Source organism: Alligator mississippiensis, chromosome 6 (genome assembly GCF_030867095.1).
Source record: "Alligator mississippiensis isolate rAllMis1 chromosome 6, rAllMis1, whole genome shotgun sequence".
Taxonomy (NCBI): Eukaryota; Metazoa; Chordata; order Crocodylia; family Alligatoridae; genus Alligator; species Alligator mississippiensis.
The window spans coordinates 86554441-86698619 of record NC_081829.1 but is presented as its reverse complement, the minus strand read 5'-3'; the positions used below and the strand labels follow the sequence as shown (position 1 = coordinate 86698619).

The 144179-nt window shown below is 42.5% G+C and overlaps 1 protein-coding gene across 2 annotated transcripts; it reads left to right on the top strand.

The window, feature by feature from the left end:
• The first annotated feature begins 24427 nt into the window (after positions 1–24427).
• PLPP4 (phospholipid phosphatase 4) lies at positions 24428–132541 on the top strand. Of its 2 annotated transcripts, XM_014594724.3 has the most exons (7): positions 24428–24567; positions 58707–58815; positions 69381–69471; positions 72951–73014; positions 74588–74712; positions 117065–117235; positions 129475–132541. In XM_014594724.3, exons 1-7 carry the CDS (start codon positions 24512–24514, stop codon positions 129672–129674), a joined length of 816 nt encoding a protein of 271 aa, XP_014450210.2. In that variant the 5' UTR covers positions 24428–24511; the 3' UTR covers positions 129675–132541. The 2 variants fall into 2 exon arrangements, with proteins under 2 accessions (XP_014450210.2, XP_019341451.1); XM_019485906.2 differs by lacking the exon at positions 72951–73014 and having other exon boundaries at positions 74623–74712.
• Positions 132542–144179: the final 11638 nt, after the last annotated feature.

The window sequence follows — 144179 nt, the reverse complement described above, 5'->3', positions numbered from 1 at the left end:
TGGCATTCAGTTTAGATCTCAAAGTAATGGTTACTCGGGCTCTGCGAAGCTTTGGTGGATGATTCAATTCACAGGAGATTTGGCGGCTGAATCTCCAAATCTGAATTGAATCAGGAGACCCATTAATCTCTCTGAATCAAATCGGGAGCCTCCGATTCAATTTGGAGAGATTTGACGATTCGGCCATAGACACAGCTTTATATATATTTTCTATGTACCTCGAGGTACCAGGTGTGGCTTGTGAATGCTGAGATGGTGGGGCAGATAGTGTGTCCCAAGGGAGCGTTGGGGGGGGGGTGTACCTCGCATGCTCAATGCCAGACCTGGAAGTGGACCAGAAGTACTTCCGGTCCACTTCTGGGTCCGCAGCAGAGTGCGCAGGGGACCCCCACTGCCCCCTGACTTGGCAACTGGTGCCTCCTTTGTCTGCGGGGGTGGAGGCACTCAGGGTCCCCCTGTGGCTGATCGCCAAGCCAGGGGGACGTGTGTGTGTGTGTGGGGGGGGGGGTCTTCTGGTCCACTTCCCAGCCTGCCACTGAGCATGCGGGGGACTCCACTGCACTCCCGTGGGACACTCCATCCACCCCACCATCTTAGTGTTTATAAGCCATGCCTGGTACCTTGAGGTATATAGAAAAAAAACCATATAAAGGTGGGTGTATGGCTGAATCGCTGATTCTGCAAATCAGAATTGAATCTTCTGATTCGGCCGAATCAAACTGGGGCACTGATCCAAATCAGCAGCTCGAATCACTGTTCCCCAAATAGGACTGAATCCAAATTGAATACTGCCTGCTTTGCACACCCCTAATGGTTACCATGGCCTTGAGACATTGGCATTGAAGTGAAAGGACCAAAGGCAAAAGTATAGTCAAAATACTGTTATTTTATTGTTTAATGACTTGTATACAACTAAGGCTAGGAAAGCCTAGTACTTGATGTAAATCTAGAGTAACTCTACAATGGTGGGTCAAATTAAAGCTTGTTAACTCATGCTAACTGCAGTGCAGTCTGAAACAGTGCATCTGTATGTGCTCTTAACTGCACGGTAAACTAATTTTCTGTGGTATAAAGCATACTTTTCTGTGGTGTAACTTCATCACAGTCTACACATGCAATGCTATTAGACCACAGCAAACTAATTTTCGCCACCATAAGATGGTACTGTCAGGGACTGAAGTAAAAATAACTGCACCTAAATGCACGTGTAAACACTGACCCAGACAAATTGCACCCAGTCAGCCCAGGAAGCAGAGGGTCAGACCCCTGCCTACCCACTAGCCACATGGCTCTGCTCTTTGTGCACTCTCATGCCCCAGCTAGCATCTCTGCTGCCCAACGCTAAAGCCTCAAGCCTGGGGCTGGCCCCCTAAACCTGCTGCCAACCCAGGGCTGCTCTGCTCTGGCTCAAACTGATGTGGTCCTGGGAGCACATGTAGATGCTGTGCCCAGGAGCCTGGGAGCCATTTACTACATTGCATTAATAGCATATGTAGATGCATCCAAAGGGTGTGTCCAGGTGAACATGCACATGTTTCCCTGGGGACAAACAGAAGGGGCACATATTTGTGACACTCATGAGTGACTGGTGCCTCCTGAATCTGGCAGGGCACCTGCAGAAGCCTTTGACGGAGGAGGCCCTGCCAGGGGGGGCACCAGACCTACCAACAACATCAGTGTTGGCCATCGGGGGGGCACTGGCCCCATCGGGGGGCACGTGCACTCCCATGCACCCCCTACCAGACGCCTATGGTGACACTGTTAGCTGATGACTAAAAAATGTTATTTAAAAGGTTTGCTTTTGGGAATTGGTTTGAAGGAAAAGTAGATATGTATTAGAACAATGGTCTAGGGCAATGGCAAGGGTTAATTGTTCTCTAAAAAGCCTGTTTTGTGACAAAGTTTCCTTAAAGCCCCTTGTGTCTGACACAGGCAAGCAGCAAACTGGCAAACAAGCTGGGAAATTGAAAACATGTTCCCCACTGTTCCATAACATGAGATAAGGTGGTACCAGGTCACAGTGCCCAATTGCACAGCCCTTGGGATTTCCCATTTTGGGGAAGAGACCAAATTAAGAGAAGACTGGAAAAAGCCCAAATTAGGATGTGTGTATGGGATGGGTTTGTGAAACAAAGGAATATGCTGACAGGACAGAACATGGACGGTATAATGATCACAAAGAGACAAATCAGTGAAGCCCCAAAGATGAAGCATCATCACAGAGGGAAAAAGATACAAAAGGAGGGATTTCAGAGCAACAAAGAGCTCCTGAGAGGGGAACCCGAGGCTACACCACCCTCCCGTCTCATTCATCCCCCCGGGGCGTGGGGTGGGCCTTGGCCTCTGACATCCTGTTTGCCTATTATCAAATGGAAAGGTTGTGGTTGGTTTGAGGGTTTTGGGCCCACCTGGAACAATGTATCTATGTCATAAATCAAGTACCAACATTAGCTATCCTGGGGGAATGCCCCTGCATGTGTGCTCTGGCTAATCAATGCTAATTGATCAACATTAATTCCTTTGGTGTTTGTTATAGCAACAACATTAATTATTGTGAACACATTTAGAATTAATTTTAGGGTAATATGGAATTCTGTAGGAAATGTATATCATGAGAACTACTAATCACAGCTTTCAAACATTATAGGACATTAATCTCTAATATGACTAAAAAACAATTAGAATGGCTAAGCTTCAAAGAGTGCATGTCATCTCATTTACTTTGGTGGCATAACTAGGGCAGGGTGACCAGTGTGCTGACTTTGAAAGGAGGGTGGAAAAAAATGGCACAATTGTGTTGGTGGCACAGTGACAGCTAGAAGTTACCACAATGCCTGTGTGGCAGCTGCCACAGCTGTCTCCTCCTGCCTCTGATTTACCTGACTACTTTATAATGAACATTCAGGATGTCAAATTTTCAAAAACATTAAGAAGTAGGCAATACTGTACTTTAGCCAAAGTGTGTCCTGTAATAAGAATTTCTTATATCAAAGAGGAAAGCCCAATGGAAATCAACATCTAAATCTTGATCATATTAAAAAAATGGCTCAGATCCTCCCTTGGTGCAACTCCATGGAAATCAAGGCTAATTTAATCCTTACCGAGGTTCAGATGCAGTCTGATCTAACTCCTCTGTATCAGGAACTGGTGTTGTTTTCAATAGATTTTGGGCAAAGTAGGCAAATGCTTGCTTAAATTTTTAAAAGACTTGGGAGTTGCCAAACTATTTACTTGTTGATGCCAGGAGTGTAGAATCATTAGACAATGGCCATCCATTTGCACTTCTGTGTAATGTAAATCATGGTTGATCAAATTGGCTAATAATTTTAACAGACTTTACATTGTGAGCTGGAACCCAATCAGCTCATTTACTTAATAAGTAGCCTTCATTTTGAAAAACTACCAGAGATGTGCAAAACGAGCAGCAGCATGCTCACACAAAGCTCATTGCTTCATCTGTCCCTTTGTCTGCTGTGTTGTTACCCCTTTTAATGTTGATAACACAATAGGCAAAGCATAAAAAGTAAAATACTGAGGCTGGCACACTAATCCTCAGGCAAACACAAAGCATCATAGTCTCACAGGCATTCCTGGGCTACATTTCAAGAAATAACTAAATTATTAATACACTTTCTGGGCATCTAAACATTAATACCTAATATATGTGTAACACGATCTTTCTGAGCAAAATAGTCCATCTCTGTTCATGGCAAGCAGTGCTTCTGGTTCAAACAAATAAGTAACAACAGTAAAGGGAGCAAGGCTTTAAGACAGATGAATATCTGTTAGGATCCTGGGAATTCTTGTTATTAACTCAGCCTTTCTCTTCAGGTTTGTGCTTTCCTGGACCCTGCCTGGCAGAATGCCAGTCATGTCCTCCGACTAAAGCACAGTAGCATTAAGAGTTGCTATCATTTACACTGCTTGCCAACAGACCTGCAGATTCACTAAGCACCTTGGGATTGGCAGTGTAAGGAAGGCCTTTTCCCAGACCGCAGTCTCTGCTTTGCTAAACACAGAGGGTGTTATTTTGTCTTTGTCATCAGCAGAGAACCTGGTTTTCTCTGTTTAAAAATCACAAATTCTCTGGTAAAAATGCAAATTCTCTGATTTAAAAACCCCAAATCCGCGATTTAAAATGAACCACTATTTATATATATATCAATTGAACACAATTTTTTTTTAATATATATTTATAATTTTAAAGCAATTTGGAAGCCTACCAGTACCTCAATCACTATAATAAAATAAATTCTAAGTACCTATAAATTTTGGTATTTGATTTTGGGTTTATCATGGAAAATCAGAGCTCCCCCTGCCCTCTTAGCTCACCGGGATGCAGGTCTAGGCCTCTCAGTCCCAAGCCACAGCCTCCCAGCCTTGCCGATGCTCCTCACTGCCCACCCATAGCACCCCCAGCCCTGCTGGTGCCCTCCATTCACCACCCACAGCGTCCCAACCCTGCCAGTGCCCCTCACACCCCACCCACAGCCCTTGGGCCCTGCTGGTGCCCCTCACTCCCCACAGCCCCCCACCCCTGCTGGTGCCCTTCAGTCTCCACCTACAGCCCACCTGACCCTGCTGGTGCTCCTCACTCCCTACCCCCACCACCTCTCCAGCCCTGCTAAAGGCAGCCCCCAGTTGCCAGGGCTACAAGGGCAGGGACCCAGGTCCACAGCCCCCTTCCCCCCACAGCAACACTGGAGCCCCGGCTGCTGCTCATGGGAGGCGGCAGCTGCTGCAGCGGAGCAAAACATGGAGCCCGGCTCCCCCTCCTCCATAGGTGGCAGAGCTGGAGCGGAGCCCATGGAGGGCTGGACATGGACTGCCCACTGCAGGCTCAGGCTCCCCTTCCTGCTGCCCTCCCCTTTGAGTTGTACCCCTTGCTGCTGCTGGGTGGGCAGGGAGTGCCTTGCTAGGGTGGCATGGGCATGGTGGCAGTGGGAAGGAGCTTCCCCGCCCAGCCCCGCTTTGCCCTGATGTGCCAAATCCTACCTGCTGGGCCTCAGAGGCTCTCGGCAGGGGGAGGACAGCAGGGTGTGGAGGCCAAGCCCTCAGTGGGCAGCCCACCTCCTCCCCTGCCCCATGCACAGATCTGGGGGGCACATGCCCCCCCTGCCCTTCCCAGGAGTGCACACAGTGGTGAGGAGCCAGCCCCCCACACCACCCAGATGAGCTGCCTGCAGCTCCATCCCACTCCCCACCAGGGCCCCACCAGGGCCCTGCAGCCATGCATTTCAGCCCCATTCCCCAAGCCCCATGCACAGCCTTGACTGGGCAGCAGCCCCAGCTCTACCCAGCTCCCTCTCTCCATCCCCCTAGAGAGCTCTCTCCAGGCTGCCTGGCGACCAAGTGTATGTGTGCACATGGTGCACCATGCCTGACCACGTTTCTCTTGCTCACCCCAGCCTCTTGCAGGCTAGCACTCTGCCAGCCTGCAGTGAGCTTTTTGCAAAAGTGGAAAAACCATGTGTTTCTCTGTTAATATGAAAATAAAAAATCTGTGTTTTTCTTGGTTGAAAAGGAAAATCCATGTTTTTTTTTTACTGTTTTTCCATGGGAAATGGAAAACCCGGATCCCTGGTCATCAGTGAAACCTGTTAAACTGAAGCAATATTCTCATTGTTGACTATGTTGGCTCCAACTGTGGAATTTTTGCCCTGAGGACTTTATCCCAAGGAATTCCTGTTCACATAGTTCATATTATTCCTAAAGTGAGTTTTTGCCATCACCACCTCTCCAAGCACTTCAGCTGCTGAACAATTTAGTAACAGTGGATTAGAATACAGGGAAAGAGGAATCTCTTACAAACAGCTATAATTAACTGTAAGCAATAAGTGGAAAAGTTAAGTTATAATATGAAAAAAAAAAACACCTCCACATTTTAAAAAATCATGTTTTCTTTAAAAGCAAGGAGAGGGGCAGAGATGGCATTTAAGAAATGGAGCAGATGAATTGCTACCACAGCAAGAAAAAAAACGTGATCACCAAATTTGGAGTAATTGAGTTACATGAATGTTTCAAAATTATTAGAATGAGTTTAAAAACCTGCTTCCATACATTGACATTTTAAAAGTAGCGTCTTGGGCATCTCTGGTCTGTGTTTGGTATACCCTTAATTAATTTAATAATAAGCATCCATTTCACACCTATTCCAATGCACTGCATAGCCAGTAAGTATTCTGCATGTTTAGTTAAGTGGAAGGTTCTTAAAGAGAGACATAATAGTGGTCTTGGTAAAAATATATTGTATTTTTGCTTACTTCATAAATATTGTTTGAGTCCTAACTAAGAATTCAGAACATAAATGCCTCTAAATAAGAACCCCAAAAAACCCAACAGAGAAAGTCCTGTGATAATATCAGCTACATAAACCGTGTTTTTCAGAATACTGCATAGGTGGTGTAGCCACGTAGATGGAACTGACTTAGAGTTTACAATCTAGAGCTTGTGTGTTCATCCTGTCCGTCTGTCTGTCATCACCATCATCGTGCAGAAAGTCCTATTTCATGATTTAGGGCAGTCTTATCCAGAGCCATCCTGGAATTCTGGGAACAAATATGGCAATACATATTCTATCATCATGAATGATTTTTTCTTTAATTTATTGAAAACACATTATACAGTTAAAAATATTAGAGCCAGGAAATTCAAATTTAGGGAGGACACTTCAGGTGTGTAAAAGTTGTTCCCAATTTTGCAGGTGCAAATTTTCTACCCACAATTTGTTTCAGGTGCAAATATTATTAGTGAGTTATCTAATAGCCCAAAGTTAATTATGTAATTATAGCAAGCTTGTAGTTTTAGCTATAAGGTATGACACAAAAATACCCCATAATAAGAATGCGGAAATTTCATCCCTTAAAATAGAGGGGAGCACTGGAAATGAAAAGAAAATATCATGAGAGAAAAGACATATATGTTCCAGATTCCAAACTTGGTCACTGGAAAGAAAATCTTGCAATTAGAGATTAAGCCTTCTCCTGCTGAATCATAAGGAAACTCTGGCTTGGCAAATCCTGTATTCCTACACCATGTATGCCCTTTAGCAAGCCACTTCGCTAGAGAGAGAACTGAACTGAAACTATGGACTCAAATGCAAGTGATAAGCTGATTCCATTTTAGGGATATCATGGAGAAAGACAGCCAAGTAAGTAGTGTGTAAATTCACATTAGTTAGTCTCCCAAATGGTTCATTATTGCCATAATGTTCTAATATATGGCTAGTCATTACATATAATTTAGAATTACTGTAAGGGTGTACTTGGTAGCCATGTTGGTGTGAGACAAAAAGACATACAAAAAACTAGAACTCTTGATTCCAAAATGATACCTGTTATTAGACCAACTGGAAAATGGCAAGAAAATTGTCCTTTTCTGGAAGCTTTTGGGATCAAAGTCCCTTCATCAGGCTCTGGGAAAAGTGTAGATGGTACAAGATGGTAAAAAGTCCCCATAGGTAAGAAATAAGCTTCATTTTTGCACAGAGGGAGCTGAAGATGGAAGGATGTCCCTCTGGGTCCATGAGAGTGTCTTTGTGAGCTGTGTTGAGCAGCTCTTTGATGTGTTGATCAGGTAGAATTCCTTCCCTGGAGGTGTCAGATGACAGGCAGGGAGGCAAAAAAAAAAACTTCCTTGTTGTTCTGCAATGAAGTTTAAAATCCAAAATCGGCTTAAATTCAGCATCTTCCATATTTCAGAGGTGTACCTGGTAGCCATGTTGGTCTGAGACAAAAATACATACAAAAAACTAGAATTTTTGGTTCCAAAATTATACCTTTTATTAGACCAACTGGAAAATAGCAAGAAAAAAAAAAGAGCTACTCAACACAGCTCACGAAGACACTTGTATGGACCCAGAGGGACAGCCCTCCATCTTTAGCTCCCTCTGTGCAAAACTGAAGTTTATTTCCTACCTATGGGGACTTTTTACTATCTTGTACCATCTACACTTTTCCCAGAGCGTGACGAAGGGACTTTGATCCCAAAAGCTTGCAGAAAAGGACAATTTTCTTGCCATTTTCCAGTTGGTCTAATAAAAGGTATCATTTTGGAACCAAGAGTTCTAGTTTTTTATATGTCTTAATTACTGTAAAGAGTTTCATATGACTCATGCCTTCTTTGACACTATCTCTGAGCTGCCTTCTCACCTGCGAAGTGCTACTTATGGATATGTTAAAATGCCAAGAACCAAATTTTGGAAATATAAAAGGGAAAACATACAAGTTAAAAACTGAGACAAAGAAAGACCTCTCAGTTGCTTTCCAAAACTTTAACTCTCAATAAAAAAGGTTGATCTCTAAACTGAGAATAAAACCTTAACAATTTGTCCCTACATCAGCTGCTTGATGGCTCAGTGGGTGGGAAACTGGCTACTGGGTAGGACCCAGAGAGTTGTCATGAATGGATCCGGGTCATCTTGGTGCGAAGTGGCCAGTGGTGTCCTTCAGGGATTCGTGCTTGGACCAGTGCTTTTCAACATCTTTATCAATGATTTGGATGGGGGAGTGAAAAGCTCACTGGCCAAATTTGCAGATGACACCAAGTTATGGGGCAGTGTGGCCATGCAAGAAGATAGGTTGCTGATACAGGCAGACCTGGACAGGCTAGAGAGCTGGGCTGACTGGAACCAGATGAAGTTTAACACTTCCAAGTGTAAGGTGCTCCATCTGGGGGCAAATAACCCTCAACACATATACAGGCTCAGTGGTGACAGCCTGACTTGCACCATGGCTGAAAAGGACCTATGGGTAACCATTGCATGAACACGACCCGTCAGTGCAATGCAGTGGCCAGCAGGGCAAACAAGATGCTGGCATGCGTCAACCGATGCATCTCGTGTAAAACTAAGGAAGTGATACTCCCACTGTACTCAGCACTGGTGAGACCACAGTTGGAGTACTGCGTCCAGTTCTGGGCATCGCACTACGATAAGGACGTGGAAAAACTTGAGAGGGTCCAGAAAAGAGCCACCAATATGATCGAGGACTTGCAAGGCAAGCCATACGAGGATAGGCTGAGGGACCTGGGCGTCTTTAGCCTAAAGAAGAGAAGGTTGACAGGGAACTTGATAGCAGCTTACCACTATATCAGAGGAGTGCATCAGGAGCTCAGTGAACAACTGTTTGCTACAGCATCCCTGGGGAAGACCAGGACCAATGGATATAAACTCCTGGAAGGCCGCATCAAGCTTAATACCAGGAAAAATTCCTTCACATTCAGGGTCTCCAGACTGTGGAATAAATTCCCTCCAGAGGTGGTGCAGTCACCTACCCTGGAGGTTTTCAAAAGGAGACTGGACAATCGCCTCGCTGGTGTCACTTGACCCCAGTTGTCTTCCTGCCTAGAGTAGGGGGGCTGGACCCGATGATCTGTGAGGTCCCTTCCAGCCCCTAACAATCTATGAATGTCTGCCTGAGTTTTCAGAGGCTATAAACAGAAAGCATATTTTTCCTGGAAGAAAGCCTTTTGTTCTGGGATTGTACATGTCCACTGTCCCACTGAATAGATGCTGGATAAACATATTAACACTTTTTTCCAAGGCATCTGTCATGGCACGGGGTCCCCAAGGATGGCTGTGATGCTACTAGGGCTCCATGGCCATGCCAGCTCTGCCCCAAGGGCACCTTCTAATCTCATCTGCCACATCTTGTTGATAAAAATAATAAGTAGGGAGGCTGCCCACAAGTTTCTGTGCAGCCATGATTCGGCTAAACCCTCGTAGACCTTGGACTCCTTACCGGATCCTGCTTCAAGAGACTGCCTCACTTTAAGCCTTATGGGCTAACAGCATAGCTCCAAAACCTTCCCTTTACCACACCCCATGCCTCATGGGTGTTACATGAATATTATTGCCTCTGTTGGGGTCTCAGCCTACTCAAGCTCCTTCCCTTCAATATAAGTGAGCCTTCTAGTATAGAACCACTTTATTGGGCCTGGCTTTGATGCACTAATTCTGATCAATCTCTTCTTGTCACTGGGCCCCTGGTCCTTGTCTACTGCACCCCTCTGGTGCTGGGCTCTCCAGCCCCTGTAGCTGCGCCCCTCTGGGCACTAATGAGGCCTCCACCTCCCCTAACAGCCTCAACCCAAACTATTGGTGCAAACAACAACACAAGCATCAGCCCCTCGACTATATCATAATGATAATGACAGAGTCTCACACTGCCCTTTTAAGTCAAACCTCTTCCCTAGTCTAGTGTGCCACTCAGGCCAGGGTACCTTCTGAGCTCGGAGAACCATATGAGTCCTGGAGGCATCAGATCAGACAACCAAACATCTCAGGGCAGCTCTTTCATGCCAGAGCTCCTTCCCCTGGCAGCTGCTAGAGAACTAACCTCTACCAGCGCCAGCCCTGGGGCTTATATGTGCCCAGGGCCCTGCCTCCTTCTGGTCAGCTGACTGCATGTAGGTGCAGGCTAATTCTCTCATTAGTCTGCTGCTCAGGCAACCTGCAGCTGTGGAGCTCTGCCTAGCCTGCAGGCCCCTCTGGCTAGGCTGCTTTTGTCCTTAAAGGAGTGGGCACACCTTAGTGCCCTGTGACAGCATCCTGTTGTATGTCTGGAGTTCATTTTAGGGACAAGCTGATCAGGCTGTGTGCTCTCACTGGCCACCTACTGGGCAAAGAGCAGCAATTCAGCTTGGAAGGAAGAGGTGCAGAAACACTAATAGACATTTATTTAAAGGTGCAATGGGATCTGGTCCATGATCCCCAAAATTATGCCTCCTGCCATGACACACTTGTCCTGGGATCATGATCCTCCTTCACTGGCAATAGGGTGCAATTGGGATCCTATCCCTGCTCCTCAATTGGGATCATGATCCTGGACTCTTGCACCAGCAAGTAGCAAGCTGGGTACCCACTGCTCCTGAGGCTGGGAGCACCATTCAGCTGGTTACTGTAAGGGTTACACCCTTCAAGGCTCTGGTGTGTTCCTGAGGCTGACCACATGTTCATTGTAACGTGTAATGGGAATATTTTGGGTAATAACTTTGTGGCTTATTCCCTCTTTTATCATGCCATTAATGGAATGGATGTGCAGCCAGGTTTAGTACTTAAAACGGGATTAACTGGTTAATCACAATTTAAGTGTAACATCGGCCAGGGGCCGAAGTAACTATGTCACTTCTGTTTTGATGTGGATGAAACCCCTGATCAAATGAGAGATCTAAGGTACCGCAAGAACACTCGATCAATACCCTAGAGATGTGAACTATCTTATCAACAGCTGTTGACTAAAATGTCAACTATTTCAAATATTTACATTATTATTTTGTTACTTATCAAAGCGTGTAAGAAAGGAGGGGATGCATCAGTTTATGGAGATGTAGACCAGTGATCCAAGTCTTGGGACTACTAAGGATGAAAAGCAGGATTTGGGTCTGTTACTTTAGATGGCTTGTGTTTAAAAACACAAAGCAAGACTGATAATCAGAGACAGGAAATACATCTTAATGGGGTTCAGCGTTTAACAGTTTGGGAAACACTGCAGCAGATGCTCACATGGTATCTCTGCTCCACAGAAGCAAGCAGACAAATGCTTGATGGCTTGCTTGTATCCATCCACTTGATGATTCTCATTTCAAGAACTGGTAAAGCCTGTAAAAAGCAAGCTGCCCTTTGTAGTTTGTTTTAGGACTGATCACATCAGCTGATAGAGAATCTCCATGGGCATTTCTGGTGACTTATTATTACTATGAAGCTAGCTGATATTACAGGATGAATGCATGATGGTAAATTCCTGCAGGTACATTATTTGGCTGGTGTGTGGTTTTCTTAAGAGTAATGATGGTGTCAAACATCTTCTGGTAGAAAGCTGTAACATTAGTTTTCCATAGTCACCTGGTAAAATGATTTGGGACCTACAGGAGGAAAACAGCATACCTATAGATTAAATGGGCTATCACTATTAATTGATCTCTCCATTTTACATGATGGGCCAAGCTGCAGCGACTTGTGCATTTTTAAACAAGTACATATATTGTGTTATTAATGAAGCATGAATTCCACTGTCTGGGCCTGAGGACAACTGGCGCAAGTTCTGCCATTTTGGCAGATGCTGCATGTGACATCAGTTAAACACAGCTGGTGTCCAAGTCTAATAATAATTCCCCTTCACCAGTGTTCTTAGAAGCAGCGTGATAACAAATCAGAACCTGCTGGCTATTCTATACGCCTAACAAAAAATCAGCCGCCTCCTGGTCCCTACCAAAAGAGCACGTCCACCAACGGCTGCAGCTGTTGAGTATAGACTTCAGCAGTGGGGTAAGACAAAACTGCAAAGAAAGATTCTGACTCTTTTTTCTGTGACTTGGGTGGGTGCACCAGATCTGATCATGATAAAATAGGGGTGAGTTTTCCTTTTAGCTTTACCAAGTGCCCAGTTTGAAAACAGAATTTAGATTTCATTCGCATTAGCTCATCAGGATAAGATGTAGAAACTGCTGTTGTCCCAACCATTCAACAGAAATGCCTCTCCCTCTCTCTCTGTCCTCTACAGTAGCATGGACTCATTATCTGGTGATATATAAGGATGCTAAATAATGTGCAAATTGGGAAATAACCAGTTCAGTGCTTGGAACTCTAAGGTATGGCTGCACTGCTGCACATTTATCTTCCAGTCCTGGGGACGCCTGTTACTGTGCATTCAAGACAGTTATTGATAACCAATCATTCTGATTACTGAGCATGCACAGTCAATATGCACTGATGCAGAAGCAAGGTATGGGACCGGATTGACTCAAGATTTAATTCCATTGAAGTGAGACCACTGATGTCAGGGGGAATATTGCCCAGACTTTTCATTCACAGAATGTTACTACTACTCTTACTGCCATGGTTACAGAGATTTTTGTTACCGGTAGAGGAATATTATCAAATGTCAATTCAAGAGCAAAACCACTGCATTGTATTAAGGAGGAATCCTTAGGGTACAATAACACCTAGCATCATGGCAGTATGTAAAGGCCCAGCTTTCCTGGCTAGGAGATCATTTAGTTAAAAGGCCAAATGCAGTGCTTATTAAGTTATTGGATCTCATCCCTTCTCACTTCTTCTGGATGAATTCCAAGTGGAGATGGGATAAAACCGAGGCCCAGGGAACAATCCAATGTTCTGGGCTATACAGAATCCAAAATCCAAATTTAATCAGCATCAGTTGCTGTCTGCGTTAAAGTGTGCCAAATCAGTTCCCCAAATCTTGGTAGTCAAACTGTATAATTTTGGCCTGTTCCAGAAAGTTTTATTTTATTGTTATCAGTGTTATTTATTCTTGCTTCTCTTATTTCTCCTTACATTTCCTGTTTCGTTCTAGACCAAGAATCATTTTTTGACAAGTTGAGGTTGCTAACCACCGGCCATAGTATTGTGCTGAACAAGTTACCTTTAGGCAGTAGCTGTCAATACAGACAGCCCCACTGTAAACTCCGGAGCAATGGGAGTAATTGTCTCAAGATTTGGTTTTAAGTGAGGGATCCCAATGGGGGGACCCCATCTCTAATGCTGCCTACTCTGTCCCAGGAAATTGAGGCCATTGATCGTTTTTAGGAACTCTAAACCACGAGCAGACAGCACACAGTGTGCACTTCATTAGAAAACTTGTGAAATGCAATCCCGCAAATAGCCAATTGGCTCATTAATAAGGTATCTGAATTGCACAATGGTACAATTAATATATGAACTGCACAGTTCAGCCTCATCAAATTTCACTGCAGTGTAGCTGTACTGCAGTTTATGTGGGTTGAAAATATGACCGTGTCCATCATGGACAAATAGTGTAGAGTGTGCAAATAAAATTGAAACTTTTCTTCCAAAAGAAGGCATTCCCCTGAAAACAAATGTTGCACTGAGCTGGGCTTCATTATTAGGGGAAACAGATGACTGTTGTTGGTTAATTGATGATCTCTTGATTGTTTCATTGGCGTACGGCATGTATAAGCATTGTGATATGCACTGGCAGATGCTTTCTGTACCTGGGTGGATGCAGTGATACTGTCCTTACTGCAGTGTAGTTTTAGGCCACAAGATGGCTCCAAGCACACACATTCAAGTCCTAATAAATTTTCAGCTTGTACACTTGACATAATTTTATTAAATGAGGAGCATTGAAATACACTGATACTTTAATGCTCAGAATAAGTGTCTAATTAGGCACAATCATGAGACAATTATAGACTCTGATACAGTAACTAAATAGAAATGTTAACAATTTGGTTCTGTAAAGGTTTAAATATGATATTTATACAAAGTAATTAAGATATACTTGATTACATCAAAACTGATTGAAGTGTTTAATTCCTTTGAGTTTTATTCTTTGAAGGTTTTTTCCCCCCTTATTAGAGTCCACATTGAGGAAAGAAACTACAGAATGGTAGTTATTTAGCCACTAAAACCTGGAGATTTCTTCTGCCTATATCCAGTTTGGGGAACAAATTATATCAGCTATGTGCAACTGTCTGGGCATGTGGGAAGTACAGAACAGACATTAAATACTTTTCCTGCCTATGCAGGGGGTCGGACTCGAAGATCTATTGAGGTCCCTTCCAACCCTAACATCTATGAATCTACTTTGATTCTGGTTCCCTTTAACAAGAAGTCCTCCATTACTAGAGGAACAGAGCAGTGTTCTTCAGCTGGGAATTTGCACATACAAGTAAAGTGCAAATTTAATACACACGCTCCAGAGTTCAGCAGCGGCAATTACGGGCCTTTCTTTCTGCACAGACAATTGTTGCTTTTCCTCTCTCTTTCTCTCTCTGTGGGGTAGTTATAGGCTTACAGACAATATATTGGCTGCTTTTCCAGTGACATGCCCATTTTAGAGCTATTTCCATAATGTGACTTTTGTCTTGCATCTTATAAAACTATATGCTGTGGGCACCTGCATGGGATTGCTGGGTATTTAATACAAAATGATTCCATCAGATAAATGATCATGGATTAAGCCGCTCTATCCTGCAGGTATCCTGTACCTTCATAAAGTCTTTGGCTATTTCATCAGGCTAAATCCCTCAGTGGCAAACTGTGAAGACAGTTTAAGGTATGATTTCCCTGCTGCCATTTCCCTTATGATACAGCCCCACATAAGTCCTTCGTTTCTGATTGCCAGACATGTCAATCAGCATGGAAGGGAATTATGTCAGGAGGACTTTGATTATGCTCAGCTCAGGGAATCCAAAGATACACGGTACATGGGAGACAGAGAGAAAGAGAGTGAGCTTTTCCCTAGTGGCTACTTGGATATGATTGGTCAAGCAGCCACGAAGGAAACAGTGAGTCAAGTTGAGCGGTCAAGGTCAAGGATAAGTGGGTACAATAGCACTGAAGGAAAGAAACTCAGTGTGAGAAGACAGATCAAAACACTTTCTTTTCTCCATGTGAAAGAGTAAGCAGATTGTTTCCTTTAAAGTATAGATTCTGTAATACATATTCCTCAAGTCAAGCATCTTTTTCAGTCAACTTTGCAATTTTTGCCATTCTGCTGCATCATATAAAATGCGGGAAGTGCCCTTTTCAATATGGACTTGTGCAGGAAACTGACTTTTTCATTCAGTCAGGCGGATGGATACAGAACACCTATCTGACAACTTGAGGACTTTACTGCATCTGGGCATTTGCTGTGTTTCTGAGCTGCAAAAGCTCTGCAGGTTTTGCTCTCGGTCAGGTGGAGAAGTACTAAGCTAAAAAACAGAACTCATTTACAGTGTTTCTTCTGGATTTGCATGAGAATCAGAAATACTTGATACAAGTAGAAAACTGCCTAAATTCAAGTTCATGTATCGCATTAGCAAACCTTAGCAAATCATATGACGTTTTTGGACCGACTGGAAAACCGAACTGGAGAGACTTCAGTTTGGTTTCAGATTTCATTCCAATCATCTTGCATGGTTTTATAGAGAATTGATTTTGTTTCTTCTTTTTCCTATAGAGCATAGCGATCACTTATAGATAGCAGTAAACTGGAGCAGAAGGCAGGCCCTGCTCAAAAACTGTGAACATGATTCTCCCTTTTTAAAACTGTAACAACTCTCATTGACTTTTATCAAAATAGGATCTGTGCAAGTAATGTAGGAAAAATGCTGCTCTCAGTTATGACTGTGTACAAAGAGAATAGCTTTAAAAAGTGCTTTTCACTTAGTAGTTTCAGCCAAATGGAGTAATGCAATGGAAATGCTCAGTGAAGTTAAGTCCCCTTTACATACATGGAAGGGACAGAGCAGAGAATGGTCCGTAGGGAGCAGTCTAAGTAATATTCACCTGTCAGATACCTCCGTTTCTATTTCTGTCTTTCCATTCTGCAGAATCTCTTTCATATTTCATATCCTCTCAACAATCGCTGACAATAACTGCACACGAAATTATTTAATTAGTTATGTTTTCTTCAATTAACATTGGTCCAAAGTATTTGTGTGGAGCTGACAAACTTACCAAGGTATACTATATAATTATATATACACATTCCGACCACATCCATTTGAAACGGTGGTTATGCCAATGTACTCTTTACCTTAGAGGTTACAACCAAAAATAGAAGTTGGTTACTTTTGGAGTGAACTCTGTAATTAAAGAATGACCTGTACAGGCCTACAAAGTTTTCCTTTGTGGTATTGATATATATACATAAAGATTTAGACAGTGCACAGATATATTACACATTCCCCCAACTCTTCACTGCTTTTACTTTTATTACTAAAAATATGCCAAAAATGATGATATGTTGAGTTGGATTACACAACTACAAGACCCCAGACAAATTTCAGTTCAAGGCTGTGTTAACAAAAAGCTATTAGTGAAGTACGTGAAATGAGTTGATGGTGCCAGTTCATTTTCTAATAGATTGGTAAACACATCACTTACAACCACCATTTCAGGCCCCAGCTTTGTTCTCCAATTTGTAGCACTATAGATCTTTTTCACCAAACTGTTTGGTGGGGAAAGAACAACAGACAGAAGGTGAATTGGAAAACTGCAGTTTGGGTTTGTGGAAAAGGGTTCATTTAAACACATTTCCTTATTTGGAAAAAAAAAGTGAAAAAAGCTCAGAAATTGTTGAAATGTCTTATTTTTGATATTTTCTAAATAAGAAGTTGCAGTACTTTGGTTCAAACTGCTCTTTATTTTGAAATGTAGGTTAATTTAAAGCACCACTTAAAAAAAAATCAAAAGGATGAAATAAAAAGCCAATGTGACATACTTTAGAACTTTTGGTTGACAGAAATTTCCAAAATTTCAATTTTTTGCCCCAATTCGGAAAAGGATTAAAAAGAATAGAGAAGATTCACATGAAAAAGAATATTTCCCACCCAGCCTAATTTAGGATTCACTTTTCAATAATGTCATCAGAAGTCTTCATTGTTGTCACCTCCCAAATAGGCAGCCAAGCAATGGGAACAAAGAAAAGATAATTCCTTTTTGCTGCTAGGGAAATCAGGAAGCCAGATTTAGCTCGTTTCTCTCCAGGCATAACTCTACTGAAAGCAATGGATTTGGATCTGCTAATAGCAGAATTGAAGTTAGCAAATTATCTCACGCTGTCATCCAAAAGTAAAGACAAGACTAGTAGAATCTGACTTAAATATTTAGAATTATACATGAGTGATATTTGAATGCTTTTAAACCCTCATCACAAAGAGCTTAGCCAGTCTGTGATATCATTAAACAACTGCTCGGTGTGGTGCCTCCAATATAGAAGTAGTCTATTACTGAGAAACAAAACTTGTCAGCTCAGAAAAGTGAAGTGAAAGAATATGGAAATCAGGATATTTGCATAGCCCTCAACTGTAAACACTGCTATCCTTTTTGTCATTGTGGATCATTCCATTACTTTTGATTCTGGTGAGAGGTTTGAGCACATACGGGAAATCCTCCCTTGAAAGAATTCTAATAGTGCCAAAATCATCCTTTCCTCTAGAAGTGCAGTGAAACCAGAAGGAACTGGTGGGATCACAGCATGGAGGAAATGGTAATAGTTATTCCATTCTGAATTCTTATCTCACTTATATATTAATAGTGCCCTATTGGAGTTGAAATATCTTATTCTTGGTAAAAACTGATTTTATTTTCCTTTTAAAAACATTGTTTATTATTTGAACTCATGGACCTGGGCTTCATGTTGCGAAGCACTGCACAAACACAGAACAAAAAGACAGAGAGCATAGAATCTAAGTAAACACCCTTGTAGCACCTCTATCCCTGGATTATAAGAACAGATTAGAAAACATTTGTCTAAGGCAATTCTGCCTTGAGCAGCGGGCATGGACTAAGTGACCTTGTGAAATCCCTTCCCTCTCTGTGTGTCTGTCCTTCTGTGAAAGCCATTGAATTTTTTTAAATTATGCAAGCTTGAAAACAAACTACATTTCATAGTTGAAGACATTTTTCCTTAATATCCATCCCTTAATTTTTAACCCTTTTTAGAAAGTACAAAATGTGCAACCCTATATCATTGTATGAGATGCCGTTATTTTCAGTATGATAAGCCAATGTGACTTACTTTAGAACTTTTGGTTGACAGAAATTTCCAAAATTTCAATTTTTTGCCCCAATTTGGAAAAGGATTAAAAACAAACTACCCTGTGCTCGGTACAGACAGCCAAAAAGCCCAAGGCTGAATCAATTCAGTCTTTGCGGGTTAGTCTAAACTGCAGAGGTTAAATTCCAACAGAAATGAACAGACAATTACCTTTGATTCAGGAAATGCCAGCACTGGATTTGCAGTCCAGAATTACAGCAGCAAGACTCTGCAGGGTTTCTCATCACTTCCTCTTCCTGCTTCCATGTGCCTCTGGGATTTGTAGTCCACAGTTGCAGCCAACAGTAAGTTTAAGTGGAAGAAGGGGTGTTTAACCCTCCCCACCCCTTCCCTGGCTCTGGACCCCAGCTGGGGTTTGCTTGGGAGAGTGAGGCAGCCCCCCCGCCCCCCATAGACTGGGATGCATCCCCAGCTGGACTTGTTCCTCCCCACCCCCCATTGTCAGCCAGCCCTGCTCCCTGAAGCAGATAGCACAGCTTAGGGCTGAGAAGCATCCTGGGGTGCTGGGGGACTGTAATTTAACTTGAACCAGGAATGGGTCTCGGACAGAAGTTTCATAAACCAGTTTGACCCAAATCAGTTAAGTCTGATACTGCAGTCAACCAGGTTTATCTCAAACCAGTTACACACATTTTGAAACAGTTTATGTGTGCTGAGCTTCTGTCACAGGTTTAGACCAGTTTCTGATCACTTAAACCAGTTTATGTGTAACTTCTGTCCCTAGCCCTGGTGTTAAAGTGGAACTCCTTTGGCAGGCACAATTACAATAAAAAATACCTTGTTCAAGATGCTGCTGACAGTTTTGATATCTGTTCATTCCAGAGCCAGTCAATAGAAAGACTCCCATTGACCTCAAGAGACATTAGATCAGGCATTCAATCTTGAAATATTAGTGAAAAATTTACTTTGTACACCTCTTCCTCCACCCCCACAGAATTACCCAACTTAGATTGTGATCTGTGAAAGACAAGTTCTCACCTTTATCTTTCAAAGGTCAGTAAGACATTTTTCATTGATTATCTTTTCCCCAACTCAGTAGACCTGAGAGGCTTGTTGTTCTTTTCTTATATTTACATCTCAGTACTTCCCTTTGGTGCACAAAAAAAAGATGGGATGGTATAGTTATTACCCAAACATATCAGACATGTTAGGTCCATGGTCTACCTAATGACTACCAGTGTTTAACCAGCTAACTATGTAAGAAAAATGAGACTTTCATGTAACTTTTTCAAAGGATCTTGGATTTTTCAGAGCTCATCTCAGTTTCCTATGGCCATCAGTCAAGGAAAACTCTACAGGCGTCTGAGTCTCTAGCACCTAAGAATGTTATATTGTACTCTTTCATTAAGAAAATATTCCTTTTTGGGAACCTAGTACTATAACACCCACTCAGGTCACAGTCTGAATGACTAACATTAGAATCTATGAGCCATAAATATTATGCTGTACAGGTGCATAATTGAGGGAAGGGCACAAGGACCAGGTATAGTTAGGTACCATGGCCTAAGCAAAGGGACTGAGAGGGCTAGCACCTCTAGAAGGACTGGTAGTCACCCCAGAAGAAGCTAAGAGATAGGAAGGCCATAATTGTATCTCTCTGAAATACCAGTTGGACAGCTATCAAAACCTTGTGTAGCATTCCTTTAATGGCTGTTCTTCCACTGCAAGGTGGGAAATTTGAGAGAGCTTTGTGCTTTTAGGAGCACCAGGAGGGTGATTCTGCCCTGCTCCTACTGCAGGGCTTCAGCTTAATGCCACAATATAGCCTTTAATATATTCCCCTCCAATTGTCCCTATATCTAATTTGCTCAGTTGAAAAGTCAAAACAAGTTTTGTCCAGCAGCCAGCTGCAAACTCAATCTGCTATCAGAAAATCAATCTAAGGTCTTTATGCTCCATAAATCACCAGCAGCCAATACATAATTTGGAATGAGAATTTAGCAAGGAGATAGCTGCAGTGGGATAGGTTTTATTTTATTTTTAATTTATTATTTTAGAGTCAATTAAGAGTTAACAAACACCAAATGATGATACATAGGCACTAGACTGATGAGGAAAAAGCCTCTATTCTGTAGGGTAGTAAGCATTGTAACAAAACTGAAGGAAATGAAGTAGCTATAAGCAAATGCAATGGATATGTTCAACTGCAAAGGAAAAAAAGAAATGAGAAGAAAAAAAAGAGGAGGAAAAAGTGTTTATTTCTGCCCCCAAATCCTATCCAACTTGGTTCAGATGCTCAGCTGGTGTAAACTGTATAACTTCATTGAGGTAAATGGATCTATCCAATTTCTACCACCTCTCATTTCAACAGCTTTGCAGAATTGGGAATTGTAATATAGATATGAAATATTACATGACACTCCTGCAGCCCCTTGCTCATATGAATCATCTCTTAGGGGCTATGGGCCTATTCTCATAAGTAAGGATTGCTCATCTGAATAAGGTTTACTCATAAACACCCCTGGCAATAGCTGACATGCAAAACTTAGTATGTTATCAATCACTTAGTAGAGGTTTGACTGTTTGACAATGGAAGACAGAACAAGTACGACTTTCCAATGGAGTTGGAGGGGACATTACCTGGAAGAACAGCCTGCTGTACAGGTCTCAACAAGACTCCTCATATAATTAAATTAAACAAATGCTTAAATTTGCTAAATTAGGACTACCGGCTTAAAAAAACCAATCAACCAACCAAAGAAGGAATGCGAAAGACAAGCCACTAATCCTTAAATCTTGTCCTTAGCCATGCAAGGGACACAATTCAGTGTGTGACTTTGGATGCAGTCTCCCTAATAGATCTGAATAAGTTGCCTGGTTAGACACAGGTGAGTACAACATCTGTTTGTGCAAGATAAATCAAAGAGGGAAATGTCAGCACAGAAGAAGCCTAGCAATGTTTTTTCCCCCATACCCATTTGCTGTTTTTATTGAAAATCATTGCAAAAACAGATAGAGACAATATAGTAAAATATGGGCTAAGTAGCAGAAAAGACTGTTTTGTAGCAAGAAGCAAGGTTGTTTGGTAACATCTTTTATTGGATCAACTTCTATAACTGGGAGAGATGTTAGATAAGACTTGGGACACAAAACACCCTTCCTTGGGTCTGGGAAAGAAGCATGTACAGCTAAAGCTAAGCACCAGGGAGAACAGTCAGTACTGTTTAACTCCATTGTGTAAATGAAAATGGTTATTTAACAAAAGGTGGAAGAGGGCAAGTAAACATGGGGAGTAAAAAGAAGTTATTACAGAGCAAGTCAAGAGCAGCTGAAATAGACGATTTGAACAACGGAAAAAAATAAGACACAAGAGCTTCTGTGCAGCCGATGAAAATTGCCATGCTCTGTGCAAGCAATTCGCTGTCGTTCAAACGCTTTGGAGGAGCAGTATGGCTGATGTCCGTTAGTAGGAATGCCAAGCACCTCCATTGCTCCTGAAGGCCTGTTGCTATTCTAAAGACTGCCATCCATTGACTGGATCCTTCACAACTCTGGTCAACAGAAATCTGACTATAGGGAGCCTGAAACAGAGCCACCTCTGATGTGGAAATGTTTAGAAGATGTACTCAGTAAATTCACTGCACAAAATTGCTTATCTAATTATTTTGTAAGCTATGATGAATTGATGCCATAATGTTGCATTGATTGTTTGCAGTAACAACTGCGATGTGCAGTTTCCTGAAGGATGTCTTCAAAGTCTGTGGTGAGTTTAGGTCATGCAAAAGTAAATGACTCATTTAGGGTAACTGTCTTGGGCCTGAATCTCCAACACAATGACTGTCTATTTGGAGAGGGACCCAAAGCCAAAACCATATGCATGCATCTCATCTCGGGTATTAACCAGACTGATCACTTGCAGAAGGAAGTGAGCAGTCCTCATATTAACAATAATAAATAAGTTTAAACAGGATATGAACATCTAAACTGGGTAGAAAACCATTTACACATACAGGTCTCCCTTGCTTTATGCGGGTTCTCTCTGCAAATTCGCTCCTATGCGATGACCCTTTTAATACCAAAAATGTGTTATATGCGAGTTAAATTCACTGTTATGTGATTGGTGCAGTGGAAGCCCACAGTCAGCTACTTTGTGCGGTGCATTGTGGGAGTGATGCGCACCCAAATATAATCAATCTGCTCCTCGCTCGTTGTCTGCTACACGTTTCTGTAATTGCCATCCCCATTATGATAGTACCCTGTGCTTGTGTGCACTGTCTGCTGTTGGCGGGTACCAAAATTGTCTTGTAAAAGTGGTAGAAATGGGTCTGGGGGTCAGTACAGTCAAGGCCTTGGAACATATCCTGATTTGTGACATAGTAAAATGGGTTCCCATTATGTGACTTTGTGTTATGCACCATTTTCCAGGAACGAATGCACAGCATAAAGCGAGGGAAACCTGTACTCAAAAAGATGCAGTGGCAAATAAATACATAAATAAAATGCAAAGGATTTTGTTTTAGCTGCAGCTAACTTGTGTAGATCAGACAGCCCAGGTTGGCTCTGAGCGTGGCACTGTTCCAGCATTGATATATTTGCATAAAAGATTGACATTCTTCACTCTATTGAGTACAGGTTTCCCTTGCTCTATGCTGTGCATACCTTCCTGGAAAATGGTGCATAACGCGAATTTGCATAATGGGAACCCACTTTACAACGTCACAAATCGGGATATGTTCCAAGACCTCGGCTGTACTGACCCCCCAGACCCATTTCTACCACTTTTACAAGACAATTTTGGTACTCGCCAACAGCAGACCGTGCACACGAGCACAGGGTACTATCGTAATGGGGATGGCAACCACAGAAACGTGTCACAGACAACGAGCAAATTTATGCAGTGGGTCCTCCAGCGGAGGCTGTAGCGACAGTGACAGAGAGGGCGCTTGAACTGAGTAGGTGACCCTGGAAGCGGGGCAAGGGTGGAAAGGAAGGAAGCCTTGGTCTGAAGGACCAGCACGGACTTAGTTTATTTTGTGTGTGTTGCGAGCATTTGCGGATATCATAACAGGTTTGGGTGGCCAGCGGGCCCTTGTACGGGTGCGGATTTCTGTAACGGGAAAAGGTTAATAATCCTTTTGTGGTGTAATAGGTAGTGTAGATCAGGGGTGGGCAATTATGTCGGGCAGAGGGCCACTTACTGAGCTTTGGCAAGCCATCGAGGGCTGCATGACAGGCAGCCAGGGGCAGATATATATTAATTTATATATATTAATATTCTACATTTTTTAGAGACGCTGTGGGCCAGATAGAATGGCATCCAGCCCACGGGTTGCATTTTGGCCACCCCTGGTGTAAATATATATAAGTTTATCGTATCACAGAAACATAAAAGTAGGGTTGGAAGGGACTTTGTAGATCTTCAAGCCTGGGCAGGAGGAAAAACTGGGCTCAGATGACCCCAGCCAGGTAGGCATGGAGCCGCTTCTTAAAGACCCCCAGGGTAGGAGCCAGACATATATAGAACCAGAAATATATAGAGACATCTATTTTTACAAAAATAAAAAAAATTGCCACTGCATCTTTTTGGCCTATTCATCATCATCATCAATTATTATCATCATTATTTTTTATTGATTTAGTTTTGGTGGTCCATTGAAGACCCTGCCATCCTTTCCCAGCGACCAGTTGCAAGCAGAGAAACTCAACTCCTGATGCTTACTGCTACGTATTGCAGTCGGTCCGGGAGCAGAGGGGCAGGTCATGGGGTTCAGGCTGCGGGAGGCTCGCATCACTTGTCTCCCGGGGGATGCAGGCAGGCAGCCCGGCGGAGGAGGGCGGGAGGGAGGGAGCCGGGAGCCTCCCCCCGTGCGCGGGCGGAGCGGAGCGGAGCGCGCTAGCGCGGCGGCGCGGGATGGGCAGGGCGGCGCGGGGCGGCGGGGCCGGGGCCGGGGCCGGGGCCGGGGCCGGGCGCTCCGCACCGGCGCTGCCGGGCAGGGCGTGAGTCCGCCGCGGGAAGCCGGCGGCGCCGCCGGGCGCGCACCATGCGGGATCTCGCCATCGAGGTCGGGATACGAGCGCTGCTCTTCGGCGTCTTCGTGTAAGTAGCTGCCCGCGAAGTTTCCTCTGCGCCCCCCGGGGCACGTGCCGCCCCGCACCGCCCCGCACCGCGCCCCTCCTGCGGGTTCAGGGGAGAAGGGCTGCTCCGGGCTTGCACGAGCCAGTCCCTGCCCTGGCCCCGGGCTTGGCTGCTTTCCCTTCTCCCTGGCGCGGGAGCTGATCTTCACCGCACATTGCCCCGCCCGGCTCAGCTGTTGCTCCTCCGGGGGCACGGCTGCAGCGCAGGAGGGGTGGTGGTGTCAGGGCAGGGCGAGTCGGTGTGCCGGAGCCATCCAGGAGGCACTTGTGTGTGCTGGGAGTAGGGGACGTGTCTGGGGCTGAGTGTCACCCTTGTGTCACCATCGGGAGAGAAGAGCGCTACCCTGCCGTAATGCCTGAAAGGGAGGTGAATGCATAAGCGACTTGAGTCTCTAGACTGGGAAGCCCGGTTAAGAGGATGCCTTGAGAGATGCACGCTCACATTACAATTCCTCCTCGAACAGGGTGACGAGTAGATGTGTAGTAATGCCTCTCCCTTGACTTCATGCATCAAGTGGCCATGGATTAAATTAAAACAAAAAAAATCTGGTTTTTACTGTCTGCCGCTGCTGTGTGCACTTCACTCTCGAGGTACTTGAAGAGTGAAAAAGTTTAGGATTTTAAATGAGAGCCCATTTCAGCTGCTAAATGTTTGAGGATGTGCGTTCTCAAACTTTCTCGTCCATCTCTAGTACTGTGGATACTGCCGCAGATTCTTTGATCCGATAAAGGTTTTGATCACTGGATGAATTATCTCTAGAAGCCCTGTTTACTATACTACCTACCTCCCTTAGCCAGTTTGACACAGACCTGTACAAATACAGTACAGGATACTAATTATGCCATGATACTGCTTTCTCACTGGTAGTAGTTCAGTCCTTTGATTATATTTCTACCTGGGCCTCTGATTTGATTTCTACCTGGGCCTCTCTATTATAATTTGCCCAGTGTACTTCTAGTTGAAATTTTCTTCAAAGCTCATTTGCCATGAATATTCATGCAGGTCTTTCTATGAGAAATGCAGTAGTTTTGATAACTATATCATCTTCCTCATTTTCAGCTAACTTTCAATAGCTTTTCTCCCAGTGCTGCCTTGTTCATTACAGTAGAGCTATTTCTGGAATAAATGACTCAATGTGAATGCAAAAGTGTCAGCATTTGGCCCTTTTAATCTTATTCAATGTATGGCTTTCTTTTTTTTTTTTTTTTTTTTTTACAATATGTGATCACCACCATGAGACCTTTTTTGCATAGCAAATCATGGCTGATTGTAGTATTCATATGACACTTGTCTTTCCAGGTCACTCTTATTTTCTTCCTTACCTTTCCTCTCCAAAAAATGTTTTATTTCCATTTACTTTGCTTATTATTTAATAGCTTTGAAATTAATTCCCAGTTTTGGATGGATAAAGGAAGTCAAGTCTCCAAAATTGTAAAATGGAGAATGACTTGTTAGATGACCCCTAGCCTTTTCTAATGGCTAAGCCCCTACTCTTACATGCTTGGGTCCTGGGAGCTATCTTATGAAACCACTAAGTAATTTTTAACACTCATTATCAATGCAGAGAACATGACATCTAAAATATTTATCCTTCCAAATTCACATCCGGGGGGGTATTTTGTTTTATGAAGGGTTGTACCTTAGGCCATAAGAATTACAAGGCTATGATCCTCAGACAAGGAGACTTACTTTACATTCTGCTAATCCTAGCCCCACATAAACCATTCTTATAGTAATGATGCACAAACAGTATTTTTCAGTTGCTAATGTTTCCCTTAAATCAGTGACGCTTAATTTTTTTGGATGCAAGGCACATCTCATTAGACTCAAGTCTCCCCTAGGAAAACCCCAGCGATTAGCTTTCACTCATTTCTTGACTACAAAAAAAATAACAGAACAATTCTTTTGTTGCAAAGAACTGGGAGAGACCACAACGGGTCAGGACGTTCCTGATGCTATGGATTCAAACTTGAAACTTCTGGGTTTATCTTTTGAATCACGTGTAGGTGTTTCTATAGTGTGGCACCCTGCATAAGAATCACTGCCCGAAAGCATGCCAGGAGAACTGTTTGTGCTCTTGAAACTTCTTTTCTTTAAAGGTTTTTACATATTATTGGTAGGGTTTATGCAATAAGACTTGGTGTGCAGTAGAATTATTGCATCTGAAGGAGATGCCAATCAGATTACTTTCAGGGAAGAAAAAGTCGTCATTCTGCCATTATTAGTGAAATCTAGCAAACGGCAAGCTATGGAATCGGAGGCTCCTTGGAATCTAAAGCCCTTGGCAGCAGGAATACAAGCTTTCCTGGCTGTTTGGGGCGACCCAGCTCTAGGACTCAGAAGGCAGTGTCTTCATAGAGAAAGAAATGTAGCTGACTTCAGTGAGCTTCGGGAAAGGCCCCGGAAACCTCTGTATCTTCATTGCAACTGGCAGCCTTAGTACGTGTCCACTAGGAACTGGTCTGAGGAAAACAAATTCATTTTACAAAGACGTTGATGACTTTGGGTCTCTACTAACCTTGATAGGATTAGAGGTTTGTCCTGGAGGAGAATGGTTCCCTAGCTTATTGCCATCCTGTGTGCCATCTGTTCTCCCCAGATGCCCTTGTAGGCTCAAAGTTTTGATTCGTATAACTGACAATACTATTGGAGCATTTTTCAGTCAGACACAAAAGAGAAAGATGCACTTGCTATAATTGAATACCACCACACAGTTTGATGGAATATGTACAAATAGTCCATTTGATGACTCCGTTTACAGGTGTTAAAATTGTTTGTATTGCAAGTTTGAATGAACAGTGCAGCAACTATATCTTTTTTACTTAAAAGCTTCTGTCAACTTTTCTTTTCTTTGTGGTGGTGGAGGCCATCGTAAATTGTTCCAGGATAGTCAAAAAGCTATCCTGTGGAATGGTTTCAAAAGATCTTCTTGATCGAATAGATATCAGAAGTCACTAAAATGTATACATTTATATGACAGCTATGTGTATTAGCACTGAAGAGGAATCATTCTCAAATTCTGGAATGAGAGAAATGATCGTAATTGAAGTAGTTTGAAAAATCTTTCATCATTATCTGAATACTAAACTAGCAATTTAGGAGCAGTTCAGATATTAAAATTAAGTTACTGACATGCCTGTGTGTTTACAAAGATCAAGCGCTGAAGGTTATTCTGACCCCCTGGGTTTACAGCTACTGAAGGAGAGATTAGTTCAGTGATACTTATTTGAAGATCTAGGGCTGACTAAACTTCTGAGCCACAAGTTGCAAAATTGTTTAAAAAGAAAAACAGAGGATAATGCATCATTTTTTGGGAGGGTGGAGAGATTTTGTTTTGCTGCATTCACTGAAAGAGCCCTCAAACCACAGCTGAAACAGGAAGAAAGTGAAATGCAGTTTTGTTCTTTCCTATTTTTTTTTTTTTTTTTGGTTTTCAGCAGATTAATTATGCTGCTTGCTTTAAAAAAAAACAAACAATCAGTGTATTAGTCGTCTTGACTGAACCTATGCCTATGAGACTAGATCACTGAAGTGGTAACTTAATCAGGAGAAAAAATGTTATATGGTTTATTAGTCAAATTAAATGTAAACAAATGTACATACAGAATTGTGGGGAAAAATAGGTCTAAAAGACACCATCTAATTTCGCCCCCTACTCAAGGTCATCTTACCCAAGTGTTTGTCTAACCTACTCATAAAACGTTTGGAAAGATAGAGAGTCCACAGCTTAAATACCACCAGTTTAAGATTTAATTTTAATTCGTTGGCATGGTACTTTATTTTGTTTAAAAAAAGGGGAGATGCCTCTCCATTTGTATCTATATGTATGTGTGTATATGTGTGTGTGTGTGTGTATGCGCACACATATGTATGCATGTATACACATATATATACACATACACACATATGTATGCATGTATACATATGTGTGTATGTGTATATATATATGTGTATACATGCATACATATGTGTGTATGTATATATATATGTGTGTGTGTATGTATATGTATATATGTGTATATGTATATGTAACTGGATTTCCCAAGGTGAGATATTTAATTGAAGAATAATAGTAGACGGTAGGTACATTAGGCTCATTGTTTAGTTTGGAAACTGAATTTAAGTCATTAATGAAAGAGTAGTAAATCCTTGATTTAAACATATTTTTCACTTTCTTCATTTGTAGTTATTTCTGTAACTCAGAGTTTTTTGCATGATGTTGGAGTGATACTAAAGCATGTTAAATGTAACCTTTACATTGGTGCACGATGACTGTGGCTGTTGTCAGTCACTGAAAATTCGACGAGGCAGACCCGACTGACATGTTTTTAGCAATTAGTCAGCTATAGAAACAACTTGTTTTCCTTTTTAACCCAGAAATGTTGCTGTTTTTAAAAATGAGAGGAAAGGAAAGCAATGAAAGGAGTGTGCCTCTGATGCTGTCAGGAAAGTGGAGTGTGTCTGTGATACTGCTTTTGATTGCAAATAAGTGTATAAAGCAGTTGACAAGATCACATTTTGTTCAGTCTTAGAAGAATCTGTAAAGGGAATGTCCTGGACACTTCACAGCATTACAGGATATCCTCACAACAAGGCAATAACAATTGGTACTCATTGTTAAAGATGTAGTATTATGACTTTTAATGTCAACAACCTATCCCCAATGTTTCTAGAACTGTCTAATTGATTAAAATGGTAGTCTTTCAGGATTGCTTCATCAAACCTTGAACTCTTCAGTGAATGTGATGTAATTAAAATATAAATGTCATTCAGGGTAATTAGATCTATTTCCTACAGCACAATTTTGTTAATAGCTTCCCTTGAAGATAAATGTTTATCTGCAGGCTAATATATATATGTGTGTGTGTGTGTGTGCGCGCGCGCGCGCGTGTATTATGCACATGTATGTGTGCAGTATTAATTAACATTGGAATCTACAGTGTGTGTACTCTACACAGCAGACATCAAATCATTGGCAAGGGCGCCAGTCTCTCAATAACAAGGATGATGATTTTTCAGTAAAGAGGGAAGTCATTGGGCAGTCCATAGATGACTGTGGAGGCCTATCTGAGATCTGCATATTCCATTGCAGATGTAGCAAATAATTTCAGGAGGAAGGAGTAAATCCTGGTGATGTCAGGTCACTGCTCTTTCCCTTTGTCTCTGTTGTGTATTTGCCTCCATAGGGAGGCAAGCTTGCTCAAAATGATCTTTGCCTTATGCACCTCTGCACCGCTGGGGATGATTCTGTGCTTGAGTCTCCCAGGTATTGATATTAGTATTGCATGTCCTCCTACTAGCTTTCAAGGTGTTTTCCCATGTCTTCTTTTGCTCACCTCTAGAGTGGTGACCACTGGCAAATTGAGAGTATAAGACCTGTTAAGGAATGCCTTAGGAAGACCTCCCCAGTCTGGCTGATATAAAATGTATTTGTAAATAAAGACCAAAACCTACTGTTAAACTTAGGATGATTTAATTGTGTGGGATCAGTTTCTGTTTACAAATATTTGATGTCCTATACTCAGACATCAGATATCTGTAAATGGAAACATATCCTGTGCAATTCAATCATCCTGTGTTTTACAGTAGGTTTTGCTCTTTATTTATAAATATTACATCATCCAGACTGGTTAAGTTTTTGTAAGACTTTCCTCACCATAGGATGATGATGATTGTCTGGGTAGTCTGTTTCCCCTCCCAAAAGCAAGATCCTCACAAATTTAGCAGTCCATAAGGCTAGCTAGGATAAAATATTCAAGCTTCTGTAGTCCATGGTACACGGTGGAATAAAGTAGCCAGCATGACATTAACCCACTTTTGACACCCCAGCCCAAATGACTACGGTCCCATTTATATCTGGATTGAATGGGGACCAGTGAGTGGCACACATCTGAAGACACGTGACAGGTATCCTAACTTCATATTTTCTGATTTGCACAGGTTTAAGTTTTATATTACATTCAGCTCCTCTCGACCCAGATCCCTACTCTGGATCCTCTCCAACGAGAGACAAGGTTTTCCCAGATGCCAGCTCACGTGACCTCACACCTCAGGCAAGGTAGCAAGGCACTCTGCCCTTATATTTGTTGAATCATCTGTATAAAAGTTAGATTCTCAACTGTACTGTATTTCTATTGCTTTGCCAAGCCATACAGGGCTCATCTACACGTGACGCTACATCTCTGTAGCACCGCACTATGGGGATGTAGTGTCACTGTAGCAATGCACTCCCTCATTATAGCGCGATGCTATGGCAAAGTAGCAGCTAAAAATTACTGTGTGCAGTGTGCAAGGCGCAGTACGAGGTGTTACTGTGCCATCATTTAGAAATTCCCTTTGAAAGTACTAAATGACGATGCAGTAACAAAGACACCATAGGGACACATGTAGATGCACCCACATAAAGTCAGTTAGTCCAGCCTACTCCACAGGGCAGCTGCTTTACATTTCCACTGTCCCTTACAATGTGTTGCCCATGCCCACACTCTTTGTAGATGCTCTTTCATGCATTGTGCAAGGGACCTGTTGGGTCTGGCTTGGTAGAATCTGTTCAGGAGTATGTGGGACGAGAGGCGGGTGGTGAGGAGACAGAGGCGATTTAAAGTCAGAACTAATTTAAAATGGAAGAGAATTGATGAGACGAACGGTTAAAGTACTGGCTTGAGACCCAGGGCGTTTGGATGTAATATCTGGCTCTGCCACAAACTGTCTCTGTGACTTTGATTTTGGTCAATTCATTTAGGCCAAGGTTTTCAAAAACAGGAGTGTAAGGTAAATTAAAAGGTGGGGTATGGTCATCTTGCTCTACTAGGCTGCAAAATCCCAGACCGAAGGCTTTATGTAAGCACCTAAATGAGTGACCTTATTTTTAAGGCTTGAACATCTGGTAGCTCCCATTGACCTGGTATGGGAGTCTACCTGTTTGAAAATCTTGGCCTTTAATTGCTCTGTCTCATCTTCCCACTGATGAAGTGAAAATAATCCTTCTTCCCATCATTGGTTTGTCTTGTTTGCTTAGACAGTGAACTATCTGGGGCAGACTGGTTTTTATTGCATGGATGGACAGTGCCTAGGGCTGTGGAGTGCTGTTACCGGTCGGAGCCTTTAAGCATTACACCAATATAAATATTACTGATAATAATGGATTGAGAGAAGGTCAGCAGACAATAATTACTATTACAAAAGGAACACACTGCATCTTAATCCATCATATACTTTTCTAAAGGCAAGGAAAAAGATTAAGTGTTCTTATCCCAGGTTGAAATCTTGTTTTCTAAACTGATTCCCTGATATGACGTAACATGTGAGATCATTTTAATAATACGCAATAATCTTGCCATGTCGGAAACCTGCGTGAACTTTTAGTCTTAGCCTCCTTGCTTCCTAATTGCTCCGAACCTACCAGAGCCGACATGCTGAACTCCTGAGGCAAGTGGCAGAGCTTTACATTGCTTACAGAGTCCCTGGTTGTGTCTACATGAGATGCTGACTGTGTAGTAGCCTAGTACTACTGCACAGTAGTGTCAATGGCAACAACCGTGATGTGATGCTACCATGCAGTAGTATTAGGCTACTGAGCTGTAGCATCACGAAAAAGGTGATAGTCGGTGCTACTGCGCAATAACTTGGGTTACTGTGCAGTGATTTAGCACTACATGACTAAATGCTTATATTAGTACTAAATGACTGTGCAGTGACTGTGCAGTCAGCATCTCGTATAGACACAGCCCCTTATGCCTTCAAAGTTCTGAAATAATTAGACTGCCATGAAGTTACAGTGGCCTGTTATACCACAAAGTATTTTGGATACTAACTTCTCGCAGTTATGTCACCTTGAGAGATTAGTGTACTAACCAGAGACCCTAAATGCATATACTTAGTGTAATATGAGAAGTCCTCTGTGCTGGTCATGATATTTAAGAAATATCACTGAGTTCACTAAGATGTTCAGTAAAGAATATGGAGTTCTACTGAGCTGAAGCTCCTGTTTTTTGGTTTTTTCTTATTTTTAATTAAAACTAGGTCAGGATTTTTGTGGCTTTGATATAAGGGATAAAGGAAAGGATAAATGTGGTCGTTTTGTATAGATTAGCACTGCTTTTCAAATGCTGGAACCCATTTTTTGTCGTCTTTGAATTCTGAGAGTTAAAAACGTTGTAATGACACAAATGCTAATCCTCCTGTTCACAGTACCTGACTTTTAGGTGGTGCATATACTGAAACTCCCAGCTGAACTCACGATAAAAGGGATCTTTTTTTTCAAATGCCAAACCTGCTTCAGCTCTTTGAGTGAGTTAAATGCTCACATTCTGTTTCTTTTCTTATTTGACCTTATTTACTGGCTGACTTCTGGCACAGTAGAGTGATCTGCTCCCAGCCACTGGTTGAGGGCTTTTGTAGCAGTGGCGATGCTATGAGGCTTGCCAGGGAAAGCATAAGGGAAATCTTTATTAAAAAGTTGTGTCTCACATTTTGATCTGAGCACAGTCAAGCTTAAGCAAAGCCTTATCTCTTTTGGCGCGGAGTTTCATAAGAACTGTGATTTTTCTTAGAATTCCCTAATCACCAGCACCTCCTAATCTAAACCTGCATTTCTCTACCTGCATCTTCCTTTTGAAGCCTACTTTCACAAACTTGTGGAGAGTGAGGCTGACTATTATAGGAGGTGTTCTGAAATCAATTAGTAACCCATGGAGGTCATCAGGCACAGATCCTTTTTGTCTATGATGGCTTGTGTTGACAGAGTCCCACAGCATATTGTATACTTTTCAGCCTTGTTTGGCAGCTGCTCCGGATCCCTGCTAGAGTGACATAATGGGGAAAGGAAAAATAACAAACTAGGGCTACATCTGCTGTGTGAGAAGGAGAGACACAGGTGAAGATGAAAGAAGGCATTTCTCACCTTCCCTACTGTGGCAACCTATAAGGCTAAAAGGAGCGGCAAGTCTCTCCTGACTCACCAGTTTGGCAATGCGCAGTTGATATTCTTGATTACTGGCAAAGCTTGAATCCTGACAAACAGCATAAAGGTTAGATAGAGACATTCAAAAAGCTGCAAGTGGGATTAATCTAAGTTATAGGGTTTTCTGTAAGTGGCGTAGATTAGGTTGGTAGCAAACAGAACACACGTTCACCCTTGTGGGGGCAAATCTTAGACTGGGTTTAGCCATTTTTAAACCAGGTTGTATGTGCTGAATTTCTGTTCTGTTAAGGGTATACACCAGTTTCCAATCACTTATATCAGCAAAAATGTAATGTCTGTACCTGGCCAAAGTGTTATCCTCTTTTAATTCTGCCTGGATTGTGACTGAATCAGCTGCTCTTTACCCATCAGCCTTTCCAGGAACTTCATGTTGGCTAAGAATACATTATTATGAGGGATCATACACCTGCCTTTCCTAAAATGTGATGTAATCTGATCCAATGCACCAAATGCCCAGTTGGTAACGATGCAGATGAAATTAGACAGAAACTACACCCCAGAATGAACTCTCGCAGAAGAAATATAAAGGGCAGAAATGCACAAAAGCCAATAGGACCACATTTTTTCCAGAATGACCACTCCCTTTCTGACCTTACTATCCTCATGGTCAAAGGAAAGTTACAAAACACCTTCACAAGGTGAACCTCAGAAGAAAAATCATAAGTGGCTAGACACTAAGACGTAACACTAGAACGAGTCCAAGAATGCCATTGATTGGGAACCGGTTCACAATTGTCCCTGGACAGAAGTGTCCATACATACTCACCTTTTAGGGATTTCACTGCTGCTGAAATGCTACCAGGGGTGGGAGAGTACCCAGACCCTCATGTCTTCCAGGGTCTGTGCCTGGAGTTTTCTTCTTGACAGGGAGGAAAACCCAGATTGGGGCAGGGAGTTGGAGTAGTATAGTTGCCAAGTGCTGGAGGGCTTTGTGGTCCCTGCTTGTGACTCCCAGGAGGGTGGATAATCTGGGACCTTCCTCACCATGAACTCCCAGGCTTTTTAAGCCCTGGCAAATTCAACTTCCTACTATGGATCCTGGCCTGGAGGATCCCAGGCTGTGTGGCATGGAGGGGTTGGTAGGGTCACCAGCTTTTTTTTTGCCCCCTGCTTCAGGGCTGCTTTTTACCTAACCCACAGCCTGTGCCTCAGTTTCCCTGCATGTCTCACCTGCACAGCCCATGTCTGTAAATGCTACACATTTAAATTCTGTGTGGTGGTACTCAGACAGGGGGTGACTAGGTATGTGTGTGCGGGAAGGGGCAGAGTTGGGGGCCCCTGCTTTTTTAGTCTAGGGGCTGGTTGTTTTGGGACTTCCCACAATCTCTGCCTCACGCTGCACTTTTAAAAGGATTTTCCCTACAAAGCTGCTCCAGTATGCTGCATTGCCAGCAACTGCATAGAGCTGTGTGTACAGGGAGGAACCTGCCTGGCATGCCTGGCTGCAAGAATGCAGCACAGAGTTTGAGGAACAATTAACACTTAATGGGCTAATGCACTTCACATTGAGCATGGGATTGACAGCCCTTCTGTTTTAGTGCCCACTGTACAATGGCTCTGTTTCCCTGCAGAGCAGTTGACAGCAGTTTACTGTTACAGGCATAACTGGTTAACCACCTCCTCCCTGCAACCTGGCTACCCCCTACTACCTCCAATAAGCCTGGGACCCTTACGCAGGGTCTCTAACAGGGACATAAAACTAACACTGGGGCTTTCTGCTTCCCCACCTGTGCAGACGGTGGTCTCTGTAGGCAATAGACTGCTGGGCTTTAGAGTCCTGGGTGCATCCCAGAGCTGCCCCATTGCCCTGCATCAGGTTTGGGGGTGTGAGGAATGGTGCAGCTTGGAGTACTTGGAGGACTAACCAGGCACAAAATACACATAACGTTGAATTGATTCACAGAGAACTAGCACCTGGTTGAGAATTGCTAATCTTGTCTCTTGGGGCATTTATACACATGTGCCAGTGGGGGATTAATTAGAGTGCCCAGTGTCATGTGTATCAATGTCCCCGTGCTGAAACATGGCGGTGGGGGCACTTTGACTAAAGTTCGTTTGAGTCCACTGGAGACAGCTGGAGTCTGCTGGAGCATGGTAAATACCATGCTCCAGCAAACTGGATTAATTACTGTAATTACAGTGTGTTGGAGCAGCCTCTCTGCATGTGTATAGGTGCCCTTGGGGTTTAAAGTGCATTTAGAACGTTGCAAGCATGATGTCTGTACACGCCCTGAGGACCAAACACGGACATTGACTTAAAATGGTATGCTATAACCTACGGATTCCTGCAAAATCTTTCTTCATGCTACAGATAATGACCCTCTTCCCTTTTAATCTCTCACTAGTCAGCTATCTGTTCTTCTGTTAATTGTTTGTCTGTTTCCCCCGAGGAATTTCTCTAATTTTACAGCCTTCCACACTATATTTAATCGTCCATGTGCCTGCTTCTTCCTTCATGGTCCATTATAATCTACTTGATACTAATCTCTGCACTTCACAGGTGATAGCAGTCCTCCTGAACTATCTTGTTCTTTCATTATCAGGTTTTTACTGCATGTCCCCTTGGCTGTTGACTACCTGATATCTTCTTTTATGCCCTGCTTTTATTTACATAGATAGTTTTACATGAGCTTTTGTTCCAGCTGCTACTTAGCTCTGCTGTATCTGCTTCTCTCCCAGAAACCTGAGGAAGAGGACTGGGATAGCTGGAAGCTCATCTAAATCTATTCCAACCACGTGGTTGTCCATTAAATAATGTCACCCACAGAAATGCTTGCCTTTCACTTCATTACAGGAGACACGTAGAAGAACATCTTCTATAAAGTGGTGGGACATAAGCTTGTGACTTTTTGGACTAGTGTCTTGGAGGAAAGAGGAGAGATTAAGGAGCTTAACAGGACTTTATATGAAAGTGGCCTGGGTGACAGAAACAGTTACCTGTCAGGACTGAGGCTGAGTGTGATGGAAGTGCTATTGAATGCTGTCTCATTTAGTGTCTGTATGTCATCATTCCTAGTAGACAATTACATCAAATGCTGGAGACACATTGAAAGTGTTGCTGAGCAGAAGTTTGGACCAAGAGACTGGACGGAAGTTAGTCCTTAGTGCCTCCCAGCGCATTTCTGTGCTGGGTCCTGTCTCTGACTGATTGGAACAGTTCTGATATGCCAGCTGATGGCACATGGTGCTGTGTTTGGATAATACCACTTTCTCCATGACTTTGGCAAGAAAAGTGAGGTTAGAAACTCAGAAGTAATTGGCAAGATCAACAGCTCTGACAGCTTCTTCAGAATGAGATAAAATACTGATTGGGGAGAGGGGTTGGTATTTTCTCTCCAGGGAACGTACAAAAGTGGTGCTGCTCCGGAAACAGAGGGAATCTGAGTGCAACACCCACATTGTCAAGGATCTATGGAGAAGGGCTAATTGCTGCACATACAGCCCTTCCCAACTTGTTAATCATGATCCATTAACGTGGCGTTACAGTTCAAGTTGGTATGGAGAGCTTCAGTGACTTCTACCTAGCGTTAGAGTGACGGCTGCTAAAATTATCTGAATATAAGTGTCTTTATTGAAGGAACAAAGAGGCCATGAATCTTTTCTGGCATTTGCAATGTATTTTCAATAGCTCTTCACATTTCCAGGTTTTTCCCTTTAATGCTTTTTTCTGTACTCCAAGTAGCCTATCAGTAATAATGACACCAGTGACCAGATTCATCACAGTATTTATAGGCCTCATTTCTATGTATCGCCACAAACAAAAATGGTAATTTGGTGCATAAATACCTTTGTAAATCTGGGCCTAGGTAATCAGCCTTTTTTTCTTTCTTTCTTGACTCTTTCCTTTGCTGGAAAGTCTGCAATTGAGAGAAACTAAAATAATGTCTGTAAGGGTAATGAATGATTTGTGGTTGTAAATGTTATAGATAGTTCATTATTTAAATACCTCTCTGCTTTACATAACACTTCAAGTTTCAGCAATGAAGGTGATCAGGTATTCTGGTGTTGAAGTAACATCTGTCCATGGGATTTTTTTATAATGCAGTTGTATGCAAGTAAAACTAAGTAGCTTGTTACGGTGGGGAGTAGGGGCAAAACTGGTTTTAGGATGTGGTATTGTTTGTATTAAGATTACTTGTGCAATGGAATGAAACAAGTGGAAATACAGGTGTGACTCAGAAGTGTGTCCCCTTCCTAATAACTTTGCAGCTGAGCTGGTATAAATTACCTTCAATGGACTTTGATTTACAGAGCCTGAGAATCCAGCCCAATGTTTCAGGTATAGAAAACCTGAAATTAACAGCAGCTTCTTATAAAATAAATGTCATTTATAGTGATGGGTAGTGAAAGGCAAGGATTACATTAATACATGGTAACTGAGACCCTTCTTGGGATGATGCTGGTCAGGGTCAAGAACTAGGCATGAACTGACAGGCAGGTCTCTTTAGATACAAGTACATTGCTATAGTCAGACATTGTCATGTAAATATTCTGGAGCTGGAAGTTATTGTGAGAAACAGAAATCCTGGGCTTAGTAAAAGCTCCATCTTATCTTGTAAATTTGCAGTGAAATTTTTTTTGCAGTATCTTTACTGAACAAGAACTTGGCTACTGTCCTTGGAATTTAAAGGCAGGGAGGAGCTGTCAGCTAAATGGTATTTCACATTTGGATGCAGTTTGAGGACGTTTGTGGGACCCTGGGAGGTATTATTAAAACTGTACATGTTTTCTGTAGAAACCATAGGTTAAATCCTTGCTTGGTATACACTGACATATCTTCACGCACTGCTGATTTACACAAATGGAGATTTGGCTTAATATTGAACAATGCTCTGCCCGGCCCATATTCTGATTAATAATTTTATTCACATAGAATATGAGGTGCTTTGTCAGGGTGGCTAAGTATTGCTCTATTAGTTTGCTGACTGCTGCAGAAATTAAAGGCAGAAAAGCATATTCAGTTTCTCTGTGCCCTTTCTTATTCACTAATAATATCTCTAAACACAACTTTATGTACACTTATTTAATAGGCGGCTGTAGTCCAGTTGGATTTGGCGATGACCTTTAGCTGACACTGTTTATAGCAAATAGTAAGTTCAGTGAAAATATTTGACTAAGATTGGGATTTTTTTTTTAAAGGTTGAATACATTTATTTTGCAATTTTTGAAACAAACATTTTGATTTTTCACTTGGAAATTATATTTGTAAAAATTAAAAGAATAAAAAAGATTGAATACTGAGCCAATATTTCATTTCCTTCCTTTTTGGCTGAATGGCACATTCCTGGATGGCCTGAATTGAAATTTGTTTTTTTGAAATTAAACAATACCTAAATAAATTAAAAAAAAAAACCTTTTTACTGTTCTGTGTGAACCAATCGTAGCATAGCAATCAAATGAAAAGACTCTCTGCTCTGCTCTAGTTCTGAACAAGTGCATTTGTTATTCATTATTCTGCTGTTTCAATCATCTGATGAGTGAGTTGGAATAATAGTGTGTTTAAGTGACCAATTACATGTCATCGATAATGAAGCATGGCCACTCATAATGAATATAGCACTAGAAACTGCTAATTTGAAATTGTTTGGCCAGTGTTTAACAGGCTATGCTCATGTCAGCTGAGTTCAAGATTTGGGGAAGGGATGGACTTTTAGGCTAGATACAGACATTCAAAAAGCCCAAGGCTGAATCGATCAAAGTTACAGTTTTCTGTAAGCGAAGTAGTTTAGATTGGTGGCTACAGCGCACAAGTTCACCTTTTGAGGGAGGGGCGAGGGGCAAGTCTTAGGCCAGGCTCTGCCATTCTTAAGCCAGTCTGTGCACGCCGAACTTCTGTTCTGTCATGGTTTTGGACCGGTTTTGAGTGCTGAACTCAAAATGGCCAAAGGTAGGAAGAAAATACAAAGTGGCCAGAACTAGACCGTTACTTCATGCTTGTTAAGATGGGGTGAGTTGCTGCTGTAAGCAGTTTTTTAAATTTGGATTGATTCTAGGTGAGTTGCCATGTTCCTGAAAGGTAGCGATGGATTCGGCGTAACTTGCCTACCTGGCTGTCCCTTGCAAGCACTCGGGGTCTCTCGACTGCATCAGGTTCTTTTTTTGTTAGCGTTCACATGAGGTTTCTTACAAGCCTGTCTCTGCTGGTTATTATTTACATTATCTTGCAGAGTCTGGCGTGACACAGTTGTTCACTGATCCTTGTCATGGCAAGGATTTTACCTGTCTCTTCTTATTAAACAATTATTCTGGCTTCTGATTTGCATCTCTCATGGAGCAGAAGAGCACAACCTAAAGGTGTAACAACAGTGGCATACTTTATCATCCACTCAAATTTATGGTTGGGTGCTAGTCAAAGCTGCACGAGGAAAAAATATCATGGGACCAAAAAGGGGGGTGGAAAACCTAATATAACAAAACCCAAAGGCAGTAGATGGTGCTGTAGAGCAGTGTTTCTCAGCCTTTTAAGTAGCAAGTACCCCCTAACTTCTGAAAATTTTAATAAGTACTCCAACACTTAATTTTCCAGGGGATTTTATATTTATAAACCAATGTGTGCTATATGTTGGAAGAAGGGCTGTGTATATAAGGCCATGATATGACAGATGTCTGATCTGGTGTGGGTAGGGTTGCCACCTTTTACACCAAGGGTGCACAACTCAAGTATGTACCTGGGCTAGAAGTGATGTTGCCCAAAGCTAGGAGGGCTGAACCCAGTGCCATGCAAAGTGCGGCACGCCAAATTATTACTGGGGAATTTTAATGCGCGGTGCACCAAATTTTTTGCCATAGTTTGAGAGGAAAAGAGGGTGAGAGAGAGGGAGTGTTGGGGTATCCACGTACCCCTTGCCCGTGTCTCACGTACCCTCAGGGGTACACATACTACAGGTTGAGAAACTATGCTGTAGAGCAATCTATGTGAAGTGCAGTTGTTTCCTTTCACAGGAATCATAAGTGCCAGTCTTTTAATTTTTTTCTGGTTTAATTTCCTCAAGATTAATCGACCTAAGTCTTGAAATCTAGGGTATGTTTGCACTTACTTGATCCTGCTTCTCCTGAAGATTTTGCATCCCACAGTGAGCTCTGGGCCACAGCAGCTTCCCTTACCTAAGCAAGCCAATTTAGACATATTCTTACTCAAACCTACCTTCTGCTCTCTGGATTCACGTGAAAACCAGAATAGATTACAACTGATAAATAGAACGGCCCCTCAACAACAACACAAAGCTGTAAGTCTCAACTATTGGGTCAAATGTGGCCTTCAATATAAATGAATCAGTGGTGAGACCAAACAGACCCTTAATCCCAGCCACTGGATTTTAAAGAACTGTAACATGTTTATCAGCCCAAGGGTGGCTAAGTATTGCTATATCAATATAGCAATGCTGACAATGGGGGCCTTGACAGAGTGATGGGAAGAAAGAAGAAGAATTTGTGCTCCCCCACAAAACTGCTCAAATATTTTTGTTCATCTCCCTTTAACTATTTTCTTTTATCACCCTACCGGAGCCACCAAGATGACAGTCCAGATGCATAGAAAACAAATGAAGTATGCTCAGTCTTAAGTAAATGTCCCTAGGGGCTTCTGAAAGTAATTTGGTTGAAAACAGTGTCTGCTTGAGGTATAAAGAAATTAAACATTAAGAAGCATCCAGAGCAAAACTTTTTGGCTGTCTACAGTGGATTCGATTAATTATGCATATGCTTAGGTGATTTAAGCCTGTAACATGAATTTATTTTTTATATTCCTCAGAATAAGTAAAACTACCTGCTTTGTATTAATCCAGCTGCAGAACAGTGTCTCAGGAAATCTTACTGCCATTTCAGCATTCAGACTGCTTAGGGGCTTTCTTTTTCCAGAGATTAAAGGACATTATTAAACAGTTTAAGCGCAAAATTAAGTTTAGTCCAAAGAAGAGCATGTGGGCAACATTGCATAATACGCATCGAGCCTTGATGAATGAAAGTGATAATTCAATAAAAATAAATTAGCTGGTAGGGTGAGAAATGATGTTTCACTTTTTTTGCTATCTGGGCTGCTATAAAACTACCATTATTATTAATTATTTCTAATGCCTCACTGCAGGCATAATCTATTTTACTAGGCACTGTACATATGCATTGGAAGAGGCACTTCTTTCCTCACTTCTTATAACCTAAGTAAACAAGATAAATGGAAAAGCTACCTATATATCCACTGGAAGACCTGTATGTTATTTCTCTGTTTCTGGTGGATTTGGAAAAAGTCAGGTCTTCCAGAGACTTTTTGTAGTGTGGCATTAGGATGAATGGACTACATTGCAAATCCTCAAACCTATATACTATCGCACTAAGGACCAAGGACATTTTGAGGTATTTGTGCTTATTGTATATCGACACTTTATATATAATTTTCCAGCTTATAGGCTGCTTCCAGACATGCAGGCACATGTGGTTTCTGGCATCGCAGAGCACTTTGTGGTGCCACAAACTGCATGTGGGGAATGTTAAGAAGTGTCCCCCGCAGTACATTTGTAGCACAGGGCCAAAATTTGCTATTGGGAAATCCTGATCAGAAAAAAATAGTGCTGTGAAAAAAGTGACGTGGTGCACGTAACAGGAGCATGTGCCAAAAGACACGGAGGCTCAGTCCTTCAGGGAAACGCTATGGCTGGTAGCCAGAACATCTGCACTCTTGCAGTTGTGCCCTGGATCCTTCAGCATGCCAGGAGCTGGGAGGAGTTGGGCAAGGACAGCTTACCCAAAGCAGGACAATTTCTTCCCCACCAAAGTGTATTTGCAAGGGCGTGCGCTGTAGCAAAAAGTAGCAGCACAAATTTGCGCCACTACTATTTTTGATGCTGCAAATGCATGCCCCTGATTGTGGGGACCCACTCATAGAGTGCAAATTTGCATAATATTAAAAAATTGCAAAGAAGTATAAAGAAAGGTGAGAAATGAATAAATAAATACCATAGAAAAGTATTATGCAGTACAGTGCATGTGTGTGCATCACCTATGAACTCTTAAGCAAGCTGTCAGGTAGTGCTAAACTCCAGTTCACCATGAGACTTTATGTGAAGCAGATCTCTACCTGATTTTCATCTGGCACACTAATACCTATTTAGAATAAACTTCATACATGCGCCTCTTAAACATATTTAATTGCAATTTACTTGCTTTTTTGTCTTTTTTTTGGCCTTTATGCTATAAGTAACTGCTCAATTTGCTACATTTTTCTTTCTAATCTGTAACTGCTTACACTACTATATATTAATATTTTAAAATATATACTATCATTATTCCTACTGTGTACACATAAAATATTGAAACAGAAAATATGCCAGCAGGATGCCCACCATCACACAGATGGTAAACACTAAAAGGTTGGTGTGAAAGTCAGCAAAACAGACAAGCTATTGCTGAGTATTATGAAACCAAAGAAAATAGCTTGATGCATAATGAATTGTATTGTACAAGCAGGCAAAAAGGAACAGAAGAAGAGCAGGTAAGACATGAAGATGCTGCTAATATGCATTTAAAGGATATAACAATTACACAACAAAATTCTCAGAGAAATCAATGATCTCTAGACAGATTTGGTTTTACCCTGGACTGAACATCACTGTATTTGACATCAATGATACTTCTTTTTATTTTACTGCAAGGGCAAGATACTTTATTAGTGAGACTGCTTTTGAAGAATGTTGCCACAATGGCAAAGTAAATGCCAGGTAGGAAGCTGACAAGACCTGAAGCCAGGGTTCGAATTATGGGGGAGCTCAGGGAGGCTGAGCCCCCCCATAAGAGATGAGTCCCCCTGTAAGATTTGAAAATTATAACCTAAAAAGGTCTCTGATTTTATTAGGACATTGTGGTGGGCAGCCCACTTTTTTTTTGCAGACTCTCCCAAGAGTCAAAGTGTAATTTGAACCCTGCCTGAAGCTACAACAGTGGAATAGTGTTCATATTATTTAGAGCAAATATACATTCAAGAAATCTAGGGCTAGACTGTGTCAAAAGTAATGAATTATTACAGTATTAGAGCTCTATATGCATAAAACAATGACAGGCCAAGTTATGGGCAACTTTAAGGAGGACTCAGTGGTTAGGGACAGACATTACACAAACTGGTTTAAGTGATCAGAAACTGGTTTGAAGTTGTAACTGAACAGATATTCAGTGCATATAAGCCAGCTTGAAAATAGCTGAAACTGGTTTGAGATAAACCTGGTTGAATGTAGTATCAGACTTAACTGCTTTAGGTCAAACCAGTTTATGCAATATTTCTCCCAAACCCCTTGGTGTTTTAAATTAAACCAGACTCCCTCAGCATCCTGGCATGCTCTCTGGGCTGGACTGGGCAGGGCTCTTTGCTCCACAGCAGGGCTGGCCCCTCCCCTCCGCTCCCTGGCTGGAGCTCCAGCAGAGACTTGCAGCCACAGCAGGGTCTGCCTGGCTTCCCCATGCCCTACCCCCACTTTGCTGCTCAAGCAGGAATTCCCTCCTCCCTCCCTCCCTCCCTCACATCTTCCACAGCAGGGACCCCAGCCCCAGAGACCCTAGGCATGTGGTATGCTAGCTAATGCAGATATATGTGTGTGTGTGTGTCCAATTTCACTGGGACAGGCAGACAGAACAGTGATCCCTTAGGGCTGTTTGGAGCTAATCAGCAGGTCATCTGGTGAGCTGTTTAAGAAGAGTTTGAAGTAATGGAGAGAGGCTATTGTTTTGCTGATCGGGTGATAACTACTGTTATCAGTCCCCTGCTGGCTTGTTTGCTAGTCGGTTTGCTGCAGGGAGGGAGATTAAAAAGCTCTGTATCATCAACAGATGCATGTGCTGCACAGCCTCCTCCCCCCCTCCCCCACATTGCCTCAGAGTGCTAGCAGGGGACTGGGGGCTGACAACACTCTTGCCCTTGAGCAGCAAGTGGGGAAAATACTGGGACTGTGCAGGCAGACCTCCCTAATCAGAGGTCCTGCCAGGGCCTTACCACCCTCCACCCACCCAAGTTCAGTATTCTGCAAGGGAAGGGAGGGCTGCTCTAGCAAACCCCCCCCCCCCCCCCAGCTTCTAGCCTGACCCACTGCAGGCATCTGCCTGAATTTCCTCAGTCCAAAGAGAATGTCTGTCCAGCTAGAAGCCTGTTCATACTAGCCAGGTTAGACTAACCTGCAAAGATTGAATCAATTCAGACTCAGGCTTTTTAAATGTCTGTCCTTAGCCAGTGAGAAGATGTCAAAACCTGGAAATGAACTCCAAAAGCTAAATTTACTGCAGGACTTGAATGGAATGCTTGAAAGCTGTAATCTTTATGTCACAGCTTAGAGATAACTGCAAGAAACTGAGCAGGAAGAAAACGCCAAAGCAGCTGCTGAAAACAGAGAATCAAGTTGATCAGTTACATGATGCATGTGATTACACCTTACAACCTGAAACGTCTTTTAGTTTTAAGACTTTGCAGAACTTGCAGTTGGTGAAGAAATTTAGTGTAAAGAGTTAGTTGAGACAGAATCTTATGTCTAAGGCAAACAAGAAGGATAATAAGTGTTCTTAGTGATAATTTACTGGCTATGCACTTGTAGGTTACTAATCCAATGCACTAAGCAATTTCTCTCTTGTTGACCCCAAAGAGAGCATGCTTCTTGGTAAGCATCCCCATGCATGTAAAATGATACATCACCAGATCAAAGGAAAAATAATTAAGGATGGTGTGCGGACTGTTCTGTGCTGAAACTGCATCAAGTTAGCATACCATTCAGCAATTTTTGCAGGAAATTTGAACAACAGCCTACAAAAAAAAAACAAAACAAGGGAAAATCCTTAACAAGGGACTTGAATGGTTTTTTAATCTTATTTTTGCTTTTAAGATGTAGGTAGGAAAACTTCTGTTATTTTAACTCCAAGTGCATAGCCTCATGTTCTAACATGGTTTGTCATTTCTTTAGTGCTTATTTTGTGTATGGGGTGACCCTGGTACAGTGTAGGTCCTACAATAAGTCTGAGGCAAAGAAAACAGCACCCAGCACAAGATTCCATGCCTTATGCCTTAACTGTTGGACAATTACTGAGTGTGAGGAAAGATGTCAAGGGTTGTGTGGCATTTTCACCCCAAGAGAAGCTGTGTGTCAGGTTTTACTACAAAATCATTATCACCTAGGTCAGATGATAAGGAAGCAAATCATGCTTCATGAAAGAATTCAATATTATTCTAAAAGAAAAAATAAAAGAGAATACAAAATCTGAGTTGAACCTGTTCTGCAGTATTCGTTTCTGTTTTATGAGAATGATCCTTTCTTCTACTCCCCTGTTCAGAGCTGCACTGCAGCATTACCCAGCTTTCCCTAATTCATCCTCTTATTTGATTACTTCCCCACGCCCCACCTCTGTACGGGTGAAATGGCTGTGAAAAGGTCCTAGTAAAATTACTCTAACTCCCACATCAGCAGTCTCTCTCTCTTTTCATTGAAGTTTTCCTGGTTCAGTAGCTTTTCTTCCTATACCCTGGCAATAGCAGTTCTTAACAATATGCAGTGCTGGTCATGTTCCAAGTGCTTCCCAAACATTAGCTAATTTATAAGAAGAGATTCTACATTTTAGCCAGTTACATTCTTTTGGCACATGTAGAACAAGCATTCATGCCTGGGGAAACTAACCTGCTGTATGTATCAGACGTGCGATTTGTGCGTGGGACATACTTGTGTGATCCATACATGTTCAGTTAACCAATGCCTCTTAGGTTTGATAGGACTGTTTGATGGAGGAGAATGATATGATCAGATTGGGCTCATTTCCAGTGCTTGAAAAATCAGCGGAGATGCTATGTGGTATTAGGACACTTCACATTAAATGATTAAACTTAAGGCTGACTTCCTTCCACTCAGAAAGAAAAAGCATTTATTTGCTCTGCATTAATTACCAAAGATGTATTTGAGGTGAACTTTGTCCAGTCTGGAACACCCCCCCAAACCTTCCAACCTCCATTCTCTCTTTGTACAAATATTCATGCAGCAGTTTCTTGCAATATAAAAATGAACCATGTTATGCACTGCCCCTTGCACCCCCAGGCCCCCAAATCATATATTCTTCCACCACTGCTGATGAGTAGAAAAGTAGTGTAGATACAGCATTATACTTTTTGTTCCAGAAACATTTTACTTGGTTTTCCTAAGTGATGACATCAAGGGAAGTGTAAGAATATGGTGAACAGTAATCAGAAAATGTCACGAAGGCAGGAACAAAATTCCCTTTTGACTCCCCAGCAAGTGTGAGAGCTATGATATTATTGAAATAAAAGAACTAAACTCCAGACAAGGATCTGGATGCGGTTATTATTTATGTATATTCTGTCAAACAAGAAAAGCCCCAGAGATCATGGCAGTCGAGGGGCCAGTAGCTAGATGTACGTGATAAATGGTGATTGGATTAGTGATTAACAAAGCCACTATCATTCACATCTCCTGGATAGAGAGTCCCCTTGGGTGGCATTACTGCAATGTCAGTGCTTGTCCAGTGCTAATACAGCTCATCCTATTGGGCTACTCAGTGAAATGCTAGTCCAGAAAGCCAAAACGTGGAAGAATTGCCACTGTAGTACAGAAGGGACTCCATACAGAAACATACACCTGATAAATGAGTTGAGGAATAAGGTTAATTTGGAAAATCTGTTGATAAGACTGCCCCAAATCCTGGTGATTTCCAGCCCTAGTCCAACTTGTGCTGGGATCTCTAGAGGAAGTATATTTAGGAGACATGGCAACCGTAATGGAAAAAGCAAACCTTATTTGAATCAATTGTAATCCAAATGGCATTTTGTAAATGTCAAGATCTAATTTGTGGTGGGGTTACACTGATGAAATTTAGCACTGCAGTCTGTAATTTAAAGCACCAAAATAGTCTTTGGCATCAACTGCTACCAATTTATCTAAGGCCATATACATCCTAAAGAGCAAATGCTTTTGATAGTCTTTGGCATTAAAAAGAGAAGATTATAAGGAAGGAAAAAGGATTCCTAGGAACATTCTTATCTTCTGATCATTTAAACATTCCTGTATTAATGCAAGGACAAATTGCTTTTACCTCCCCTGACCTCTTCTGCCCTGGTATTCACCTCTCATTTACTTCATAATTATTTGATGTATTCCATTGATTTCCTTCAAACATCTACTAGGCAAAAACATGCTGAATTTTTGATGTTTTACACCAGGCAAAGTTTGGTGCCACACAGGGGAAACCTTGTTAATTTTGTATAAATATTGCAAGGCTAGCACTGCTTATTTATTCCTTCAGGATACCCAAGAGAGTGTGAGGACTGCAAATTAAGGTTTTTGTAAAAGTCTGAATAATAAACAAACCCTTGTAGGGATGGGGAAAGATCGCTAGTCTCAGGGGGCTGCTGGAAGAATTTACTGGTGCTAAAAGCATTATCTCTACTAGTCTGCTAGATGAGCTCCTATGGAACTTCCTTTGCCAGGATTGTAGCAGCAGTCTTGCTATTATTTATTCTATAGATAGTGATAGCACTAAGTCTACCGAGTGCTTACCAAGTAGAGAGGAAGTTACGGTCACTGTCACAAAATCATAGACAGATGAAGGGAAGCTCGCAACATGAGAGGCTCAGGATGAAGGGAAGTGTCCAGCCTGGATTCTCTCCACCTTTCCATACCCTTGAATTCTGCCACCTCCTTAAGATTAAGTTGGGTGTACTTCGGTCCCTCCATTCTCTTGTCATAAATAAACCTCCCATTTCAAGCATTTATCAACCATTAGAAAAACTAAGCTAGTTTCTTCTCACAAAAGATGTGAATGTTGCAGGGGGCTGTAAGAGTTCAGTTTTGACAGCTACTCTCTGGCACGGATGACTGAAGCATATGCTTTATTTTATTTTAAGCCCATGTGTCATTCCATTGCCATTATTGAAACTACTCGCAGGTTTGATTGCTTTGCTAGATTGAAACCAGAGTTGTCAGGGCCTTTAGGAACAGCCCTAAATAGGGAGAGGATTTCCAGACCAGCTCAGGAAAGGCATGATGGTTTGGCTACAACTCCTGCACAAGTCAACGGAAGTGTTTCTGTTACCTTCAGTGAAAGTTAGATTTACCCTTAGAGCAGGTTTCTCAACCTGTAGGGCACGGCCCCTGGGAGAGACGTGAAGAAGCAATCAGACAAGCGTTACAAAGCATTCAACAGTTTAAGACAAAGAGAGTGTTGTTCCTTCATTCCCCACACACGCTGTTGCACTTTATAGTCAAGTACTCTCTCTCAGCATCATCAAACACACAGAGGAATAAATTGCATAGGCTTACTGTTATCATTAATACATATTTTACTCTTACTTGCACAATAAATTTAGGAGGTGGCACAAAAATTAATATAATGGGTCACTAATCTGAAGAGGTTGAAGGAAACTGCCCTACAGGCATAGCGTAGAATTTAGAGGTAAGAAATTGTGGAAAAAATCAGAATCGGTAGAGTTAAAAAGAAATGGCCTGAAGTATTTGCTTGTAGGCTTGGTTTCACACACAATATAGGTCCTTAAAAATGCTATCCACCTACACCATTCCCTCAGTCTCACAATGCTCTATTGGGCATTGATTCAGGACCGATATAGTAAGACTTATGCTGTTTTCTGCTGCTATCTCTATCAGTCTTAATAAAAACAAGTCCATAAACACAGGTTTACCAGGAACAGATAGAAACACCAGGCTTTTTCAATTCTGGAACAATAAAAACAGGTTCTGAATTATCTTTGTACAGTGTTTCTGGTGACTATTAACTACTCTGAATGGCGCAGGACAATCAAAGTTAATAAAGCTCCACATTAGGATTATAGACTGTAAATCAAAAGTGAGAGGTACACACTGCATAACACTATATTTTCAAGTACATAATGCAGCATTTTAGTCATTAAAGTGAAGGAGACAAAACTTCCTTTTTATTGATACAGCTGCTATTTTATTTCCTTTCAGTACAAGTGGAAACTATATATTTATTTAACCCACTTGTTTTAGTGTAGCTATAACATGAGCGGCTATAATAATAATAATAATAATCTTCAAGTAGAGAATCCCGGCATACTTGAGAAACATTACTGAGTCCACTCAGCATCCCTGTTATAAGATAGATATAACCATCTGCCCCTTCTACTTGTGGGGAAACAGCAGTATGTGGCAGTCAAGGCCACCACTTTTCTAGTCGAATGCTAGCCTGCTTACGCATAAACCAAACTGAGATGCTTTGTTTTATGCACCAGGAATTTACATTGTTGCCTTAAGTAATTGCTCAAGGGTACACTGAATATCAGTGGCAGCGGCAGCAGAGGAGCCAAGATCTTGACTCTGAGTCCTGTGCTCTAGTCATTTAAACTAAGCTCTATTTTTGCTAACAAAATACAAATTTTAATGAATTAAATTTATGAATAAGTATCAACTTTCCTGTAATGAGATTATGGGCCATCAGTAGTAATACCGATGCCTTAGCCATGTCATTGCACTACCAAAGTATAACTCCTTCTCGTTCTTCCAGCTAAGGAATTACGAATATCCAAAATGACTGCACAAGAAAAAAAAATCTAACTAGAGACAGGCCTCTCTCCTTATAACCTTTGTGCTAATACAAAGCCAGCTTATCTCATGAGCACAACTGGTCAGCGGCATTCGAGCAGGTTTAATAGAATTCCTCCTGCTTCCATGTGGTTAGCAGAATGGCAGTGATAAACCACAGGCATCATTTCTTATCTCACCTTACCTGCTGCCCCAACTATCTGCATCCGCCCTGTTAAGTTAGCTTCGTGTTCCAGCCACAGTCCATCTTAGGCATTTAATACTTGGTTTTTATTTACAGAGCTTCCCAAAGCGGCTGAAAAGACTTGTTTCCTCCCATGGTGTTAAACGAATGGAAAAAATGATAGCATGTTGGTAGATTTTTGTCATGACAATAAGTTATTTAACAGGCAGGTGTGTGCAGGTTACATTAACTTTTGCATTACCAGTTTGGAGGGTGTAGGGGGCTATATAGTGCAGTTGGGAGGGATAATTGATTTGAGCCTCAAGTTCAAATTCTGTCAACTCATCCTTTATGTTGCAAATAAGTAGACTTTGTTACAGTTCAACAACACAAGGTCCTTTCTGCTCTGCCAAAACATTAGAGATCTTGCCACTTGTTTTAGAAGTAAGAATTTGTCCTGGCATTTCCAGCCAAGATTTTCATTCCTTCATAGTTACTATATCCTGTGATTTGTCTGCACCTGACCTCTGTACAAATCAACTATTGCATTACAGTGGTGTGAGAATTTCTGTGCGTGTGTACGTGTGTGTAAGTCCCTTTTATCCCCATAATTCAATCAACCTGTGTAGAGCTACATCAACTTCAGTCTTGTCTGTTTTGCCCCCCTGAATGTAGGATCAGGGCCAGAGTTTGCACAGCAGTGCAAGAGGAATGATTGGCCTTGAATGCTTTTATTATTACATTCAAGTAGTGAACTCCATGGTGGCTGTAAAGGTATTCCGAGAAATAGAGGTAATAATCGTAACAATATTCTGGTAGTCTTTGCCAGCAAGATAGGTTAGCTGAAGCGGAGAGGTCTTCATAACATTAGAGAGAGGCAAATTGTTATTACAAAGTGAACAAATAAGTTTTATTTTAACTGAAATCAATCTAAGTTATGTTTCTCCCTTGCCTTTTGACCAGCCTCATTATTGTTTATGTAGGATTTAGGGTTTCCTATGATTTTGGTGCTTTCCCTACCTTGCCTAGGTTAGGCATTAAGGGAATGATTATTTAAAGCCAATTCAAATTCAGACCCACTTGCCCAGAAGCAGTGCTTTTGAAAGCAGAGATGTAGGCTCTTGCTAATTGCCATGAAAGATCCATAGGTAATAAAGTTCCTTCAGAACAACATCTTTATTTTCACATGACTTTATTTTTGGCTACTTTTCCTTTATTTTTTTCTCTCATATTTTTAGCAGGCCACTAAGTAATGCCACTGGTTGCATCCAAGGAGAGGAGGAATCTGAACATTTCAGTTTAGTCCTCTTCACAAAATAAAGGCTACCAGAATGTGAATATAAAGCCTTGTATTTCCTGGGTTCAAGATCACATATCTCTTATATTTTATCTGCCCTCCTCAAATTCCCAGAGACAAATCCTTCTGTGCCCATTCTGCTGTGGTTATATCTTCACCCTCTAGGAGCCCAGTTACTGCCTGGCAATTCCCCTTGTAATTCCCCATGTGTTTTCCAAGATGACTGCTTAGGACCTAGTTGTTGGTAGCTGTGTGTTCTTGAGTTAGGCCAAATTCTTAACTTTTCTTTTGAGACCTATCATTTCTTCTCTTAATACTATTAATGCTACTAGACTGGTAATTCTATATGCACTCATACAGGGTCTTTGCCTTTCTAATAAGTAATACTATTTTGCTGGCATAGTTTTTGTGATGTAGATGCCTCTTTGTAGTCAGTTTGCAACACTACTATTTCCAGACACTAGGGCTGCTTGTACATGCCCCAGGGGTTTAATTCAGTTTAGTTCTCCCTAAATTGAAACGGTGGGCTTTTAAAAACACTGCTTCAATTTAGGGAGAATTAAACTGAACTAAACCCCTGTGGCGTGTACACAAGGGTGGGGGCCCAATCCTTACCTTCCTCTTCAACGGTGGGGGAAGGGGGGCTAGCTGCTGGTGGGCTGAGCGGTCCCTGAGCTGCGTGGGGGCCCCCCAGGTGGCAGCTGCCCACTGGCACCTGGCCTGGGCAGTCTTGGGGGGTGCTGCAGCCGCGGAGGGAAGCACCAGCCCCCCTGCAGCCGTGGAGGGAAGCACTGGGCCACCACACAGCTCAGGCAGGCAGGCTCCAGGGAGAAACAAAAAATCAGGCTAACCTTTTTTTTTTTCCTTTAGTGGAGCCTGCCTGCACCAGCTGCTGCTGAGTCCTACAGCCCCTGAGCTGCACGGGGCCCACCAAGCCCCAAGTAATCAGCTTCCAGTGTCCCGTGCACTGTTGCACTTTGTTAGGTAGTGAACTAAAACACCTCGGAGGCATTTTATCTTGCTACGTACCAAAGTCATTTAAAGCGGACTACACCAGCAAGTGTGCAAACAGCAACGCCATTAAAGTGAAATACAGCACCGAACGTACAAACAGCAGTGCTATTAAAGCAGTGCGAAAGGGCATTTAGGATGCTTTAAAGGCCAATTTGGTGGCATGTACAAATGCCCTAGATCTCAAAATATGGAGTCAAGGCAACTAAGGTCAGTAGTTTGGCATATGGCGGCATTATTCCTAAAAAAGGTTCCTTCTGTTTCAGCTTCTGAAGCTGAGAGAGAATCTGTGTTTGCTCCTCTTAATGTTGTGCTCTTTCAGTTGTTGTGTGGGAAGGTGTTACATCTGTCAGCACAGAATAGCAAGTGGTAACGTCCTTTTCATAGGACGGGTTGGTGTCCGTTGACTTACCATTTGCTAGACTAAGACTACCAGATTCATTTCACATAGTTTATCAAACGCTATGCAGCCTCTTTCATTTCTTAGCTTCCTCTTTACTGGGGGGCCCCTCTGCCTCAAATCTCTTGAGAGTACATTAACAACCTTTTACAGAAGCAGGATATTGGCTGCCATGGTCCTTTTGCTTTACCTGTTAGGGTGGTATGTCGTGTGTTGTGTCAGTGTTGACAATAGTTTTACTAAGAGGTTGGATTATGGATTGTATAGGAGGGATGATCCTGCCTCAGGGGTTGGGCTAGATTATCTATGGAGGTCCCTTCCAGCCTTACTTCTCTATGATTTCTATCATCGCCAATCCTCTGTACCACCCACTTTCCATTTGAATATTTTTCTTATTCAGTTTAGTGGTCTTAAATTACTCTACCTTAACTCCTGTCCGTTCCTTCTGCCATCTCAGATGTCTTTTTGTGCAAAGATTTTTCTGGCTGCTCATCTCACTGTCATTGACACCGGAGAGCACTGCTTTTCTTTGCTGCTCTTTGGTATTCTCTTTCCTGCCTTTCCACGCTTTCTTGTCTCACCAGCCAGCTCTTATTTTCTTCTCTTTTTTTCCTCCCTCCATTTCTCTTCTCCTGTATTCCTCCACATTTTAGAGTTAGTCATTTTGCTTGAGTCCTGCCTTTTGCTGCCACTCGCCACCCCCCTTTTTACCTGCTATCCACCTGACTTCACGCTGAAATCACTCCCTTGAACATGGCAACATTACAGCTGGGTAAGTACAACAGTTTCACAAAAGACACGACTTTTCAAAAAGTTAGTTGCCTCTAATAATAATTGAGAGCACTCAGTATCATGTGGGTTCTGATCCAGATTCACAAACATTTTGGGGAGTGAGGTTTTATTTCTAGGAATATTCAAGCTGAGCCATTGCCAGTCCTAGCAGGAGTAAATATTTGCAAATGTTTTCATTCTGGAAGCATTCCCAGTTTTCCCCCTGGCCAGCTTGCAAAGCCTTTTTTCAAAGTCCTAGGAAGATTTGGACAATTCTTTTTGAATTTTTGCTGTATTAATTTTGCGTGTGTTAGCTTTGGCTCTGTAACTGCCAGTTGAAGATGCTAAAATGCATTTTTCAGAGTTGTCAAGGAGCTACTAGAGCAGAGGCATTTGATAGCTTGGAAGTTTATATTAATCAAATTAAATGCAGGTATCATCAATGAGTACATTTCTCAAACGCCTAAGCAGTTTGCAGGTGAATCACGAATAGAGACTTCTCTTGTTTATAATGCTTAAATTCTCTAAACCTCAAAATAACAGGGACAGAATTTTCAAAAGCACCTAAGTGACTTAGGCACGTGTCTTTTGTGGGACCCACATTCTTGAGTAAGTTTGGCACTTGTGTAAATCCCAAGTGACCAATCATGGGATGGAAAGATAGAGAGCAAATATGATTACTAATCCAGGACAAGGCAAAACTTGCCCCACTCTTGGAATATGGTATGTAATCAATGATCCCCTGAACTCAGTCCCCTAAGCTACACATTTCCACAACTTCCTAATTGGTCCTGGAAAATTTGTGAACAGAAGAAAAGTGTGTAAATTCTTCATATGATTCATTCACAAGAAATAATCTGACAAATTATTTTCTTGCAGGTAAGTATTCTGACAAACCTCCATTCCTCTGTGATGCTCGATTTGTTACTATTTGGGGAAGTGGATTGTTAGAGGGGGTAGTGGATTTTGCAACTATCACTGTCCTGCCATGCTTCTTGTTCACAGTTCTAGTTTTATCTTCTCCACTCTAACTGTCATAGGTCACCAGTTCCTTTTAAAATCATGGTGGCAAGTGGGTAATGCCTTGTGTATATCCTAAAAAACCCTGGCCCTTATGTGGGAGAGCTCAGAACAGTGGTGGTAGTTAAAAGGAATTTGGATTCCTAAACTGCTTGTGGGTAGTGTTGAGATACGGCATGAGAAACTTGGTTAATTCAATCCTCATGAATGGTTTATGCTGGCACAAAAATATTTATGGCAAAGTTTTCCAACCTAGGCTCTCAATTTTAGCTTTTTAGATCCATAATTAGCCAACTGTCTACAAATAGCTTAAGTTTTAAAATGTGTAGCATCTTGTCTACTAGGCTGTTGTCATCCCGTCTGTTGTATGGTTGTGAAACCTGGACAAGCAACACCTGAAAGCCTTGAAATGTGACCATCAGTGATGTCTTCAGAAAATTCTCCATATTATTTGGGAGGCCAGAAGAACGAATACCAGTTTTCTGGCTCAAGTAAACACTGCCGGCATTGAACCCATTTTTATATGGCACCAGCTCCTTTGGACAGGACACGTCATAAGGATGCCTGACAACTGACTTCTGAAACTGGTCCTATATTCCCAGCTTGCCAATGGTCACTGCTTTAGAGATGGACAAAAGAAGAGATGCAAGGACACCTTGAAGGCCAATCTGAAGAAATACCCAATTAACATCTATGCTTGGGAGACTTGAGCACTGAATTGTCCCCAGTAGTATGAAGTATGGCAAAGCATTGGCCATTTTGAGCAAAATTACATCATGGAGATGAGTAGGTGAGAAAGACAAAGGGAAAGATCTATAACTGGACATTACCAGGATACATGCAGATCTCAGATTGGGCCTCTTCAGTCATCTCTGGGTGCATCAATGACTAACTTTACTGAAAGACTGTCATCCTCGTATCAAGGAAAAGGTGACAACGAGGACAAGTGTCCTTTGATTATACTGAAGTTAGACAAAGTGAGAAGATGTCAGTGCCACTGAAAATCAGATCATTTTTATTTAGGATTTTGACAGGAGGCACTAAAGCTTAGATTTTCAAAAGAGCATCAAAATTCTCATTGAATTTTAACAGAATTTAAGCATCTAACTTTCTTAAGGCTTCTTAGAAAATTACCCCTTAAGGGCCTGACATAAAGCCCACAGGAGTTAATGGAAGTTAATGGCTTAAGGAATTACATTAGGCTATTACTCTTGAATAAAATGCTTGTTTTTCTAATGCTATTAACAAATGTTATGCTTCCTCAAACATCTAAAAATACAGAAAGGAAGACCTGACAGCAGCAAAGTAAAGGCTACACTTTCTTATACTTTATTCAAGCAAAGAAATCAAGTGCCAGATACAATGTGTCCAAAAACCTTTTTTCTTTATTTAGCACCTGCATCTGTCACTAATACATATCGTCATTTAAAACTTCCTTATGCTGGCTTATTAATAATAATAGGCTGCACTTTCAAATTGGACAAAGGCACATCAATCACAGTCAGGCAACCTAGAAATCAGTATATTCTCATGATTGTTTAATAGGTCATATAGGAAATTTAATTGAAAGCCTGTGAATTCTCAGAGCAAGCAGCTCACTACTGATTCTTCAAAAAGAAGTGAATTGGTCTCTTTAGTTACCTTGGCATGAAATTTTAATTGGCAGCGAGCTCTTTTTATACAAACAAGTGATTTTTCTGGGATGGTCTTTTTCTTCTTACTATTTCTTTATTGCTATCTCTCCATCCTTTTTTCCTTAGAGGTTATTTTGAATCAGTTCTCACTTCATTTCAGATAATTGCTTTCCTTTTTGTTCATTATATTCCAGTGTAATACTTGACCGTATTTGATAGAATCAGGAGAGAACACAGTTAAAAGGAAGCAACATTTTCCTAATCATATTTAACCAGCTATGTGGATATAAGATGATATTACTAAATAAAATAATAATAGTAGTAGTAGGTTCCGTGCTGAGACAAAAATTACTCTGTCCTTAGAAGATTAAAAAGATATTGAGCACATAATAAACATAAAATTCAGAGTTATGTTTTCCCACTAGAACAAAGGATGTTAACATTACTTAGCATTTGTTTTCTCTGCATACGTTGTACTTCACATTATTTTGTACCTTTTTACAGATGTTTAATTTATGTCTGAACATGTATTTGCAGTGTGGTTAAGTCATGATTCTTTTTACTTAACTTTGCAAACAAAATTGCAACACTATATTTAGCTTTTAATAACTCCTGACTGTGGTACTCCTCTTTTTTTTTTTTTGCAGCCAAGGTGTAAAAGACTTGAGACTACTTGTCAGTCTTTGGCTTCCCCAAAGTCATGTATAGTGACTTAAACTTTCACACCTTCTGCAGTCTTTTCCCAAAGCCTCAAAACTCAAAAGCGTAGTTATAGCTCTTACATCTACATTTTTTCCTGGGTTTGGCTGTGCAAATAATTGAATTTTCCACTTAGTGACTGAATCACTTATTGGGGAAAAAAATGGAACTTCAGCTCAATTGCAAACAAAAATATGCAATTCAGGTCAGATTAAACATTTTTTTTTGACTTGCAATGAAATATTTTGGTTTTGGATGTTTCTCACTCTTCTGTTTGTTTGATTTTTTGTATTTTAGTTTGCCACTAAACCAAGCAAACAGCTATTTTATAGCTACTCTTAGAGCCAGTACCTTCTAGAAAAATATGTTCTTTAAAAGTTACCTTGTCTTTTCTATCAGTGGAAGGTATTTCTGGAATTATATCTTTCTATCTCTCTACTCGTCATAGGACACTAGGTTTTGAACCTCAAATTCTGGATCCTGGGACTTGAAAGCCTGGATGCTATAAATAGTCAACTAGCACTTATCTTCTTTTGTACACAGCATCTACTATCCATGACTTTCTCTTGTAGAAAATAAGTATGGCATGACAGTTTTTCCTCTTGAATGAAGTTTACTGTATTCTTACAACAGTGTAATACCATGTTCAGAATGATTTTGCTGAGTGTATATTTATTACAATAGTAATACTATAAAAGTGATGTGGTGATGTGTAGAGGTGCACCGATACATTGGTTCATATTGTATCGGCACTGATAAAAGGAAAATTGACATTATCAGCAATCGGCTGTTTTTGGCTGATGTGTCTGATAATGTCCCTGATAAATGCCATGTGCATGTGCACCGCTGCAGCATGCACATGGCCAGGAGTACAGCCCAGCACCTTGGAGAGCAGCAACTGGCTGGTAAGTCTGTGAGGGGGAAGGAGTGTGGGAGAGGGAAAGGGTGTTGGGGGGACAGATTGAGGAACCTGCAGTGAGGGAGGGAATGGGGCTGTGCCTGGGCCAGGGGCACAGGTAGGCACTGCCTGACTGGGGTGGGGCATGGGACATAGCTGGCCGCTCATCCTAGGGGTGTGTGGGGGGCAGTGGCTCCTACCGCTGCACGCACCCCTGGGGGAGGTAAAGGGCGCATGTGCCCCCTTAATCTGTGTGTGGGGTGGGAGCAGACTGCCGCTGTGTGTCCCCCGGCTGTGCTTGGGCAGGACAGGTGGTGGCAGTGCCACTGGGAGGGGAGACTACAGAGGAGCTAGAGCCTCCCCAAAATTTGCCATAGCCCCCCTCTCAGCACTGCTGTCGCTCACCCTGCCCTGCCCCCCCACACTCCTTCCCTCCAATAGACTTACCAGTTGGACACTGTTCTCCAAGCTGCCGGCTGCATATTGGCAATCGGATTGTTATTGGCCAATATGGCCGATCAATAGTCGGCTGTTGGTATTGGCCCAAAAAATCTTTATCGGTGCACCCCTAGTGATGTGAAATGGCAGATAATAAATGGATATGGCTGGCAGGATCTGAAATGTAGGCCTATCAATTTATATTTTCAAAATGGAAAACAGTATCTTTTTATTGTTATGTTTAGTTTTACAGAGTTTTTGGATCCATTTCATCGAGTTATCCAGCCAGAAGAGATCTGGCTCTATAAAAATCCTTTGGTACAGTCAGACAACATACCTACGCGGCTCATGTTTGTAAGTACCGGAGATTTCATAGATCATTTGACAGCTGAATGTATTGTAAACTAAACATGCTTTCATCTGACAACACATGACAAAACCCACAACAATCTTGTCTGCTCTTTGGGTTCCAGTTACGAGGCTCAAAATCACATAAAACTGCATCAGATTATAATGTGAGAAATAATACAGACCATGTTTTAAAAAGCAGCAGAGCAGCAGCAGTCGTACAGTATAGCCGGCTGCTACAATGCTGATAATACTGTTTAAACTGAAGAAAGTATTCACAAGTAGATGTGAGCAGTGATACGAAGTTAGTTATCTAGGCATTTTGGAAAATCCCACTCAACACCTATTTAAATCTTTAAGGTGCCTAAATTCTAGAAGTTGGCTCCTACACATATGAATACTCCATCATACTAGTTAACTAGATTAACACCCCCTCACATTTAGAAGGTATATTGTAAGATATGTTGGTCGCTATAATTGAAGACATTAATACAAATTCATTAATCTTTGCAGTATCCCTGTCAGAGTGGTGTTTTCCTAAGGCTAGTGTGCTACCGAGGTTGAAACCTGGCCTACTGGTATCAAGGGTAGTTCATCACTGACTTCAGTGGGTCCAGGACTTCACTTGTGGTCTTTGTTTTTAAGATGAGCAACTTGAATTTAGAAGGAAGGCAGAATAAACCTGTGTGGTTTGATTACTGCAATTTTCCAGCAGGACAGTAAAGCCAAAGTCAATAAATATTTTTTGTTATACAGCTAACAACTTGAGGGTGCTTCTTGTTTACAAGGCAATTATCATCTCCTGACCTTATAAAGTCAGAGGCTGGAAGCCAAGGTATTTAATCTTCTGGGATGTTTTTATTATTGAGTCAGGAGGAGGACCAATTAAGACCAGTTTTACCAACAGAAAGAGGTGACAAATACCTGGTTTTCATTAAATGAAAAGCAGACATTTAAAAAAAAAAAGCACAAAAGGATAGAGCTGGATATAGTTCTGCGCCTAACTCTTCCAACCTTGCCCACACTGGGTGCATCTACGCATGCAGTTAGCATGTAGTGATGAACTCTGGTGTAGGTCCTTCCAGAATTTATTTCTCTGGGGCACGGCGTTTAGACATGTGCCTCGGACCACAGCATGTTGAGCTGGGTTGGTGCAGCCTGAGCTGGCAGAGGGTCCTGGGGCTGCTCCAACCCAACTCAGCGTGTCGAGGAGGGGCTGGTTGGGACATGAGGGTGCTTCTGTATGGGGCTGGCTAGCTGGCAGGCAGCCCCCCCACTGTAGCACCCTCATCCCCCAGCCAGCCCTGGTCATTGTCTACAAGTGCGTTTTGGTGCATGCAGCTACTCTGCTGTAGGATACTACTTGTCCCTGACACTACTATCCTACAGCAGAGTTAATTAATTTACTGTGCCCTAATATGGGTGCATGTGTAGATGGTGATGCTTTACTGTGGAGGTAATTAGCCAGCTCTGCTGTAAAGCTAATGTGTAGATGCACTCACTGAACAGTATTTTGCTGCATGAATTCTCAGTTAACTGTATATATTTTATTCACTCAGTTGCAAATCACTGTGTCCAGTTTTGCAGCGGCGGTGAAACCATTTTAAACCAAGTTGAGGGTGAGGGAACCCCATATGGCAATACATTAATCCTGCCTCCTTCCGACGGGAGACATTCAGTGGGAGGTACATAGCTGAGGTATAAAGGGGACTATTTCTTCCTTATTTTTTCTTGCCTTACAAGAATTCAGTATACTTCATAGCAGCAGTGAGTTAATAACCATGTACGCTATGTGTCCTGGTTTATTCAGACTATCTCATATCTGTGAACAGCTCCTTGAATTAACAAACTATAACTCATTTCTAAACAACATGATCTTATTTCTTCAATATAAAAAAATAACCGTTTAATTGTTTTCTAGGTTTCATTATATAAAGTACTTCCTGTTACCAGTGCTATAAATCAATTTGGAAACGAGCGGATACAGTTTACTAAAAAGGAACCATTAACATTTTTTTTCTGAAGTACTGGATTTATTAACAAAGGGCACATCTACACATGTTATTGAATAAACTCTGGTGCAGTTTATGCCAGAGTTTATTGCTCCCAGGTGCCCTGTTGACATGTGCACCCAGGACCACAGCAGTTTGAGCCAGGTTAGAGCAGGCTTGGCAGGCAGAGCATCCGGGGGGGTCAGCCTGCTGGCCTAGGGCTACTCCAATCTGGTTCAACGTGCTATGGAGGGGCTGGCTGGGGCATGAGGATGCTTCAGCATAGGGCTAGCCAGTCGTCAGCCCCCACACTGAAGCCCCCTGATGCCTCAGCCAGCCCTGTCATCATCTACGTGTGCATTGCAGTGCACAAAATGACACTGCTGTAGGATAGCAGTTGCATTAGGTATTATACTACAACCACATTTATTAGTTTACTGTGACCTAATAGGGCCGCATGTATAGACACCGAGACTTTCCTGCGGAGCTAATTAGTCAGCTCTACAGTAAATGTCTTGTGTAGGTATGCCCTGTGAGACTTTCGAAAGTTAAGAAAATAATCATGAATATTGTAGCTCCCAGTACAAATTAGACGGTGCAAATCTACATTTGGGCCAGAAGCAAAAAAAAAAAGGGCTGGAAGAATTTCTGTACATTTTGTTTCTCCAAGGACAGGTATATTTGATCTTGTGAAGTGCTGAATCCCTTCAGGTCTCAGTAAATTCAGAGGAAGTTAGGGGAATGCAACTCTAGCAGTTTCACAAAGCATTACATCTGTAAATCTTTACATAAAGTAAGTACCAGGTGTCTGTTAAGACAGATTCCATTCTAGAATCTATATACGACAGGAGCAGTACCTGAAAATAGCTCTCCAAAGACAAGCATCAAGAGACGCATCATGGCCTGGGCTATCTTTCTGTATACTTCCATAGATGGTTTCCTGAGATGGCTGAGCAGGGATAAGAGGGATTGTGTGCCAGTTACTTCCCTCTTCACTGAGTGGGAGGGAAAGAGCATTGGCCCCACCCAGTAAACATTGCAATCAATATGCTAGACTGGTTTGGCATGGAAAAGGATGGAAATTTACTATTATTATGGACACATACTAAATTACTGTCACCTGATGTAAGGTTACATGATTCCTTCCTGCAGCACTTCCAGGACAGCACAGTTACAGAGGGCTGAGCATAAAGGCCAACTTAGCCCTAAACCAGGGGTGGGCACTTATCTTGGGTAGAGGGCCTCTTGACAAGTCTAGGTGAGCTGTTGGGGGCTTCATAGGTAGCCCTGCCCGTAGTTGCCACATTGGGACTGGAAATCCCACTGCCTAACCCCTGACCTTTGCCACCAGAAGTCCCTCCCCTTGACCCCCAGAAATACTCTTTTTGGGAGGGGGTTGCCATCTTAGAACCAGAAAAAACCGCAGATAATACACTAGCAGTCATAGATTCATAGATATAGGGTTAGAAGGGACCTTGCAGATCTTCTAGTCTGACCCCCTGCCCTGGGCAGGAGAGAGAACTGGGCTCATATGACCCCAGCTAGGTAATTGTCAAGCCTCCTCTTAAAGACCCCCAAGGTAGGAGCCAGCACCACTTCCCTTGGATGTTGGTTCTAGATCCTAGCCACCCTTACTGTGAAGTAGTGCCTTGTAATGTCTAGTCTGAATCTACTCTCAGTCAACTTATGGCCATTATTCTTTGTTACTCCGGGAGGCACTTGGGAGAACAAGGTCTCTCCCATTCCCCGCTGGTCCCCCCTAGTAAGTTTATAGACAGCCACCAGGTCCCCTCTCAGCCTTCTCTTGTGAAGGCTGAACAGGTTAAGGTCCTGTAGCTTCTCCTTGTAGGGTCTGCCCAGCTGTCCCCGGATCATGCGAGTGGCCCTTCTTTGGACCCTCTCAGTGCTGTCGACATTCCTCCTGAAGTGCAGTGCCCAGAACTGGACGCAGTATTCCAACTGTGGCCTGACCAGTGTTGCATAGAGGGGGAGGATTACCTCCTTGGCCCTGCTTGTGATGCATCTGTGGATGCACAACAAGGTGCGGTTAGCCCTATTGACCATGTCCTCGCATTGGCAGCCCATGTTCATCTTGGAATCAATAGTGACTCCAAGATCTTTTTCTGCCACTGTGCTTTCTAGAAGAGTTCCCCAGCCTGTAGGTATGCTGCTGGTTCTTACTGCCCAAGTGCAGCACCCTGCACTTGTCAGCATTGAATCCCATCCTATTCTTATTTGCCCACCCCTGTAACCTGTCCAGGTCTAGCTGTATCCTGTCCCTCCCTTCTAGCGTGCCCACCTCACCCCAAATATTGGTGCCGTCTACGAATTTAAACAGGGTGCTTTTCACCCCCTTGTCCAAGTTGCTAATAAAGAAATTGAACAGTGCGAGCCCAAGTACTGAGCCCTGGGGGACTCCACTGCTCACATCCCTCCAGGTTGAATATGACCCGTCCACCACCACTCTCTTGAGTGCAGCCCCTCAGCCAGTTTGCTATCCATCTGACTGTAGGCATCAATGCCACAGTTGCCTAGCTTTTAAATGAGAATGGGGTGGGACACAGTGTCAAAGGCCTTTCTGAAGTCCAGAAAGACTACATCCACCATGACACCTGCATCCAATGATTTTGTGACCTGATCATAGAAGACAGTCAGGTTCGTCTGACAGGACTTGCCCCTAATGAAACCATGCTGGTTGCCCCTGAGCATCATCCCCGCTGCTGGCCCTTCACAGATGTGCTCCTTGATTATCTTCTCAAAGAGTTTCCCCTGGATCGAAGTAAGACTAACGGGCCTATAGTTGCCCAGGTCCTCCCTCCTCCCTTTTTTGAAGATGGGGACCACCTTGGCCCTCTTCCAGTTGTCCGACACCTTGTAAAGCCATGCCAGGGGCCCCACGATAACCCCTGCCAATTCCCTCAAGAACCTGAGGTGGAGAGCATCTGGACCTCCTGATTTGAATATGTCCAGCCCCTCCAGAAGTTCTCTAACTCAGTCCTCCCTGACCCTAGGCCTGGCAGAGTCTCTCCTGAGTCCATCCCAAATGTCAGTGGGGGAGTCCTGGTCCCTGCACAAAAAAATGGAGGCAAAGAAATTGTTAAAAAGGTCTGCTTTTTCCTTTGTTGTAACCACCCGATTGCCTAGCGTTTCCTGCAGAGGCCTCACATTACCCGGTGCCTTCTTCATACTCCCTATGTATTTAAAAAAGGACTTTTTGTTGTCCTTGATGCTAGCCCTAGTTCTGTATCTGCCTTAACTTTCCTAACAGCCCCCTTACAGACCCGAGCGATGGAGGTGTACTCCTCTTTGGTGATAGCCCCTCCCTTCCACTGGGTGTATGCCTCCTTTTTGGCAATCAGGCATTCCCGAATGCCCTTGGTGAGCCAGGGGGGCTTTTGAGCACTCTTGCCCTCTTTGATTCTCATTGGGATTTTCACCCCTTGGGCTCTAAGTATCGTCTCCTTAAGGAATGACCACTCATCTTGGGCACCCAGTTCCCCTACCCTCCAGGACCCCAGTGCCTCTCCTACAAATCTCCTCAACTCATTGAAGTTGGCCCTCTTTAAGTCAAGGGCTACTGCCTTGCTGCAGGCCCTTGACACCCTGTGCTGGATGGTGAATTCCAGCAGGCGATGATCACTGTCGCCTAGGTGGTGAAGAACCTGGAGTTCCCTCACCAGGTTGTCACCTTTGGTCAGGACCAGGTCCAGCAGGGCATTTCCCCTGGTGGGACTGTGCACCTCCTGGGTTAAGTGGAGGTCCTGTATCTCAGCAAGGAAACTTTGTGAGTGTTCCGACCTGGCTGACTGCTTCTTCCAGCAGATGTCTGGGTAATTTAGATCAAACACCTACTATAACATATTTTAATTTTATTACAAAAAATATTTGTCATGATTTGTGTTTGTGTACTATATATAGAAGGGATTGCATCATACACCAAATGAGTGAGACTGTTTTTGAGTTATGGGGCTGTGGGGTGTGTGTATGTGAGGTTTCTGGGATGCGGGGACTGTCCCCACTCCCCCACATGGCAAGCAGACCCTGCTGCTGGTAGTAGCAGCAGGCAGGGGGAGTGGTGCTTAGGGAGCTTGTGCCTGGCACAGGCATGGAAGCGCAGCGGGGCATGGCTCTGGGCTGTGCTGTGTGTGGGGTTGAGGAGTGGAGCCTGCCTGGCTGCCTCTGTCAAGGGGGCTCCATGCCATGTGCCTGCAGCTGCCGCACTCCCACGGGGAAGCCCCCACTGGACTCCGCAGGGGGACGGGGGACAGGACTCCCTCCACACCGGGAAGAGTCTAGGGACTTGTGCAGCATGGGGTGGGGGAAGCAGTGGGCTCTACTATGGGGATTCCTCCACTGTGACTGCGGGAGCTGCAGGCATGCCATGTTAGAGGTGGCCGCAGCAGGAGCAAGCTGGGAGCTATGGGGCCGGCTGGTTCCTGCTGCATTCTGTGATCCTGGCGTTGCAGTTGGGAACCAAGTGGTGTGGCACTGAACAGCTGGGCACGTCCCGGCAGCATGCTGTTCCTGCTTGCAACACCATGACTGCAGAATGCAGCAGGAGCCAGCTCATCTCTGCAGCTCCCAGCTTGCTCCTGCTGCCACCAGCCCTAGCTCAGGCTCCATACCTCCCCTTGCTGCCACTTCCCTTCCCTACCCCGTGCCTGCCGCTCCCTACCTACATCTCTGGCACCATGTGGTTCTGGCTGCAGGGCTGGAACCATGTGACACAGCAGGAGCACCATGTGGTTGCCAGCTGGGAACTGCGTGGTGCCAGTTGGCTCTTGCTACACTGGCGATCCTCCCCTCCCTCCACCCATTCTTACTTGAATTTCCCTCTCTGGTGGAGGGAAGTGAGGAGCAGCCCTATGCTCAGAGGCCAGAAGCTTCTGCTAAGGCAGGGGCTTCTGGCTGGGTGGGGAGCTGCTGGTTACTGCTGCTGCTGGTTCCTGCCAGCAGCTTCCTCCTGGGTCCTAGTGCCCCTGGCTCCTGTCATCTGACAGGCAGCCAGGGTCAGATAAATATTTTTAATTTTTTTTTTAGGAGCCCTGTGGGCTAGATAGAATGGCCTGGAGGGTCGGATCTGGCCCACAGGCCGTGTTTTGACTATCCCTGCCCTAAACTGTTACAAATGCTGTCAAGTAATAAAATAGTACATAAGTGAAAATCAGTACTTTCCTACACACAAATTAAATCAAATGTGCAAGGGGACTTATTGACGTAATTAGAAAGAACATGAAGTGCTTTTCTGTAGGATTTGTGCAACTTCAGTGTAGCTTTAGACTGCCAATATGAATAATGACTGCAAGAGACTATTCCTGTTCCTATTTCCCATCAAAGTAATATTGGAAGATATCAGCATCAGAAAAGGAAACATTACCTAAAATTATATGAGGAGGTTGTTATTCTCTAGAGCAGTGATTTTCAACCTTTTCAGACTTGAGGCATGACTCAAGGAGTAACCCTTGTAAATTTGAGATGCCCATAAGGAAAATCCCAGCTCTTAGCTTTCACTTGTTTTTTGACTAAGGAAAAATAACAGAGCATTGTTTCTGTTGTTGTTTCTGTTGCAAAGAGCTCAGAAAGATCATAGCAGGTCAGAATGTTTTCATATTATGAAGTCCTATTTGAAATACCTGGGTTTATCTTGTGAATGATGTGCAGGTGTTGGCACATCTAAAAATGCTAACATTGCAATTGCATCCTGCGGTACCCTTAAAAGGATCTTGTAGTAACCCAGCGCACTGGTTGAAAATCACTGCTCTAGACTCTTGGCAAATATGTTGTGGATGTGAGCCCTGAAATTTCTATTGCAGGAAAAAAAATCTTTCACAGGCCAGGCTTGGTTGCACAGAAGTAAATTAACATCAATTAATTCTTAATACTTACTCATTACAAGTTAATAATTAATATTTAATACCTTTGCATAAGAAAAATGATCAAGACTATGTTATAAGTGTAAACTATTTTGAACTGCCAGCATAAATCCATTAATTTGTGAAATGTGGAACTCTGCCCTGGTACCTGATTTCTGAAGACTGACTGTGAAATAGTTTGGAAGTAGAGGCTGCTTTAATGCTATCGTTTGTTGGTATCTTCTGCTGCTTCTGCCTGTTCAAAAGATTTCTAATGGCATTAAACCACCTTCAACAATAGAAGACAGATTTGGGTTTTTTTTGTCAGGAATCCTTACTTTTAGAATAATAATAATTCTAGGTTTTGCCCATTACCATTTTTATTTCACTGTCTTTGGCAATAGCATTTCACGTCTGCTTTTAGAGACAAAGGTGAAGAGAGAATTTACATTTCTGGGGTAATAAAACTGCTTCTAAATGCTTCTAAATGCTAACTAAAACAGTGAGTATTTTGCACAAGAATCAGTGGCGTGATAAATCCAATTTAAAAACAGGAAGCCATTTCCTGGCTTCATTTTTACCTATATAAGTCACTTAAGTCAATGGCTAACATGGAATGAGAATGGAATCTGATGCAGGATATATTATAATAGTAATAAATACCCTGAAATTTTATTCAGCTCACTTAGTCTGAGGAGTTAAATGAGCTTAAGGCTGTTCTCCAATTATTGAGTACCATTCAGTTTTATAGGAGGGAGTTTTAGTTCGTCATGTCCTCATTGCCAGTTGGACTACACAAGGAGTAAGCTACTAGTCAACCTGAATAAAGGTGGCACAGTGTGGCTGAGAGTAGGCAGCTTGCACACGTTTACATGGGAGGCAGATCAGTATCATGACGTACAGTTTAATTTTTAGAGTCTCTAAAAAGTCAAAGACATCTATTCTCAGTTTTCTCTGCTATATAAAATAATTGATTCCCTTCAGTTACAGAGCTGGCAGAACAATGTCCCTGCTGAAAGATGTTCATCACACGAACCTAGAAATGTTCTTTATGATAACACACTTGTTGAAAACCTGTAATTTTTTTTTAAAGTTGCAACATGATTCATCTACTAAAGGCCAAATGCTTCCTTTAATGGAAACTCAAAAGTGATATCAGAGGCCATAGGAGTCATGTACCTTCATCTGAGGGCAGATTTCAGGTCTGATTCCTTTGCCAGTTATAGATGCCATAAACTATGTTCGCACTGTGCTGTGGATGTAATTCCAGAAGTGGAGGGATTTTTTTTAATTTCCATTTTTGACCAACATTAAGCAATGTGCTTAATAGACTCCACCTACCTTTCTGTAAAGGGAAGAATCATAAACTTTCAGTCTCCAAATACATTACTTAACTTTTATTTTGAAATTTTGCAAAACAGTCTAAGCACATCAAATACAAGCTGGAGCCAGACTCTTTTCTCTGCTGTCCCCTTCCTCCCACTCCCACCCGGCCCCTTAGATCCCATAGTATGTTGCTCTACAAGTTGTCCTGTGGTAGTTAGTGGATCCTGTTATGTGGTTAAGTACTATTCAACATGTGGAAAGAGGCCAGTATTTGAGTCCATGTGATGTTTGACTCTTGCCCATTTCAGTTCCTCAGGTTGTCGATTCTTAAGATAACCCTCCTGTTGTTAAATGCTCCTTGTACAGTGAAGTATAGTGTATAAAAAGTAGTGAAGAATTTCAACGTTGTTGGTACTCCTGAGGTGGGGGATAATGGGACCTATGAAAGAATATGCATTTCACAACAGAGGTTATAAGCAATGGGACCCTGGGTCTGCTTATGGCAGCCAGAGAAGGACAGCTTTAGAGGCAGGTGGCATGTTAGCACAGTGAGTCCAATTAGAAATATTTTTTCAGTTGGGAGTCCATTCAGAGGAAAAAATAGGAGCAGCAAAGTAGTAATGAGGTCATTTGCTTTTGTGTTCAGCCTGTTTCATGGTAATAAATAGTTATTGCTTTTCAGACCAAATTACAATAGCCTCATCATGAGTTGTTCACCAGATATTTTAACTGTGATTGGCCTGAATGAAAAACAAAATAAAGAGTGGATATAAATCTGACATCTCTTCTCGCAGGGAGTAGTATCATGCATAGGGAGTAGCCTAACTAATTTGTTGGATTCAATGGGGCTGCTTGCATTCTGATAAGCTACTTAACACAAGGACAGTAGTTACTTTCCATTATAAATTGCACAGTATGATCCTACAAACATCAGACATATAGTGTGACTTGATGAATAAAATTATGTTTACAGGATTAGGGCATATACCCCAATATGCTTTATGGTATTAAATGTTATGCTGCTGTGAATGATATATGACACGGAGGAGGAAAGGCACTTAAATGCTTCTAGAAAACATTGTAAGCATATAGAGGTGTAGCTGGTGGCAGTAATGAGTCATGAGCTTTATAGATTGTTTCTCCTTTTCATTTATGAATCTGACAGTTTAAATATAGCTCTAAGCAATTACAAATCAATTATAACCCACAATTATATTACCATTTTTAATATATTCATTGCCCTCTAGGTACAAATACAAATCATCCCACTCCGCTTGGGGTCAGGAGTTCGATAAAGATCATTTAGCCATCTCATCTAAATGGAGCTAAGTGGAACTAATTATTAATCAGTGGGACTGGCAGGAGTGGGCGCTCTCACGAGATTATTTGTTATCTCTTACAGGCAATTTCGTTTCTCACACCGCTGGCAGTCATTTTTGTGGTAAAAATAATCCGGCGGACAGATAAGACTGAAATTAAGGAGGCTTTCTTAGGTAAAGTATACCTGCTTTTACAATGAAACGTTTTTAATCATTTTTCCCCCAAGTTGTACCAAGTTGTGGTCTTAGCCATGAGGAGTCCATGGGTGAAAGCCTGGCTGTAGTAGTCCACTGGAGTTGGCATCAATTGGGCCAGAATTTCACCGCGTCTTAAGAAAATCTCTCTCTTGTACGTATCTTTCTGAATACACGAGGATCTCTTTCCTGTTTCTACTGTTTATCTGATCAAGTAGATTTGATCTTTCTCAAGCTAATTGGCTAGTATCTGTGGCAGAAAGTGTCCCAATGAATTGTTCTTTACTTGAAAACCAGCGGCTTTTTCCACATTACTTACAAATGAACAAAGTCCGGTGTCAGCCAAAGCACTTCACTTACAGGCAAAAGTTTCAGATATTGGCAGGGCATTTCTAATGAGGCATCCGTGACTCTTAAGTTCTCTTGGCTTTGTTGCTTAAATGTATTGACTATCAGATCATGGAGCCATATGTTTGCTAAGGTTTTTGTCTGAGCAAGCCTGAATGGAAATGGTGTTTAGGCAGCATAGAGCGTCTGTGGTTGTTTTTTCTGTGCTGATGTTATAGTGGCTGGAGAAAAGATATTAGGGACTGTTATTTTGATGCTGCCAGTAGTTGGTAGTATACTGTTAAATTTATTATAAGTGATATTTTATTGATGTGAATGCACTCACTAGAAAGGGGACATGTAGATATAAATATAAATACACTTATGGTATGGTTTTGGTTTTAATTTTATTGCTGATATTTCAAAATAAAAGGAACTGTGGATCTGTTTTTCCATCTCTTTGGCCCAGGAATCTTCTGGACTGCATTTGCTTTTGATAGTTTCAACTGTACTTACCATTAGATCCACAGGATCCAGATAATAAATCTATCTTTCAACCTCCTCCCCTCCTCATAAGCACATATGAAACCATGGTCTTGATGTAGCCATGAGCCCTATTTATTCAATATTGGCATAAACATAAGACCTTTTGTGGCTTAGCATATTCAAAGAGATAAATCAGATTTAGTGGTTTAATGGGATCTCATCTTCAGATGTGAACTTGTTCAGAATATTGGTTTAGACGAGGGGTTCTCAACAGGGGTACCGCAGCACCCTGGGATGCCATGAGGTCCTTTTGAGGGTGTCATGGGGTGCAAGGAAATAAGTGCTCACTTTTCCCTGCCTGGCCTCTATGCAAGGAGGTAGGTGCAGCTTCATTTCTGGGTAAGCTTGCACTTGTCTCTGCCACCCCCTGTGTGGGGAGTTAAGTGCTCGCTCCTCGCTTCTTCCCCATGTGTGAGAAGCTAAGCCTAGGCTCTTCTGTGCAGGCTTCAGTGCAAGAAGATAAGGTCATGATTGTCCCTGCCCTGCCTCTCTCTTGGGAGCTAAGTGCTTGCTCCTCCCTTTCCCCCCTGCCAGGAGGTAAGTGCTGCAATAAATAAATTAGTTATTGAATGGGGGTGTCACTCAAGTCACTGGAGTTCTGAAGGGGCACCAAGAGCCAAAAAAGGTAGAAAACCACTGGTTAAAACTAGTGGTTTTCAACCTTTTTTCATTTTCAGACCCCAAAAAACTGTGGCATGGAGGCGCAGACCCCTTTCGACATTTCAAGTAGGTGCAGACCCCTCTGAATTGTAAGTGCGGGTATTCACACACTTTTGATTGATCATAGTCCTCTTTCGCAGACCCCTTAGACATAGTCTGTGGACTCCCAGGGGCCCGCAGACCACAGGCTGGAAACCAGTTGGTTTAGACCGTTCTCATTGACTTTGATGGAACTCTGCTGTCACACAATATGAGGATCTGGTGCATTTTATGGAAGCCCAAGAAACTGTTATGCTAATACAGTTTCCTTTGGGCCACCTCGACTCTCAGCTAAGGACTGCAAAGGCTGACTGTAATTTTCCCTTGCTTTGCCACTAGTATAGCTATTAAAAAGGAAGCACAAATCTTATATCTATGATAGCATTTTGTACCTGGCTTGCATTTGCTTTGCAGATGGAGATGGCTGCAGAATGTGAAAGGCTGTGTAGACAATCAGCCCTGTGGTTTTATAGTCATGTTAGAGCTTGGTAGAAACATCAGAGGGTTTTTAGTATATCTTAGGAATGGTGTGTCTTGTATAGTCCCTTTCTCTTAATAAGGAAATATGGTGTTATGACATTACTAGTCAAAAGCATTTGATCTTTCAGAAAAATTATTGTACAGCCACTACCTAAAGTTGCCATAAATAAAGGAAAGCCTGGGAACAAGGAAATGTATGCATGTATATATCTATATATGTGCATGTGTGTTGGGGCTGTGTGTGGTGGGGGGGAGGAGAGAGATGTTGAAAGTAAAAGGTGAAGGTCTATATTGGATAATACACCTGTCCTTGGGATTGATTTTTTTTTTTTGCCGGCAGCCATTGTAAATGTCCGGGAATGCCTTTTTTGTTGTTGCTTTCTGAAGGACCTCATTTTTTTTTTACCTAAAAAAGAATAAAATAGACAAATCCTATGACACGGCAAAGATTCTTATGATAGACTGTGTACTCGGACATTGATTTTATGGATATCGACTGATAAGCGTTAGTGGGGTGTTGGACTGCAACAATTGGGGTAGCAGTCCAATGAGAAAATAGCCTGGAGTGGGTCTCATAATCGAAAGTTATTTCACTGTAACTGCTCTGCTGAAAATAAGAGATCTGCTGATAGATTTTCCAGGAGGAAATAAAATGCACCGGTTCTTGCATTATAGCATGTAACAATAAGGTGGATGGCAGCATTAAATCAGTTGAAATCTAACCAGAGAGAAACTTATACCCTGTTCCAAAGCCTGTTAAAGTCAACATAAAGGCTTCCAAGAGATTTAGGTCAGGCTCTTCATGGAGTCCAGTGAATGTTGCGAGTAAATAGCAGGATATTTCCCTACCATAAAAAAACGTCATTTTATTAGAAGATTCCTAGTTATTATCCTTGTGTCTGCCCCACAGCTGATTTTTTTTTTTCTAAAGAAGATAGGAAAAAATTTCAATCTGCTCTGTTCAGATGCTAGCGGAGCAGAGCATCCAGGTGCTAAATGGTGTTGTGTACTAGGTTTCATACAGATAGTTATGAGAGATAGCTCCTGTTGCAAACATGTTACATGTTCTTTGGTGTTGAACTGATTCTCCACTGCTTTGCTCCTGGAATAGTAATTTGAACAGAGCAGGTGTATTCAGAAACCCGCTCTCCACTCACTTCTCATACGTCTGAAAGATGACGTAGCATTTCAAGCCAGCATTCAAGGTCCCTGATCATTGTGCTGGTCTCAAATAAGCCCCTCAACAAGTAGAATAAGAAAACCAATGGGGTTATTAAAATCTTTCAGCTATGCTAAAGAATCCAATTTCAATCTGATAAAAGTTTCAATCCATAAATCAAATGCTGTAATGTTACAGTTTTATAACTTGGCAGCTATATTACTATTGTTCTGTTTTTCTTTTTTAGCTGTTTCCTTGGCTCTAGCTCTGAATGGAGTCTGTACAAATACTATTAAATTAATAGTGGGGAGGTAAGTCTTGTCATATTATAAATGATGGCTTAAACAGTCAAAGAAATTAATACAGAGTTGACAAATATCATCTGTCTTAATAAAAAAGATAACCACTGTTTCCAAACACACAGGATTAGCAGAGACTTCTCTTGTGCTCTGGTCACCCCTGGTAGGGACGGTGCATGACCTCATTACGATGCATCTGACTTGCAGGATTCCTTGCTGCCGTTGTTCATAGCTTGTATGTTGGAAGATCCAGACAAACAAGAACAGGGTAAAAAAAGGTGCAAATTGAAATCCATTCATTTCATTGATGGCACATGAGGGAAGAGCCACAGTGTGCAGGGATTTAGCTGCCAGCTCCCACTAGCAAAAGTAAATTGAAACCAATTCATTTCACCATGTGACAGTGGAACTGCATTTGATGTAGTACATATTGCCACAGATGACATCTCCCAGCAGCACCAGGGCTCGCTCATCAGGCACACCTAGGCTACAAGTCAGAGCCCTGAAGGGCTGTTTCTAGAGCTGTGGGAATCTGAACAAAAAGAAAAAAGAGAATGTGTTTTAGGTCAGCCAGAACTTTTGCCTTTCTGGGCAAAATAGGGGGAAAAAAACCAAACAAGCCAAACCCTGAGAGAAAACTCATTTTGGATTGATTGAAACATTTAGACTTTTACATTTACTCTTTGCTGAGTTAGGCAGGAATTCACAAATAGGTTTGATCCATCCAAAACTGCATTCCTCAGCAAATAAACTTTGTCCAATGAATTTTGGCTGGGTCCACCTCTTTTCTAGTGCTATAGGAGTGCTGCAGGCAAAATATTTCTGCTTGTAGTTTGACTTCATTACTTGTCACCCCAAATATTTAGTTCTGGCATTCAGAACACTTAGCCGTCTTCATTTTACCAGTGTTTTTTTTTTTTAGAAACTTCAGTAACCAGTCCTCCCAACAGTCTTGTGAGCTCGGTCAGGGTCACCGTTGTATCAGAAAGAAACCACAGTAGCAAAGGAAGTCAACATTCAAGCTGACTTGATTAGAACTTGATTGTTTCTGGATTAGAGTTTGATTGTTGCTTGAACCCAGTCCTAAGTAGCTGGCTTGGCCTCCCTGTTATAGTAACACCTAAGGTGGCTACCAGTAGGAAGGTCAATAAAACCCTATGCTACCCTGCGGAACATGTGAGTAGCCCTGGATAGTCTGCTTGCTCACTGAAAGAAATGTACAGGTTGGCCGCTCTGTGAGATATATGAAAAGTAGCCCTGCAAAATCCTTTGTGGGTTTGAGTCTCTTATTCCGCCCCCCCTACATAACCTCAGGATTTGAACCTACCAGCCTAAAGAGACTGACCTGTCCAACTCCTGCTAAGACATTGTGCTGGAGGAGTCTGTTTAGACAGGCTCTTTGTAAAAGTTCAGCATGAAATAAAACAGCGTATTGCAAAGAGAGACATTTCAATTGCTACTGTAGGTAGAATAAAACAGAAGGACTTGAACACCCTCTGTGATAGTCAATACATTTAACAATCGCTTTGAGGTCTGTTTCTAACTACAGCTCTTATGTTTTAAATGTTCATGGTGTTTTTTGTAGACCGCGTCCCGATTTCTTTTACCGCTGCTTTCCAGATGGAGTAATGAACACTGAAATGCACTGCACAGGTGATCCAGATCTGGTGTCGGAAGGCAGAAAGAGCTTTCCCAGTATCCACTCTTCCTGTAAGTTCATTCAAGAAAGCAGTATACCTTTGGCAAGCTTAACCTCATCTATGTTTTAACATTGCTCTTTGTGACATGCTTTTTCGCTGGAGGGATCAGAACTTGTGTCTTGAGTCAGGAGTGCAGAAAGCACATGTCTTGAGCTCTCTGGTATTGCTATTTTTAAAAAGTAAGGGTACTGTGCCTCTTTCCTTGAGTACTGCCTCTGCTTCCCAGGAAGTCTTATTGAATTTGGCAGAATAAGAAGTTGCTTGAGGTGCAAGAAGATGAGAAAATCAAGACATGTAAGAACTTTTTCAGGGGTTTCTAGGAATCTGGATATAAAGCAAATTTTGCTAGGTTTATTTACTGAACTTTGAGAAAATTACAGACCATCTAGTAGTTCTTATCTTTGTAACATGACTTAGCGAACATAAGTTTGAATCATTGAGATTGCTCAGCTTCCGTGCATCTACATGTGTGCTGCTGCAGAGTTTTTTCTCCGCAGCAGAATCATACTCGCATTTACAGTCCAGTGTCATAAGCTGGACTGTGAAGGACAGATGGGAATAAAGGGGAAATGAGGCTGCTGCTTCAACTTAGTTAAGTTCCACCAGTTTTTTAGGTTAAGCATATGGGAGGTAAGTAATAGCTATGTGCCCCCTCTAAGATGGGGGATGGAGAATGGGTGGTTTTGACAGTGTCCTTAACATGCCAGCATGGACAGTTCCACATAGGAAGTGGTAAATCAGTAGTAAGTAACTACTTGTTGCAGCAAGAGGGGCCTGGAGAGAAAATTGGAAAGAGTTTTGTCTCTTGGATGCTCCTAAAACAAGGCAGTATCCCATGACACCATACACGTTTTTTGATAGTCCACAGTCTAGTTCTTATGTGGGGAGTTGCATATATGTATAGTATGCAGTTATTTTGTTCATATATATTTATAGAATATATGCAATGTCCTCAAATGCTAGTTTTTTACACTGAGTTGCAATCATCTTGGTTCAGTGAAGAACTTCAACTTTTAAATTACTGCATGGATTTGGGTGGTGGTGGGTGGGGACAGGCACGTGGCCACCACTGCCATCCACCACCCCGTGCCACTGCTCCTCGTTCAGCCACGCGTCACCCCCCCCCCCCCCCCGCTCTGTGTCTGGCGCCGGGGGGGGGGGGGTGTACACTTATTAAAAAAGGTTGGAAATCCCTGTCATAATATTTCAGTTTCTGATGGTGCTGTATGATCTGAAGTCTTAGAAAGCAGTTTCTCATAAATATTTCATTTATTTTATTTATTTCTCCTAAAGTCAAGCCTAAACTTCTCCCTAGGTTCCTTCCTTCAGGATTTCTTTTGTTCTAGACCCTAGCTATGTTTGTCAGAGGGCTCTTCTTACTCCCTCCCATTCAGAGTGGAATAAAATGAGCGGCACCAACTACAAGTTACTGTTGATAAATGTGTACTGTAGCCCAATACTGCTGACCAAGATGGGTTAACTGAATTGTGTCAGTGTTATGTAGATTGCACCCTTAGAGCCAAATGCTGTTCTCTCACCAGTGTAATATGGAGTGACTGTATTGACATTAGTGGAGTGGTACCATATTTGCACAGGTGCAAGTGAAAATGGAAGTTTATCTTTAATATTACCATACTTCCTCCAGCATTATGTTTGGCTATAGCTTCTGCACTGTAACATAAAGAGTTGGGGAGTTTGCCCATATTCCTGGTATTTAAGCAGCACTAAAGAAGTTTATAGTTTGTTCCCATGATTTCTTCTTTTTATAGTGTTAAAAAAATATAAACTTGCTCTGAGAAGAACGAGACTTGACATGATAAACTGTAGTATCTCTCTGTGAATGATAGTTAAAAGTAGCCCACTGCAGTTTGGTATTTTCTTTTTCATTTGAACATGTGAAGGAAATAAATCACAAGTGAAAGCAACATGCTGCCAGGCAGCTGGTAAAGAGAGATTAAAAGCCCCAATTCAGGAGTCATTCTTACCATCAAATCAGTGTTTCTTACAGTATTCCTTGGCCTTGTTGTCAGTCAGAATGCTTTAGATACACGTATCTAAAATCTGATCCATGCAAAACAAGTCTTTTGACAGAAAAATTTGTTTGGTTGTAGACTCAGAGATGCATGACCATGTAACAAGTTTGTATTGCTGAGAGGTCACCTGTGCTGGAATCCCATTTTCCATGTACAATAGGTTGCATGTTACCTTCCTTATATTCTGTGACTATCTTGTGGGGAGTGCGTGGGGGGGTCCCTACACCCCCCATCCTGCCTCACACTCCACACACCCACACCCTGCCTCCACAACCCCCATCGACATATACATACACCCCAACATACCCTATGCCCCACTACGCAGCCACACCCTCTCACCCCCCGACACACAATATAAAAGAGTGAAACTTTATTTTTGAGTTATTATGCCGTCTCTTCTATATACCGTACACAATCACAAGTCATGACAAATATTTTTGTCATAAAGTTAAAATATAGTAAGTGTTTGATTGTAGTGTATGATTTCATTTTTTTCTGGTTCTAAGATGGTAACCTCCGCTCTTAAACAGAGTATTTGGTGGGGGGGGCAGCAAGGGGAAGGACTTCTGGTGGCAAAGGTCCTAAATATATCTGGGGGCAGGATTTCCGGTCCCAATGTGGTGAGCAAGGGGTGGGGCAACTGTCAAGGGGTGGGGCTACCTATGCCTATGTGGCCCCCAACAGCTTGCCAAAACTTGTTATAGATTCAAAGATTCATAGATGTTAGGGTCGGAAGGGACCTCAATAGATCATCGAGTCCGACCCCCTGCATAGGCAGGAAAGAGTGCTGGGTCTAGATGACCCCAGCTAGATACTCGTCTAACCTCCTCTTGAAGACCCCCAGGGTAGGGGAGAGCACCACCTCCCTTGGGAGCCTGTTCCAGACCTTGGCCACTCTAACTGTGAAGAAGTTTTTCCTAACGTCCAGTCCAGTCTATGTGGACCTCCACCTGAAATAATTGCCCACTCCTACAATAGGTCCTTTATTACTGGTCGCATCATTTTCAGTAGTAGTATTTCCTGGATGGATGATGGCAGTACAGTGGCAAGACTGTATGCTGGGCTCTGGTTACTTGGTTTCAAAGCTGGGCCAGTTGCTTGTGGTGCTTATAACCCAGCTCAGGGGGGTGGGAAGATTATCAAAAAAGCTCTGTTACCCAAACTTCCCCATGTTTCTCTTCTTCTTCTTGCATATCACTTCAGAAAGTCAACTTCTCCAACCATTTAAGAGTAGATCCATCAATATTACTGCACATTTTCAAACTGTTTGGTGGACAATGTAGAGGGCAGCCAGTGAGTATATGCTGGGCTGTCTGATATCCTTTGCCATAGGGGCAGAATGGTGAGTTTGTAAGGCCCATTTTATGTTTGATTTTGTTGAAGGCTCCATAGGCTGATCGCAGTGGATTCAGGTTTACCCATGCCTTCCATGGGAGTTTATGACCAGGAGGGTGTGTGTGAGGATGGTAGTTGTATGTAGTTGTGTAGTGGGGTGTGGTTATTATTCCATTGCTCTTCCCATCTTCTCTGGGGCCATGATGACAGCATGGTGCTCCTACTTCCTTTGTGGTGTTTGTGGCTGATACTGGTAGGAGTTTTCTGCTTCTGAGATGTTTCTGCATTGGGTATTTGTCAATTGTGTCATACAGTAGATGGTCTTTCTGTTGGGCTCCTATTGCCAGGTTAAGCAGTATTCTAGACCTCTTGATGTTATTATGAGGGGGTCTTCCTGCCAAGATGAACATATTTTCCCATTCTGTGTATACCACTTACTGTTCATAGTGTAGAATTCAGGGTACTGTCCAGTTTGTGGGTGTGGGTGCTATTTGCCCACACAGGAAAGCAGTATTCTGCTGGTGCATAAGCCATGGCTAGTGTAGTTGTTCTCAAGGTAGAGAAGTCGGTTCCCCGTGTTGTACTGGCTAGTTTCTTAATGGCTGCTGCCACTGATGTTACCTTGTGCCTCAACTTCTTCAGGTGGTGGTGGAAGGTTAGGCTTCTGTCTAGAGTGACACCCAAGTAGGTTGGTCTCTTCTTGAAGGGTAACACTTTTTCCTCCAAACAACTCTTATCTTGGCATTTGTGGCATGATTGTTCAGATGAAAAAGTGCTGAGGTGGTCTTCTGTATATTCACCTTCAGACATCACTGTTTTAGGCAGGAAGCTATGAGTTCCATGTCACGGTTCAGTTTTGCCTCTATTGATGATACATTTCGCTCTTCACTTGGGATGGCCCTCTGTGAGGTTACAAACAACTGATTAGAGATCCAGGTCTCTGATCTTAAAAATATAAATTGTACAATGTAGGGTGAAAACATCACGGGAAGATCCTTTCATGGGGTTCTGCCATCAAGCTGATCTTCTAGGCTGATTGACATCATACTTAGGCTCAGCAAAACATGCATAGATTTTTCGTAACCAGAGAGGCATTGTATTATCTGAGTAAGAGCATCTCAAATTGAGCAGGGATGGGAGAATCAGGCCTTGTTTTGGAGGTTTCCTTATTATACAGGAAGTCAGCTCATCAGGAGAAACGGCTAACTATTTAGCAGTGAAACTCAAACTTTGGCTATGGCATAGACATTAGGGCTGGAAGGGACCTCAGAAGATCATCGAGTCCAGCCCCCCGCCCAAAGGGCAGGACGTCAGCTGGGGTCATAGGATCCCAGCAAGATAAGCATCCAGTTTCATCTTGAAGGTGTTCAATGAAGGCGCTTGAACAACCTCTGGCGGCAGGCTGTTCCAGACCTTGGGGGCTCGGACAGTAAAGAAATTCTTCCTTATGTCCAGCCTGAAACGATCTTGTAGTAGTTTGTGACCATAAAATTACATGAGTATGAATTACAGAGTGGCTGATACTGGTAGGGGTTTTCTGCTTCTGAGATGTTTCTGCATTGGGTATTTGTCAATTGTGTCATACAGTAGATGGTCTTTCTGTTGGGCTCCTATTGCCAGGTTAAGCAGTATTCTAGACCTCTTGATGTTATTATGAGGGGATCTTCCTGCATGAATTACAGAGTATGTGCAATCACCCTATTCACTGCAGGTAATGCTGAGGTTTTTTTTTTCCAAAGCACACCTGGAAGTTTTATGCAAGTTGAGCATTTTTTTCCCTACATCTCCAATTTCAACTCTTTAAGGGTTGACCAGCTTTCTCTCTTTGGATACAGGAAATAGTCTGAAATGACAGTAGGGTTCATCTTTTTGAATGGCTTAATGGCGCATAAAGGGATTACCAAGAAGATAAGTATATTTACAGTATGAAAGACTTAGTGTTAGTCTTAAGTCAGGGTAGCATTGCACCATATAGATTAAGAGCCATGCTGGAGGGAGGCCTGTAGTAGAATTGCTTGCAGTATCAGAATTTAATTTTGCTACTCTGCGGGTGTGTCTACACGTCACTGTACCCAGGGAGCGCACCCGGGGAGTGCGCCGCTACAGCGATGGAGCTGGTGATCTTGTGTGATGTGTAGGCACACCCTCTGGCTGTTGTATTGATTCATGAAGAAAGGGAATGCTACAGTCAAGCTGCATTTGTTTTAGTTGTGTAGTAGATGGAACACGATATATTTCTAATATCTAACCAAATCTTCCCTTGCTGCAACTTGAGACCATTGCTCCTTTTTCTGTCATCTGCCACCGAGAACAGTTTAGCTCCATCCTCTTTGTAACCACCCTTCAGGGGAGTTGAAGGCTTTTATTACATCCTCCCTCTATGTTCTCTTCTCCGAATTAAATAAGCATCTCATAAGTTCTGTTCCCCTGCTGTCTATGTTTGTTGCCCTCCCCTGGAATCTTTGTCCACATCCTTTCTGTAGTGGGGGCCCCAAAACTGAAGACAGTACTCCAGATGTGGCCTCACCAGTCCAGAACAGAGGGGAATAATCACTTCCCTCAGTCTATTGGCAACAGTCCTACTAATGCAGCCCAGTATGCTGTTAGCTTTCTTTGCAACAAGGGCACACAGTCAGCAGTCTGTATCGGTGCATGGGATTTTTCCCATGTCCTAAGTGCAGGACTTTACATGTGTCCTTATTCAACTTTATGAGATTACTTTTGGTCCAGCCCTCCAATTTGTCTAGGCCACTCTGATTCCTAGACCTACCCTTCAGCATATCTACTACCTGCCCCCCACCAGCTGGGCGTCATCTGCAGACTTGTTGCACTCTATCCCATCCCATCCCATCCCATCTTCCAGGTTCTTGATGAAGATATTGAATAAAACTGGTCCCAGGACCTACCTGCCCTGGGGCACTCTACTTGGCTGCCAAGTAGACATTGAGCCATTGATACCCATTGAGTCCAATGATCCAGCTAGTTTTCTATCCACCTTACAGTCCATTCATCCAACCTTTATTTTCTTAGCTTGCTTGTGAGAATATTGTGGGAAACTGTATCCAAGCCTTGCTATAGTCAAGTTATATCACATCTACTGCTCTCCCTGTATCCATAGAGCCAGTCATCTAATAGAAAGCAATCCATTCTGACTGTTTCTAATTACCGTCTTCTTCTCCAAGTGTTTAGAAATGCATTCCTAGAGGACCTGCTCCATGATTTTTCTAGGGACCGTCTGCGCTCTGAAAGAGAGAAAAGGATTGACTGTGAAGAAGACAAAGTTACCATTCCCCACTGAGTAGATACTGTAACACCATGTGTGGAGGCTGCTGAAGACACGCTTCAAATCAAGATAAAGCAGCCCTAGGCATGTCTTATGTTCCTTGCAGCCTTTTCTGCATAGGATTACCAAGGTTGAGACTTCTTTGTCCAAAAAGGATTGGAGAAATTCTTAGAGGAAAGGTGCATCAGTAGCTATTGAGAATGGGAATTAGGGGTACAGTCTCTGAATCAGAACTTCCTAGGCCTTAAATGCTGGAGGCAGTGAGAGAGGAACAATGGGAAAAATGTGTCATACCCTGTTCACTCTCCCTTTCAGTGTCCCCTCTCTACCAGTGTGTGACACGGGATACTGGGCAAGATGAGCCTTTATTCTGACCCAGTAAGTGACAGTTCTTAATTCATCTTTTTGATCTGGAGAACTTTTCACTAATGATCCTTACTGAAGACTTTGTGCCAGCACAGACCCTGTACTAAATTGGACCAGGGAGTCCTTTTGACAAGGTGGTCTACTTTTGGTATTTAATATTGCAAAGGCTCTATATTTTGTTGGCCATTTTTGCCATGTCAGAACACTTATTCTGAGACTATGCAAGTCACATAGCAATTGAATAAGTTATAATTCTTCAAGAGGCACATCTGGGGTAGGAGTGTTGACTTGCAGTGAGGAAGAGGAGGAAGTCAGTCCTGCCTCTGGAGAATGCTAACACTGGTGTGCTTGCCAGTGGCAGAATTTCTCCTCTGTGGTTGATAGCGTGTAGTGGCAATGCTGTTTGCGCTAGCCATCTAAAAGATCTTGCAACATATCCCCCTTTATGCTTAGCACAGCAGAAGGTAGGACATTGCCTCTACCCAAATAGGCCACTTTTCCTCCTCTCCTGCAGCCAGTCTTCCCCGATATGCCTCCTTATGGACAGGCATGCTAGGTTTCTCTCTGTTGGTACTAGCTATTGTTTAACTACGCAATGCAAGGTAGAAAAATCAAACAAAACATAAACAAGAAAAAAACTAAAATGGCTGTTCATGTTGACATGATGCTCTGGTATATTTAACACAACAAACAGCATGAATCGTGCTGAAATCAATAAAAGCTATTATAGTGTGGACAAACTGGAATTAATAATATGTATAACATAATGATTACCCAGGGTACAGAACAGGGAGAAATACAATGCATCAGTAAAATACACTTAATTGAATGAGATGCATGTGTACTGGCTGATAAGTGACAAATACAATGAATAAATAAAGCGCACAACTGAATAAGCCAAATGCATAGTAGTGGGTGATTGAAAAGCATGCTGAATTTGCAGGCGTGCAGCATACTAATAGGACGGACATAAAGCCTCCTGTAATTGATTTCTCCCTTCTTATTACATGACCGGTGTCACTTTAGTGTCTGCGTCAGGTTGACAAGATCTTTCCACAAGCCAAATGTGAGCCCAGTCGTCTATTGTGTAATTTATTTGAAAATCGATAATGTCAAAGTCTTTAGATATTTGTTGTTGAAAAGTGACCATCGTACAAAAGTCCCTTGTTATGTTTAATTATTGCCTTCCACAGTAGAGTCCAGAGAAAGTGAACGGGAAATAGGCTCTTATAATGCCAGTTTTACATTCAGTAGAGCAATTCCAAGTGAACCAGCTGTCCAGTGATAAAAGCTGGAAATGAAATCAGAAAGGTTGTTTTCAATATCAGTCAGCCCTTTGTTACCATAAATAGCTTTGTGTGTTTACCAATTCAAGAAAGATTTCTCAGTTTGACTTTTTTTTTTTTAAATGCATTTTGCTTTTGCTGAACATTTTATTTTAGACAGTTTATACTTGTTGGGAGATCTGAGTTTGCCTGGGTGAGAAAATTTAGAAGATATGAGAAGAATACATTTAAAAAATGATTTAATTGCACCCAATATTCAGTATTAAAATGTAATAGCCCCTGATATTTATGACCAAACAGAAACGCTTGGTTTTGTATGATAGTCACATCCTAAAAATGCCTTTATTTCAGAGTTTTATTGCTTATGGTCACCATGGGAATCTGAAGAATGAAGTCGATTGTCCAGCCCTAGCTTTCCTCTTGAGCTAGAACAAACAGCAAATAGCCTGTAAAATAATGAACTCTCTGCCTTTGCTTTCCTCAGGAAGTGAATTCCCTTTTTCCTGAATTCTTTGTGTGCTTAAAAGATCTATTGACTTCTGTTGACTTCAGTGGGAATATCAGGTCTGCAAGGTTTGCAGTATTAGACAAACAAGGTGACTAAATGGAATATAGGGTCAGTGTATGGGCTTAGGTCACAAAAAAGCCATTCAAGCACATCCCTGGCTTCGGTGGCAAAAGACCCATTACTGCCAGGTTAGAAGTTAGCTAACTAAAGACACTCTCCACCCCTCCTTCTCAAATTAGGGCAACGGGCAGAAGGAAATGCAGATATTATAGGAGAACAAGAAAGAGGCATCATGACACAGTAGCCCAGAGAGGAGGGAGTCCTGGGTTCTAATGTCCAGCTGCCAGTTATTTTTTTCCTTTTACCCAAGATCTGTCTAATGCATAAACAGTCCAGGGAGCAGAACGATCAAATGAAATGGCACAAAGATATTGAAGGAGGATCTCATTTCAGCTAATAAGACTGTGGTATGCAAAGGAGCCAGATATCACGACAAAGATGGAGACAGGGGAAAGAGAAAAGGCTATGAAGGCTAATTTACTTCTGATTGTCCAATCCGAGCAATCCGCTGGCTGTAATTCAGTGAGGCAGGATGGAAACAGAAATGGGAATTCTGTCTTAATTTTATACTTTCACTAATGTATCACAAGAACAAGCCAGTTTGCACAACTGCTAATGTCCTTGCAGGAATTTGGGTTTAGAACATGAATTAGGACTTTAACTGTTCACCTCCAACCCTAATTGAGCTATATCCAAAAAGCCCCTTCCTTGAAAATATTTGAGTTTGGATCCAGACCCACTTTTCAGTTTAGGCCCATTCTTAAGCTAGATTCAGAGAAGCTGGAGATAGAACAGCCTTGTTGTATCATTTTCAGGAGATCGGTCCCTTCCTAGTGCCGGATTGATTGTTCCTGACAAAATATATATTTTAGCTTTTTTCCCAGCCTGATTTTTAAACATCTTAGCTAAAAGGGGTTCCTGCAGTTCGCTTGGAAGATTATTATACAGTCTATTGAGTTCACCATAGGATAAATACTTTTCTCTGATATAATCTTGAGCCATCTAATTGGATAGTTCTCTTTTGCGCCAAATGCATCATTTCAGAATGCGTTGAATTCATCGTTTCAATATGGTTCTCCTCTATTAAGCTATACTTTAATATATTAGTTTACTAACTGCTCCAGTAATTTGTTGAATAGCTATGTTTTTCTTCCTATGTAAGTACAGCAAATGATGGTACCATTCATTTCATTTTTTTTGTGCATAGTAAACATCCATGATGCACATATGACTAACAGCAGTTCAGAAACTAAGGGATCACTTTCCCAGGGCTGCTGATCCCCAGCATGTCCAGTCTGCTTGCTCCTGTTCTACAGGTATCAAACAGACCAGTGAGGTTGAAGCAGCACCGAGGGCAGCCCACACCACTGCACCCAAAATCTTGGTCTGCAGTGTGCCCCAGAGCAGTCCCCACTGCAGCTTCTGTGCTTCATTACTAGTTTTGATGCATGTGGAGGAGAGAGGTGGGACAGCATGTTTGAGATCAGCACTGCAGGAATGCCAGGGAAGATGTTTGACATACCTCAAACTTACAAATACTGCCCCATGGAGCTACTCGGACATTAAGCGCAGTGAGAAAACTGACCTCATCTTAAAGAAGTGGGTAGGAGTTAATGCAGGAAAGAAAGCTGGCTGCCAACAAGTACACAGACCATCCTGCAATTTTCGATTCAGCTTCAGCCCTTGATATTCTCTGTCTATACCACTGAGAAACAACATAGTGGGCCTGTCTGTACGTGCCATTAGCGTGCAACAATAAACTGCAGAGCTTACTGGGGCATACGAGCAAGCTCCCGGGCACAGTTTACAAGCGCACCCAGACAGCAACACATTGAGCCAGGTCACAGCAGCCCCGGCTGGCAGGGGGTCAGCCTGCCAGCCCGGTGCTGCTTCAACTGGGCTCAACGTGCTGTGGAGGGGCTGGCTGGGGCACGAGGATGCTTCCCCATGCTGAAGCAAGCTCGTGCCCCAGCCAGCTGGCTTAGTATCTACACATGTATTGCTGAGCACAAAAATACTCCGCAGCAGGGTACTACTGTGCTGCAGAGTTTATTAGTTTTCTGCACCCGAGTAGGGGTGCACATGTAGATGCTGAGATGTGCATAATTAACTGCACAGTTAATTAGTCAAGTGGACAGTAAGCATCTTATGTAGATGTGCTCAGTGAGTGATCTTGTATATAGTAGGGAGATTGGGAGCATTGCTTTTTAACTAGTGCATCATCCCTTTGGGCATATTTTATGTGGCTCTGCTTCCACGTATTTATGTTCCTAAAGATACACAACACATTGGTACCACAAAGCATTTTCCACATTGCTTGAAATTCTTGGAGGTTAGTTAACCTGGCCTCTCTGAAAACCCCAGTATGTACCATCTATACCTTTAGGTAACTAAATAACTTTGAAAACATGGGCATTCAGAGATTGAATTTTATGCTTGTGGCTTCTTTCAGCAAGTTGGAAAAGTAATCCAAGATAGACTCTAATTGGAACTGTTGAGAAGCGGTTTTTGCAGCATAATTGAAAGAATCTTTTTGTAAGGCTAGATGGAGTTTGGCAAAGAGCTGATACATAGATCTCTTTGAACAGAACAGGGTAAGATTTTTCAAGAAGGAAATTCTTTGCTAAAACCCTCCAGCTTATAATTGCAAAGGATATTCTCGGCATTAATTACTACCGGCTTTTATCTTGGAAGGAGCCTGAGCCAGAAACTTGGTCCCCTGATTCATTGTTTTTCCAAGTTTGTGATATTCAGTTTGGGGATGGGGATTGGAGTCAAACTGAGAAGGGCCAGAGCCGCAGCCGAATGACTCATGAACTCTTGGCTATTTGGTAACTCAGCTCCAAGAGGAAGGTTGGAGCGGCCTTATTAAGTCTGTTCTATAGCTTAGCGGATAGGGTGCTCTCCTGGGAAGTAGAAAAGTTGAACTGAAATCCCCTCATTGTGAAAAGGCCTATGACACGGGTTTTTCACTTCTTGGGGTGTGCAGTAATGAATTCTGGAGGGCCATTGTGCAAAATGTGGGCATCAGTATCTTTGAGCTGAATTTAGTGCAGATTAGGTATGACTCTTGTGATTCTACCAGCAGGTGTTTCTATAGGGAATAAGGATGAGTTTTAAGGTATTTTCCACCAAAAATTTGAATTGCAAGGGAGTTCAGGAGGGAGTTAAATGTTATGGTGTACATACGTACATCATTTGAATAACTGGTGAGCATGCTTAGAAGCCCAAGTATAGAGAGCTAGGGAACCATCCGGTCCAGAACGAATGCATCTAATGAGTTCTGTGGCTTTTGGTACAGAGCCAGTTTGGATTGCTCTTGGAACTTAGGCAGGTAAACTTTGCCTAAGTCACATTTGGGTGTTTAAAGTAACCAGTTTGAATCCTGGTCTTTGACTAATACATGAATATCTTTCCATAATGCAGGTACTTTATTGTTCCTTAACACATACACAATATAGTTACAACACAGCAATCCTTCTGTCTTGGTACTGCCTATGAACTTCATAAATTAAACCTATGGGGAAAATTGGGGAAGATTTGGCATACTGTTTTTGAGAGTTCAGTAATCTAATCACCACTACTTACTGCCTTTTTCACATGGTTTAACAATACATCGGGTAGTCATACATTCAGGTGGAAAGAGTTTGCAAAATATCGTTCAAACAGCTAAACTAATTTACAGAGCCAAAGTCTATAGAGAGTGTATAGGTATGTAGGCTAATCTGATGGGTCTGTTTTATCCCAGTTTATCAACTAAACCTACATTTTGAGCTGGATCTAATTTTGGGGTATTAGTAATAAGCACATATTTATTTACTCTTTCCTTTGTACACTGTTATACTTAACACATGGAAGAGTGTTGGTACTAATAGCTAGCAATATTTTTAAAGACAGTGTGAAATACCATGCTAATATAAAATTACTTCATATATTTCTTTAGCAGGGTGTCAAATGCTAAATTATACAGTTACATCTGATAATACCTGGCAAGTATCTCAATTCTCCAGTGTTTACTTTTTCTAGGTTCTGGAAGGAGGCACTTGTAGGTCATGGACTAATTCCAAATCCTATTGAAGTCAGTGAAAAGACTCTCAGTGACTTCAGTGGAAGCTGGATCAGAGACTTCAAGTTTGTTTATAGGATTGCCAAATATATTAGACTCCTCCTAGAAGTGCCTATTTATAATAATAATAATAATAATAATAATAATAATAATAATAATAAATTATGCAGGTTTTATTTCAAAGGCTCTAGAATGCTTTGCAGCTAACAAGACCAGACTTTGGCATATTTGCTTCCTCAGGAAAAGTGATTGACTAATTCATAATGAATAATATATTTCTCTCTCTCTATCCTCCTTTTTTGTGCAGAAATTTTAGCAAGCAGACTGCAGTTCTCAGAATCTATTAACTGTCCTAATTTATTTAGTGAATATTTTAAAATGTTTTATTTCTGGATCAGTCAAGAATGTTCATATGTTTGAGATGTGCTACAGAAAAGGCAGATCACATTGTTTCTGATCTCTACTTGATAAACACAAAAGTATTTCTTGATTGAACATACAAACCCTTATATTTAAAGTATTTTGGACCTGCTTCTGCATTCTGTCTCATCTGTTCTGTGCCGATGTAACACTATTGGTTCCATGTTTTATGTGTCCAGATTCAGTGTATTGAATGAAGAATCAGGCCCTCAATTTCCATAAATATTCCCATCCTCATCTTTGAAAATTTGCAAAAATTCATTCATTTTTATCAGTAACAGTCTATGATTGGGTAGGTAACAGTTCATGCCAGGGAGACAGTGTGTCACTCTCTGGACTCTGCTGCTCTAGCAGGGAGTAGAACACACCCCATTCGCAATCCGCACATTCTGCTACAGGGAATCACAGGTTGACCATGGGCCGTCTGGGTCAGCCAGTCAGTTCTGCCCTATATACTGCTGCCATCTGTTACCAGGCCAACTAAGGGAGCCTACAGAGGCTTCCCCCCCTCCTCCCCTTACCCTCACCAAGCTGTACAGTGTCAGCACTGCAAGTTCTCCATTCTTCAGGGCCTCAGTGTTCAACTGTATCTAAACATGGCCCTGGGAAAGCTTTTCTACCAGGACAACAAACCTGAGAGAATTCTCCCAGATTACCTGAATGTGGGTGCATCTACATGAGATGCTATATTCAAGACTAGAGTCAATTACTGCACAGTAAGCATTGCTGTCTACATGTGTAGATGCTTACTGCACAGTAATTTGTTCTAATTGTGAGTAAATTTGCTACCTGTACATACAAGTAGCAGATTTACTCCCGATTACTTACTGTGCAGTACAGCACGTGTAGATGGCCACCTGGGAGCAAATGTGCTCCTGGTCAACTAGGCAGCAAGGGGTGGGAGATTGCTCCCTGCCCCTGGGAGCTGCCTACTGTTGATGTGGGATCTGCCACTGGAGCTGAGGTGGGGACAATGTCCCCCTGCCTTGATAGCAGGGAGCTCCCAGTCTGTGGTTGGGGAGAGTGGGCTGGGAGATTCTCGTCTCCCCCCCCTCGCCCCCCGAGCTCCATGGTTGTAGGACCAGGGCTGGGAGATAAGAATCTCCCAGCCTGGGCCCTGCAACTGCAGAGCTTGGGCTCGGCAATAAGAATTTCCCAGCCCTTGCTCCATTACTGCAGTTGTGGAGTAAGGACTGGGAGTTCCCTGCTGCCGGGGCAGGGGAACTTTGTTCCTGCCTGGGCTTCAGTGGCAGAGCCCGCCCTGGCAGCAGGCAGCTCTCAGATTCAGGGAGCAATGACCCAGGCCTTGCCAACACAGCTGTCTCCTGGCCCCATGCTCCCTGCAAGTCCCTGGACTAGCATCCAGGGGGAGCCTAGAGCTCCCCCTGGCTGCTTCAAGGGGCTGGTGCAGGGCTGGTGGGAGCAGGAGCAGACTGTTGCCATAAGCAGCAAATCTGCTTCTGTGTCCCTGCATGTGCAGATGCCTGCCTGGGGTAGGTTTATTCTAGAGTATGTTACTCTAAAGTAAACCCACCCCAGAGCATTTGCATGTGTAGACATGCCCCATATACACGCAGCCTGAGATGGAGCATGTAATTAGTGTGTTTGACTATTGGTGGGATAACAAGGACTGCCGTGTTGTATGCATTTTGAACTAGTTATTCTCCGATGAATGAAAAGTCTTTTAAATTCTGAAAGGATTTTGGCCTTTTTGGAAATGGAAAAGAATTATTTTCTCTTATTTTCTAGCTAAAGCATATCATTGTTCTATGACATTCATAGACATGATGGCAGACAACAGAAATAAATTAATGTATCTATAACATAATACTATCAGTTGAACTTTTTTGGTAAGAACACCATACTTTTAAGGAAATTCTTAGAATTGCAATTAGGATATAATCCTGTTTTGGGAATATTACCTGTGATTTTATACAAAAAAAAATCTGCCTGATAATATAGCATGACTGCAGTTTCTTTGCTATTGGTCATATCTGTAGGGACTTCAGAGTTTCAATGGGATTATTTTGGGGCAGTTTAGGTTTTCTACAGCCTCATCATTCAGGTGTATATTTTGAAAGATTAACCCCATAGCCAAGTGGTGGTTTAAGTTTAGTTCCATTTTGGGACTAACTTCGCTCTAGCTGAGGTCAATGTCAGAACTGTTGAATTGAATTTGAAACTCGCAATGTCTTATTAATCACTGCCACTGCGTTCCAAAAGGAATCAATAAGTGCGTGAAATAATAACTGAAGAATTAGACCTCTAGATTCTTATTTTGCACTTGAAAAAGCCTTGAGTGCATGGAGTAGTAATTAAATTGGGCCCTTTCATGCTATAGATAATTTCTGCCTTTCGTGTATGAGCCACCTAATAGATATTACTGGGCATTTATACATCTTTGCTCAGACTTGGGAAGAAAGAACTGATCTGCAAGAAAGGGGAGGGGAGGGGGGCTAAGAAAGTAATAGAACCATATCTATCTTTTTCTCCTGAAATAATGGAATAAAAATATCTTGGGATAATAAATAATGAAATAATTATATATTATAGTCATTATTTCAATAAATCATGTCAATAAATTATATTCATTATTTCAATAAATAACAAAATAAAAACAATCTTGGGATCAGTTTTTAATAGTGATTTTGTGTTAAAATAGCCCAGTTTCCATTGACCTAGAATTCCATCACCATCAGTTGTATCAACCTTAAGTATAGTTCAGTAATAGTTTTCTGTGGAGATCACCATCCCTGAATGGGAAAACCCATGGATGATTGAGCAGAAAAATGCCCTTAGGCTCATTTCACAGCACCACTCTCAATAATTCCTTTGGACAAGATTCATTTTCCTGCCAAAAATACAGGGCCCCGTAGACTTTGGGATTACAAATGACTTTCCTGCATACTCCAGGGTCCTTCTTCTAGCTTCTGTCTCCCTGATAACATGACTTTGTTAGTCACTACCCCAGAACTTCTATTTAAAATGCTACTATGTAGCATAGATGGAAGTATATTGGAGAGCTAATGCAGCTTTGGCTTAATTTTGCATTTTGTTGCTGCTTTTCCTCAGAGGATGCAGATAGTTACTCTTGACCTTCCTACCTCACTATGGAGACTCCTTAACTGGCAGTTCAGAGGCACTGCTGAATATGTAGACCTATGGAATGGGTAGACTGCTTAGTGAAGGTCTCCTACTTGCGAGGCTCCTGCATGCAAAGAAATTAACTCATACAATTTAATGCCTACTTATATTGGGTAATAATTATTGCTTTCCATGCACTGTTAAGTTGTTGATTGCATTAAACTGATCACCATCTTGCTAAGTAGCTGTAACCTGGTAAATGAACCAATTTTCTGAAGTCATTCACCTAGTCATCTTGTATATGAAGTAGATGTAATGGCTAACAAAAGGGCATTCTTTTTTCCCCTGGTGTGTAATTAAAGTGTGAACTCATTGCCACAAGATGTTGTGGAAGTGGACAGTTCAACCAGATTCAAAATGGAATTTGACAGATTCTTGGAAGAAAGGTGCATCAGTAGCTATTGAGCATGGGAGTTAGGGGGACGGCCTCTGAATCAGAACTTCGTAGCGTTTAAGGCCAGGTATAGACATTACACTTTTTCTAGTACAGTAAAATCCTTGTTTTCCAGCATTCTACTAGCTGGTATATTTTATTAACCGTCACTGTGCCTCTGCCATCCGCTACTCCATGGCACTGCCATGTGCAACCATCCCATGTTGCCGCTATGCTGCTGCCATCCACCACCCCTGCGTGCAAGCTGTGTGCAATCCCTGCTCCCCGCCTCCCTCGCACCGCAGCCACCGCGTGGAAGCCCACCCCTCCCACCCTGCCTTCCCCCTCCAGCTCCAGTCTTTTTAGATAACTGGCATTTTTACATTACCGGCACCCATCAGTCCTTACTCATGCTGGAGATTTTACTGTATAAGTGATAGGAAACTGATCTATACCCCTAACAGAAGTTTGGCACACATACACTTGTTTAAAAATGGTGGAACCCAGCCTAAGATTTGCTCCTCCCCCCCACCAAAGGCTGAAAGCATGTGCCGTTCACTTCTGATCTAAGCTACGCCCCTTTCAGAAAACCGTGCAACTTAAATTGATTCCACCTCAGGCTTTTTGAATGTCTGTACCTAGCCTACATGCTGGAAGCTATAAGTGGGAGAGGAACAATGGAAAAGACCTGGTCATACCCTGCTCCCTTTCCCTTTCAGCATCACTCTTTTGCATCGTGTCACAAAAGATACTGGGCAAGATGGACCTGTGGCAGTAAATGGCATGTTCTTGTGGCACTGGTTTGCTTTTTATCTGAACCATTTCACAACACATACCTGTCTACTAATATAATGAATCCTGAGTGAAAAATAAAAGGTACTTTTGTCTTTTGTGAGTTTCTCTGCAAGCAGCAAGCTTGTTTCCAAACCATCTAATAGGCTTTTTATAGTCTACAGTCTGACCATCTTTAGGAAAAGCTGTAAAGCTGCCTTCTTCAAAAAACTATCCACACAGAAATGACGCTCGCAACACTGACGTTCTCTTCTCCTGAATAAACCCCAGTCCAAACAAAAATCAGTTGATTAAAATAACAAAATCTTTGGAACAGCTTAACCCAAAACGATAGTAAAACAGGAAAATCTGAAAAATCAAATTGTAAACACCAAAGAGAGGTTGTTCTCTTACCCATAAAAAGGAAAGTGCCAAAGAATCCAAAAGGCTTATGGGAACTTCTTTAATTTTACTTGGAACATTCTTGGGTAATACAGTAATAATATCACATATAAAACCGTGAGACAGAGAAGAAGGTAGATAATAATTCTTTTTTCTTCTCTCAGAGGAGGAGGATATTGAAACAATTGCTTTTATATATTATGTGTTGCATGAGAGATACTTACAGTAAATATTATTAAAAATAACACGGCTTACAGCCTTTCCTATAGAAACTTGCCTTTTTCTTCCATTATTTTAGCTCCTCTTCTCTGAGAATGCTTTTCAGTATTATTCAGTTGTTTTCATCTGAGCTAAACCAATGTTTTTAGGATATTGAAAGACTGGGATTTCTCAAATCTGATAAATCAGTCAAAGGCCTCAAAAGGTTGTCTGGGTCTGGTTTGAGGCTTATATAATTTTATTTAAGTTTGCTATTTCTTGACCTTGAATAAATAAATGGTATTATGTTTGCGAGCTTTCTTCTATAGGGGTTGTCTGAAAAGATACATCTATGAAATGAATTTGCTAATGAAGCTCATTATAAAAATCAAATCAACATGCTTTGCAGAATCTTGTTTGCGTGTTTGGATTTCCACGTACAATAAAATGTCAGTCTGCATTCTGGTAGCACTCCTTTTTCCCTTTCTAAATCTCTCCTCAACACATGTTAAAATCAGCGGACACATCTACATGTGCCATTAATTTAAAGCAATAAACTCTGGTGCATGTCATGCTGGAGCTTATTGGTCTGGGGCATGCCATTTGAATGTGCACCTGGGACTGCAGCACATTGAGCCAGGTCAGAGCAGCCCTGGCTTGTAAGGGACCTTGGGGCCAGCCTGCCAGCCTGGGGCTGCTCTGACTTGGCTCAACGTGCTGCGGAGGGGCTGGCTGGGGCACGAGGGTGCTTCAGTGTAGAGTTAGTCAGGAGGCAGCCCCCACACTGAAGCACCCTTGTGCCACAGCCAGCCTTGTCAGTGTCTACATGTGTGTTGCTGTGCAGTAAATAATTGTGCCATAGGTTAGTACTTGTAAATACAAGCACTAGCCTATGGTGGAGTTTATTAGTTTACTGCGGTCTAATAGGGCAACACATGTAGATGTGGAGAATTTACTGCAGAGCTAATTAGGTCCCTTCCAGCCCAAATGTCTATGAAATCTATGAAAAGGAAAATTGATATTATCGGCAATCAGCTTTTTTTGGCTGATGTGGCTGATAATGTCACTAACAAACGCTGCATGCATGTATGCAGCCGAAGCATGCGCATGGCCAGGAGTGCAGCTCGGGAGGTCAGAGAGCAGCATCTGGCAGGTAAGTCTGTGAAAAGATGCATGGGGGAGGAAAGGGACATGAGAGGGGGAGTATTGAGGCCCCCACGATGATGAAGGGAGTGGGGCATGGCCAGGAGCTGCACAGCCAGGCAGGGTGGGGTGCAGAATGGAGCTGCAGGCCATGGGGACATGTGGGGACATGTGGGGGGCGGCTCCCACTGCTGTGTGCATCCGCTGGGAAGGCATCGGGGATACATGCCCTTCCCCCTGGATTTGTGCGCGGGACAAGGGCAGACTGCCTGCTGTGTGCTTGGGCTGGGCTGTGCCAGTTTCTTCCGAGCAGGGGGCCTGAACTGGGCCTGTGCTTGGGGCAGGTGGTGGTGGTGCTGGGAGGGGAGACTACGGGGGGGCTACAGTGAATTTTGGGGTGGCTGTAGCTTGCCTTCGCCCCATGCACAAATCCGGGAGGCACATGTCCCCCATGCCTCCCCTGGGGTGTGTGCAGCAGCAGGAGCTGCCTCCCTGCACCTCCTGGATGAACTTCCTTTGGCTCCATCCCTCACCCTGCCCGAGCCCCACTCCTCTCACAATGGTGCCCTCGATCTGCACCCCCACGCCTCTTCCCCTCCTCCCCCAACAGACTTACCATCCGGACACTGCTCTCCAAGCTGCTGGTCTTCATATCCGCAATTGAATCAGTATTGGCCGATATGACTGGTCAACAATCAGCCATTGGTATTGGCCCAAAAAATCTTTATTGATGCACCCCTAGTAAGGACAGCAAGATTGGGTTTTTATTCATGTCTTGGAAACCTGAAATTGTGTTTTGCTCTCAATTGCTATAAACAATTTAAAAGAGTGACACTCATGGATTAAAATATATTTCATACTGGGAGGCAATTGGAAAGTGCATCGCCCTATGTTATGATGGGCTAGATTCTGTAAATAAGTATATCCCTTTGTGCATGCCCTGCTGAAGCCAAATATGCTTTGCCGGGTGAAATATGCCACTGTGCTGTGCCGCTCTGCCCTGGCTCTGGACCACGCTATCACCCTCGCAGGATCGCAGCTCTGCTCCCCCCTCAGCCACGCACCCTGCCAGCACTGCTGGGGCCGGTCTCCATGGAAACCTTGGCCCCACGCTGTCACAGTGCCACTGTTTCTGGGGTCTCCATGGACACTGGCTACAGCAATTTGGGCAGGAGCTGCTGGGAAATAGAGTCTGCCACGGGTCTAATTTTCCCACCCCAGTCTAATCCATTTCTTGCTAAGGCTAGTTTGTTTCCTATAGCATACTTTCTAGTGCCTTGTTCATTTCGACTTCAGGTTTCCCCCATGGCATGGATTACCTGGATCTCTGAGATGGTGCGTGATATGTTAGAGGGGAACAGACAATTTCAGCATGTTTCACCATTGACTGCAAGACACTGAATCTGAATTGTTCACCTTCCAAACAGTGGAGCAGCCATCACTGAGGCATCCTCACAGACCGCTCTGGCTGGCTGACTAGGAAATAACAATATGAAATTAAAGAGAGGCTTAACACAATCTGGTGATTTTGACCAGGGAATTTCCTTGAGAGGAGGCCAAGTTAGGGGAAGACACTCTCTGTATGATAAACTGGGACTAGGCTGAGTCACTAGGGACACTTTTACATGTGCTCCAGGGGTGGGAGTGGGGTGCTTTAATTAGAGTGGCTCTGAGAGCTGCTTTAATTAAAATGCCACTGCATTTTGTGTATCAGTGTCCCCATGCTTAAAAATGGTGGTGGGGGCAAGAGGCAACCTGAGCAGGGTGCGGGGCCCAGGGCAAATCAGCCCATGTGGGGCCCCATCCCCGCTCTGGCCCCAGCCCCGGCCCTGGTTCCAGCCCCAGATAAGTTGCCACCACCACCATCATCGGCGGTGGGGGAGGTAGCGAGCGGTTGGACGTGGAGCCACTGTTCCACCCACCTCTGTGGGGCCCCCCAAAGCACAGGGCCTGGGGCAGTTGCCCCAATTCACCCCCCTCCCCCAGGGACGGCCCTGGTGGGGGCACTTGAAATAAAGCTTGTTCAACAGGTTTTAGTTCAAGCACCCCTGCCTCCATTTTTAAGCATGGGGACACAGATAAACAAGATACAGGAGGTGGCTGGAGCATGGCAATTGCCACGCTCCAGCAGACTCTAAGAATCGAGCCTGCTCCGACACGCTGGACTTCCAGCAACCTCCGTGTTCGTTGCAGGCGCCCTGGAACTTCAGTGCTGCTTAACAGGATGTGGCGGTTCTTTCCTTTCTCGCTAGCTCAAGGCGGGGGCTGTCTATGACAGTAATGAATTGTAAGATTAGGTGAGATTGAAACCATGGTTACTGTAGGAGAGGTTTATCTGTATAGAATTACTAACACTATACCAGCAACAGCTCCTAGTGTGGAAACACTTTTATTAACACAACAATTTTTTTGTACCAGCACAGTTGAACTCCCTTACAAAGGGAACAAGCAGTTTTGCCAGTTTAATTGCATCTCCAGTTGAGGTTTCTGATAGCATCACTGTATGGATCAAGCACACACATCTGACTACTACAGATACGTTGACAAAGATCTGTAGAATAGGCATAGTCTGAATATTCGTATAGGCTGCTTGTTACTTTGAAAATATCTTCTCTTATGCTTTGTTCAATGTTTTAATATGTTAACTTTTTTTAAGAAGGCTACTGATCATTATATCACTGGTTCCAAGGAAGGAGTACAACTGCCTGGTATAATCAGGCTGTTCTACTCGTATTCCATTCTAGGAGCCGGGAGTTTCCACTCCAAGGTACAAACGAACAAGGGCTAACACCTGGCAGAGTGCCACTGGGAACCAGAAAAGGGTTTTTTTCTTTTAACATCCGCCATTGGTGTAATGTTCCTTTTGCCATTTCTCTCTCTGTTCTGGAGCCTCCATTTTAGTTTTGCCAACTTTGCAATGTCCTTCATCGTGGTGATGTGTCAAAACCAGCTATAGAGTCATAAATAGCCTAGGAGCAGTTTGGGGCCCATTGTGAAATGAGTTTGGAGTCTCAGTTGGGTTCCAATGTTCTCATCAAAAAAGCAACCATTGCAAATGGCACCGATACCTTTGTTGTCATCCTATGTGCTGATGATTCTGTGATCCCTGAATAGTTTATTTTCCCTTTTGTTTTGCAGTTAAATAGTCTCAAAAGTGGCAACATTTCCTTTTTTACAGTTCATTATCATACTGATAACCTCTAGAGGAGTCATCCTCTATTAGGATATCAAAGACAACTATGCAGTGTACAACAGAATCACATGTGCCTTATGAAACACTAATTATATCAATGTAGAGTTTGCTGCATGCCTTTTTGTGCCACTGAAAGGGAAAAGATTATCCCTGGAAAATCTGGAATAGTAGACATAAAAGGACAAGATCCTCCTCCCTGTTCATAAAAAAAAAAATGAACGAGGGAATTGCAGGAAAGACAGTATTTTTACTTTTTAAAGGCTATTCAGGGTTTAAGAAATTAAGTGATTAATATATAGAGTGGTAAAATATTGAATTTCAATAGGATTGTTTGCTATATGGGGAAAATTTATTTCAGATATTCCTCAGCATGTGTAATTATAGTTGGGTATCTAAATTTAAACTTTTAATTATCTTCTGTTAGTAATTTCATGGCAGATAACCATATTTCCATCATTGTGGATTGAACACTTTAAGTAATAGATGTGCTAGTGCTCCAGGTTCTCAGCTGTAATTGCCACTACTTTCCTATTTTCAAGATAAATCTGTTAATTAGCAATTTTATAGTAATGTCACTCTGAAATATTTCATTCTCCTAAAGAACGGTCGAGGGGAATAAAGAAATAATTTTTTAGATATGCAGAAAGAAATCTTTTGCAGAATTTATCAGTTTATTAATGTGACCTTAGGAATGTGCAGGATTTTCATGTTATACTTATTTCCTGTTCTCATGCAGATTTACCTATCAAACAGCAGACAGCAAAGGCTGTTTGAATTTATGAGGAATTTGGAAATAAATTCTGTAAAATGTATTTCCCCAGGACTAGCTTACTCGAGGTTTGCCTGGAGATAGAATTATAGAAAGTTACATTTGGAAGGGGCCTCTGGAGGTCACATCTAGTCCAACCCCCTGCTCAAAGCAGGACCAGCCCCAACTAGATCATCCCAGCCAAGGGTTTGTCTATCCAGTTCTTGAAAACCTCTAAGGATGGAGACTCCGCCACCTCTCTGGGTAGCCTGTTCCAGTGTTTTACTACCCTCCTAGTGAGAATATCCTTCCTGCTATCTAACCTAAACTTCCCTTGCTGCAACTTGAGACCATTGCTCCTTGTTCTGTCATCTGCCACCACTGAGAACAGGCCTACTCCACCCTCTTTCAACCCCCATTCCCCCCTTCAGGTAGTTGAAGGCTGCTATTAAGTCTCCTCCCATTTTCCTCTTCTCTAGACTAAATAAGCCCAGTTCCCTGAGTCTTTCCTCATAAGTCAGGTCCCCCAGCCCCCTCACCATTTTTGTGGCCCTTTGCTGGACTCTCTCCAATTTGTCCAGTCCTTTCTGTATTGGGGCCCAAAACTGAACACAGTATTCCAGATGTGGCCTCACCAGTGCTGCATACAGGGGAAGAATCACTTCCCTTGACCTACTGGCAACTCACCTACCAGTGCAGCCCAGGATGTCGTTAGCTTTCTTAGCAACAAGGGCACACTGCTGACTCATATTCAGCTTATTGTCCACTGTAACCCTCAGGTCCTTTATTGCAGAGCTGTTGCCCAGCCAGTCAGCCCCCAGCTTATATTGGTGCATGGGATTGTTCCATCCTAAGTGGAAGACTTTGCACTTGTCCTTGGTGAACCTCATGAGATTCCTTTTGGCCCAGTCCTCCAATTTGTCCAGGTCACTCTGCATCCTATCCCTAACCTCCAGCATATCTACTACTCCCCCCAGCTTGGTGTCATCTGCAAACTTGCTGAGGGTATTCCAGTTTGTTGATGAAGACATTGAACAAAATTGGCCCCAGGACTGACCCCTGGGCCACTCCACTTGATGCCAGCCACCAGCTAGACATCAAGCCATTGATTACTACTCTCTGAGCCCGATACTCCAGCCAGTTTTCTATCCACCTTATAGTCCATTCATCCAGCCCATACTTCCTTAGCTTGCCTGCAAGAATAGTGTGGGAGACTGTATCAAAAGCCTTGCTAATCTCAAGGTACGCCACATCCACTGGTCCCCCCTTATCCACAGACCCAGTCACCTCAGCATAGAAGGCTGTCAAGCTGGTCGGCCACAGCTTGCCCTTGGTGAATCCATGCTGAAACTCTGGGTCTATATAAGTATGAACTTTCACAAAAAATCTTCCTTATGCAGAAGCCCTAGCCTTTGCTAGGAAACATGTTTTTAATACAGGTGGGCTGGCTAGCGTAAACTTGAGACTCATTTGCTAGTGTATTTCTCATCTTTTGGTAGTGCTGATATGCTCATGAGTTCCTTCAGGCATGATACCTTGGCTTAATAGGTCCATTAGATAGATCTGGAAGATAAAACAAAAAAAGTGGATCATAATGATATCAATGTAAATTGGCTCCATTTTTTTAGCAGTTGAATAAAAGAATTCTACAGAGAAAATACAGAAAGGAATACGTAATGCCAGCTGCTTTCCTTTATGGTGATGTTAGGTGCACTCCTGTCCTGAAATATCCCTGCCTCTGATATCTTCTCCCTTTTGTTTTCTGTATGTTTGCATACACTCGTGTGCTCAACTCTTTAATGTCTATTGCATGCTGAATTGTCTTTGTTATTTCTGAAAACAATTAAATACAATTAAATCAAAAGATTATCCCACCTTTTAAAAAAACATTTCTATTGTCTGTAACAAAGCAGAAAATGTTCTCAGGAAGATTTATTTCTATCAAGTCCTCTTTGAATTCAGAATCAGCATTAACATTTACACAACCATCTGCTATCATACATTTTCCTTTCGGAAAGATAAATATTCATTCTTTGAACAGTGGGAAACTGAAAACACCCACCAGTTGCCCCAGCTAAAATTGCAGTACACTTCCATGCAATTCCAGTGATGAATAGTATCTGTTTGCATTTGCATTTGGAATATATACAGTAATCACTGCAAGTATGAAGTGCTGCAAACAGACAGATTGTTTCCTCTGACTGCTATGTAGGCATTTGTAAATTGTTGGTTTCCAGTTTCATAATTTGTTTCTCCTTAGATATAGTGAGGATTTTTCTCTGGTACAAAAGCAGTTAAAAGTAAGGAAGATGTATGTAGTGCCATGCTTAACAAAACAGACATTTAAAACTTCGTGAGCTGAAGCTGCATGTAGGATCACTTTATTCCCAGCAAACAGCCACAAAAAATGAATATTTTTCCTCAGGATTTCCATCTTCACTTTGCAGTTTCATGATTTGCAGTTGATAGAATCTATGCAGGTGGCTCTGTACCATTTCATTGATTTCATAGACATTCGGGCTGGAAGGGACCTCAGAAGATCATCAAGCCCAGTGCCCTAGGGGCAGGAAGTCAGCAGGGATCATAAGATCCCACCAAGATAAACATCCAGATGTCTTCTGAAGGCGTTCATAGTAGGTGCTTGAAGCACCTCCGGCAGCAATCTATTCCAAACCTTGGGGGCTCGGATAGTAAAGGAGTTCTTCCTTATGTCCAGCCTGAAATGGTCATGGAGGAGTTTGTGACCATTTGACCTTGTCATCCTTTGGGGCACTCTGGTGAACAGATGTTCCCCTAGATCCTGATGCACACCCCTGATAAATTTATAGGTGGCCACCAGATCACCCCTGATTCTGTGCTTCTCCAGGCTGAAGAGTCCCATGGCTCTCAGCCTCTCTTCATAAGGTCTGTTTTCCTGACCTCTTATCATGTGTGTGACTCTCCTTTGCACCCTCTCAAGGTTCTCCACATCCTTTTTTAACTGTGGAGCCCAAAACTGGATGCAGTGCTCCAGCTGTGGACTCACCAAAGCCGAGTACAATGGGAGAATGACATCCTTGGATTTACTTGAGAAGCACCTGTGGATGTAAGCAAGCGTTTTGCTTGCTTTACTAGCAGCAGTATCACATTGCAGGCTTATGCTCATCTTGTGGTCAATCACGACCCTCAAGTACCTTTCATGACCCCCAAGCCAGCGTAGCACTGCCAAGCCTATAAGGATGCTGCAGTTTTTTCCTCCCAAGGTGGAGAACCTTATATTTTTTCAGTGTTAAATACCATCAGGTTCTCATCCGCTCATTTCCTGAGCCTGTCAAGGTCAGCCTGGATCACTCTCCTGTCCTCAGGTGTGGACACTTTACCCCAGAGTTTGGTGTCATCAGCAAACATGGCTAGTCCGCTTCTGATACCAATGTCCACATCATTAATGAAGATGTTAAATAGTATAGGCCCAGGGACAGAGCCTTGGGGGACCCCACTGGTCATAGGGCACCATGACAATTGACTTCCGCCAACCACCACCCTCTGCATCTGACCACGGAGCCAATTCCCCAGCCAGCGGATCGTGGTGTAGCTAAGGCTGCGGTTAGCCAGTTTTACTAAGAGGTGATCATGGGATACTAGATTGAAGGCTTATTTAAAGTCAAGATATATGACATTAATCTCTTCTCCTTTGTCCAGGTGATAGGTCACCTGGTTGTAGAAGGAAATGAGATTGGTCAAGCAAGACCTACCCGCAACAAACCCATGCTGGCTGTACCTCAGGATGTTGCCATCAGCCAGTCTGTTAAGAATGGCCTCTTTGATAATCTTTTCTAAGACCTTCCCCAGCATAGAGGTCTGGCTGCTGGGCCTATAGTTTGCTGGATCCACATCAACTTTCCTTCCTTTCTTGAAGATAGGCACCACAATGGCCTTCTTTCAATCATAGGGCACTATGCCTGAGCACCAGGAGCTCTCAAAGATCCATGCCAGAGGCTGAGCTATGATGCTAGCCAGCTCCTTGAGTACCCTGGGGTGTAAACTGTCAGGGCCTGCTGACTTGAAGGTGTCCAGCCTCAAGGTCTATGGCCTGAATAGGTCATCTTTCAAGATGGGTGCCTTTCATGTCTCCATGGCTAGGGACAGAAATTACACATAAACCAGTGTAAGCGGTTGTAAAGCAGTTCAAATCTGTAACAATGGAAGCTCAATGCACATAAACTGCTTTCAAAATGGCTGAAACTGGTTTAAGATAAACCAGGATGGATATAGTATCAGACTTAACTGATTTAGGTTCTGTCTCAGATCCCCTTCAGATTCAAGTTAACTCACAGTCCCCCAGCATCCCAGAATGCTTTGCATCTCCCCTGCATACCCCATGCTTCCAGGGTGGGCACGCTGGACTTGGCCTAAGCTATCTGCTCCAGCTGAGTAGGGAGGCATGCTCTAGTGCCCCCTGAATTCTGCCCAGGGCCACTGCAGGCATGTGGCTTCATTTCCAGAATCAAAAGTCAGTGTCTGTTCACTTGCTTATTGGTTCAATCTACACAGCTTAGGTTAACCTGCAAAGATTGAATTGGTTCAGCCTTGGGCTTTTTGATTGTCTGTACTTAGTTCATGTGGCCACACTTTTTTGTTAAACCCTTGTAAAAAAGATTACCAGAAACAAACCAAGCACAAGGCACATAAACATAAAATGAATATATTTTCATTATAAATATCTAAGAAGAGCTCTTAACCATATGCTCCAGGTGAACCCCAGTGATATAGCTTAAAATATGTCTGTGTTCAGCAATTTAAGATTGCCCATCTTCATTTCCCTCCCTGTCAAACAGTAGAGAGAGAGATGTTCTCTAAGGCATATTGGACCTTAGGTATTTGAGAAGTGTCTAAGCCATTGCTTGCATGCAGAAATCCAGAGGGAGCCAATGCAGATTGTGGAGCCTAGGTACTTGCTCAGGTGCTTGCATGTACTTCAACAACAGCTATCCTGTATGTACTAGTGATCCAACAATCAGATTTCAGGGGTAAACTTTATACCTTTTTGAGCCACGCTGGCTTCAGTGGATACCATATAGAGTAAGGGGTCTTCCTGTTGTGATCTAGTCGCAGGATCAGGGCACAGAGTGTAAACTCGTTCAGCAGAGTCCTTGTTTTTCTCCTTGTCTGCAAAGTACCTAGCACACCCTTGGTGCTCTGTAAATATTACATAAGCTTCTTCAAATATTTCCTTTCAGTTTTTTTCTGTACAAAAGTACAGCAGCTCACTGGTTATGATGGAAAGGAATGATTACCCTCTCTCTTAGATCATTGTCATCAGTTTTGGGTTTTTTTTGGTTTTTTTACTCATTCTCTGCTATCCACTGACATCAGTGATATGAAAATTCTGAATATTAAATGGGAACCCCCTCATTCTGAGTAGATTTAAAGACACCCCTCTGTTTTGTAGCCAAAATCAAGGCATTAATATTTATAATCTACTAGTTTCAGCTAAGACATGCAGTGATATATACTCCTAGTTCATTTAATCTTCTTTTGAACTATTAACAATAACATATTCATAAATAAAGTATTGATTTTAAATACGGTGTTATAACTAATAATTTCTAATAATTTCTACTGTCTTGAATTGGGATTGACAAATTATTGCATGATTGGCAGTGGATAGGTTTAATCTAAGTATTAGTATTTTGTTACTTGGACACTTCTCCTACCACCTTTTCTGTTTACACCTTGCTTTCATGCTGCTATCATGTCAGCAGGCATATTAAGTGCACTTAAGTGTTTTATAACCTCAACTGAGACCTCCAGGTGTGTGACAGCTTTGCACTCGTTCACTTCTGTAATTTTCTTCAGAACTGAGTAGTCATTAAAAATACAAAAGTACAACAGGTCAGCACATCATGATGTTTAGTTTGAATAACACATTGGTTGTTAAAATAACTTGAGTAAAATATATGCTCTAATTTTTTAGGTACCAGAATCAAATGAACAGTCTAAAACTCTGCAAATCAAATAATCAAATGATCATAGCTCTTTTTAGTTACATATTCTTCTACTTTCTCTCTCAGATCAAAACACTTTCTTACTGGGAAAGCATGCTTATATTCTACCAACAGTGAATTCAGAAAAGGGACGGGCTTTTATTTAATGGATGCAAAGTTCTTTTTCCCAGAGGAACTCTTGTCAGATATTCAGGGGGAAGGAACAGTCCAATGAAAGGTTTCTGTTTTTCCCATCTCTAATATTAATCACTGTAATATTCATAATTAGCATCATAATGACAAATGAGTTGTGTAAGCAGAAAAATGGAGGGTGACATCTAGGTACAAGACAGAGAGGAAGAATAGAGTTAGAGAAGTTCTCTGCACAGGAAAATGAAGAAGAGAAATGGGCATCTCGGGACAGTGAGGTGGTGAGGCAAAAGAAAATGGCTTACTCTAGAAGAACAAAAGAAAAGGCTTGGAGGTACTAGGCACTAGAGTGAAGAAGACTGAGAGAGACAGCAGACTCCAGAAAGAAGGAAAGATGGAAGAGAGAGAACCAGAGATGCATCAACACCAGGAAGAGGCAGGTCTGGGTCTCTGTGACTGGGGATTTCTTTTTATGTAGCATCAACGTAGCAGATCATCAGCTCAGATCTAGAGAACAGAAATGTGCACTGTTGGCCAGTAGCAAGAATACAAGACATGGACCCAAGGCTGGAAAGGATCCCAAAAAGGGCATAAAAAATCATTGAGCACCTATGTTGGGAGAAGTAATAATGCCAAATTTCTGATGAACAGATCAAAATGACTATGGCCCAGGCTGGTGAAGATAAGCAAAGAACTGAAGACTAAAGAGATCTTGAGCAGAATTCTTTCAGGCCTTGGAGAAGAAGAGTTGAAGGCATGGGAAGGTATCAAGACTTAACAAATTGGTACTATAAGAAAGATTTGGGGATACTTATACTAGGAGGCATTCATGAAAAGGGTTGTTTCTTCTCAGATGATTCCACCTGAGTATCTTGTGTACCAGCCCTCTGGGATCAAGATTCAAATGACTGAAAAAAAAAGGAGAATTAGGCTCATGTAATCTCCACACCTGCTTTTCTTATATAGGAAGAAGAAAATCAGGTAAATGAAGGTGCAGCAATGAATAAAAGAATATCAGATGGTAGGAAGATGGACAGCAAAGAAAAAAGAATTACTGTTAATAAGAACAGTAGTCAGGTGAGTGATGCTGTTAGTGAAAGGATTATGTGTAATTCAGCCAGCACTCAGGATATGGCACATAATAAATTGAATACACTGAATGCTGTGGATGATAACAAGTTAGTTCAATCTGGGCTAATTGATCCTCATTCACAGCCCTTCTCAGTGGGGTAATTTAGCTTGCCGAGCGCTCTCTGCTCCTGTGGTAGTTGCTTCCAGTACTCAAAATAGCGTGTTTAGAGCTAGCTTAGCTCTCCGTGTAGTGCACTTCAGATGCATGCTAAAAAAACAACAAAAAGATGCCGCATTAAGGCTCCAAAGTATATAAACATGGGCTACTGGAAGCAAGGCTACTAGTCATCAGAGGGTAGCCTTTTCTCAAAGCCACTCAGTTTAAAAGTAGAGGAGTGTAATAATGGAAGGCTTAATTTACCTCTGTGTGTGCATGTCTTCATGTGCAATTAATATGAAGCAATACACTCCAGAGTTTATTGTTCTTGGGTACACTGTTTGAACATGCGCCCGGGACCACAGCACATTGAACCGTGTTAGAGCAGCCCTGGCTGGCAGGGGATCCCCAGAGTCAGTCTTCCACCCTGGGGCTGCTCCCCACTGGCTCAGTGTGCTGTGTAGGGGGTCACTGGTGCATGAGGGTGCTCCAGTGTGGGGCTAGCCATGAGGCAGCCCCACAGCTGGAGCATATTTGTGTAGTGATGCACTGATAGAGATTTAGGGGGCCAGTACTGGTAGCCAATTTTTAAGGAGGCATATTGACCAATTCCGATCTGATTTCTATACAGCTGCATGCAGCTGGTAAGTCCATTGTGATGGAAGGGGAGGGGAAGGGGTGTGTGGGGGGAGGGGCAGATCAAGGGCTCCTGTGGTGAGGGAGGAGTCAGGGGCAGGCGCTGCCCAGCCAGGGTGGGGTAGGATGGGGCAGGGTGCAGCACAGAGCTGTGGCTCATTGTGGGGGAAGCTTATGCTGCTACTTGCACCTCAGGAGGATGGGGGCTGGGGGCGGCGGGTGCCCCCAGATCTGCATAGGGCAAGGGAGGCAGGCTGCAGCTGTGGGCTAGAGCTGGGGCTATGCCAGGCTCTTCTCAGTGGGGGCTGAGCTCAGTAAGGGGGCCATGGAGGGGTCTGCAGCCACCCTAAATTTTGCCATAGCCCTGCTCCTAGTGCCGCCGCTACTGCGCACCTGGTGCAGCCCCTGCTCAACGCCCCATCTCCACCCACACACTGGGAAGAGCCAGGGCTGCACCGGGTGTGTGGTGGTACTGGGAGTGGGGCTACAACAAAATTGGGGTTGGCTGCAGCCCCCTTCATAGCCCCTGCCCCATGCTCATCCCCTGCTGAGAAGAACCCAGTGCAGCCCCAGCTCCAGCTTGCAGCTCCAGCCTACCCACCTCACACAGATCCAGGGGCAAATGCCCCCCCACCCCAGTGCCTCCTGGGGTGCAAGCAACGGTGGGAGCCCCCCCCAACGAGCTGTGGCTCCATCCCATGCCCCGCTCCTGCTGGGCAGCACCTGCCCCCTCCCTCACCGCGGGGGGTGTTGATCTGTCCCCCCATGCCCCTTCCCTCCCCCCTTCCTTTCTACCACACCAGACTTACCGGCTGCACACAGCTTTCCATGCTGCCGGCCTCTGCTCATGGCTGTGCGCATGCATGAGCATTTATTGGCCAAATTATCGGCTGCATTGGGCTGATTTCCAATACAGCCAATTTTCTTTATATCCGTACCGATCCGATATTGGACCAATGTATCAGTACACCTCTACCTTGGTGTCCCAGCCAGCTGTGTGAGCAGGTGCATACGCTCTACTGCAGAGTTTTTTACTCTGCAGCAGGATAATACTTGTATTTTATTAGCCTAATTGCCCTGCATGTGTAGATGCTGAAATGTTTCCTGCTGAGCTAAGTAGGCAACTCCATAGTAAACATCTTGTGTAGATTCACCTTTGATGAGACCTGCAATGGAATCCTACTCCACTTCTCATTTATAAAGGGTTGTGCAAGTTTGCAGAGGGAGCAGAAAAGAGCCACAACAATGATTTCAGGGATAGAAAAAATACAGTTACTTAAGGAGCTCAATTTGCTCTGGTAATCAAAGCAGAAGATTCAGTGGTAGCACTTACAACCTATAAGTAGCTTCTTGGGATGGGAATACTGGATCCTAAAACCTTTAATCCAACAAAAGGCAAAACAATGGGGGGAAGCTGAAGCCAAACTAAATTAAGTTGAAAAAAGGCACCATTTAGGAAGTTGATTAACCACTAGAACAAATTAATAAGGAAGGTGGTGGGTTCTCTACCCCTTGATGTTTGTCCATCAAGGCTGTCTTGATGGGGTTTGATCAAATACAAGCTATTTAGCTCAATGTAGGGGGACAGGATGAAAGTTAATGGCCAGCAATAAACAGGAAGTCAGCACTGATGATCCCTTCTTGCTTTAAATTATGGCCTTTCAAAATGGTTGTTTTCCTCAAACAAAGTAGGCTGTATTCTGCATAGCAACAGTAAACCCAAGAGGCTGTGTAAGCTAACTGTGCAGCAAGCCAGCCTGTATATGTGACAGGGTGGTCCCATGTGTAGCTAGTATTCCAAAAAGCCTGACTTTGAATGAAAATTGTGCATTCCTTTGATAAACAGAGAGATAGAATCCTTGGTAACATCCCTTAGGTATGCATTGTGGGTAGAACGTGCTGTACAGTAACTGAATACGTTTTCAGTAATACTTCAGACAAAGTCAATTAGACACCTTTGACTTGCAGGTCTACGTAACCATCAGTCTGTACCAGCAAAAAAGGAATAACTAACGATACGTACAGAAATGAATGCTAGGGAACGTAATGTGCACGTGCAATGAAGCTTTCTTTGTTGGTTGTAGTTGGGAGTAAATAGATTTCAGTATTAGCAGAGTGAACTGTAGAATTTCCTTTTAAAAGTCCTTGGCTTGAACTACAATTCCCAGGACTGTTTCAGCTTCCATTCTGAGCGGGACAAAGGTTTGCAAATACAGAATCTTCATTGGAGCTAAAGTAGCCCCACAGGCCCAACAGTCTGTGTGTGATGCTATCAGGATAGCTAGGAAATGGAGGAATAGAATGTAGCTAAATCTATTTTCCTTTATTTTGAGATATATTATTCTTTGGATGTCAGCACATAAGGCTAGATCTAAACCACTCTCATAGGTGCTTACAGGGGACTCGGGTGAAACTTGGGTGCCTAAGTCCAAAAAGGATTCAGGGTGACCCTGTACCATAACTGCTAAGCACCTAGAATCATTAGGTACCTCAACTTTGGCTTTAGAAGTTCCATAGGTGCTTTCACTTATATAAGTGTATCAGCTCACAAGCCATCCAGATTAAGCACACCACCTCCTTACTCTAGTATGACCAATTCTGGTAGCTGCCTAAATGCTACCTGTTCCCCACTCAGTTGGCATTTGCAGATCATCCCTAACTCCTGATTGACATCCACAGTGCTAAGTTTAGTACAAAGCACAGCACCCACATTCACTTTCATGCCCAGCTACTGTTACTGTTGATCTTTACTTTTTCACGCTAACTCAGTGGTGAGAACTGTTGGCTACAAAGGACCAACTCTCAGGATCGTCATAAATTCTAATTTATTAGATGGGATGTGAAGTTACAATAAAATTATAAGTGCAAATTCTGGGGGGTTATGATGGGTACTGGTCACCTTAGCTCACATGCACTCACATGCACAATTGCTGCAATAGTAGGGTAGCACCAATGATGGTTTATACTTATCTGGGATGCTGGAGTCTGCTGTCGATGGTCAGCTTCCTTCAAGGCGACGCCTTCTCCAGAAGGGGGTTGCCTGCTTTTCCTTCTGTCTCGGTAGGTTGGGTGCTGGATGAGAGGGCGCTGCTGAGGGTCACACTTCTGCCTTTTATCCCTTCTCCGGCAGACTTTTGTGATCCCCCAGCATCATGTTGGCTGCCCAATCCGGAGGTCAGTGTCCCACATGGGTCCTGAGTGGTGCATGACAGCTGTTAGTCACAGTCACTGGGGGTTCTGCCCGATGGTGCAGTTTCAGGAGGCGGTTTGTGATTTTGATTAATTTAACAGTGGTATTGTTAAGGGTTGCAAGAGCAGTCTGTTGGGGATCATCTAGTCCCAGGAACCGGTCTCCAGTGTTGATTACCTCAAACCATATACTTTGTTGCACATACAGTGGAGTTCCAGGCGGTGGCACTGATACCTTCCTCCAGTCAGTCTGCAGCAGGGAGCTGTTAATTGCCACTCATTAACATGTAACTGCAGCTGGCTCTGCCTATTACTTAATCACTCACTCAGATTCACTCTCGTTTATTCAGGAAACCAGCCCCACTACAGCAATGCAATTCCAGTGGTACAATTTCAATGTATTCTTATATGAATAATTTTCGTAATACAAGGTATGGCTTTACTTTAAAGAAAAATACATTTGTTAAAAGTTAAGGTATAAAATATAAAACAGAATGCCAGGGTAAAGACAAGACAGATGAAATATAAAAAGAAATATACCTTAATTAATAAACGGAAATGTGAGGTAGTGAGGATTAATGGCCACTGGGGACAATAAGTGTTAGGTTAGATGCAGTAGACTGATTTAGCATAAAACTTTAGACAGATATGGGAAGTTTGTTTTGGGAAATAGGTCTTAATCAAAGTGGGAATGTGTTCACCAGGATATATTTACAGTCATGTTTTCAGTACACCTTGGCTTTTCTTGTCTCATATAGGCTTTGCTTTGAAGTGGGTATTTTAGTTCTTTTGTTTTCTTTGGTGACACTGAGCTCAATTGATCTGTAGATGTAGTTTGTAGGCTTCTCCTACAGAAAGCAACTTCAGCTTTCTGGCTTGCTCCGAGCCTTGCCACACCCATGCAATGAGTGCGCTAGGTCTCTGTCAATACCTAGAGGGAAAAAGAAATATGTAAAATGGTGGGGGGAGGATGTGCAGGCAAGAAGGGGCTTCTTGTTACAGAACATTCACCCAGGGGACGCATCTACATGTGCAATTAAAGTGACGGAATAAACTCTGGTGCAGTTTGAGCCAGAGTAAACTTATGTGGATATTACCATCCACACATGTTTAAGCACAGTAATTTCCTCTGCCATTGGATAGTACTTGTCTTTGACGGGACTATCTGATAGCGAAGTAAATTAATCTACGCTGACTTAATTGTCACTCATGTGCAGATGGTGATGCTTTGCTGTGCAGCAAATTAGTCTGCCACGCAGTCAAGTGCACATGTAGACGTGCCCACAAAGTGGGAGATCTTGAGGGAAAGCACTCCTGGTCAAGTTCCTGCTGTCAGGGACATTCTGTTTTGTAAATCAATGATTATCAATGTAAAATGCATAAAAATTCCTGGTGGTGATGTCTGGAACATCCAAAGGGGAGTATCCTTATCACAGAATAAGGCTGTCTCTTGTTTCTTGTCCTTCTGCTCTGTGATGTGCACTCTTGGTTGTCCAGTGACCTAGACTCAACAGATAGGGTGGAGGACCCCTTACACTTGGCCTATTCTATAGGTTGGTGGTTAGAGCATTCTGGGGAGTGAAAGTTGTATGTTCAAATGTTCCCAGGCTGTGGTGGACTTAGAATTCAGTCCTCCTGCTTCTTGGGTGAATACATAGGCTATTGCGTAAAGGATGGGTATCACCAACACAATGCCTTTTGACAGTGCTGTGCTACATATTGAAGTCAGTGCGCTAAGCAGTGTTCATTAGATGCCCTAATGAGAAAGGTACCTTCCCTCTGGGTGGCCTGGATCCTATGTTGATAGAAGTACCTACGGTGCCATCCTGAGTTAGATGCCTAAGTTTTGAGGAAGAACAATCCCATGTTCAGTGTTCCCCATTAGTTGATTATCATCTCTTCCTGGCTGAGCATTAGTCCCATTAGAGACACCAAACTAAGGTCAATGGGAGTTCATCAGTTGAATGTACAGGCATTTTAGGCACCTAATCCCATTGATTTGGATGACCTCTCTGGGCAAGACAGAGTTTTTAAGCATTGCCATGCTGAGTGGAGAAGTCTGTGAGAACACTATGGATCTGCTAGGACAAATGGCTCTTGCTATCAACCATTAATAGTAAAACCAAATCCTCCTTGATCCCATCAGTATTCCCTTCCTCACAATGTCTTAAGAAACTGGCATCTATATATATTGTTTAGTAAGAACTTTTTATAAATGCTATGCTTTCAGCCCCTAACAACTATGAAACAAGGGAGAAACTGTATGAACAATGCGAGTTGGCCATGTCCACTGGCCAAGACCCAGATTGGACTTTCAGGGGAACATTTCTGGCTGTAACACTGATCCAATGAATGACTGTGGGCAAATCACTTCACCTCTCTGTGCCTCTGCTATTTTTGCCATTTTTTTTATCTATTTAGATTGTAAACTCTGAGAGACACAACCCTAACTGTGTGTTTGCACACTGCTTAACATAATGGGAACCTCACCTCAGCTCTCAATGTCACTGCTGCACAAAGAGTAGTAGCATAGTGCATCTTTTAAATAGGGCTGCTTTCTTAACACAACGCGTGCCACGTTCTGTGGTGCTTGACCACTTCAAGTCCAACCTTCCAAGGTTTTTCACAACTTCTTTGAGTGATGTTTGAGTGTGCTTAGCACTTCCTAAATGCTGATCTTGATTTGTAACAGCAAGATTGGGATTGAGCAAATGCTGGAAATGTGTTACTTTTTTTGGAATACATATTTAGATAATTTTCCCCTCATTCTTTTTATAAAGCCACATACATATTTATATCAGGACTTTAAAACAGTATCAATCTTCACCTTAGTTAACAGTGTTTTCAGCTGAATCCAACTGACTCATTCATTTCAGATTGTACTGGCTGTTTCCTAGGCAGGCTTGCTGTGGGTCATTCCTTGTCTTCATTATATAGATGGCTCTGAATATTAATTACAGCCAGGAATAAAGCAGCTGAAAATGGAACTGGAAGATCTATACCAATGGGTCTGCTGATTGTTTGAAATCTGTCTTCTTAACGCAAAATCATAACAATTGTTTTAATATAATATGGGACAATTTGTTTCATATGTTTAATACCCAAACGTGTGGTCAGGGTGTATGTCCATTTTTGGCGTAGAACAACTGAGCTATTGTCTTTACCTGGAGCATCCTCCCCTGAAATACATTACATTGGTTGAATGTGAAGGAATGAATTCACATATAATTCCACAGAGGTTTCCCTTTATACGAACGAATTGTTTCTCTTAATGCTGTTGAGTAAGCATATCTTCAAAATGTAGCCATCAAGCAAAAAGTGGCTTCCACAGAGTATAAAGCAATGTTTTCAGAGTATGCAGTTGGATCTTCCCCCTTTATCTACTGATTCCACATTCTCCTCTGCAGCTGATACTGTACACACGGAGACCAGGGGGGAAAACAGCCGAGTCCCAGGTTGAGGAAAATTAATCTCATGATATTGCAATGTAAAGCCAGGATAGAGAATATTAGTTTCATAATCACAAGCTAGAGCTTCATTGCTCCACTTTTTCATATTGCGTGGAGGAAAAGTCCCTCTGAATTTCATGTCTGTCACTCAATATTTTTTATCTGACCTTGAATTTGCAGGCACAGACAATTTAAGACAAATGTTGCCTCTCTGTCTATACTGTAAATATCCATCCTACTCATTCTGATGAGGAACTCAATGGAGGTTTTGCATGCTATGAACAAATATGGATCATGAGAAAAAGATTAGATTTTTTTTTGCCAGCCAGTTTGTTGGGCTCTGACCCTGTCAAGCTAAATCTACAATTAATTTCTACTGCACTTTTGCAGAAGCATTCTTTTATGTCATTAGCTTTTGTCACCAATTTCCAGAGCAATATAGAGCGCTGTTATGGTTCTGGACGCTGCTCTGTAGATTAGCTTGCACAGAATAAAGGGAGAAACGGGAGCTCTGGAAAGAACATAGGATTGACTTGCCTTGTGTTCTGGGAGTCAGGTCTAATCTGAATTTGTCCAATGCTTTAAGCCTTCACATTTAATTTACCATCTTGTTTCAACTTCAAAGCCCTGTACGTTATAGTACTACAGTGCACCCACTTATTGTTTGCAAGGGATATACATCTCAATCTGCTTTCCATTTGCTTATGTACTGCAGAAGGAATTCCCAAGAAAAATCTGAGCGCACAAAGTGAAAAGTCATAACTCAGAAGACTTCTTTCCACAAAGCAAAGTTCTTAATTATCTCCACAGAGACTTAGCAGTGAGCCCAGAAATCAAGCATAAAAATTTACATAGATGGCTTGACTAAGAGGCATCTACAGGAGACAGTACCTCTAAGATATTCATTTCAGTAGTCTCTGTGTTTATAATGCATGTAGTAAGGAGCCAACTGTCACTACTCAGCAGTTCAGATCTGCATCAGATGGTCCCAACAACTCCCCCACTGTCCCTATTCCGTTCGGCAATTGGACATTTCTGCTCCATTTGAATTACCACCAGTGTTTAAAAATTCAAAGTGTTCTCTCACCAAAGAGAAATGTAAATGGAGCCATTTACAGAGAAAATTTTGAAACCTCCTGTTGATGATCTGTTTTGTTTTTACTTTGTATAGCTGAAGCAAAGACTTTCCAAATACTTTTCTTTTTTTTGTCTCTCTCTAGTTCTCTGAGAATCCCAGAGGTGAAAGAGGCTGTGCAAATGATAAATATAAAGCATGTTCTCTACTTCTCATCCCAATTTGAACTTAATGATCTTCTCTTAAAAGAAAAGCCTTTTTTTTGGGGGGGGGGGGGGTGCTTTTAGGAACTAAGTATATTGAAATGTATTTCAGGGCATTTCTTTTTTATGTCAGTGGGTACCACTATGCTCTGAGTAATAATATTTGTTTCACTGCCTTTATAAAAGATCTTTGGCCTTGCAGCATCTCAATGCAATCCAATATTGGTTGTATTATGAGTATGGAAATGTTGTGCCTGAAGTAAAAATAGTTAGATTAAAGAACAAAAGGAACAGGCACCCATGTTTTTAGCTGCATGGTGTATAGGAAGAAAAGTGGTTCCTGCACCCTCTGGTAATAAACAAATATTGATGTAGATACTCAGAAATCTGTTTTTCTGATTACCAGATGCCGTTTATATTCTGACCACATTAATAAAATATAAGGCATTGACGTTAACATATGAACAAATTTTAATAGCTGTTTTCCTCTTCAGTGTTGGTGCCTAATCTGGAGAGATGCAAAGCAATTCCTCTCTGGTGTTTTTACTCTGGTGAAATATGTTATTCATCAGAAGGAAATGTAAAATAGATTTGCTGTTTTTTTCCGCACTGGAATTGCTTTTCAAAGTACAGCAATTTTGAGTATGAGTTGCTATGAACTGCAGACCTCTGTCACAAGTGCATCACTTAGCAGTTTAGGAATTGGGAAAATCAGTAGACATTTCAGATGCTTTTTGAAATCCGCTGAACTCTTAGATAGCTTAGATGTGTGCAGATATTGCACACACAGTTTTACTGGTTCAAATTATTGCATTTTCAGCTGCACTGGAGGTATTCCAGTCATGGTTCTTGTAATCATGGAAGGAATCACAAGGGATATTTCCAAGCGGAAATTGGAAGAAGGAAAAAATCATGAACAATATAAACCTTTCAGGGAAGAATTATAATTCAGTTTGAGTTGGATGAAGTAGGTTTATAGTCATCTAGGAGTCACTTGTTGACAGACATCTGTCCTAAAAGAAACGGCTCTCTAGGAAGCCTTTATTATTCTGAAATTGCCTTCAAAGTTCGCTTCCTGCCTTCTTCTGAGAGGGAGACTCTTCTGAAATGAACTTGGATTGAAGAGCTCTAGGAAAGAACTAGATGTTTGGAGCCCCAGTTTGATATTTAATATACAACCCACCCCTTCCCTGACGCCTTTGTTCAAAGGAACTGATTTATTTGCATGTACTAAGGTGAAAAGCAAGCTTTTGGTAATTATGTTCAATTGTCTGTGGTTTAAACTTGAGGAGATACTCCATTGTAGAAGCAAATTAAAACCGTAGATGCATCTGGACAGCACAAAAGTAATTACTTTGTATCATGGAAAATATGTGCTGAAGGGCATTTGAAGAGCCTTAAAAAGAAATTAGAAAATCTAGGCCTGACCAAACATCACTAGGAATTTTGCTGTGGAATTAAATAAAAGCAGGATAATGAATTTATTGCATGAATTAGTTGTATTGCCTTCTATTCATGCATCCATAAAGCAGTTGGTCCTAGCTATAGGCTGTTTTCCAGGTTGTGCAGGTATGAGTAGAGTTAGAATCCTTTCTTTTACTAATTGTTTGTCTGCTACCCTGGGAATTTCTCACCTGTCCACTTTCACAGCCCTACCCACTATTTTTAATCATTGCTGTCCTTGTTTCTTTCCTGAGACCTGATGAAGAATGCCTTGGATTCAAAAGGTTGACTAACTTTATCCCAAGCATGCAGTTGGTCCCATAAAAGAGTTCATTCACAAAGACCCTTGCCTCTAGAAGCAGAATCAGACATACATTGGCTGAAACTAAAATTTTAAATGATGGGAATTTTCAGTGGATTATTTCTAGTTTGCTCTTAGAACTGGAGTTTAGTAACAGGATTAGGAAATGAACGTAGAAAGTGCAGTAAACTTATATTCCTACAGCTGTTTCTTCCAGACTGGTTTAGATTATAGGCGAGAATGGCAGTACAGTCTCTGGGTAACTGGAGAAACAGAAGGGATTGCTTTCCAGAGCTGTGTGTTTGACATTGATTTTAATTTAACAACAGAACCTTAAAATGTGCTAAAATCATATAAATTTTAATTATCCTTACTCTAGCTCCATCGACAGCTGTTAGTGGAAAACACATCCAGTATAAAGAAATTTGGCATGTGGGTTCTGTCATAACTGCTAACTAAGTATGCTAAATAGAAGCAAGTAAATCGAATCCAGACATATCTTTGAATATATTGAAACATTTGTATCTACACCGAATCTTTTTACAGTGTAAATTCCTTTCCAAGCATACCCTCTCCCCCCAGTTCAGCAGGGCTTTTAACCATATGCATAAAACCAAGTAGTTACTTATTTAAAATTTAACACGTGCTTAAGTGAGTTGTGGAACTGACATAGTAATGGACAAAGGCTAAAGACTGAAAGATTAAATCAATGAAGAAATCTTTATAGAAAATAATATAAAATGTACAGGTAGCACAGTATTTGGGGATGTAGTGGATTGCATGCAAAAAGCATACCTATGAGAAGAAAATGGATTTATTCTGAAGGGTTTCCTTATCTTCATTATTTTGTGTTGCTACATAGGTGAGATTACAGGCAATGGCCCTGATTTTCTGCGGGACTGCGCCCCTCAAATTTAGAACCCACAATATTAATTGTAAGGTTAGCAATGTCACTCTTGCTTTTTACTAAAAAGCTGTTTAAATGTTAGCTGTTTGGGACATACACCTCATTTCTTTCTGTAACTCAAATAGTTGAGTCATTTGATTGCGGGTTTGTGTTGCTACTTCACCTGTTCTTCGTCGGCTATATGTTCACAGCTTACAGAATGGATGTGCGAGCCTGAAAGTGCCAAGTATCTCCTACAAAGTACAGAACATCTTCAATTCCCAGAGTGCGCCATTAGACTTTATCTGGGTTTAAGGTGCACGGCCTGTGCTTTTGAAAAGTAAATTCTAATAATAGCTGCAGGTATACAGAACTTCAGGAACCGTGCCTCTGGGATCAGGATCTGGTGCAGCAGAGGGCTCCTAGGAGTTAAATCGTTCAGGCGCACACTCTTATTCTTCTTGTCTTGTTAATTTTATGGTTCTGTAATTTGGTATATTTCTCTGTCAGTTGCATTTTCAGGGCTTGGCTTTACGACCTTCTACCTAGCTGGAAAGTTGCATTGCTTCACTGAAAATGGCCGTGGGAAAAGCTGGCGACTCTGTGCAGCTATTCTGCCTCTCTACTGTGCCATGATGATTGCCCTGTCACGCATGTGCGATTACAAGCATCATTGGCAAGGTGAGCCATGGCTGTGCCTTTTTTTTTTTTTTTTTTAAATCCTTGTAGTTCACTGATTAGCCATCTGTCCCGAGAGCTCCTGGGATGGAGTGCTACAGCCTGTTTGACTTGCTGCTCATTCTCAGCTTCATTTTAGTATCTGTAGTGTGTGCAAAGATGGCAGGTGCACAATAAATGTGCATTTTTGTATATGAGTGAATGCACATAAACCTATTTTGGATCGTTGCTGTGGAAGACGCCGTTTTTCATAAAGGTCCTAAATGAACCGTGGTAGCATAAGGTGTAGAAGATAAAGTGCAGATGGTAACAGCTTTTGCCCATGCTGAAAGCTTTGCTGGAAAGATTGAGCTTTTCTAGCTCTTTAAAACTTTTTGGTAAAACAGATGTTCGGGGAGAGAAGCTAAGGTCATAATGGCTCTGGAGGAATTAAAGCCAGAGGTTCCACATTAAGCTTCTAATTTAGAAAGGGAAATGGATTGTGTTCAAATCATGTCCTATATAAAAAAAAGTGATTTTTCTATAGCCTCTGGCTGAATAGTGTTTTTGAGCCCAGCATTTTACTTCTGGAAGCACAAATTCACAGATGTTAGTTTTATGGATTCAATATGTACCAAGCATGTTGTACCAGTGTAAAATTGCTATGATGCTATTGCAAATTAAGGAATTCTGCACATATTACATTAACATACTCTTCTTTTCCTCTCCTACCAGAAACAAACTCAGTCACAAGATCTTAGCACCATATAATAAACACTTAACCTTTTGTTCCAACAATTAAGGACTTACTTATCATCAGAGTAGAAACCTATGATCCTGACAGCAGCAAAATGTGTCATTAGTAGCTTAGATATGTATCCTTAAATGTAAGTGAGCCCCAAGTCTACACACAAAGAACAGCAGGTGATGTTATTAGGTAGAATGATAGTCAGTCTGAAGGCTGGTCCCTGTTGATCACTCCCAGATTTATTGCTTCTTGCTACCAGTATCTTAGGTAACTACATGCAGTGAATTGCAGATAGTTGAAATGGATGGCATACTGCCAACTTCTAGGCCTTAAAAGGTTCAACCAAACTGTTAGACAATACTTACAGATGAATGAACACCTTCACTGAAATCCTTAGTACATGAACAATTAATGAACAGAAGGGCTGACATTTCATGAATGTCTTGTTTCATGGATTAACTGTACAAACTCCATTATTCTCTCATCTCATTAATAATTATTAGATAATCTTTCTAATATATATCAAACCAGTGTAGCAAATGGGTGGGATGTTCAGAAACCAGTTTTTTTGGGGGGGGGGAAATGTTTCCTTATAAACATTTTCATTCAGATTTTTAAATTTTTTTTTACAAGAACTGACATTTTTAATTTAATTTCACCTTAAAAATCTCATTTTCAGGTTTGGAAATAAAGTACTTTAATTCTTTCTTTCGAGGCTATGGATTGTGGATTTTTGTCCCATTTTTACTTTTCCTTTTTTCCCCAATAGCAAATGATGAAGAAAAGTAGAATATGAGAAACTGGAATTTTCCGTTCAGAACAAACATTTTTTTTTCTTTTTCTGATTTGCATATTTTAAAAATTGACACTTTACAGCATTAACTGCACAAACAATCAAGGATGTCAATAAAACCTCAACAATTTCAAGTACTAAGAGAGTCATTCTGAGTCAGCTTAGATTCAGGGGCATATTTAGATGCAATTTAGGTACAAGTTAGATACAAGACAGAGTGGCATATTCTGTATTACCCATAGTGGCAAATTCTGTATTAAGAAATATAGAAATCTAATTTAATAGAAGTAGATGGTCACTATAGAGGATGCTGCTGCAAAAGTATGTGCACAGAGAAAAGCAGGGGAAAGTACTGTTAAAACTATGTATAAATGCACATGCACTTGCATGCTTATCAATTAGAGGGACCAAAAAGAGAGAAGGCTGGTTTCACTGTTTCTTCTCTAGCTTTCTGAATGCATATTTGCAGTGCGTACATTATCCTGCCATGAACAAGAATTATTTATGAACTGAAATGTGCGCCATGAGGCAGATACTTACAATATATTTTATATGTGATGGAAATAGACTACACCCAAGGGGTTACCACTGTGTCCATTACAGCTGCCTAGATGCTTGTTTAATATTTAAGGAGATGGTACTGAAAACTGGCTGCTCAGAAGCCAGAACTGTACTGGCAATTGTGTTATCCTGCAGGTGACCTTATCTCTTACCTAAAAGAGTCAAGTGTCTGTCTAACTTGCTCTTGAAAATTTCCGAGGATAGAGGTCCTGCGGCTTCTCTAGGCAGCCTATTCTAACGTGTAACTACCCCTGTAGTTAGAAAAGAACCACATCCTCAAGGGACAGACTAATTCACTCAGTGTAATACAAGATGGTAACTCAGCCCTTGTTTTTTATGCTCAGAAGAGGCCGCAAGTACTATTAAATCACTTCTGATGCCTTTGTCATATGTTCTTAACTGCCCAGCAGGGAAGGAGAAAGGGCCATCAATATAATGTACAGAACTTGGCATATTGTAGGTGAAAGATGAAATATAGTAACCTTACATTAACAACCCACAGAATGGGCTCAAAATATTATGAGGGCTTTATGAACGTCCTTCAGTTCCACCAGAATACAGTCTTAATAGTCTTACACTTACATTAGAAAACTCTACAAAATTAGCATATTCCATTTGGTATCCCAATCCAAGCTTTGCATTTCATGTTCTCTTTTTGAAAAGGTTATACTTCTCTTCCTAACTTGAAAAATCCAAATATTTCTATCTTTATGTAATACATTATTTTCATCCATATTGTTCATATACAAGTGTTGCATTTTATGTACATACATACATATTGATTTGTATATACACACACGATATCTATCTATCTATCTATCTATCTATCTATCTATCTATCTATCTATCTATCTATCTATCTATATATTCACCATATCCCTTGGGAGAACAACAAGGAATTGACTTTATTTTCAGCACAATAAGGCTCCTGAGAAAAACACTTTCCAGATAGATATATATATAATGTATGCTATACAGACAAAAGAAGCAATGGTAATTGACAGCTTGGGAACAAAATTCCCTTCCTAATACTGGTAAATGAAAAAAAAAGTATTTTGCAAGGCTGTAACTTCTAGAAACACAAAACACGCACTTGTGCTCTGAGAAAGCTGGAATGGAAATATCCTCTTGTACGTTTTCTGACAACATGGGGCAAGACTAGAAAAAAAGAAATCAAAGGCATTGATTTTTAGTGGGGTCCCACATGGACTGGTTCTTATTCTGAACTATTTAGCATTTGTATTGAGAATCTGAAGGCACATATTCATTCATTCTTGATAAATTCTGCAGCCCATAGATTGGGGAAGAGGTAAATAAAAGGAAATGTCAGTGATCCAGGTCAATCCAACTCTTGGTAACTCTGGCCACAAAAAAGTAATAGGCACTACCGTGTGTCCAAGTGTAAAGCGATATTTATTTAACCTGCTTTTAAAAACCTCCAATTAAGGAGCTTCCACCAATGTCCTTGGTAGTCTGTTTCAGAGCTTTGCTTCCCTGCTAGTTAGAAAGTGTTTTTTCTCAGGGGCCTTATTGTGCTGTAAATAAAGTCAATTCCTTGTTGTTCTCTCAAGGGATATGGTGAATAATTGACCACCAGTTTCTTTAGACTATGTTTTTAGAAACTGGAAGACTGTTATTATGCCCTCCTTAGTCTTCTGCTTTATTAACTAAACAAGCCCAGTGCCCCAAATCTGACACATTATCCCAGGACTCAGCAACACTGAACAATGAGTCCTTCCTGTGTTTTACATATGGCTCTTTTATTCATAGGAAAGTAGGGCTGGAAGGAACGTCACAAAGTCCTCTAGTCTACTCCCCTGCTCAAAGCAAAATTATCTTTGACTAAACCATCCCAGTCAAGTATCTATCCAACTTGCTCTTGAAAATTTGTAAGGATGGCGATTCTGCAGCTTCTCTAGGTAGCCTGTTCTAGTGCTTGACTACCCCCATAATCAGAAAATTTCTCCAAATGTCCAACCTAAATGTCCCCTGTTGAAACTTGAGGCCATTGCATCTAGTCCTGTCCCCTTCAGCCACAGAGAAAAGCCCATCTCCATCCTCTTTATAATCACCTATCAGGTAGTTGAAGACTGTTATCAAATTCCCCTTTAGTCTTATCTTCTTCAGACAAAATAACCGTAGCTCTTTCAGCCTTTCCTCAGAAGTCTTGCTTCCCAGGCCCCTAATCATTTTTGCTGCTCTGCTCTAGACTCTTTCCAGTCTGTCCACATCCTTCTTGAAATGTGGCACCCAAAACTGAACACAGTACTCCAAGTGAGGCCTCACCAGTGCTGAATAGAGCAGAAGAATTACTTCCTTTGATCCTTCTCTTGATATAACTTCTCTTCTCTCACTTCCTTTGATATAACACTCATGTTATACCACCCAATGTACTGTTGGCCTTTTTTGCAACAAGAGCACACTTTGCTTATATTCAGCTTACGGTCTACTGTAACCCTTCTCTGCAATACTGCAGCATAGCCAGTCATTCCCCAGTCTGTATTTAAATGACATTTGCATTTTTGTAGCAGCATCACTTTGACAACTCATCTATAGGTGGTAATCCTTTACTATCCTACTTCCTTTTCTGACATATTACTGCCTACCCAGCCCTGGCTGGAATTATCTACTTGGGGATGGTCTTTCTTTGAGCAGGGGGGTTGTACTAGATAACCTCCTGAGGTCCCTTCCAACCCTCATTTTCTATGATTCTGTGATATTGTGATTTATTTTCTAGTTTTCATTTGTGTGTTTGATTTCTCTTTCTTAAGTGCAGTACTTTGTATTTATTTAGCTGAATTTAATTTGGACCAAGATTTATCAAGCTTATGTTGAATTCTGTTATGAATTCACCAGAGTGGATATGCCTTTTCCCTGGCTGATGTTGACTACAGTTGTTACAAGGATACTCTATTTTATAGTCCAAGTTATAAAAATATTGAAAAGAACTAGACCCTGGGCACACTTGAGACCCCATTCAAAATGTCTCTCTAGTCTGACATCAAATGCTGATGCTTAGTCTTTGAGTGTGATTCAAACAGCTGTGCAATATTGATGGTGATTTTGTCTTTATCAGATTTTCCTGCTTAAAATGCTACTCACAGTGGATACATCTACATGTGAAATGAACGTGACACAATAAACTCCAGAGGTGTTCACGCTGGAGTTAACTGCTGCTGTAGACAGCATCTACACATACGCCTGGGACCACAGCAGTTTGAGCTGGAGTGGAGAAGCCCCAGGCTGACAGATTGAAGTGGGGGTCAGCTCTGGGTGGCGGCATCGGGCATCATAGACTATAGAGCTTATTAGTCAACTCTGCACACATGTAGATGCACCCAGTGAGTAGGACTGCAAGAAATCAATGCCTGAGTTATCAGTCTTGCTGTATCAATAACGTAAATTCAAATGACTTATCTTCACAGTTCAAAACCTTTCAGAAATAGTGTTCAATTTTTAAGGGATAGAGAAATGAACAGCCCACAGGTATCCCAGGAGTTCTAACTCACAGATTGGGTGGGGAAGTATAAATATAGGTGCCTGGTCTCTAAGGTCTAGCTGTCAATAGAAGTTCAAGTCAAGATATTTGTATATCTAAAGCTAAATGTGTTGAACAGTGTAGAGGGGACATGACAAGCAGTGTGTTTTCAGATCTGGGTACTCAGGGTATAGTTATGATGGGGGAAAGTAAATGTGGAGAGACAGTACAGCATGCAACATTAATCTGGTACATGGGCAACTGGTGCCTCTTGAGTCAGAGAGGGCACATGCCCCCCCTGACACCAGTCAGCGACTGTGGGGGGGGTCCCCCATGATTGTGCTGACCAGGGAGGGCGGCTGATCTCACTGACTGGGGGGGCCCACCTACAGCTGATTGTGCTAACGGTGGGGGTGGGGGTCCTCAGCAGCCAATCTCACTCACCAAAAAGTGGCTATGCTGCTTCCGGAAGTCCTGCAGCCACTTCCAGAAGTGGCACAGCTGCTTTTGCTGGAGCCCTGCTCCCTGGCCGGTGTTTGCAGGAGGGGCACTAGTGCTCCTGCCTACCCCCTTGCCCATCAGGGACCGTGGCCCATCAGGGACCGTGGCCCATCACGGACCGTGGCCTGACAGGGGGTGCACCAACACTCACAGGGGCTGTATGTGCTCCCCCGTGCATCCCCTATGCATCGCCAGTGATCTGGCATGTGCTTTTTGATTAGTAACCTGCTTTGTACAACACTTATATAGCAACCATCCAGTGATATTAGAAACTATAGCATGCCATTTCACATTGTCCACACTATGTTTGAGTACTCAGATAGGAAGTAAGCTCTACTATAGACGCAGTGCAGGGAAGATCCTATGCTGATATAAATTAGAGTAGCTCCTTTGAAGTCAATGGAATTACACTGATAGACACATTGAAGATCTGATCGCTTTTGGCATTTGCTGGGGCAATAGTGTGAACAGTAAAACCACAAAATCATATTTATCTATAGAAAAAGCTGTTTTTAATCTTAATCCAAAAATATGAAAAGTAATTTATGACAAATTCACTCATCCCTCTGGGCTGGAGCCAGGCTGTGGGGCACTTTGCAGGATGGATCTAGACCTGGTGGTGTCAGGGGTTAACACTAGGGCTGTGTGACACTTCGGTAGCTGCTTCAATTCAGTGGAGATTAGGCCTGATTCCCAGGCAGCATGCAGTGCCCTGCTGAGCTGTGCTGCACCTGTGCCATGGGGCAGCTGCCACAGAGGTGCAAAACAGGGGGGGCAATCCCTGATGCCCCCCACTGCCCTGTGCTGCCAAAAGTGCCCATAGGCCCCAATCACTGGTGAGTGCAGGGCTTTTTTGTTTGTTTTTTTTTTTTTTATTGCCGGGATGCTGGGGCCAGTCGAGACATCCATTGGGGTGGGGCTGGGCTGGGGTGGGGGGGGAGATCAGGGAGCGGGGGCTGTGTGAGGGGACTCTGCCACATGGGCCCAGAGCCCCTACAGCCACTGCTACTACCAGTGAATGTGGGGGGTGTTTTGTTTTTTGGGGTTTTTTTGATTCAGAAACTGCTGGGGCTGGGCAGGGCAGGGACATCAGGGGTAGGGCTGAATGGGGGGGCAATTGGGGAGCAAGAGATGCATGGGGTGGGCTCTGCTAGGAGGCTCTAGAGCCCCCACAGCCCCTGTGATAGCCGGTGAGGATGGGTCTTTTTTTTTTAAATGCCAGGACTAGGCTGGGGCTGGGCGGAGGGTGGGGCCAGGTAGGACAGCTAAGTGGGCTTCTCCTGCATATCCCCCCACCTGGGGAGGGGCAGGCACAGCCAGAACAGCCACAGGAGAACTTGCAGCCACCTGGCTGTGCCTCCCTCTCCCCGGCTAATCTGAATCACTGAATCACCACTGAATCTTCTGAAGCTGATTCAGCCAAATTTATTCAGGACTGTGATCCAAATCTCTGAATTGAATCACTGTCCTGTGAATCAGCCGAATCTGAATCAAATACTTCCCTATTTGCACAGGCCTCGTTAGTACCGCCATTGTTCACCTCCCCACCACCAACACACTATGCCTATATGACTTTGTAGTCCAGATTGCAGCAGTAGGCTTTGCCCTCCTTGTCTCATATCCCCATGCAAATTCTGAGCTTTAAAAAGGGTCACACTCTACTTACAGAATTCATGAATTGCCACTGGCCACTCATTTGTTCTTCTTAATAATTATACTATATTTAGAGAAATAGGCAAACCGCTAAAGTTCTGTCAGACAGTCAAACAATTCATATGTAACAGAGATCAGTTTTGAGCTCTATTTAGATTTGCAAACCTAATAAAAATGCTGCTTCAATTGTTGAGCAAACAGGATAGAAAAGCTTTTAATGCTTGGGTATAAATAGTATAGTGATGTATACTCCTGCTGAGTATACTCCAACAAGTAGGGGACCTTGTCTTTTCACCCCTACACCCTGTCACAAACCCCACTATGGTCTGGGGGCTTGTGGGGTGTCATAAATGTTTTATTCCACTCAGATGGCACTTGTGATTCTGTTCAAAAGCCCACGTTATACTGTATTCATTTGTCTCTTTTATCATAAAATATAGATTGTTACACTGCCTGTATATATCTTTATGCTTTTGGGCATGGTTTAGTGAAAGAACTGAGGGATGAATACTTAAGGACAATTGCCACTCCCAGACCCAGGCAAAAGGAAACATCATTGGGTTGGGTACCCAAAACGTTGTTGTCTGTAATGGGGAACATTAGAGGAGCTGTAATGTCAGCTCCTCTAAGAAAGGCCCATCAGCCCCAAAAATGCCAGGTTTCCCTGGGAGAAAAGTTTCTGGAGGTTTCTGTGACCCATGAGAACTATGACAGTATTGCGGAAGGTGCTGGCTTGGTGTTATTTTAGGGGGCCATCTGTGTGATATGCTTGGTCCCGGGGTTTTTTCCCCATGTTGGAGAAGGGTCTGAGGCTCCAGCAGCCAGGGCTGGCAGAATCAGCAAAAAGGCTAAGTTCTGGAGATACTGGCAGGACTCCCAGGAGGGCTTGGGTGTAGCCAGATGAGATAGGATAAAGCTTGTCTGTTTATTCTGTCTTCAAGTTTATGCTTAGTTTTGCTTGTATATAGGTCTGTGTGAAGCGTCTAGTATTTGCTTCGGATTCGGCCGATTCAGGGGACAGTGATTTAATTTCGGATTCGGCCGATTCAGGGGACAATGATTTAATTCAGTGATCCGAATCACTGTCCCAATTTGATTTGGCCGAATCTTCAAATCAGCCAGGCCCATCCCCCACCTACTCTCCCAGCCTGGCAATGGCTGCCCTGCCTGCCCCAGCTCCTGGGACTTGTTAAAAAAAAAAAAAAAGCCCTGACTCAGCGGGTGCTGCTGGGTGGGGGGTGATCCCTGCTGCCCCCCACTGCCCCACGCTGCATGGGGGGCTCTGCATGAGCCCCCTGACCCTCTCCCCCACTTCCCCAATGCCCCCATGGTGCCCCACCCAGGCCAGCTTCGGCCCTTTAAGAAAAAAAACAAACAAGTAAAACCCTGGACTCACCATTCCTGCCAGGAGGAGGGTGATCCCTGATGCCCCATGCCATGTGGGGGGCTCCGTATGAGCCCCCGAAGCCCTGAGGTCACTGCAGGAGTGGTAAGTCTGGAGCTTTCCTTGTTTTTTTTTTCTTAAAAGGCCGGAGCTGGCCTGAGCGGGGCACCTGTGGGGAGGTTGGGGGATCAGGGGGGCATTGGGGGGCTCATGCAGAGTCCCCCAAGCAGTGTGGGGCAGTGGGGGGCAGCAGGGATCCAGCCCCCACACCTGGCAGCACCCAGTGAGCACCAGGACTTCTTTTTAAAGTGCTGAGTTGGGGTGGGTGGGGGCAGCCATGGGGGGCTGGGGGAGTGGGGAGGGGTCAGGGGGGATGACAGGGTCCCCCTATGGTCCCCTTCCCCTGCCCCGAGCCCCCTTTTCTCCGCCCCTAGTACTTACCAGCGCGGAGTCGGCTGCCGCTCCCTGCTGCAGCCACCGGGGACTGTCCGAATCCTCAAAGCTTTCCACATCTTTTCTGAAGATGCAGAGAGCTTTGAATTGATTCAGACTTTTAAATTGGTCCCCTGATTCGATTCGGAGATTGGGCCACTGAATTGGGCTGAATGTCCTCTGAATCGAATCGCCACCCGAAGCTTTGTGCAGCCCTACTTGTATAATTCTTTTCTCCTACATAATGAATCCTTTTGTTGTTTTGTCTGCTTACTGATTGCCTGTGGAAAGAGTGATCTCTGGGCAAGTGATATTCCAGACTAGCTAGCCAGTTCTGCAGTAAGGGAGCCCTAAAATTTTGTTCATAACCCAAACAGGAGGCCACCTGGGGCTGGCAGAGAGTCACCTGCTGCATCTGTGAGGTCTGGTGTGAGGGCACTGGAGCTGAGGCTTGCAGGGATAAGGAGTTATTCTGAAGCAAGCCTTTGCTGTGACAAACAAAAGGACAGAGGAGAGACATTCAGGGCTCTGGGGGCATCCCACAGATGGGTTTGTGACACTCCCAATGACTTTTTGGCATGTTGCCTTCAATATTTGTTGACTTTTTACATGGATCAACCACAGTAGAATAGTTTCTGCCTTATTGGAAGAAGGGGGTGGATCAGAGCTCTAAATTCTTTCTTTTGGCTCCACATAGCTTCTCTTCTTGCCTGGTAGCTTGAAGAAAAAGGCTGGGGTGTATTTCAGGCAGTGCCTAGCTCATGGTCTGATGGTGAAAGCACTCTGGAGGGATGCAAGAGACAGGTCCAGGTCCCTTTGGACTGAGAAGACCAGACATCACAACTCCCACTTGGGCCTGTTAAGCTGCAAGGTGGGAGAGCCCTCCACCAAACAGTTGCAAGTTGGAGAAAAATCACAACTAAAGTTTTGGGGACTTACCCTGTATTATGCATATACCTGAGCTCAGAGGGGAAGTGTGGGACAAGTGTAGCTTTTAAATACCAATAAACTCTAAACTGCATGATGGACAAAACAGTAACTTAAGCAACTATGTGGCATTGATGCATGTAAAGGTTAAATAGGACGTGGCCCTATATTTTTATCTACTGAAGTGAGAACTATGTTCCCTTTGTCCTAACGTACATCAGACTGACAAACTGTGAGATTTTATTCTAAATTACTCTTGAAATATATTTCAGACAAGAAAAGCAAATTTGTATTGATTTCCTTTTCTTGGTAATTAACCACAATGATTTGGGTTTTTCATATGCTACAATTTTCTTCAAAGCAAATATGAAATCAGTCACAGAGTATATAGTAGGCTCTGTTACATGCCTTGTAAAAAATTAAACCCAGTGTCATGTAATTTACTGTCCAGAACCCTTCACTTCCCTTTCAGTATTTTTGGCATGTAAATCTAAGAGAGTTTCAAATCAGCAGTTATTTGGGGAGGAATTGTTTTTCTTGACCACTTGAAAACAAACATATTACCAAAAAAAAAAAAAAGATCAGATTGATTACCAAGAAGTGGGTAGGAACTTGACAAAAAACAGCATGATACCTTATCCCTGGAGAGACGGTACTTTTCTTAGAGAAGTTCAGTCCCACAACACTTCTCCCCCACTTGCTGAGATAGCAAACCTCTGTGTTGCAAAGAAGTTCCTCATCTTGTTTGTTGGGGTGGTGACACCAAAGAAAATATATGCTTTAATGACCATGTACCATTTAAACCCATTCCCTGTCAATGGCAAAATAATACCCTGCCAGTGGCAGGTGTCAGAGCCTTTTTGTCACCAGGCATGAGTGCAGGCTTGGAGATCTCCATTTGAGGTCAGGGAGGAGCAGGGAAATAAAAAAGAAAATCAAACTGCTTAACTGGGATGTGTCTTTCCAGCTATGTTAGGTTTCAAATGAGCTGATATTTTTAAATATAAAAATGCAATTGCACTAAGAAGAGTAAAAACAGTTTAGTAGGTAAATAGCCATATAGTATAGCAGAGAGATTCTCTACCAGCATCAAATAAGCTGGTGAGTTTGCACCTATACATGGCAGGCTTGGAGAAGGAGAACTCTTAAATGCACAAATGAATCTTACAGTGCAAACACTTATTAAGGAACACAAAAGCGCAGTGCAGATCACCATCCCTCCCCCAGCATCTTGCAGTCGTTCCACAACTTCCCATGCATGTTGTGAAGGGACAACATGGGAGCCTTAGTTCTCAGTTACCGAGGTGCATCTGTATCCCGTGGTATGTTTAGGACCCTTCCAATGCCACTGTTGCAAAGAACTGAGGCTCAGTGGGGAGAGAATCTGCCCCTTTAGCTCTGGAACTGGTTTTGTAATGTCTAAAAGCTCTTGACTGGTCTCTGCAAAAGGTTTGCATAACTTAATAAAAAATGTTTAAAAAACAAGGAAACATCTAAAAATTATAAAAGCAAATTAACAAAAAATTGTAACTAGCTAGTATATCTTGACTATAAGCCTCATAGGCCATCTTTTTGCAGTATAGCAGCCTGATTCCCTTTGATCTTCAACCTGCATGTGAACGTTTCTGGGTTCACGTCTAAAGCCTGTATTAACCTATATGACTCGCATAGCTCCTGAGAAACCATGCTACCAGGACAATGCCACAGCTTTTATTTTCACAGTCATCAATATTTACCGCTGTTTCAATAATCAAATCCTTCTGTTTTTGTTGCTTTTCCTACCTAGATGCTTTTGTTGGAGGAGTCATTGGGCTCATTTTCGCATATATTTGCTACAGACAGCACTACCCACCTTTGGGTAACACATCTTGTCATAAACCTTACGTCAGCCTCCTTGTTCAAAACTCAGCGAAGACAGAAGAGAGACCTACAGCAGATAATGCTACCGGCCTGCCTCTTGAGGGAATAACCGAAGGACCAGTATGACTAATGAATGAACAGGATGAACTTTTAGCCCTTCTCACACTCCTCCTCCACACCAGTCTCTTAACATGATGTTTCTCATGGTACATTTGGTCTTTCTTTTTAATACTATAACACCCTTCTACTTTGAAAAGCTCAGCTCTTCATTCATACTGTTTTCTTTTTCAGCTGTCCATTTTCAGTCTATTGCAAGATTAAAACAGAAAGTTAAAAGAAGGAAAATCTCATGGCAAAGTTAGTTAAACGAATAGCTTAGCAAGGATGAATTTGAAGATCCAATAGACCTGAAAATAGTTGATCTTGTGAAACACTGAGTGTTTCCTGGGAAATTCTGATTGCCTTGAACTCTCATGACTGCAGTGGGTGTTGAGGGCACTCAGCATTTTCGAGGAGATATCCAGCATCTGTCATAACCAACTCTTGGTCTGTTTCTTCATATAAATTTGATATGTAAGGGCAACATCCTTATGTATATCTTGTGGTCTTTTCTCATAATAAATCTCCACATGACAAGAATATTTTGTGCTAGTTGTGAAGTTTTGGCAGGGTTCTTCTGAACTGCTAGTGAAATGGTAGTTTAAAAGTATGAAGAGTTTCGCATCTGAAAAAGCCAAGCTTAGACACATCACCGGTTTCAAAAGGACGGTGCTGACAGCAGAGCTATCCAAAGCTATTGAAATTGTCAGCTTGCAATAACACATGTTTATAGGGTGGATTAGAAAATTGATATTAAAACATTTGGATTTTCCTGTGAGCTCTTGCAGCAATTTCTTTCAAAATGAAGTGAAACTTAATGACACCCATGACATCCAACAGGATAAAACCAAGAACAAAAACATGATCTAAAACTGTGAAGATGCAGAATCGCTGTGTTTTCTGTTAATCTCAGTGTGCCACAATTGTCCTGGTGTCAAAGTCTCTAATGACACACTGCAGCAATGGTGATTTCAAGGAACATAAGGACTTTGAGTTTGTGACCATTGGTTTTTCTGTTCATGAATGCTTGTGTTAGTTTACAGCACTATAAATATACTTGCTGGAAGTCTGACAAAAAATGTTCTGTTTGATCCTTTCTGCATTTTCAACTCACTTAAGGAGAGTATTCACAAGGGGCATTTGTGGCCAGTCCAAAACCCATTGAAATTCATGGGAATCTTACTATTCTACTCTTTGTTGGCTCTAGATCTGGCCACTGGTGGGGAGGAAGTTAGCATGTGATGAACAATAAGTTTATTATTTTTAGGTTCGTATTTCCATGACTTATTTGTGCACTATGCAGTATCAAAAATACTTCATGCTCCAGTGAAATGATTTATCCTTGGATGGCAGAGTGTTAAATTCCAGCATTTCCTTCAGTAGATGTATTCTGAAAGAGCAGGTGAATGTTCTCAATCACACCCTAACAGTCAAACCGTTCCCGACTAGATTGGCTGGTTAATACAATCAAGATAGCTTTGATAAACAATACCCATTATGGTGCTTTAGACTGGAGGAGACTGCTGCCATAGTTACTTTATACCTAATGTGTTCCTGTTGGAATATGTATTGGCCTTGTAGGCGTTTTGTGATTTAAACAAGTTGTGTATGTCTATGTAAAGGCTTGTCATTTCTTTTCATCAAAGGTAACAACTTTGTAGTTTGGGTTTGGGTTTTTTTTTTGAGAAGTGCCATTCCCTGATTGGCAATGCTTGAATTTTTATAGCGAGGAAGAAATAAAAAAGTTATGAGCCCATTTTTTAAAATAAATTTAAAAAGCAGTTGCTCACAAGCTCAGTGTACACATAATGAAAAGTGAAAAGAAACATAAAGGGGAAATGATCTACAAAACACAACATAATAGGGGCAAGTCCAATAGGGTTCTACCCTTAAAACTTACGTAGTTGTGCCAGTAAGATGTATGAATTTATAACTATGCCAGTAGAGGACCTAGTATAGGTGCAAGTATACTAGAATTACTTTACTTGCACTGGTATTACTATGCCAGATTGCAAATTATAAGCACTGTTATGCTGCTTTAGTTGCATTTATATTAAAAGTTTTGCCAGTAAGTCTGCAAAACCATCTAATGCAGGGAAAAAGTCCCCCTAAAAAAACACAATGTGATGGTGTGTGATACTTGCCTTTCTATAGAGCTTTAAACCATTCCAAGAAATTCTGTAACAAGGATATAATTTTCTATTAATTCAGATAGGATGATGGAAAGCCTTAGCACAAGGTTTTAATTTTTATAAATGATATAGGACTTTTCCCATTACCTTTTTGTTTCAGTAGGGGAAAAATCATCTTGCAAGTTATATGCAAACGTTTCAAAAACATTAAATCAAAATGGACTGTGTATAATACATTCTGCATGTTTTTATAAAGACTTGGCTTATTCTTAAAAAATGAGTAGGGCCTCCAAAATGCGCTTTATAAATTCCCTGTATTTTAATGGCTTTTGATACAGTAAACTATCTTCCCCTTGTTAAGTTGGGATGTGAAAGGTTTACACACAGCCTTTAGATAAATAGCAACTGTAAAAATGTTGGAATATGAAATGTAATGCAGCATAAATACTTACATTGCAAGATAAATGAGTGAAAGGACATAGCAAAGCATCAAAGAATATAGTATTTTTAATGGGGATATTTCAGCTGAAAGTCATAAAATAGACCATGTACAAGTTTTGATTAAATGTAATTAAAATTATGAAAGATGTAATGAAGTGAAACTTATGGAAGGATCCATCAGAGTTGTAATTACTAGTGCAAGTCAGTATAGGGAAGGCATTTTTGTGGATCAGTGTATTTTAATTTCATGCTCTCTTAATGTGAAGGAAATGTAATGTTGTAATGCACCAATAAAACTACACATGAATGTGGGTTTTTGTACATCTGCGTGTTATCATTTTTTTGGTAAAGAGAAGGTAACCAATTTGGTTTCATTAGAACACCATACTGAATGCAGCAAACTGCCAGCCTCTCAGTAACTACAGTCATTTAGTGACAAGCAGCAATTCTAAGAGCTATTTACTATTGCTGTATGAAGGGAGCTGCCGTCTTCATTTAGTCAGAATGTGCTATCCACTTTTCATGCAGGAAAACACAGCATTTGTGTCTTAGCCCTTGAAGTTAGTCTCAGAATATACAAGCAGCTGAATCACAGCCCACCGCTTTGTCGGTGAAGTTCTGTATATCATAACATGCCAAAAATTCCCGACTTTGTAAATCATCTGATTCAAGAAAAAATGAATATAATGGAGAACTGAGGGGAAAATACCAAAACTCAGAGAATATTGGAACAATTATGAGACAGATGAACTTCAGAAAATAATTGCTTTGTGGAATGAGAGTACCAGAAGCACAACCAGAAGTGTTTATGTTATCTTATTACTCTCACATGTTCTTGACTACACATTCAGTTAGACCACCGTTTTTCGTTCCATGACAGTATATCATATTTAAAGGTATATAAGTTAAGTTTTGAGGCCCAATTTTTAACACTTGAAATTCAACCTCAATTTATACACCATATCACCACCCCCTGTGAGCGGTGCCAGGCTCAGCACTTGGCTGGTGCAGCTGAGGCAGTGCTGCTCACAGGGATGGGGGCAGCCAGCCGAGCACTGAGCCTGGAGCAACTCGCAGGGAATGGGGATGGGGCCAGGCTTGGCTGGCATGGCTCCATCCCTGTAAGTGGTGCTGCCTGGGCTGTGCCAGCCAAGTGCCAAGTCCAGAACTGCTCACAGGGGATGGTGCCTGTCTGTGCCAGCCAAGTGCCAAGCCTGGCACCGCTAGCAGGTGATAGGGTTGGGCTCAATGCTTGGCAGTGCCACTTGCAGTGGATGGGCCAGACTTGGCATGTGGCTAGTGCAGCCCAGGCAGTGCCGCTTGCAGGGGGTAGGGGCACGCCAGCCAAGCACCGAGCCCATCCCTGTTCCTAACCCCTGCAAGCAGTGCTGAGCTTGGCGCTTGGCTGTTGTGGCCCAGTCAGCACCACTCACAGGGGATGGAGATGGAGCTGCACCAGCTGAGGCCATCCCCATTCCCTGTGAGTAACACTGTGGCATGTGTCTAGCCCCCAGGTGCCCAGCCTGCAGCGAGTGCTTGCAGGGGTTGGTATAAGTTGACCTGATATTTCTATCCAAAAAGTTAGGTTGACTTACACACCAGATCTATGAAATTCTTAACTTTTTGCATCAGAAAGATGGGGTTGACCATGATATACGATGAGTACTTTCTAACAGGTGAGAGAGATTTTTTCTTGAGAGACAGAAAATAATGAGTTGTTGGTAAAATAAATATACTTCTTTCTGGTTTTCCACTGATAGAATTCCACTGACTTTGATGGACCCACTCTGGAGTTGTGCCCTACTGTGAGTATGAAGCCAAACTCTAAGCAGTTACATAATTTCTGTCCATGTACCATATTTCTCCAAATCCAAGGTGACCCTGAATTGCAGACGCTCCTCACAATAATTAGAATCTATACATGGGAAATGTATACATTTGTTATAATTTTCCATGTGTAGAATATAATTATTGGGGGGTCATTTTAAATTTGTCCCCCCCCCCACAACTTTGATGGAGCAAGCAGCAGCAGGGGAGAGGTGGTAAGAGGGGCAGGTGGCAGGGGAGTCAAGCAGCTAGACCCCTATCTCTTGCCCCTCTGCTGACTGTCCTTCCCCCATTTTCCCTCCCCCATGCCTGCACCCTTTTGCCCCTGCTCTTCCCTGTGGTGCCTGTGGCTCCCCCATGCCAGCACCCCCCCAGTGTCTGCCCCCTCCCACCATTTCCCCCTGCACCAGCTCCCCCTTTCCCCTCCCCATTCCTCCACTGCCACTTACCCTGAGTTCTAGGTGCAACTCCAGCCTCAAGCCCACTCTGGAGCACAGAGCACATGCTGGCTCTGGCCACCACTGGTTTCCTGGCCCTTGGCTGAGCCAGGCAACAGCAGGTGGAGCAGGGTCACATGATTTTCTTTAACCAGAACTGGGGCTGGGGTCAGAGCTGCTGCTGCCACCACCACTGCTGCCTAGCTGGGCCAGGTGGAAGGGGGTGGAGTGCCACTGGGGCTAGGACTGGACCCAGCCCTGGGACTTGGGGTAAGCAGCAGTGGTGGGGGTGGGGTCAGGCAATGGGATGGGGCAGAGGTGAAGAGGGAGCAAGGCATTGGCTATAGCTCCAACTCCAAGTCTGGGTGGAGGCTGGAACCTGAGCTGCAGAAGCCGCCTGCTCCCCTGCTGTCTTATATTTGAATCCAAGATGAGGGTCTTTTTTCCCCCCATGCTGAATGGGGGAAAACCCCCTCAATATTAAATTCAACTAAATATGGTACATAACCAATATTTGATTTGACTTTCTTAAATTATTGGTAGCCGGAGGAGTTGGAGGATCTTTCCAGCTTCTTTGATATGGTGCAAGACAAAGAACCTTTAACAAAAGCTTTTGTCAGGAAAGCTGAACATCTTCCATTTGGGGTTGATTCAAAGCAATTTTTTTCCATTTTTTGGTTCAGTCACCAAAGTGAAAAAGAAGTTGTTCTGATATCTCTAATATGTAGGTAAAATGTAGGCTTCCAATGAAATCAGGGGAAAACTGTCATTGACTCTAGTAAGGATAGTGCTGATGATTCCTTCAGAGAGGTGTTCTAGTAAAGTAGAAAAGAAGAGAAAGAGAAGGTCACCTGTAATAAATACAGTAAAAGGAAACCTTATTCCATAATGTTAGAATTCAGTTTCACACAGTGAGCCAAAATCTGCTGTGATTTATCATTAGTACAGCTCTATTGAATGTAGTGAGTTATATGGAGCTTAGCTTGATACAAAATTTGGCCTGTTAATATTGAAAAAGCAATTTACATTTCCATAGCTTGAGACCTAATCACAAAGAACTATGAATTGATGCTACAATACAAGTCACTGTATCAGGAGATGGATGCATTTGAGAGGCCTTTAATATAATCTGACTGCTGCCAACAACAGCTGGTTGGAAAGGAGGGGGGAAGGAAGGAAAACCCAAGGAGTGAAAGAAGATCAAATAGAATTTGAGTGGGCAGCAAAAGAAAGGAGCTCCCTGTAAGCCGGGGAATAAAGAGGAGGAAGAGACTCGTAGGCAGAGGGAGCATTGGCAGCAGATCCAAGAATATCATCAGTGTCAGTAGAAGCCATTGCCAGAGGACAGTAGTAGCTGTCAGAAAAAAATAATTAAAAAGAACTAATAGACAAAAGAAGAAATAAAGAGGGGGCCTATGACCCAGTCAGTGCTCAGTTGTAAGATGTCAGCATGGAATCAGACCTGAAGAATTGCACTGCACGTGTGTGCACATATAATTGAATGAGAGGGAAGGTGATATCTGTCTTTAGACAGAAATCCCTAGATCATAGTTTCCTTGTAAGAGCAAGGAAATACCCTTAGCCAATGGAAATTCAGACATCTCCAATATGCTGGCTCCCATTGAAATCATTGACTCTACTGAGATCAGGAAAGTATTGACAGCCCTTTCCTGGAGGTGTGAGTACATATACTGCATTGCAGAAAAAAAGGACCTGCAAAAAAGAGCACCCTTTTTAGTTTCATCTAGGCAAAGTACAGATGGTTAAAAAGCCCAAGTCTGAATAAGTTCGATCTTTGCCAGTTAATCTAAGCTATGTAGATTGAATTGATAAGCAAGCATGCAGACATTCACTTCTAATTTTGAAAATGCAGCCACATGCCTGCAGTGGCCCAAGCCAGAAGCCGGGGGGGGCGGAGCACTAGAGCATGCCTCCCTGCCTGGCTGGAGCAGACAGCTTGGGCCAAGACTAGCCTGCCCACCTTGCGAGGGGGAGGTTTGCAGGGGACCTGCATCCCATGCTGCTGGTGGACTGTGAGTTAAGTTGAATGTGGAGTGGATCAGGGACAAAAGTTCAATTCACCAATTTAACCTAAATCAGTTAAGTCTGATACTACATCCATCCAGGTTTATCTTAAACTGGTTTCAGCCATTTGAAATTTGTCTGTTGTGTTACAGATTTGAACCAGTTTTAAAACCCTTATACTGGTGTAATTTCTGCCCCTAGCCCCAGTGAGCTAGAATATGCACTGGTGCATTTTGTGAGCTGAATTTTAGCCGGTTAGCAATTATATAATTGCTTCCATAGCTTGACACCTAATCATAGAGAACCTGTGCACTGATGTTACATTTTTACTCCTTTATAACTTGCAGTATCCTCTCTGAGAAAAAAAATATCGGTCCAAATTCATCCTTATCCTGACTGGACAGATGAACTTGACTCTCAGAGAAGTATGAACTGGCTTCTTCCTCACCCATAGAGAATCCCCCTGGGAGGCCACTTTGGAGGTGAGGAGCTAAGGGGCCAGGAGACGCTCTGTGGTCTTACTCAAAATTTCCCAATGGGTTTCCTTTCAGTAGGAAAGGATTTGTGCAGTTTAGTGCAGAGTTGGCAGTGTCTAAAGGCTGTGGGCTCTGTAGGTCTCCACACAAGTATACACAGTCTACTGTAGATATAGAAGCACTTGCAAGGAAGGCTGGGCTAACCTTCATGGATTGCCGGGTTCCTTACTAGCAAGGCTTTTGTGCTGGCAACTAGAAAAAGGGACCCACAATAAGAATGAACACTGCTACAAGCAACATTCATTTGTAATAGCATATCCACCTGGATTTCCCAAGGCTTAGCTAGGGGCAATGACAATGGGGGAGATATTTTTTTCTGTATCTTGGCATTGCCTTCAAATTTATGCAAAGGAAATAAGCAGATGAGTTGGGGATTAAATGCTATGGAGATATGATTTCTTCTTTTCATGCTGGGATTTTTCTAGCCTTTCTACTCTCAAAGGTGAAGAGGCCAATCCAAACCTTAAGAATCACAGAGTGAGAGAAAGTCAAACTAACATGCTAAAAGGTTTATGTTCTACCTGTATAATAGAAAATATAAATTTTTGAGAAGTAAAACCTCTTTTCTTGCTCCTCTACATCTTCCTAACTAAGAAAAAAAATTGCTTTCAGGAGAAGTTAGCACTGAGCATGTATATTTTTTCCAGTAATTGTCATTAGCCACAGAATCTAAACTATTATTTTCTCTCCCAGTGCTTTCTTTTATAATCCTTTTAATGTCCTCTCAGGCATATCTATTTATTAAATACATGCTGGTTACTATGTATTATAAATTCATTATACAGAAAATAAGGTTTAAAATAATCCAGTTCCCCAAATAATGTCTTAGGCAGGTGCAGCACAATTTCATTTAAATGAAAATGTTATTCATAACCATGTAGTAATGTAGTTAGTAAACTTTGGCTAATAGTTTCCAAAATGTTCAGCATAGAACAAATTGCAACTCCAGAAGAAACACAGCCAAAATATCTAACTAGTAATGCAGTGGTGGAGTATGTATACTCAGATCAGTCTGAAATACTCATTTTACAAACTAGGGACGTGGGAATTAGTTGATTTAGATTTAACCATTTATTGAAAATTATTGAATTACATGATTTAAAAAGGGTTGATTTTTTAGAATTCAATCCGTATGTAACAGTTATTCAGCATTGCTCTTTTTTTTATTAAGAATACTGTCAGCATTTAAAAAGCTGTTGGGTTTTCTATATTATTCCATGTTTTACTTTATTGTATTTTTACATATTTTGTCTCTTACCTGCCTTTTTGATGTACATTCTGCATTGATTTAGGATTATTTCTACATCATGCTCCCAGGAGGTTATAACTAAACTAAATGTACCCAATATAAAAGCACCTGTTTACAAAAAAGGGCAATAGATTTTCTTTTCCAGTGGGTGCATCTACACATGCGCATTTACTGTGCAGTAACTGAAATTATTGTGCAATATGAGTGCATGTCTACATGTGTATGCCCATACTGTGCAGTAAATTTAGTGACTTACGCTGACTTGAACGTAAATTTGATACCTGCATTATGCCTGCCCAATTAGTTACTGCGCAGTAATGCACATGTAGACACCTTACTGCATAGTAACACTGTGGGGAGACTGACTTGGGACTAGCTTTAGTCCAAGGTCAGTCCACACACAGCGATAATGAGCTTCAGTGCCTATACGTGTAGATGTCTGTACTTACTGCGCAGTAAATTTAAGCCAGCATAAATGCATATGTAGACACGCCTACCAGCATGAGAGTCAGGAACCATTCTCCTACACAGGAACATACCCAGAGAGAATAGAAAACCTCATCGCTCCATCAGGAGGTTAAATGCTGCTCCATCTCCATGGAGATGACCATGGGACATTGTCCACTACAGTGAAATTAGAAAGGGGAGAATTCAGGAAGATGTAGTGGAGAACCCTGCTGCCTAATCTCTTGTTCTGATTGTCTTTGAGGCAGCAGGTGGGGACTTTGCTAAATCTCAGCAGAACACGGATATTGAACACGTATAAAATTGCAATGACAAGACTGCGCTGATAGTTTGTGATACACTAAAATGAAATGAGATTCATTCCCCATGTGCCTAGATAATTCAGCTGCTGGATTGGTTCTATAATTTTTTATTAAACTCACAGAAACAGCCAGAAAGCCTGCACCTGGGGCTAGAGAATCCAGAATAGCTATGTGGAAGCCAGGTAAGTCACACAAGGGTAAGTGAGCCAGCTTCTGGAAAAAAAAGTTTCCAAAAAAGAAAAGTACATGTAGTATAAAGTAATGCAACTTTCTGTAATCCCTGCAGCTAAGCATGAATGAGGCATGAAATAGAAAAACCCTACTCAATGTGATGAACAGGTAAAAACAAATCTGTGATATACTGAATCAGTTTGTGTGTTGTTGGGCATCCAGCCTAAAACACAAGAATGAAACACGACTAACTACCTAAACATTCATGCTCCTAGAATGTAGATTGCCTATTGGATGATAATTTCAAAGCTGTTAAAAGATTTACAACCATAAATCTCATCAATTTCAATAGGAATAGTAGGTCTAAATCTCACTAGCAGCAGTGGTGACGCATAAGGGGTGCACGTGCATCTCCTGAGAGCGCTGGTGCACCCCGACAGGCCGCACTCCCCATTTAGGCAATGGGCAGGGGGGGCAGGCAGGAGCACCAGTGCCCCCCAGCAAGTGCCAGCCGGGGAATGGGAGTGCTGGATCAAGCACCTCAACCACTTCTGGGAGCACCACAGCCACTTCCAGAAGTGCCATGGCCACTTCCCTGTTGGTGCAATCAGTCACGGGGGACCCCCCCCCCTCCAGTCAGCGGGATTGGCCACTTGGGGGGGGGGGGGGGGCACCTGCCTCCTCTGACTAAGGTGACACTAAGTCGCCCATGCTAGCAGCTTTAAAAATCGCATCCACTGTGTGGTGGGCCCACTGCAAATTTAGTAAACTCATCCTGATTAGTATATGATCCTCCCCCAATGGGGTTTTCTTAACATAGCTAACGTAAGTCTAATATTAAGAAATCATTTATTCTGGTCAAGTTATAACAGACATATGCATGTAAATTTAATTTCTCAAGAAAAAATAAACCAAAGCAAAATAGAACAATAAACAAAACAACCCACTAAAGGCCTTTTAGAGCTCCTCCAGGTCCATCCTTCGACTCCATCTACCAAGTCTTTATTCTAAATGAGGAAGCAAATTAAAATGGAATTTTTCTTTGGGGGTCAGAGTATATGCTCTCTCTTTATCCTTGATGTTGCTCAAAGGACTTTAAAAGGCTTCTTTGTGTTGCTGCTTAGTCCCTGCACTCATTTCCTTTTCACCTGCGTTTTCTGATGCCAATACTTTGACTGACTTAATCCATCCTTCAAAAACTTCTCCTTTTCAGAATGAAAACCTGTTGTATTGTGGCCTGACTTCTGCAAATCTGGCTTCTGCACTTTGGTGAAATACATAAGCAATAATAAATTTTGAACAAGATGTTTTTTCTCCCTTATGGTTGCAAGCCAAACCACAAACACCAACGAGTTTGTGCACTCATATTTGACTGTGGTGAATAGCTTATAGCAGCCTGGATACCCAAATGTTTGGGCAAATACTGTCTTGCTCTGACTCAATAGACAATGGAATGGGTGCAGGTCTATTGTTCAGGGAGTCTGCACAGAAGTTTTCATTCCTTAAATATCACAGAGCACTGCTTTGAGGTGTTCCATCTGTGCTATCAAGTATGTCTGAGACTAGTCATCAGGGATTCTGGTTTTCTCTGCTTAAAAATTGCAAATTCTCTGATAAAAACCCTTAAATTCTCTGATTAAAAACCCCAAAGTTTGTGATTAAAATGAAACACCACTATATATATAGGTATCAATTGAACACAATGCTTTATTGATATTTTTACAATTTTGAAGCCTAACAGTGCCTCAATGACTACAATAAAATAAATTCTAAGTACCTATACATTTTGGTATTTTATTTTTGGTCTTTTATCATGGAAAATCAGTGCCACCCCCCTACCCCCTTCGTTCACCAGGACACAGGTCCAGGCCCCCTCATTCCCCACCCACAGGCTCCTACTCCTTCTGGTGCCCCTTGCCACCCACAGTCCCAACCCCACTAGCCCTGCTGGAGTAGGCTCCCAGCTGCCAGGGATATGGGGCCAGGGACCTAGGTCTGCAGCCCCTTCCCCCTGCAGCAGCGCCTGAGCCCTGGCTGTTGTGAAGTGAAGTGCAAAGCCTAGCTCCTCCTCTCCCATGGACAGCACAACCAGAGTGGATCCTGGGGGGGTGAGGTGGGGAGAGGTACAGGCTGGCCGCTTCAGGCTCCCCATCCTTCTGCCCTTCCTCTGGGGCCTCCACAGTTCTGCGGGTGGGACCTGGCACAGGAGGGCAGAGCAGGGCCAGGTGGGAAAGCTCCTTGCTGCTGCAAGATCCACACCAACATGGCAAATTGCCCCCTGCCCTCCGCAGCAGTGAGCGGCACAACTCTGCACTGCCATCCCTGCTGCTGCTAGGCAGTCAGGGAGTGCTTCACCAGGGTGGTGTGGAGTTTGCAGTGGCAAGGAGCTTCCTTGTTCAACTCTGCTCTGCAGTGCCACACTGGATGCTACTCACTGGGATGCAGAAGCCCTGGGGGGAGGGCAGCAGGGCAGGGAGCTTGCAGTGGGCAGCCCATACCCCCTCCCAACCTGTGTACAAATTTCTGGGACACATGCCCCTCTACCTTCCTGGGCGTGCACACAGCAGCAGGCAGCCAAACCCTCCTCCACCCCCTAGACAAGCCACCCGCAGCTCTGTCTTGCTCCCTGCCAGGGTCCTGCAGTCTCACATTCCAGCTCTGGGCCCCAAACCCCACACACCACCCCAGCTGGGCAGCATCCCCAGCCCTACCCAACTCCCTCCCTTCATCCCTCCCTCTGTATGGGGGCCTCAGTTCCCCTTCCCCACACCAAACTTACCTGTGGGAGTTGCTCTCCCAGATGCCTGGCAGCCATGTACATGTATGAGCATGCACATGCACATGGCATCCCCTCCTTGATTGCCCTTCTGTTCACCTCAGCCCCTTGCAGGCTGGAACTCTGCCAGCTCAGTCAGGGATGTTCTATTTCTGCTTAGCACCCCATGAAATGTGCACATACTAAAGTTGTATACAAGGACCAAGATTTGCACACAAGACGCTCAAGAGTTGGGAAATCTGGAGCATTTTACCTAGTACAACCAATAAAATAAGAACTTGTGACATCTGAGTAATATTAATTGTATAGGAAATCATTATGAATAAATAAGGGAACGCTATAATGAGAAAATGATCTGGAATACTCATATTTCAATAAACAAATTTTAAAAACCCTTTTCCTGTCTGAGTTTTTTTACAGAAAAAGTGATTTTCATATGTGTAGTTTTAATTTTCAATAGTCAGCACAGGTATTAATGCTTAAGAGCTATCATTAATGTAATCATCATACATTCTAAGCAACAATTACCCACACAACATAATTGTAGCTCTTAAGAGACCAGATGTCCCAATGGAATTGTCCATTTAAATCCCAGCTCTACACTGCAGCAAGGGAACTTGTATTATTCCTGAAGACTTGAAATATAATGCATCTCACTCTTAAAACATGAGTTGCTTGTAAGGCAGTGTGTTCACTTATATAATTCTAAAAATTCTCGTTAGGACTTAGACTGACAAATTTTCCATATCCTTCCCAAAGACCCACATCTGCCGTGATGCCTACAGAAATGCAGCCTGATGTAAAACCAAGTTAACATACTTCTCCGAAACTGCTGTATATTCTCTCCTTAAATTTTCTCAGATCTTAAGCAGCCTGGCGCAGGTGTCAGATTATCCTCAGCCTAAGGTACCATGAAATGTAACACATTTAACTGAATAGGGATAGAGCATGCCTGGTAATGCTGATGTCCCTCAGGACATGTTTTGCCCTAATGAAATTATGTTACTAGCGTTATCCATGAAACACAGAAGCTTAGTAAAATATTTAGAGTCTGATTCCACTGATTGACATCTGCCCTAAATGTACACTTCTGTCACCGTACTGGAATTAAAAATATTCTGGTTATTCTCCATCTCTCAGCATCAGCTATATAGAGTGCAAACAATTATGAGAAGAGAAAAAATTTGTCTAACTTCATCTCACTGGAACCTTTTTTTATGTGAATCATTGTGTGTTGTGGGGCACGAATTCTGTCATCCTTATGTTGAATAGCACCTTACTGGGGCCATTGAAATCATGCAGTGGGGGAAACAAGGGAGCCTTTGTACACACCAAAAAATTGGCCTTTAAAGAAGCTTAAATGCCCTTTTGCACTGCTTTAATGGCGGTGTTGTTTGCATGTTCGACGGTGTATTCTGTTTTAATGGCATTGCTGTTTGCATGTTCAGTGGCGTATTCTGTTTTAAATGAATTTGATACGCAGCAAGATAAATCATCTCCAAGGTGTTTTGGTTTGCTACCTAACAAAGTGCAATAGTGCACAGGGCACTGGAAGCCAACATGCTTGGTGCTTGGTGGGCTCCACACAGTTCAGGGGCTGTGGGACCCAGCAGCAGCCCATGGAGGCAGGCTCTGGTGAAGAAAAAATCAGGCGGTGAGCCTGATTTTTTTTTTTCTTCTCTCCCTGAAGCCTGCCTGCCTGACTTGTGCATGTGCCCAGTGCTTCCCTCCATTGCTGTTTGTGTGTGTGTGTGTGTGTGTGTGGGGTGGGGGGAATAGTGCTTCCCTCCATGGCTGCAGCACCCTCTGGGACTACTTGGACTGGGTGCCAGTGGGTAGGTGCTATCTGGGGGGCCCCCACACTGCTCAGGGATTGCTTGACCTGCCAGCAGCTTGCCATCCCCCCCCAGTCCCTGGCCACCGAAGAGGCAGGTAAGGATTGGGACCCCCACCCTTGTGTACATGCCACGGGGAATTAGTTTGGTTTGATTCTTCCTAAATTAAAATGGTAGGTTAAAAAACCCACCATTTCAATTTAGGGAGGACTAAACCTAATTAAACCCCCACGGCATGTACAAGCAGCCATTAAATCCAGATTTGATTAATTCCCCATCACATAACCACTGTGGCACATCCCAAAAAGGACATATTTGATGACTTAATCCAAATAG

What these genes read in the sequence shown, in the direction of transcription:
- PLPP4 (XM_014594724.3), top strand. Translation starts at nt 24,512, where the DNA reads ATGCGGGATCTCGCCATCGAGGTCGGGATACGAGCGCTGCTCTTCGGC. An exon ending in CTGCTCTTCGGCGTCTTCGT is followed by an intron (nt 24,568 to 58,706) that starts GTAAGTAGCTGC and finishes TGTTATGTTTAG; the next exon opens with TTTTACAGAGTTTTTGGATC. An exon ending in TTACAAGCATCATTGGCAAG is followed by an intron (nt 117,236 to 129,474) that starts GTGAGCCATGGC and finishes TTTCCTACCTAG; the next exon opens with ATGCTTTTGTTGGAGGAGTC.